Source organism: Pieris rapae, chromosome 1 (assembly GCF_905147795.1).
Source record: "Pieris rapae chromosome 1, ilPieRapa1.1, whole genome shotgun sequence".
NCBI lineage: Eukaryota > Metazoa > Arthropoda > Insecta > Lepidoptera > Pieridae > Pieris > Pieris rapae.
The window spans coordinates 12,013,632-12,157,810 of NC_059509.1; the positions used below are offsets into that span (position 1 = coordinate 12,013,632).

General features: G+C 32.6%; 1 protein-coding gene across 3 annotated transcripts; it reads right to left on the minus strand.

Moving 5' to 3' along the window:
• Nucleotides 1-34,503: 34,503 nt before the first annotated feature.
• LOC110998814 (hemicentin-1) lies at nucleotides 34,504-106,523 on the minus strand. 3 transcript variants are annotated; one of them, XM_045629903.1, is made up of 18 exons: nucleotides 106,380-106,523; nucleotides 97,574-97,734; nucleotides 89,073-89,214; nucleotides 75,303-75,511; nucleotides 66,435-66,545; nucleotides 60,036-60,242; nucleotides 58,346-58,491; nucleotides 57,174-57,324; nucleotides 50,458-50,588; nucleotides 48,263-48,422; nucleotides 45,559-45,720; nucleotides 43,863-44,006; nucleotides 40,117-40,299; nucleotides 39,614-39,772; nucleotides 36,908-37,165; nucleotides 35,953-36,021; nucleotides 35,738-35,820; nucleotides 34,504-35,532 (listed from the first exon to the last, which is right to left on the minus strand). In XM_045629903.1, exons 2-18 carry the CDS (start codon nucleotides 97,662-97,664, stop codon nucleotides 35,224-35,226), a joined length of 2,715 nt encoding a protein of 904 aa, XP_045485859.1. In that variant the 5' UTR covers nucleotides 97,665-97,734; nucleotides 106,380-106,523; the 3' UTR covers nucleotides 34,504-35,223. The 3 variants fall into 3 exon arrangements, with proteins under 3 accessions (XP_045485859.1, XP_022123295.2, XP_045485856.1); XM_022267603.2 differs by having other exon boundaries at nucleotides 43,863-43,997; nucleotides 97,574-97,742; XM_045629900.1 differs by having other exon boundaries at nucleotides 97,574-97,742.
• Nucleotides 106,524-144,179: the final 37,656 nt, after the last annotated feature.

The window sequence follows — 144,179 nt, forward strand, 5'->3', positions numbered from 1 at the left end:
CAGGATTAATAAAGCACGTTACTTCTCGTTGAAACAAAGCATTATAATACTAATTATACAGATTTATAGTTAAAGCATGCTTATGATGTGCGATCAACCCGTGAACATCTTACCCTCCAAGCTCCTTTGTCGGGTGGAGTCAGAACCAAATAATTAATAGCCCTGCACCCATTGTGGCTCGAGCGTTGTAAGACGAACTACGCTGCCTTTGTCCTCCGATTATATCAGAGCATTTAAACTTAAACCAAACAAGCCTTAGAGTTAAGTTATTGCCTTTGCTCCACTTCTTTGCAATTTATATCTTAAAAATGCTGAGCGCAGAGCAATCAAGATTGCGGTTTTATTCATTGAACTTGTTGAGGTTAAGATTTCTTTTAAATAATTTTATTTTAATTTAAAAGTTGCAGGATATGAACTGATTTCCGTGTAGTGTTCTCCGAAGAGTAGGGAAGTCTCCTAATATGTATGTATAATTCCTCTTACCTAAAGTTAGGATCTTCAACTATCTTCGTCAAAGTAAAAGTAAAGTAAACGTGGCTACTGATTGGCAAGCCTGATGCCTTCAGAGGCTGGTACCATCAAAATAAATATAATATATGTTTATTATGGAATACATTTATCACTCATTCCACGTTATTAAATTTGTATCGGTAGACATCTCTACTCATCGGCACGAATGACAGGATGTAGGCCGAGAGAAAGAGCCGGCATAAAAATTTCTAGGACTCTTTTAAAATATCATATCATCTTACTTATTGTTATACAGATTGTGAGAGAGGCTACAGATTGTGAGCATCATTAGAAGATTCTTCATTTTGAATCCATATACGTATTTATATACGTTTAGTAAAGTCAACTAAAATATGACGCTATCAATCACGTCAAAGCAACTTTGAAATGAGAGTTGGTTGCAGCTCCATTTTTAAAAATGACTGAAAATATCACGTATAGTATGTGATAGTAACAGATTGCAAAGTGCACACAATCAGCGCTAACAAGTAACACTGTCAGATTCATAACGAGCTAGTTTTTAACCTGAGATAAAGCGGCGACGTGTCAGCACAATTTTCTTTCCAATAACTCGTGGTTAGGGCAAGGACGTGAGTTAGCGGTGACAAACGTACTGATTCCGGACCCGTCTTGTGTAAACCCGACGTTAAATGACACGGAAATGATGCAGCCTAACGATTGCGTTTTTCTTCTACTGTATTGGAAAATTGTTCGATGCTCGGATACTTTCAAGTTGGCTTCGTTTGTTTTTCGAGATTCTTTTTTGTGACATGTTTGCTGACATCAACGCTAACTATGCTAACTCAGTTTTGCATTGCGTAGTCCGGACAAAGCTATCATCAGCTTATCATCAGGATTAATATCTAACATGAGAACACCCCAAATTCAAAACCCCACTTACAAACCCTCACTTTCACATACACAACACAGTCAAATTATTGATTCGTATTTAGTTAAATGTATTTAATAAGTCTTTTTATTTTTTATATTTTTGTTTTGATCCTTTTTGTATAAATAACGTATTCCATTTTTACCTATATTTAGTTTTCTGTGTGTATTATTTGTGTTAGCTGTATAATGAATAAATAAGGCGTTTACATAAACTCTAATTCAGTATAATTACAAAGACAAAATGGTATATAAAAGTTAACATAAAATAAAGATCTTATATAATACCGTCAGTACAATCTCATTTCGGAAGCCAGAGAATGTGATTAAGTAATTTCATTAAGTTAATTAACATTAGGACGAAAAGCGCTTAGCAGACAGCGACGGAATTATTAAAGATTAAGCTTAACGCACCGAAAACGACGAATTAGGCTTCGATAAGAAAATGCGTTGGTAGAAATTGGTGAGCCTCCAGTGATGCGAGTATTAACGGTCCACGCGTTACCCGCGAGTGTGTTACGACCAAATGATGTGGAAAAGATGCGGGAATCATCCCCTCTTGATCAGAGATGGAGCTTTTACAATGTGAAATTATTTTGCCGTTGATTGAGCAAGGGATGGGCCTTTTAAATAATTTGTTTGAAGAGTTGTTAGAGAGTTCTTGATATGAGTTGAAAATGGGCTCAATAGCAGAAAAGTTGATCTTTAAACATTATTTTATCGTTTTGTACTTGAATGTTTTACAATGATAATTTATATGACAAGTGTCTTTATTAATTTTTTGTTATAACCGATTTTTTTAATTATTTGTCAAAATTCAAAACATTTACATTTTATATCGTAACAGCAGTTTATCGTTATTGAGAATATCCACGAACGTATAATATCCAGGTCTAGCCCTGAGTTTTGTGCGTAAATATCCAATATTAACGCTCGATGTGTTTAAACACAGCTTTTTTATCAATACAATAACTTTTACTAATACACAATATTCATAATTCAATAAACCACAATAGAAATTTCATATACAATACATAATATTGTGTCGCAAACATGTGTATACTATAACTAATTTATCATTATAAATAAAACCTGATGGTAATCCAAAAATTATAAACGCTTAGAAATTACTGTATAAACTACGATTAGTGTCAATAAACAAGTGACATAATAAAATTAAGTAATGTAACCCAGGAGAGTAAGAATTGCTGAACGTATTTTTCCTTTATGATATCATAAAAAATTAATAAGTCGTTCACTGAGCCGAAAGAGCGATATCTTCAAGAAAACAGACTGCGCTATTGCGGCAAGTACTGCGACTCGGATAATGTTCAATATGACAGTATGATATAATTCGTGCCCTTTCTTCCTTTGTCTTCATTGTATAGTTTAGGGTTGCTATGTCCATAGATTCGTTGTATGATTTCATAAAATGTTATAAATTTTCTATAGGACGCTTATAACATCTCTCAAATACATGAGCATGCCCATTCAAGCACACAATCACGCATACTTAATGACTTGTAATGTGTTTGGTTTGTTGTAACACTAAAACTACTTTTTCTTAAAAAACTATTTTATACATGTACCACGGAATAATTGTTATCTAGTTACCCTCAACACAGGACCTCCCTAATGTGAAGACTAGGGATAGATACATTTTTAATAAGTAAATTTTTACGATGTGCGCGCACACCGTCACAAAAAATCCGACACCCTAAAGTTAGCCATAGTCCATATTTTTTTTCTGTTTATTAGTATCATTTTTTCTACAAACGTCGCATACGGCGAAAGATAAAATGTTTCCGAAGATTTTTATCTTGTTACGCCAAAGAACAAACGCGTGTACTAAATTCACACACTTTTTTTAATATTTATTTTTATAATTTTTGTTACGAAATGTTCCGAATTAATTGTTATATAACTTATTCGCGCTTTGTGTAAACCCTTACTTCTATAGGATTGCAGTTTATTTATAATTAACCTTTCCAGTGTTCTTCTGTATCTTTTTTCATCAATACAAACAATTATGTTTGATCAGAAATCAAACCCAGATCGACGACCGCTCGGGGGCGTTATTGTTACTACTGAGGTTCTGTATCAACTTGGAGAGAATAAATTTTATGAGAAGGTGCCATACGGACTTGTTTGTGTTAGTTATCATTATTAAATACAGTACTTTAAAAATATTAAAGTACATTCAACTGTTAATTAATCAATCCCAATTTGTTAAATTAAAAACGGTATATAAATACTATAAAAACACTCATATAAGATTTCCGTACCTGTTGGTAAGACATGTAAATTTCTTCATGGTGTTCTCCTCACCTTACGAGCGAGATCCGGAGATCGAAACCACGGCTTAAGATGAGACTCGTACCTTAAGGCTACTAGACCCAACTGCATCTATCTTCTTTTTTCTACTGAATAAACGTTTTTGATTTTATAGTTGTAAAATAAGTATTCAATTTATTGTTTTCTTATTTTTTTTGTCAACCCTATAAAGATCCCCTTGATACTCTTACACGCTAATGATTTTAGTGTCACTGTTCGCGATAAAATGATATATTGTTGTTTTTATGTATTTTATATGTGAACAACAAGGGGTATTGTTAGAATTTGGGATGTTGACAACCGGAATGAAGCTTTTTCACCCTTTATTAGAGTTAGATGTGTTAGCGTTTTATTTTTGTATAAATAATTTTAAAGAAGATATAAATAAGATATATTTGAAATAATTAATGAAGAAGATATGTTTATAGTAAACTGTCTAGATATTGGGTTTGACTTAATTTTTTTATATACAACTTAATATTATAGCTCTAAGGTGTTAAAGAAAAGATGAAAGTATATGAAATATACTCTTAAGTTATTATATACTGGAGTTTATCGTCAAAGCTCAATGAAGCGGTATAACGCTGTTATTGCAAAGCGGTTGAAGGCATGGAGTTTGTTTCAAGAATATTTGTTTAGTGAAGTTAAGAAAGCCTTGAAATAGACTGCTATAATAATATTAATCTTACAAATGTTGGTTTGTGTATCCAAACAGCTGGGAAATACAGTTGTAAGAAATATAATCAAAGCAAGGGATGTCCTAAGCCTAATCTAAAAACAAAAATGAATTTGACAGGATATTTGATGTAAACAGATATGGAGAAGTGGACAAAGAATTTTGTATAACAGTAACCTGGAAATGAAAAGAGATGAAGACTCTTTCGCCCCTTTCCGACAGAAAAGGACCGTAAGAGTCGCCCGTGCAGCAAATAATTTGACCTTTACATGAGCTTCGTAAACCTTCACTCATTCCAGTGAGCATCCGTCCTGCCTTTCAGGCAATTGACGACCCCACGACTGCCCCAGCCAAGGTCCGTGGCTCACAGGAGACGCCCTTGCACTAGTCGCGGAAAACAGAGCTGGGCTGCAATGACCCTTAAGGCCAACAGCGAGTTCTTATAAAAAAAGGAAGATAATTAAGAAATGGGACGAGGATTTACCGAAGGGAAGGCCAGGATTGGATCGAGATGGAACGAGCAGGTAGGTATGGAGGATGTCGAAGTTTTAGTAAGATAGAGTTTCTTTTTAAAATTAAATAAAGGCTTAACTTACTGACTGGAACGACACAATTGGTTTACAGGTTTCTACGCCTGTGTTCTATGGATGATCAGCTTTTTATCTCTGACACACTCGTAGATTTTTAGGTCTTTATTTGACAATCTCTATTATCAATCTAGTCTAGATTTAACAATCTCTGTCATCAATCTTCAACCTTGTGACCTTGCTTTGTCTTACACAACTTCTATCTGATATAACTTAGTTACATCAAAGCAATACAAAGGAAAGAATATCTCTATTGAGCCGATAGCTTTCACGCAAATTGAATACACGACATAAATCTAACGTTCGCCTAATAACATGCGGATTTCTCTACGGGCCATTTTATTTTAGCACAAAGCCTTCGCTCTACTAAATCCACCGATATCGCGTGAATGCGACAGACTGCCACATTCAGTCGTAAGTTCGCGGGTTTACGTGTTTTCGTTACCTAAGACGTAGCGCTCCTCGAAGGACCTTCGACGAGTGTGAACGCTGATGGTTACGTAAATATTCAAATGTATCCGTAACTATCTAGATATATAAAAAAAATATATATATTTTAAGTGATGTTAAGTGATACCTTATATTATATTAGTGATGATAATTTATAGGCAAGAAGTATTTAAAAATATTTGGAGTTTGTATTTCGCGTTTGTTCTTAAAACACAACATTCTTATAAGCAAGGTGGAGTCATAGCGTCCTAGGCCCTGTTATCTGTTAAATCTAATGTTGTTTTTATCTAACGTGTGATTTTCTTATCGATCTTGTTTCTTATTAATTTACAAACTATATGAATTTGAATTAAACTTTCTTTTTTACTTCTTTGTCTTTAATTATTTTCAACAGAACTGTATTTTAAACATAAATAATTTTAAAGATCGATAAAGTATATGTTCGTGGAGTATTCAAGAATAAAAACCACGCATGTCAAGTAAATCAAAAAAACACATACCAAACTTTTGTTTTCCATTACTTTATTACAAACAAATCATATACGTGGAACGTTCAAACGTTAGTTCACATATGCTATCGAGAGATTTAGAACAGCCACATAAAGCCTCAAGCCATAAAGCGAATGTGAGAACTTAAAAGCACATTAAATAAAATGAATTTCTTTTTTCAATTGCACTATAAATTCAAATGCCACAAGCCTCCCGTGAAAACAAAATGTGGGTTCAAATAGGACTGCATTCGCGGCCAGACGTGCCGCATCGGCTTTGCATAATACTACCACTTACCGTATTTGCCACTCCGCTATAGAGCATACCGTAATAGAGCGATGTGTGAAATTGATTATGTCTGCCGAGGGTTTTACATAGGCATAAAGACCGCCTTTATGGCTTGCAAATTTGGTACTTGCCATAATATGTTTCAGTTTAGCATAGATAACTATTTTGATTTTCAGAAAATATTTTAAAGTTTCAGAAAATGGTTCCTAATTATACGTTTATTAATTAATTGAAAGACTTGCAATAATATAATGAGAGCATGCAATTACAAAAGTTAATTTATGTTGTTAAAATAAGTGCTACGTCGTTTATAAGCTCGAAAGCTTCCGCGAAAACTTCGTTATGTCCTTCGCAGCTTTGTTAACCTTACCACATTGACTCTTTCTGTTGTAAGCTTCTCCGAGACGTGAAAATATATGTTTGTGGGGAGAGGGGGTTAAGTGGGGTTGGAGTGTGGGAGACCCGATGATATATAGTCAGCGGTGCATCGCCCCCGGCTACTAAAGTTTCATTTTGTGACGTAAACATGTTTTTGTCGGTTGCAGTAATGATGGAGACGAGTTTAAAAACAATTTTAAGTTTTCTTATTTAATTTTTAAGTTAGTGATAAAGTCTCTTCCTGTTCAATCAATCGGCTGAAAATTGTCTTTTGTTAAAGACAGATCGACATGTCAATCAATTTTTATGATAGCTTTTCGGTTTCACTTATTTTATCCCTTTTAAATAATTATATTGCCTACATAGTTTCCTATTCGGATATATCAAATGTCTTGTAAAATTGCAATAAAAACAAATTCATCGACAAAGAAAATACTTTAATAAACTTTAAATCTTAATATTAATTTATGTACATAACGAATTACGAATACATTGAACTTATCAAGCAACTGTTTAATTTCGCTTAAATAAAACAATATCTATATATTTATCTCAGGTTTAAATAACATATCAAATCAAATCAAATCATAATAGCTTTATTCATTTAGGTAAAAATGTACACTTATGAACGTCAAGAAAAACAAATTAAATTACAACCCCGTCAAATAAAAAGTTGTATTCCCATCTTAAGGTTGAGGTTTTCTTTCTACTTCCCGTGGGCAAATGCCGTTAAATGTAAACAAGATATTGTTTAATATAAAGTATTAATGTATACGTTAATGTCCACACTAATTACCCTTATTTATTAAAGTGGTAGAATAAATATGAGGCGCTTGCACTCGCATTCCGTGATATTAATTTATAAGTGTCTGCCGGTTACCTGGACTATAATGAGCATTCGAGGCTTCCACAAGAACATTAACACCTTATATTTTAAAACAGAAAATATTGTGTAATAAATAATATTTTTTCGTAATTATAATTGTTTGGGGTTTAATTAGACCGTGATTAGTATTAATTTGAGTAATAGAAAAATCTGCGATGCCATTTAAAACTTTCTTTAATATTTCTTGATTGCTTTTTTTAAATAATAGCAAATAAGCCCGGGACACCCAAATACGGCAGTCATTGCACCAAATATACACAAGTTTTTAGTGGATGCGTTGCCAGCCTTTGAGGGAGGAGTACACTCGAATTGCAGGAGTAATAGCCTCACAGACTTAGCTAGAAACAATGTGTCTAAGTTTATTTCCTTTGCGATCTAAAGTTGTATAAAAACAACAGTATTCAAAATACCAAAAATGATTTTTAAATTATCTTTGAAACTATATTAAAACATTGTTTACATCATAGTCATAGTCATAATATCTTTATTCATTTAGGTAAACATGTAAACTTATGAACGACAAGAAAACAAATTAAATTAATCGTAAATTTACATTTACCACCAGTTCGCAAGTCAAGGGCGTAAAGCGGGTAAGAAGAACTGGCAAGAAACTTTCCGCCACTCTTTTCAATCGCCAAGTTTTTAATACAAATTGTTTGACCTGGAGCAAATCAATCCCAAGGATTAGGATCATTTAGGTATTCGTCACATTTATAAAAGGCTTTATTAATTAATTTACTTTTAACAAGGGCTTTGAATTTATTTAGTGACAGTTCTCTAATTTCGCTTGGGAGTTTGATGTAAAAACGCATACAATTTCCATATAAGGAGTGGTTTATCTTCTGGAGCCTGGTTGGTCGCACACTCAAATTAGTTCTATTACGCGTATTATACTGGTGAAAGTCACTAAATCAAATTCAAAAATCATTTATTCATGTAGGTAACATAATGTCCACAAAATTCGTTTCAAATATTGTTTCAATTGTCTATTTGTATTTAAATAGATGACTTTTATTAGTTCGGACAGGCTTTACAAATACATCTCTCAATCAAATAGCTTTAACTTAGGCGGTCCGTCAGTTTTACACTCAAATTATCAAGAAGTTCGCCATTAAATATAATATGACGTTGAGGACAAGTTAAGAATTGCACGTTTCATCAGCCACTGATGAATTTCAGCATAATAAGCTGTTTAATTCTCAACTCAAACCAAACTTCGGATAAAGAATATAAACTCATCTATGGGCAAGTTGACAGAAGTATTGTGACGCAAGAACCCTGTTATGAATTTATTATATAGACTTCTGTTATAAGTACTATAGTCTATAATAACTACAACCGATTGTGCAATTCACGATGACGCGCCCCACCAATTTTTGGTTGAGGGGATTGCGGGGTGCGGGGAGTTTCCTCCGAGCGTCAGTTGGGAACCGTCAAAGAGGATGTTTCACTATGACTCTCTTCTCCTGATTAGTCAATTCATAGTAGTGTGCGTGTGTACCGATAACAATAATTGACGGCAATATGCACACATACACTATAAACGGTTAGACGAAATAGTGGGGCACGTCTTCGTGGATTGTGCTATCTGTAGTACTTATTACTGACTAGCCAGCAACTTCATTTGTTTATACAGAAATGGAGTTGCTGGCTAGTTAACTAATTTAAATATGAAGTCCAATTACATTCCAGGTGGTAGACATGCTAGGCTTGTTTTATTTATACCCTTCTTAGGATAGGTCGATACCAATTTTATTGTAAAATCATATAGTAATGAATTAAAAAACAAATGGGTTGGTTTTTTTTAATTCGAGCAAGCGTGATTTCACAATTTAGGTTTTTTAAAGAAATTTGTTTTGATAAGAATTGTTCTTAAGATAAAATAACGAACTTAAATTTCTTATATCCAAGAGAGAAAACATTGTTATATTTTATAAATATAATACTAGTAACAATCTCCGGATTGTTTTCTTAGTAATAACTGTGTATTTTTACTTTCTTATATAATTAAGTTCCATAAAAATAACACAAACGATCAATCATTTCTCCCAGGTTATTCCCGTAAGGTGTAAAAAACGTAGAAATTTTGTTATAAAACAATATAACATTTTACAGACGTTAATTAAACTTTTTGCATCGCCGCTGGATTTGCGCTTCACGGTGTCTGGACAAAAGAACAAAAACACAGGCGCAAAAATTCCTAACGACCAGACATTTGTGCAGAGGAATTGGGCAAAATTAAGAGAAGCTTCAAATTATCATTAAACATAAATGCGTAATGGTTTCCCATTTAAATGATGGCTCGCACCAGTTAAGTGCCTCAGTAATGTCTCAACAAAATCTCTTTGTTACGTTTTACGGTGGTATTAATGAGTTATTGCCTATTAGGTAACAAGAGAGTTTTTTATTACGTATTCTACTGTTTGCAGAATAAAACTGTATCGTTACAAATAAAACTGATAATTAAAGGATTTATGAGGACTTAAAGCTAAACGATTGCGCAACTGTTTCTGATTGTTTGAACAGAAATAACGGCAATAAGTAGCAGCGATGCTAAGTATATGTTATATATCATGAACAAATATATAATGAAATGAAATAAAAATCTTGTTTCTTAATATAAAATAATAAAATTAGGCTTCTTTTTTTTATTCTAACTTCAGCCTTAATAATAATATATTTTAACCGTTAATATAAATAGAAAATCTTTTTTATACTAAATAACGACATTAAATTCATCTCATATCCAAGTTTCTCATCCACAAGAGTTATAATAAAAATCTTTGTCGAAGTTCACACTTACTCCAGTCTAACTAATTGCAACAATTTAAATTTAATTCTACCTCCATTTGGTTCAATCAACAATAATAATCAATTAACGACTAACACTCCAAGAAACTAGTGATACAGTCTAGGCCTAGTTTAAACGCTAGTGCTTATATAAGTATATTATGTATAAGGTTAACCACACTGAATATTGTATATAGAATGTAATGTTTGTTTATGTAATGTAATATGCCGCTCTACGCATAAAGAATGTTAACTGTATATTATTTCTGTATCTAGACCCTATCGTATATAAGGTTAATTTTACCTAAAGAAGGTTTGCAATTGACGTGTATGGATTTCTGTAAATCTAGTTTATTCTTGTCAGTTACAATGTAATTTATATATAATTACTTTAATAATGTAAAGATAAAAATAATGGCTGTCTTTGACATAGGAGCTTGAGACGAATTTATGATGCGACTTCACTGACCGTTAGATCAGCCGTAAAGATAAAGTGAGAGATTGTAGATAGGTGCTTTGATTAATCGAGCCTATCTTAATAGACGTATAATGCATTGCGAGCACCAGGTGAATACAGAATTGGGATACATAGCAAGCCTCTCTCTGAACAATGGAGAACATCATTACCTTCGCTCAAATACGCATGTGGTTTGCCCGTAATTATCTGTAATTGGGCTAATTGTACCGTTCATTTAAAAAGTGATTGCTCGAATATTGCACAGTTAAGTGTTATAATTATCAGTGAAATTGTTTTACAAATTAAAGTTATGTAATTAACTTTATTTTTATACAATCCGTTTGCACGATCGGTTCATATCTGTTTATACAAGGGATGAAATAATAATATTTCCGGAGCGTTCGAAGGAATCATTCCCCTGGGGTTTGGTGTACATACAATTTTTGGGATAAATATTACTTTATCAATACAAACAAGAAAAGATGCTGTAATATCTAGTAATGTTTTTTCACAGCGCTTCGAGCTATTTATGTTTACGTTACGCGACTCGTACATTGGGAAAATATTGTGAACAAGTAATCAACTCCGGTTCGAAATGGCGCTTTATTTTTTAGCTATAAGAGTGTGTTTCAGATAAACCTCCTGCCCGTTTACCTTATTTTACACACAATAGTTTGCATCAAAAAAAATTAAGGTCATGCATAGGCTTATCAGAAAAAAGTCGTCCAAATTTTAAATAATACTTTATCAACTTTTTGATAACATTCAGCCCATGTTAACATTAGTACAGAACCTCTAACGGAGTGTATGCCTGCCTTCTTGCATTTGACTCTGATCATCGCCACCATTTTTCAATCCGTCATTTCACCCTCTTAAATCACAGAAATATAACATATACAAACATATACATCGTGCTCCAGTGAGCTTTTAAAAACTCTCTATGATACGTCACTTTGTGTAATTTGAGATGAATAATTTAATAGCTAATTAAAACCTTTAGGAATTTAAACTACATTTACTAAAAAACATTTTTACGTGAAAGTGAAATAAACATCACCGTTATATAGAAAGATTCACGTAGTATTAATGATAATGTAAAATAGAATTGGTTGCAAACGTGATACTATACATATGCCAGTAATAGGAAACTGTTCAAAATGTGTGAATATTAGTTTGCCACGTATGTGAGGAAGCCATTGTAAAAGTTGGCGACTTGTGACCCGTAAGTCGGCTTGACAACGACCAACGTCAGTGCCTCAACTCGCTTTGTAACTCGAACGAACTTATGCTTCGAACTCATGTGGCCCATGTTATAACGACATTCAGATATTTCAACCAATTGTCTTTCATGTCTCAAATAGTACCACAGTACTTGGTCGAACAATATAATTTTTATATTTTATATGGAATGTATATTTCTAAAAGTGACTGCATGCTCGGTTCCAGATTATTTTCCAGACTGCTTAGGTTTTCCATCCCGTGTGAAGCTAAAGTATATATCCAGTCACTGGCTAGTGCTTTACATACTTGTCACGCCCTTAATTGAGAAGTGTTTGAATTTATGCTATTTTGACTTGTTCCTAGCAAACGGTATCGTATAATCGTATGTGAGACATCTCGTTTTCTCAGGAGTACGAAAATTTTGTTGCAATTTAGTTTATACATAAAACAAAATTGTTATTCTTGTTTTGTCATCTACTAAACAATTAAATAAAAACAGAAACATTCAGACACACATAAACCCTTTCCTTCCCTTTTGAGGTAACGAAACTTACATACAATGAGTATTTTAGTTTTATTACGAGTCAGAATAAAATAAATGTCTTTATATTCTCTTGCCCCGTTTATATAAAGCCAAAAACAATATTTAACAAAAAGGATGTCCATTTTATATTTGCACATTTTTGAACGTACATTGTACAAATGTAGATTTTTTACAATAATCAAACATTCAATAAAACTTTATTAATCATGTTTTTGTCATAAACAAATTAACGTGGAACTGAAATTAATTAAAATAGTAATTTAATGAAGTTGGTCAGAATTAGGGCCAAAATTCATGGCGGGAAAGTTTCGCCTTTGTCTTATGAAATCGTAACACAATTAAAACTTGCAGACGGAGCCAGATTTGAATAATAAAAATGTTATAAAATGAATTGCTTTAAAACGAGATACTTTTGTTTGTACACTAATTTGATCTCGGTGTAAAATACGTTTGTTACAATAGTCATGTGTTTATATAAATTTAACACTTTAACATATATTGACAAAAGCTTTGCCAACGAGATTTTTTTTGTTAAAGATTATTGTTTATATAAAGGACTGGTAAGTACCAGTGAAATGTGGTATATATATCTTTTTCCCCTTGTATGTGGATTCTGTTTCTGCACTTAGACGCTCAATAGGTCCGTATTACGTGATATATCTAATATGGGGTATTATAAGATGTATATACTTTGATTACATAGATGCTTCATATAAAATACTAAATGGTTGCGGCTTCTTTGGCTCCTCACAAAGTCCGCCCACGAAACCTCTTAATTGCAATGAGATTTTACGTACCTCTTGTTATAGAAACCTTTTGAATAATACGTCACTTGACATTCTAGCTCTACATTTAGTTTTTAGTCTTTCTGTTCGATTTCGTTATAACGTCATGATTGGTTTAGATTTAATTTGTTTAACTTACGGCCTCATTATTATCTAGTCGGGTTAGATGGTATTCTGGGGAAATTTATTTTTTAAATAGTACGGTTTGAATAAAATATGCATTTCGTATTGCTTCAAAATTTAAATATGTTGATGTTCGGTTCGTATGCCTGTTTTCTTGATCTTGTAGACATAATATGATAAGCCTTCAACGCCTGACACACATTGCCGACTTTATACAAGATGGATTTCTCAAGATGTTTTCCTTCTGCGTATGAGCAATCATTAATTGTAAGTTCATCCATCGATGCTAGGTGAAGAGTCGCATCTACATACTAACATTGCTATTTCATTGTATATTTTCTCGTATGTTTTGGTTAGGTTTGTCGAAGGTAATAATCCGAACATTATATTATATTCCCTATGCTGATATAGCCGTAGGTTAAACTAAATTACGTATAAATTGGATAATGAAATTTTAATTTCCTCGTTGTGTCAATTTTGTGGGAAAATATGTTTGTTATTATCGAATTCGCGGTTGCCCAATTAATGCTACAGTAAATTTTGCAATATATTTAATTATTATTCATAAAATTTGATATTATCAATTGAATATTAATAAATATATATCCAACAAAGGGATTCAGGCACCTCTCTTTTGAAACTTTCGCGATTTTAACGGATTAAACAGTACTTATATAGAGCTCGATATATTCGGTAGTGGGCTGATCGGTTTTAAAGAAAGCATTACGAGCGTCTCTCGTACTTTCTTCTGTTTTGGGAGTATTTTTTCTTTTTTGTGATAAAACAAAAATGTCTGTTGTTTTTATAGTATTTAAATTTTTGTTGTAATATAAACCGTAGTTTTACAATATGTAATATGTGGTAAACATTAATAAATAATAAAAAAAATCATGGCTATATTTGTGTAGTAAAGTGAAATGGTTACTTCGGATTTAACATTAGAAAAGCCCCGAACTGACCGCAAGTTGCCAGGGGTCTTTTAGTGAAAGCGGTTATCGAATTATTCACCCGCTGTACTCATCTTGTAATCTCCTGACTACGTTAATACTTATTTATTAAGAGTTAAATGAACTTTAAACATGTTATAGCTTTAGTTTATAATTGATGACTATATCGATATCTCATGGTCAAGTTACAACTGACTTACAAACAAGATTTTTAATTTTTTTATACAGGACTAACCTACTAACCATGTCTCCCTAGTGGATATAGGGCAGTGTCTATTATCCCCTATCTAAAAGTACTTGGAAAGTGAGGTTTGGCGGTAACCGGCAACGCACTTGCGAGCTTAGTGGCAATGTTAGTGAGGCAGGGTGGAAAATTAAATATTATATTAAATTACTAAAGTTTCATTCAACGTCTAGGCAGAGTACAAATTTCCACCCGTGTCACTTCGACGTCCGCCGTTCCACCAACCACCAAGCCACCAACTTAGCGTCGAAAATAAAAAAAACCGCTACCGCACTCGCGAGACCTCTGGCATTGAGAGTGTCCATGGGCTGTGGTATCACTTAACATCTGGTGAGCCTCCTATCATAGAAAAAAGAAAAAGTAATTGTGTGTTAGTTTACTTTGCGTAACAGTTTTTTTATCTTATTGTCGCCTTAGTTCCGTGGCTTAGTAGTACATGACGAATAATAGCATAGCATCCAGTCGTCGCATTTAAAATGCAATTCTTTTTTACTTAAGTTGACTCCAAACAAGGACAAATTGGATTCTCTGGTGACTATTAACAAGGCCGCTAATAACCTCAGAGTGCTCTCACGCATCGCTCAACACTTGCGGCTTGTATCGTTCATCTAAATTAATGTACAAAATGTTCGGTACAAATTAAACGAGAGTGATGTGGGTACAATCGGTCGCGCTTGAAGGGTTAAAAGTTATTATTTGTTATTCGTAGAATAGGGTTGTAATATTGTGAAATGTAATTTATAAAAAAATATAATCAGTCTTGATTTTTGCAGATAATTCTAATATAATAACTAACATTACACTGTAATAATTAAAATATATTATTAAAAGGAGTCTGAATAGGAGGCAACGTTCCAGAGATACTGGCAGCCTTCCCCCTTGGAATAGCTAGACTAATTTTTTGTCCGAGGTAGCTGCCAGCTCTTCGGTCTCATGTGATGTCGACTAATTTTTTTGATATTTCTTGTAAATAATGAGTTCAACATCACACTACGTATATGAATACACAAGTCTTACAACACATACGAATATGCTCTAATGAGGTTGAATTTAGTTCAATGATTGAATTTGAAATGAATTTTTCATAGTCTCTTAATTAGATAAAACAATCATTTTAAAATTTGATTTAAATTTCGAATAACAAAATTAAGTAGCGTATTCCTTATATAGTTCGTAAATAAAGAAATATGTTTATATAAAGCGGAATAGGTGATTAAAACGTACCACGGTTATCAATTAGTATTTTAACTTAATTAAATTAACACCCACGATCAATAACAACTAAGGGTATATAAATTCATATAATGTTCTCATGATCGTTAAGTTTCCATCAAAGTTTGATAACTTACGTATATATATTGATCATGTACAATAAGCAAGTAATATTGATATCGCGTGCATCGTAAGCGATCCATCACCACTATCATTGCCCGTCCAACTTTGGTTATAACGACTGACGATACCGCATCGTTACTTTGTTCACTTCACTAATAGTAATATTAATGTACTTTAATAAATTTTTGTTACACAGTAATTGTAATCTCATCGCTGAACTGATATTTTACTGACACTGATCGTATTTCGAGTGTATATTTAAATTGTATGATATTATAACATAATCTATTCAACTGTGGTATGTTTGTTGTTTTTAAACTCCTTGTATGTTATGTATTACAGGTATCGCTGAATAAATTTGCGAGATCTCTTGACTTTCGAGTTGACCTGTAAATGAAATCGATCTTAGCTATAATTGTAATTAGAATGTGAAGTAAACGTTATTCATTTAATTTAAAAAATCGGTTGTCTGTAAAGTCGGTTTACTGACGATAGTTAAACGTGACAACGTCATAAGAAAATACTGATGGAATAGTTGCATTTTTCAATAGAAAATTTTAATTTTATTTGTTTGTTAGATATTTTGTATGGATATAGAGAAGGAGGTAAATGGAAATCACAATTGAATTGATTAAGTTACATTTATTTGTACCGAGTTTGGCTGCTCGGCCGCCAAGTAGGAGAGAGACAGATGTCGAACGCGGAGGCCGATTGTGCCTCTATGTCGCACTCTCGCTTGCACTTCTAGCATAAATGGAACGCCTCAGAGCGAGGTAACGCCGCATACGTCATGTTTTTTCTTGCGTCCAGCTGGAACCATCGAATTATAAGACGTTGTCACGTCAAAAAATATTTGAATATTACTTATATTTAATAGCAATATATTGTATTCATAGCAATTGAATTCCACATATTGAGTCTCTGCAAGACGTTTACATTACTAAACTAGTGGAATATCAGATTGACAAGACAATAGACACTTGAGGCTGGTCTTCTTAGGAATTCTACAAAAAATTACGCTCCTTTTTTCAACTCAAACTGCAATATCTTCATCTATCAACATCTGTGTTTGCCGAAAATCAAAGTAAAGCTGAATTCGCGGATTGTCAAAATTATGTACACATAGAGAGACTATTTGTAAGAAGAGTATAAACAGTTTAAATTAAACTTTAATTAAAAATCTCATTACATTCATGTACTATGTTAATGATACCATTATATGAATTAATCTTCTCAATGTGTCAGGCTTTGTAAGTATCAATAGGAATCGAGGTCGGTGGTTACCCCTTCCCAAACGGGTCTCGCGTTTAAGGTCTCTAACGAGCGATAAAATTCCCCCGAATTCCTTTTTAACTGCAAGCGGAGTTTACCTGCGGGCGGGTAAATACAAGCCCACATTTGGCCCGGAATTGTGATTCACAATCAGGACATAACAAGAAGAAATTCGCATTGGTTAGTGCTTTAGGGGGTCATAGAAGTAGAGATTTCGTTTAAAGTTTAAATAAAATAGCCTAATACTGTTCGTAACTGTATAAATATATAAATAATGTAAAACGGATTCACTAGCATCGTTGACACAGTATAATATATAATAATATCGCTCAATAACGCACAATATGATTACATTTATACAAGCCACTGCGGTTTTGTAATGAAACATACTGTGATATATTATTTTGTAAAATAAAGAATAAAAAGAAAACCAATAAATATTAATAGTATCCCGTGTCTATGGATGCCATCTACGAAGACTTTTTCCTTGTTTAGAATAGCGCCCGTACTGACTTACAGTACGGGCAGTACAGTAAGTCAAGTTACAGTAAAAAAGACATTGAATAAAGTACTCTAGTGACAGTGAGCATCAAAACTCCATATAGGAGTTCGCTATGTATTGATGTAAGATCAGACAGTAAATTTACATTTATCTTTAAATACATATAGTGGTTTTATAGCAACAGAATACCAGCGAATAAGGACGTGGCGTCTTACTTTTGACCTCTATAGAAACCTACTATCTCGCATATGCTCTGTTCTTTACTAACGAATACTTTTCGTAATTCATACGAGGCCTAACCTTTTATCTTTCCAAGTTATACTTATACCCTTTCTAAGTGCGCTTTTGAGCCCCTGAAAATTGTAACGTGCCAAACAGAGCGTGCAAAAGAAAAGTAGTGGGACAAGTGTACCGTCACGGGTGAACAAATTGATGTTCCTAATAGCAGCCATTACATTGTGTGAACTCGATCGAATATAAAGGTCGAGCCGGGATCAGCATTTAAAAGAGTATGAAAAGCGATATTCATATATTTATGGTAACTTGTATGGAGGATTTGAAAAATCCATTTCGTTTTTTGTTACACCCCATTTTCATTATGTTTAGAATTTTTGTTTGAATGTTTTGGAATATAGAATATTATTAACATTTATATAATAATGTTTTTTGCAAAAGTGATTGTGAATCAATAATAATATCTGATATCGATTTAACTTAACAATTAATTTAAAGGGAAAAATAGATGTATAGATTCATATATAAACAGCTAAAATTGTTAGCCGTGCTTGGATTCTGTGTTTAATGCGTAGATGTAGGAATACTGATGAGAAAAAAGTATTAGAAGAAGAAAAAGATGAAAAAGTATTAGAAGTTCCTAAGAATACACGCACAGGATGTAAAACTACTCCTTAAAATTATATTAAGATAATATAAGAAACAAAAAGAAACAAAGGCTTTTCAATTAGGAAGTAAAACAATTAACTAAGATTACGTACTGAATACAATAGTCAGCCGAAGCGCTGTTTTGAGGAAAATAAGTTTTATCTTGAAAAGACTCGACCACAACAAACTTAGCAATTTCAGGTAAGATAGGGAAAACTCGATTAAAACAAGTGGAAAAGTAATCAAATTGTTAGAACCTATCTACATGTTAAGTATGGCGTATACAATGTTCTTAAACGAGTTTAAATTCGTTAAAACTCTATTTCATTTGGTTATTTAAATCTTTAGTAAGGGATAATAATATTCGTTATTAAGGCTTTTCGCCACCATGATAAAAACCATTTATATTTCAATCAATATTTTCCGTTTTACGCAACATATGAATATAAAAAGAGAAAACGAGCGAGCAAACATTGGTATGATCTTGTTGAAACAAACTTACCACCTGATGTTAAGTGAAACCACCGCCTATGGACACTCACAATGTCAGGCTCTCGAGTGCGTTGCCGGCCTTTTAAGAATTGACACGCCCTGTGGACCCTTAGTCGAATTTCAGAACTTAGTTCGTCAGTACTTCAGTGGGCAGCTGGTTCCACATAGTGGTGGTGCGCAGCCTTGAAAAACTGCCTTGAAAAATGCTTACTGTGTAACGGCGGACGGCGAGGTGATACAGGTTTGCATTTCGTATTCTCCCTCGGCGTCCGGTTAAGAAACTTAAGATTGCTTCGTATTATTTACATTGATCGGCCACTAAAGGCATTTTCTACAAACAAGTATAAATAGAACATAATCATTTCTAATTTCATACCACAAGAAAACATTTTCTAACGATATCAGAAATAATCTTGAAACGTACATTTAATGTCAATAAATTTCTTTAAATTCGACGAAGCAAACGAGAAAGAGTAAAAAGCGTAAATTAACAGCTCTTTCTATACAAAGTAAGAGTTTTATGAGAGCTTACGTTTTTATTGTAGAAGTGGCTTGAAAATGTTATTTGCGGAATAAGAAAGTCGCTAGTCGGGTTGAGGGCCCTCGCTCCAACTGCAATACTTGGACATCATTGTCTGGTACCCTTTTAAAGTACCCTCCTCATCACAACATTATAATGAAGAATATCTTGCCAAGAGAACACAGTCGTACAATTCTTTATTTACTGTTATTTGCTTCTCTATTTAGCTATTTGAGATATAGGACATTCGAAAAAAGGATCCAACGGTTGAACTGAACGATCGTTTTGTCTAAGTTTTGAATCAAACAAATTGTTTGACTCAAAACAGCGATTAAAAGGAGTAGCGGAGAGTTTCTTGCCAGTTCTTCTGTCCCGGTCTACGCTCTCGACTTGCGAACTGTTAGTAAATATAAATTTAACATCTTTTCTGTTTACGTTCATAAGTGTACTTGTTTATCTATAAGAATAAAGTAATTTTCAGTTTGGATTTGCGTTTCACAATAAAATAATTGTATTGTCTTTTATTAACATAACTTTTACACATTTAAAGAAAACACTTTTTTAACGGATTGAAGTTATGTATTATTAAAATTATGTTTAAATAATTATAAGTTTACAATAAAACACAACTTCAATCCGTTATAACAGTGTTTTTTTTTAATAAAATAATTTAAAACGTGAAATAGGTAAGTGTCAAATAAAAATAAAAAAGTTTTTGTTTTAAAAATAAAAGACTAACAAGGTGGACATTTAGCGTATTTTTTATAAAATCACTGTTTGTTATCTTCACTAAGTATTCTTTACGAGTTCTAATGCGTACATATAAAAATGCATTTAAATTGATCAAGCACACCGCAATATTTAAAATTGCACCTTTAACACAGGTTAACAAGACTCTTCACACAAGTACCATATCATTATTTTATTCAAATGTCCCTGTGGTAAGTTTTCGTCCAAGTGGGAAGGTCTAGTTCGTGAGTCTGGCAACTCAGGAAGCTTGTTAGTGAGACTTTTGCGGCTTCCGGCCAGATAACATTGTGCTAAAGATTCAAATTGTACTCTGCACAATGACTTTCCGCTAGACTGCACTTCTGTAGGGTCTCTTTATGAATTAGTGGCGTAATTCGCATAGAGGCGTTAGTACCTTTGAGCAATTTATGGCTACGTCCAATACTTGCTACTTATTATTAATTTGGGTGAACCCTTTAATATTGCTTTAGCCAAATATATATGTATATCATACATAACATAGTAGTTTTTTTAATAAACATTCACAAAATTTCAGATCAGGATTTCACATCTTTGTCGTTTAATTTGTAATACCTTTGTATAAGATACGCAGCGTATGTTGAAATAGATATTTGGTAGAGATATTTGGACAGAGTGGTACGGACATTAGTTTTCTATAATAGCTGCAAACACCAGATAGACAAATATGTTATACTAGATTCAGACAATAAAGACCATCGACTACGTCGGCTGGGGCACTTTAATTGCATGCTTCGGAGCTAGGTCTAGCTTCCCCTAGATCGACAGTATGGAGGAGGAGGATTTCAGCTGCAGCTGAAAGCTAGCAATGGGCTGGAGGTAGCGACTCTTATCTCGAAGACCAATATTCTTTTTAGGTCCCATTCTCAACGGAGTTTGTGAATAAAAATATTATAGAGTAAAGGGAGAGAGAGGAGACTTACGAAAGAACGATTTAAACACACTTTTGGATGTGTCTACAGAATATAATATTAAAAAACAAAAAAAACATATGTGCAATTCACACATGGTAGAAGTGAAACCTTCAAAAACATTTTTTTTATTATTAATCATATATAAATTAATCATTTTCCATTATCTAAATGTGTGTGTTCTTTTAAAACAGTATATTTTAATGATAAATTTTAATTTATAAGTTTAATATAAATTTTTAATTTGGGAAAAACTAAAACATCGAAAGTTTGTTTCGATGAAATCAAAACGAATTTGCAAATTCGATCAAATGAAAAAGCGGCAGTAAAGAGAGGCTGTATAATGCCTGCTATCTCATTTTCTCCCACGTTAAATCATATGATGAATTGATGTTTCTGTCTCTCTTTACCGCTGCATCCGGTTTGAAATCACGACGATTCGAAAGAAGTTTATCTATCTCATTTTCTCCCACGTTAAATCATATGAATTAATGTTTCTGTCTCTTTTTACTGTCGCTTTTTCGTTGCATCCGGTTTGAAATCACAACGATTCTAAAGAAGTTTCACTTCAAAATTATATACTTGAGCAGTTGTCTTTGAATTCAATCTCTGTTTTGCTAATAAAAGTAAAAGTAATTCAAATGCGCGATTTCACGACACAATAAAACGAGAAATGACGTCTCAAAACTTGAGAATGAAATCACATTTGACATGATGATATGCGAACGATATAGCTTTTATTGCAACGCAATAAATCAAGTGTTCTTCGTTTGTTTAATAGGAAAATAAAAGTGATAAAATTATGGTAGAGGGATTTATTATTTATTAAATGATAATTTTATTATTTGGATGCAACTACTCGCAGAATTTTACCCAAAACCCTGTCTAAAAAGCTGTGATATTTACAAAAATCAATTATCAGTGAAGGCCAGCGATGAATCCTACAAAAAAAAAACAAATATATTAAAAGTTTTACAATCAAACTATTTCAGTTATTGAACTTAATAAAGTATGATTATTAAGTTTAATAACTGAAATAATAATAAAGTATATTATTTTAAGTAATTAAGTTTGTTTATGGAGAGCTGGGAATCCTAACACAGGTATTTTTTACTTAAAAGGGTTTCCAAATCTTACACTTTGAAAAGAAAATGTACTTAAAATGAATAAAGACTTTATTATTATTATATGATAATTTAATCGGCCCGAATAGTGTTTATATATTTAAGACTTCCTATTAATTTGAGGATTTGACCTGGTCCTATCAAAGCTGTCTATGTTATTTTTTTGAAATGGAACGTCGGGCCTTTACAGCTTTTCCCGCGAATTGGTAGTCGCGTCTCCTGTAAGACTCAAACTTTGGCTTAGCCCGTCGCGCGTCAATCGCTCGAAGGGCAGGACGGAGGCTCACTGGAGCGAGCAAAATACGCAGTAAAGACCCTTCACCTTCCCTGATGAAGGCGGTTTCTTACCCTAATCCGATTTTTTATTATTACTATTGGCTATCCGTCTAAATGCTTTTAAGCACCAACGGGTTTGGATGGTGTTTAACCTCGTAGAATGGCTAGTGGACGCCAACTATAACCATGGCTATAGCTGGCGTCCACTAGCCATGGATATAGTCCACTAACATAGGCTATAGTAGCTCCAGATCCTCGTGGAGATCGACATTGCTCACGCACTGGTTACGGCTGTCTGTCTGTTGTTCGCTCCCTTTTATAATGCTGTTGGGTCAGACGAGTACAGCTGTCGCTTCTGCGGAGCAAAGTGAGTAATATGGATATGTAACAAATGCTTGTGGTACCATTGTATGCGTTTTACTTGTGTAATAGTCATAGATCCTCTTTAAATGTACCTTACACATAAACTTAAGTTAAAACAAACAGTGTGTCGTAGAATAATATTTATTGATTAAATTAATAATCTCAAGCAAAACACGGCAAGATAAATTCCGTAATTGCCCAATTAAAACTAACGTCAAACCTACAATGTTAATTAACTTTAGTTACTAAGTATGTAATCGGCTTTATCAAAAGTTATACCAAGTCGAGAGTGATGAAGTTAGCTCGGATATTACACAAATTAAGGCAAACGACAGTGTGTACTGGCTTTAGCGATTGCTTGTCAGGCGCTGTTTACCAAGTGGAGGCTTTTAACCTAAGTGCTGATGAGACATCATGTTACGAGAATTATATTGTTTAAGTTTTAAAGCACGAATGAATGTCCTTTTCTTGACGTTAGCATAATATTAAAGAAAGAATTTTGACATACACGCCATTATCTGACGCCCAAACCCAAAAACCTATCTCAATCTATTTTGGAGCATCTGAGATAAATCCAAATATCGATAAAAGTGTTCCAATAACCAATCGACGTCTTGTAATCGCCATCTGTCGATAAAAGCTATCCATAGTAGGTCTGATCGGTGTATACATTGGTATCAATATGACAGTTCAACTGTGCCAATATCCTATATTAAAATTTTAACTTACACCAGTTTTTAAAGTAATTAAAAAGCTATTTGATATGTTTTAAACATAGACATGTATATTTTAATATTATCTGTACGGTTTTATTTACTTTATTTGATTTATATTGATTATCAAATATGAGTGTAAACAGCGAAGAGATTGCATTCTATCCGTCTCTAAAAAATGAATTGTCTTCGTAGGGTTTGGTGACTGGGATGCAGATGGGAGATCGATAGGCTGTCACGTTCTGATCTCAGATTGTTTTCAATTTGACAATAATTATTGGGTTCGGGCATTTATTGCTATTTTTACATAAGATCGAACTGAGTAGACTTTTACTACTTTGGTTTCTGAAGGTTTTGATATACCGAAATTTAGCTGAATATTGATTATCCATCTCGTACGTGAGAAAGTACAATATATTATTAGATGTTACAACAGGATGTTGGGGATTAGTGAATCGTATATTGGCAACGCTTCCCGCCGCGAGGGTTCTCGTAAAGGCTCGACGATATTTTCCAATTATTGACTCGGCTATATTGTGCCAAGTGATGTTTAGTGGTTATTACATCGTAGATACTACAAGTGGTCCATATTTCTTTTTTATCTTTGTTTCATAGTGCTAAGCCTTTAATGGATGTAGTAAATGGTTTCAAAAAGTATTGAACATTCTTTGAAGAAACTTTTGTGAATCTGTGGCTTATTACAAGGACCAAATATTTAATTGCTTGATAATAATTGAAACCGATTTTATTTATGATTTAAAATTTATATATTTCAATTTAAAATATCTATATTATGTAAAGATACGTTTTTCAATAAATAAATATATCGTCTATTAATAAGACTCTTGATTAATTAGTTTAATGTTGTATATAATTATTTTATTATCTTCTTATAATTATTTAAACATAATTTTAAATTTCACCTTAACTAAATCCAATCTTTTAGTCGATACCAACTCCAGGGAAGTAAATACAGATAATACAACATTTTCTACAGCTTCAAAATACTATCACTAGTATTTTGACATTTGGCACCTTATGTCTTCAGTCACCGTGACCACATACGCTGTACAGCACGCGAAACGTCGGATAAATTTAAAGTTATGTAAAAGTAATTATAAGTTTACAATAATAAATAACTTCAATCCGTTAAAAAAGTGTTTTTATTTATACTAGTCTTATATAAAACCCGTTTATTAAAATTTCATTCGTTTATTAAAGCCTGTCACTTCCTGTAACTCTGTGGAGTCCTTTGGTTTCTCTTATAATACGTAAATAATCGTCAAGAACACTCCATAACTTTCTAATTGCTTTTACCTCCATGGGCCCATGCTTTTAGTCAGATTGCTTATTTTGTTAATGAACTTCGACGCTTCGGAACTTTTTACATTTTACGGCTTTTAATGCGAAATTTTTACTAGACAGCTTAATTTTCCGTCATGATTTCTTATATTTTCTTGTTTATTTTAAAAATATCTGTATATTTATAATAATAAAATAATATTTTAAATATATCTGTTGCTTATTATGTAAGAAATTATAATAATTAATTCAAACAATAAAATTAATATTATCTTTTATTAACATAACTTTTAGATTTTAAAAAAGAACCACCTTTTTAGGGATTAAAGCTATGTATTATAATCGCCCGAACCTAATAATGTATGCACAATTTCAGATTGTTTTCAATCTGAGATCAGACCGTGACAGTCGATCGATCTCCTATCTGCACCCCAATAACCTAATTCTACGAAGATCATCAATTTTTGGCGACGGATAGACATCAATCTCTTCACTTTTTACACTCATATTTCATAATCAATATAAACAAAATAAAGTAAATAAAACCGTACGAATCTTCTTCTTCTTCTTCTAAAATCTTAAAATATACACGTCTATGTTAAAAACATATCAAATAGCTTTTTAATTATTTAAAATCTGGTGTAAGTTAAAATCTTAAGATACGATATTGGCACAGTTGAACTGTCATTTACATACAAAGGTCTATCCACATACACCGATCCGACCTACCATGGATAGCTTGTATTGACAGATGGCTATTACATTCCATCGATTGATTATTGGCCCACTTTTATCGATATTTGGATTATGTCTATCTCAGATGGTAAAAATGGATTGAGATAGGTTATTGGGTCAGGGCGTATATAAAATTAAATTGACTGAGACTCGGATCGAATTTGAATTTAAATTAAAGCTCTTGGGTTTGGACTCGATTAAACTGAAGGTGTTATGAGATGTTAAAATATTCTCGCTGACCTGGTATTTAATTGTATCACACAGCTTGCACATAATGTTTTATTGAAAAGTGTTGTGGTATGATTGCGAGCCAGGTAGCATTTCGGACATGTAAAGGCGAGTTCCACAAAAGAATTTCAATTTGGTACCGTATCGCGCAACCCTTTTCAACTTTACAAAGTAATTTCCTGACGCGAAATTGATTCGTTGCCTCCGTGGTTTCTGTTTGGTGTGGCGACCGCGGTTTTAATTAAAGTAGGAAAAATACCTTGTTATGCTCTTCGTTTGCTGTCGTCAACCACTTTTCACGTGAAACGGTTGTTAGCGTTTGTCCTTCAAACGGCAGACGGATGGACCATAAAATGAGATTAATAGGCTCACTACAGCCGGCCCTAAAAACGTCGATAAATTACTTAGTAATAGTCTTGCTTAAGTAAAACCGATTTGGTGCTCTCCTAATGGGCCAGCTTTCCACCGATTCTATTAAACAAAAATAATGGGCTTACAGTATTTTTATTTTGTTGTTTATCTTCATGTTTTTTTTATTAGGAGGATGTAAAGATTTATTGGGTTCTATTTATAAACACATAAATGTACAATAGTACTAGTAAATATTCTATGATGGACTCACAGTTCTAGTCGCTATTTTATCACTTGAAACCTACTCAGATCCAAGGCGGATTTGTGTAAGTCTTGTGATTATCACAATCATTATGTGATAGTTATTAGTATGGTCTGACAGTTACGTGTTGACACTTAATGAAAAATGAACAATCCGCACTAAAGTTGTATCTTAAAAATAATATTAAATACAGTATAATTTATAATAAAATTGTTTTGTTCTAAACCATTGCTTGGGTAAGTAAATACATTGCTGTGCACTAAACGTTTTTATTTTTGAGACGTACGCTTAAAAACATGACTTAGAAGGCTCGCCTATTTGCCTTGACCGAAGACATCACAGCAGTGAGGTCCATGTTTTAGTTACAGTAAATACCTGCATTGCTGGTTATTGCAGTAATATCGGTGTCAAATTATTATTTTAGATTGCCTCAGGGCATGATTTAATATATTAACATTTCGGTGCGGAAACTCCGCTCAGTGACGTTAATATGACAAATAATTTCCTACGAAGCCTACCTTCGGTGCGCCGCGGAAATGCGTTGAATATGGTAATAATTTCCCCAGTGCTTTCCCAACCAGTTTCGTACTTGCTTCCGTCACTCTAACTTAGAAATACTTTATAATTTCAATAACTTACACGTACTTTGGCATATGTTCAATATCATAAAGAGGTGACTTCTACGAATGCTTTCTTCTCGTGAACAACGGATTCTTTTAATGTGAGGAATTGAACACATTATTAGTTTTACCTTATTAAGAGGAAAATTTCTACTTAGGACCTATGTTTTTTTGATTACTTTTCTATTTTTATAACGATGTGAATAGATAAATATATTTTTTAGCATTTTACTGCGATTCTAAAAATTATTAAATATAATCATTTTGCTTATTGTAGTGTTATATTTTTTCATTCGTAACAAGGATATTTATGTGCTTTTCACCTGCGTATCGTGTCAGAAGGCATTGTGATCCAGCCACTCTCTTCTAAAATAATATATAATTCTATCGATTGATTTAGGGCATGTCCTCTATATCAACGATAAGCACCGAGCTTCAGGCCTTGTTTTATAATACGCGACAGAGTCCTAACGCGAATCTTCATTTCTCGCGATAAGATGTTTTGCTTCCTTATGGGGTTTCGACACATTTTGGCCTTTGTAGTTCTAAGAGCACGCTGTTGCCCCGATCTTTTCTTGTCTTCGATAAACGAAGTATTGTTGTGGCTGTTGATAGTACACGAACATACAGCTGATATCAAGCTTTTGAAGTGTCTGGAATATGACCGACGGCTCCGTACCCACTTTGGGCAAGGCACAGCAATCCTTACTTTAACTAAAACATATTGTAATTAGATAATGAACCCAAATAACACAACAAACGTATTTAACGTAAAACCGCCAGTTTTACGTTAAATACGTGTTCCAATTTCAAAATAATTAAAAAGGAGAAAAAAAGAAAAGCTTTTATGTAATAGTCTTTATGGCTAGACTAGTTATAAGGAAGAAACGTGAGAAAAAAGATCTTAAGAGGCCATAACTAAAGATTATACCCATGTAATGTCATAATATCAGTATTTGAGTCCAGTCTATGATCAGCTGATATTATTATTTCACTTGTATTATATTTTTACGTAAACAGTGTACTTGGTTTATGATTAACCTAATTATAAGAGAAGGCGTAGGAATGAGATGAGTCATTCATTAGATATTAAACTGAGACCATATATAGTCATTTAGAGCCATTCGTCATTTGAAACCACAAATAGTATATGTGATAGAAATACATCATTACAAACTATGAAATCGTTGACGAGGGAACAAATTGCTCCATTGATGCAGTTTTGAATTTCTAGCCATTTTCTACCTTAATAACGTGGTTGAGGACACATCAGTACGAGCCGTTTGGACTCTAAATGCAGTCGTAATAAAGTTCAAATTACATTAAACGTAAAGGGATTTAAGACAAAGGGTAATGTCTCTTGGACGAACCATCAGCTGGTCTCTGCAGACATTAAGACGCGTCCTTGTGGGCAGGCTTTACACTAAGCAGACATGCAACTTTTATATTTCTACTTTAAATCCTTGGAGTGTGATTTTTCTTTGAAACTAAGTAAAATAGAAAATTACATTTGCAAATGTACGGCGTGAAGTTGTGTTTTTTCTTATGTCGTTAACTATCCTTTAGTAGTCTTGCCTTTGAACACTTAGGTCTGCCTTTATGTAGGTAATAAAATTGAGCTAAAAACCATTCAGGGAATTTATTATGTTCGCAGTGTTCGTACGGAATATAAATTTTATGCTACGCACTTTTACGATCAAAACGATGAGATGATAAATTATATATTACATATACTATGTACATAAGTTTGTAATTTCACTATTAACTTGATTAATCGTTATAGATATTGAATTACTATACACTGAATAAATTATGTTTCACAACATCACAAATAAATATCAGTTTCAAATTAACATAATATTACAGATAATTTATTAATAATATCATACCTAAGAATGCCTATTTTTATAGTTAGCATAAAAATTATGTCATCAAGAATTAACCGAAGAACTTTCAGAAATTATGACAGATTATGTGGAGATTTATTAATATTTAGTATTACATAGTTCGATAAAATGGACACGTATGTTATCATGTTTATCTTTCCGATAATATTTGCCCATTAATCGGTGGACTTGACCAAATAACAATTTTCCGGGTGTGTCGTCGCCTTATTCGGCCACAATGTAACTTATTACATTTGTTATCTACCCCAGTCTATTATAGGGGACGTCTTACGAACGTTATGAAACGGTCAATGCCCGGGATGGAATTTTTGAGTTAAAACTTTTAACTTAAGATATTTCGATTGTTTCTCTGGAATTTGAGACTATTCCAAATGGGTAAGGATGCAATTAAATAAATTTGTTTTTTCTTTGGATTACGAGCACGTTACGAATTTCTTACATAATCTGATTACTTCACCTGTATTCATTTATTTACTTGTAATCTATGTAATAAGTATGATATTATAAAACAAGAAACTAAAATAATATACGAAGTCAAAAAATATTACATTGACAATATATATATATGAAACGGAAAATATAAGAAAGTAAATTAATAGACAAAAATAAAAGGAAAGTAGTACTTAAAAAAAACTAAATTGTTACTGCGTAGCAAATTCAAAGTCTTCCCGCCCTTTTAAATATTTCTTCACATCCTTTTTGCTAAAGTGGAAGATATCATACTTCATAATTAATGTCATAGTTAGATAAAAGCCGAAATATTGGCGAATTCACGATCGTTCGATGCACATGAAACAATTGTAAGTATCTTGTCACATACGATGGAAATATTCATAGATAAACTATAAGTTTATGCTTTTTTGAGCACATACAACAAAAAAACATACATATAATAAACATACATATATATACATACATATAAAAAAATGTATATGTTATAATAAAATTTGGGACAACCACGTGAGCCGTGTCATTTTTTATTGTTTTTTAGTTTTAGTCATTGTTTAAATGAAGTCTGAATACCCATCACCAGTCCATGAAAACATTGTAGTCAGACTTTGACTGATAACTTGAGTGTTTGTTTTAGATTTCTGTCATATACTGTATCAAATGGTCCTTGTTTATCTGACTGTACTTGAAACTAATGTCCTAATATCTATTATAGTTAAACCAATTATCTTAGAGATATAATTAAATGATGGGTATTATACTGATTCAATTATGACAAACATGGGTCGAGGATGATGATCATTGAACATTTATCCTAAACCTTTAATTTCTATTTGTTTTAATGATCTGTTTTTAATATTTTCTTCTATTGCAACATCAAAAGTTTCTTATCATTTTACATATTGTATATAAATGTACTCGAATGACATAGACATAAAAAACGATATATTTTTTTCTTTTAGAGCTTCGTACGCTTTATTGCACCACTTTGCATATAAAAATATAAATCTAGAGGACCAGTTACCTAAAGCCACTAATTTATATAAATAAAAACAAAGAAAACAATGATTCTATAAAAGTCACAAATAATTCGAAATTGCAAGAACACATCTTTATTTATTCACACAAAGCTTTGTGCCAATCAAGGATTCGTTTTCAATACGAAGCAATTCTGTGTACAAGTGAACAAGCTTGTGAGCCTTTATAGCGGCACAGCCTTCAAATCAAACAAGTGTTCGTTACACCGTTCGCTATGCAGCAAGTAATGAACAGAAGTCGATTTGTTAGGTGTTTTTGCGTGTTGTTTCAACACTCTGACAAGTTTATGTTTATTTAGAAGTGGCAATTGCTGCCTTTACTATTATTTTATATTAAAAAAAAAATTTCTTAATTAAAAGAAAAAAAAAGAACGCATAGATCCAAATATAAAAATTAAATAAGCATGCGCATAAAAAGCTGCGCTTAAATTTAGATTTTTTAGATTTTAGATTTATTTTTTAAATCTCTTTTTGTTGCACCGGTCTGTATCTTAAACGTATTAGTGAATGACAAGCTCTAAATAGTTCTTTTAAGGTATTTTTTTTTTCATTTCATGTAAAAACGTGTATGTTTACGTAAAAATCTCGAATTACGTCCACAAAAAATTACATACCATTTTGTATGGCAAATTTATTTCTAAAACTATAAGAGGCACACGAAAGGGAAAATGTGCGTTGTAAATGAAAATGATTGTTCTTTTCGCAAAAACATGGGCGTTAATGGTGAACGACATAAATCTTATCTCTGTATATAAAGCCATAAACTCATTTCATAAAATGTCAAGTTTAATAAACTAAATTAAATACATGACACAATGCTCATTTCATTTAGTGTCTATTTTTAAAATCTAGATGGGATTCAATGTTCTTTGTGTAACTGTCAAAAATTGTTATGAAGACTATCTCTAAATATTATCTTTAGTAGGAATATAGATTTATAATAACATGGCCGATGGCTGGCCATGCGTCATACTCGTGAACGGGTGCTACTTGTGGTGACTGGTCGTACTTGTATTCGTGTATGCGGTGATATTACTTGTTTATAATACGTATAAACGTGCGCGTTGTTCTCACGAGTATGTAAGTGTGTGCTCCTATTTCACCATGCCTCCTGCCTTTTATCACTCTAGATGGCATATGGAACATGGTGTAATGATTACAGCTCCTTACTAACATTGTTTAAAAAAAACTTGGCGATTAAAAAGAGTGGCGGAAAGTTTATTGCCAATTCTTATCTTCCGTTCTACGCCCTTGATTTGAGAACTGGCAGTAAATGTAAAATTAGAATAATTTCATGTATATTTCTTTTTTTTTGACGTTCATAAGTGTACATTATGTTACCTATATGAATAAATGATTTTTGATTGATTGATAACAGACACGATAAGTCTTGAAACGTAAGGCTGTGATCCTAAGTGCCTTTTAATAACCTAAAATCTATAATATCTAGAATAGCGTCACTTGTAACGCGATTTTCATGCGTCGGGCGTTGAGATTAAATGGCCTTCGAAAGGCTTATTAAATATTCAGAGAGGGGTAAACAGATATTGAGCGAGAATGCTTGATAATGTTCGAGGGAGTCTGTTTACTGTTATCAATTCATTTATCAGGCTAAGAATAATGCAAAGTAACTGCTGTTGAACGAGTCTTTAATTTTCTTTGAGCGATTAAAATTCTACTTGTATTCAAATATGTTAATTACCGAATTGAAAACAGAGCCAATTATTCAGTAATTGCGTCAGGATATAATTAAGAGAAAAAGCAGCGGTGGCCTGATGGTTTTTCAACAACTTCTTAGTGCACTTGCTTGCTGAAAACTTGGCGATTAAAAAGAGTAGCGGAGAGTTTCTTGTCCGCTCTTAGCCCTTTATTTTCGAACTGGTAGTAAATGTAACTTTAGTATTAATTTAACATTCATTCTGATGATGTTCATATATATACTTGCTTTTTTTATAGAACAGGGGGCAAACGGGCAGGAGTCTCACCTGATGTTATATGATACCGCCGCCCATGAACACTCTTACGTATAAGAATAAAGTTGACAACTGGGTTGAAAACTGATGTCTAAAATTTACGATTTGCTCTCAAAACGAGATCGTCTATTTGCATAATAAAAAAAGTGCCACGGTATTTATAATTATAAATTATTCATTTCATATAAAAATGTAATAAAATGATTTCAGTTTGTAAGTCAAACAAAATTGATTTGACTTTATGTAATTATTTTTAACTTTCGTTTCCGACGAGTACAAACCTTCAAATTTAATAAGAAAAGGCTCGAAATTGGTCCACCACTATTATGATTCAATTGCCACTTCCGTAATGTTTACATACTGAGTTCCGGTTTACCTGCACTCGGCTTTATCGCCAGACTGCGCCACAAAGCTTCAGCCTTTGTCTGAGCCAAACTCGACCGGAGCGAGCTTAGAACTTAAGCTCTCCAAGCTTAAAGCAAACAATCTTGAACATGGAACAGCGTCTCAATTGATCACCACCACAAGATGTTTTTTTCAATATATTATATATATAATATATTTACATAATGTTTAGTTAATTGCTAATAGGTAATATTTTGTTATCACAATGTGTATTATAAATAAATTAATCATAAAATCTTTCAGTTTTTACATAATATATATCGATACTTTTAAAGTGAACTAAGACTGCTTATCTGACTGATTTGATAACAATAAATAAATGTTCATAAGGGAATGACAGGCTTTATAAGTGTAAGTGCGTGCTCCTATTTCACCATGCCTCCTGCTGATAGTGGACAAAGCTTTGTTTTTAATTTATTTTATTATTCTTTATTACTCAAGATGTCATATGGAAGATGGTGTAACGGTTGCAGTTCCTTACAAACATTGTGTAAAAAACGGAGAGTTTATTGCCAGTTCTTCTCTTCCGTTCTACGCCCTTGATTTGAGAACTGGCAGTAAAAGTAAAATTAGAATCATTTTATGTATATTTCTTGACTTTTTTGACGTTTATAAGTGTAGATTATGTTACATATATGATTTTTGATTTGATTTATAACAGTTGTGGCTAACCACAAACTAGAATTAGCAATTGACAGAGAAAACATCGCAATCAAGGATTTTCTGAATAATTCAACGTTGTGCAAATAATTAGCTTTGAGTATCGTCTAGCGTAAACAATTTAAGTTGGTCGCCGATGTCTGTCAATATTTGCCATTCGGAAAGCGCCAACTTACAATTCGTATAAATTGGTATTTTTTCCCTTTTTATCCCCGAGATTGAATGTTGAAAGATTTATTTTTCTACTCACTGATTTTAATAGAAAATCATTTGGTTTTATGTGGAGATGGGTTTTTTTATTGAATTGTGTAAATATGACATTGAATGATAATGTTTTTGTTATTACCTTTTTCATTTATCATTTTTCGCAGAGAACGTTTACTGCTCAGCTGCATAATAAAAATAATCAGTGTTTCGATAGGTGTCAAACCCCGAACGGAGAAGTTTAGAGCGTATTTACTCTTTAAAAACATATGTTTTGTAAGTAGTTTATCTAATATTTTCAAAGTTCACTATAATTCAGAAATTGTCCTAATGTCTCGGTCGTCAAGTTCTTGTTGCAATCTATGTAAATGGTTGGCCTCTAAGTCGAAGTATTTTACTTGTAATTAAATAAAAGCAGTCAGTGATATGTAAACAGATATATATGCTGTATGTTTCTAGGATTATTGAAAAATTATAGAACTCTTATTATACATTGATTTTCTTAAGCCAGAAACTTTGAACAATAGTGCACGGTCATCAACACATCTCTGTAATTATTTATTGGGTGTCAATAAAAAACAATACGAACTTTTTGTAGAAAGTTTATTTTCTTACCGAATATAAAATTACAATCAGCTAGTTAGGGCCGCTTTAAGTAATGACATCTACAAGTATGGTTCGACATTACCGAGGACAATTAAACTTTATATAGAATTAACACAAATCTAAACGATTTAATAATGGCATTATTTACATACAACAAAAGCTCACTTTAAATATTACACTTATGTTTTATATTTACAGACACACAACCCATTTATTTATCTATGTTTAAGAATCTACAAGCAATATATAACTATAATGTGTAGTTTATATGTTATTTACAAATTGTACAGTCTTTATATGTCATTGCGCATACAATTAAAAACAAATGGTTTATTCTAAATCTATATTAAATCCAATTGTAAAGAAAATTGAGCACATAAATTGTATTTACATAAGACTTAGAACTAGATTTGCTAGGAAAATTTGTATTGTCTAGATGTTTATACAAACTTTGGCAGACATTCCTTTAGATTTTACGTCTTTTTTAATAGGAACATAAAGGCGTTAGACTAAAAGAAGTCAAAGTTTCAAGTTTTATATTATACATCGAAAATTTATCATTTAATTTTGATAATTAATTATTTTAAACAAATTATTGATTTACTTGAAAACATAAATTCTATCCGAAATAAGAATAAACATTCATTTGAGCTACTAGTTTTTAAGACAGCGCGGAAGCTTAGTATGGAGCCGAATTTTTGGAAAACCTAAAACTTCTCAAGACAATTTTATACGCAACTTTCAGGTCCTGGCAAATTTTCCGCTAAAACATGTTCTCTTCTTCTAACATTACTCTTCCCTTTCCTATGTAAGGTTGATGTAGCCAGGCTCCCTGAACTTAAAGTGGGTCCACTTAAAGTCAGGGTTTGGCTACCGAATGGAGAGCCAATGTTCCCATTTGGGCACACAAAGTTGGGGCTCCCTAATGTAGGACTTAAGCTAGGCCTAAAGTTATTAGATAATAGGGGTTGTGAAAGATTTTGATTCATCATGTCTTCATGTCGGCTCATTGGTGTTATGTCACTTTCTGGTGTGAGCTGGAAAAAGCAAAAAGAATATTTATATTCGCCTCGCTTTGTTTGCGTGAATATTACACCTAGCCCACGGGAACTCTACGTTTCTGGGATAAAAAATATTGTAATCTTTGCGTCAAATTCCGTCTGATAAAAATTTATGAATTTTATTTTTAAAAAGTTTTGCAAATATTAAGCAATATTTAAATTATAGTTGTAAAAATCTTACATTAACTTGGTGCGGGTGTACAGTCGTATCTAAAAGTGCTAGATCCTCTGCAGAGAAAACTGCTCCCGTTTTTGACCAGTCACCTATAAGAAAAAGATATTGAAGTTTCAATAAAAATAATACTATAACTTTATATGAGGCAATCGAGTGTCAATTATAACGTATATTTAAATAACTAAAGCATTTAATATAATACGTAAAAATAAAATTGAAACCTTTAACATCACGCACAGTCCATTCGTCCGCATCAGAATTTGTTGCAAGAACGTTTTGACTTTCACCATCTGAAAGAGAAAAGAATTAATTCCCTAATTAGTCACCAGTCACCTAAATGAGCGCGATAATGCAGAGAACAATAAAAAAGAAAGACTGTATAAACTGAGTTGGCGTTTTCTTGTTGCTCGATTTTCTCAAATCTCGTTTCTCTTTTACGAATAAAGGAACTGTTTTTAACGGACGAAAACAAGCCTCTCAGGTTTTTTGGTTAATAAATTCACGGACGGAATTTTATTAGTATCTCTAATGGACTGCTGGGAAAGCGTTGCGGCGAAATATTTTTTTAACGACGTTCCTAGGCGTACTACAAAAACAAATTTTCAACTTTGCCGCACCGCGATCCTTGATAACTTTAGAATACCATTCAATTAAATAAATTTTTCATTTCATCATTATAAAATTCTGGATGATGTTCTTCAAATAATGATAGTCCTTTAAAATGCGCAATTAAAAATAGTCTGAACAACGCAAGTTATTTAAAATTTTATTTTATAATCAAGAAACAATTAGAATATTTTAATAATACATTGCAACATAGTAGGTTTTATGGCACTAAACAACAGTAATATATTATCATTAAATATCTGTACATTTATCACATTATATTTAATAGAGAATTATAGCTATACTGTAGGATAATATCAATGACTTTTAATTATAACGTGTTTAACGTGCGATTGTATCTATAATTATTTTGTTGATGTTTGCATTAAAAATAGACTCATTTAATTAAAGGGTAAGAATATTAAGTTTTTTAAATAATATTTAATAAAAATGAGGTTATGTCGGTAATGGTACAATTATTTTTAAAAATATAGTGTACCCCTATAATTCTACAAAAATTTTGGACCAAATGTTGTCTTATGTTTGCTTGGTTATTTTAAAACCTATTACCTGGGGCATTCAATATGTCTGGCTGAGGTTCTGGCGTCTTCGAGTCTGGCGAAGGTTTAATCGTATATGCGACGACATACCGCCGGCCGCCGTCACTCAATTCCAGCATATCCCCAGGCGGGTGTTTGTGGGGGGGATGTGACCTCTTTCTTCGAGCAAACAGCGCTGCTAGAGCAATTCCACCTGCAGCCAGCGTAGCGCCTGAGGCAGCTGCCACTAATATACCTAAAGTGGCTCCTCCAATACTGTTCTTGCCATCTGTATAACGTAAATAATTAATGACTTTTATGCAGTTTACGGAATATCTATAACATTTATATATGACTAACAACCGTCCTCAGACCCTATTTTATAAATCAAATTATTATCTAAGGTACTATGCAAACTAGCTATGTCATTTGTTATTGGTAAATTACGAGTTTTAAGGAAAAATATAAAATGGAGAAACTGACTAATTTTATCTCATGTTTTCTTACATGTATTTATAATGATTAGTATGTTTTTATTCACTAATGCAGGTATAAAACAGATATTAAATCGCAGCCAAAAATAAAGTTGATTTAACCTCAAAATTATATCTCATACATTTTCAAGTTTACATAAACGTTCGTAAAGTAAATGAAATTCTATTCCAGTTTTTTTAGGTTTATAAAAAGTAACCTTTGTTTGAGAGTTGAATATAGCGACAGGGTTTTTCGTACTAGGCTCGACTAAAATATTGCTTTTGTAAAACTTGATCGTTCGAGTAAAACAGTTTTTGTGAATATGCTATGAAAGGAACGAGTTTAAACGTTCTATCGGTATTTGTGATTTGCCTTTGGAACTCTTGTTTTATGATAAACCGTATTAAATTCTAAAGACAAATCAATTTACGCTAAGAAAAAACTACTAATGTAACAGATGTTACAATAATGATAAATGAAATAAATTGGAAATGGCACATGGCAGGAGGAACAGAAAAGTTGAGCAAAAAAGTAATTAACAGGTCCACAAGGCCAATGAAAAAGAGGAAGAAAACTTAGAACGTGGATAGACCCAATTAAAGATCAGCAGGGAGTCACACAGTGCAGAATGACGGGATTTGGATGAGGCCCTTGCAAAAAAAGGGCACACAGATACCAGGAACGTCACGAAGGTTTGCAGCGTTTTTGTCGAAGAAAAGAAAGAGAGAGCGATAGAAGAAGAGAGAGAAAGTGAGATTGAGAAAAATACACGCTATTGGTTATGTATTCGTTTAGTAGTTAGTTACATATTAGAACTTCAGTTGGAAATTCTGTCGCATAACGTCCTGTGCAGTAAACGCAGATTTTTTAACTTATTTATATTATCATTAGCTTGTATACAGTGTTAACAGTGTGAATATAGACATACAAATGATCATATACTGGTACATGATCATCTATTTGGGCTTTAACCTTAGTAATAATTAGTTTACAAAGAAGTTTCACTTCTGACATGTGTACTTTGTACGTATGCAGTTTTTTATTATTGATTTACGTGGGGGAGTCTTAACTTATTTACTTGTCTTGGTTGACAACGTGTTAAATTTTAAGACCAAGCTCAAAACAATCTAAATAGGATTACTTTGTAAAGAAAGCCATTTGGTTTCCTATTTAATAGACCAGGGAGCAATCTATAGACACTCATAATGTCTGAAAGCTTGCGAGTGCTTTGGGAGACTTTTAAATGTGTATGAGAAACGTATATAAATATATTTTTTAATAGAAAACACACTCACAAAAATAATACATTAAAATTGCAAGTAAAATGTATGAATTGAGCAAAAGTATATCTTAATACGAGCTGATATAACGACTGTTATTTTGGTATCGGCTGCACTATTATAATGCATTGAACTGTATCACAATGTGTTGATTAGTAGTCTACTATTTACGGGGTTGCGCACCTAAATGTGTATTAACTACCAATTAATTTGTTGTAACACATTTACTAAAGTTTAAAGATACTGTGTGTTTAGCTTGTAATTTTCTTGTGATTCAATATATAAAACATAAATCCATCCGCATTATTACATTAATTAATGTGTGTGAGAATTGATGATGTAATAGAAAAGATTTAGTCAATACAATTTGTACAATTTATTCTGAGAGCCAAGTACAAAAAGGGCCTTACGTGACAAAATTAGAAACTGAAAGTGGGTTTTGTTCTCAAATACACAACATATACGATATTGTAATATCGAAAACAACATTTTATTTTATAAACACTATCATATCACTATCACTATCAACAATATTAAAAAAATAATTATAAAGGTGTTGCGATATTAAGCTCTTACGGATTTTAACGCAAATTTTCTACATGATTTACTTTATTTTCTTGCTTATCGACTCTGGAAATGTACTTGATATGTCAAAGGATTTGCGTTCACTATATTTAATTCAGATCTGTTTTACTAAAATGGCTGTCATATTAGATATATGACAGCCATTTTAGTTTTTAAAATAATTTATTCAAATTAAGCATATTGTCCAAAATTGGTTTATAAATAGAAAGGCCTAATTTATTAAATAAGGCAAAGTACATGTAAACAAGTATATATTGTTACTCAACCTACTTCACCTAGTCGTATAAATTATGTGTTACGTATAAATAATAAAACAGAAAGAAAAATATTTCCACCATGATTAAGAATTTAAAAAATTAATTGTGACAGTAAACAGAAAAAAGAAAGTTGTAACCTACCCGTTCTCCTCGCTGCGTCGTTAAAGGCAATGTTTTCCAATAAAGTTTTCTCCGAATCACCTTTAAGGTTTTTCGCATATATGAGTAGATTGACAGTGGCGCCCTCTGCGTCACCGGGGGACAATTGGGTTAGATCTATCTTAAAAGTCACGAGGCCATCTGAAAAAATGATAGTATGAAAACTAATATAATCTCAATATATGAATTAAGCGTAAAAGTGATCGAATTAACGCAGGTGATACGAAATAAAGAAAAACTTTTGAAACATCAAACATGATTTTTTTTTACAATTTACAGGTTTTTCTTATTAATTTTAATTACTATGACCCCGCTCCACAAGGATCCAAAAAAGAGAGCTTAATGTGTTAAACAATAATCTTTACTTTAGATGTAAAGCGGAATATATGGTTGCAGCTCCGTACTAAAAAAAAAGCTATTCAAAAGAGTGAAATTTTCTTCATATAAATTCTTTAATGACAGTTATAAGTGTATAATATACTGACCAGTGTCATTGACAGTAATGTTGTATTTATTGTTATTAGTGACAGGATCCAAGGCTTGTAAAACAAATGACTGCGGCAGTCCTCCATCATAGCCGGCGACGCATCGGACGTATAACACTGTCAGTCCATCCGTGCCATTGATGTCCGCTTGCAAAGAACAATTTCGAGGTGGTGCCGGTCGTGCTAAAGAAAGAAAATTTTATTACATTTTGGAATTAAGTCTTTAAAATAAGTAATACATAAATAAAAATAAATAATTATCTAAAACTGTTTAAAGTGTGCAAAATTTAAATATGTAATACATAACATCTGATAAGTGTGCCTTATTAAGATCTTTCTCTCTATAACGTCTATAACAATTTGGTCGTCCTCATTTTAACATTGGTATTTTAAAGAGCAAAAATAAAATAAAATTACAGACAAAAATAAATAAAACATAAAATAAAACACAAAATAAACTAATTTATCTTCAACCCTCTCAACTTAACGGCATCTTAGCATTTAAATATTTTTAAAATATTCATAATATCATATAACAATACCGCTAATCCTTCTAACTCGGCAGTAGATGTAACATGTGTTGAAATTAAAATTAACTGCGGAGCTAAATTCACTAATTTCGTCGTGACTTATGGCGGTTGGGGTCGAGAATTTAGCATGTTATATGTTATAATTCTGACGATATTAAATGTTGTGGGTTGGGACTGTTCCATTGCACAACTGTTCTCTTGCAGCTGCGTTAGATATTTTCAATACCTGCTGAATTTATGGATATTTTTATGGTCTATAAACGATATCTATGACACTTTATCTTGTTGCTCAATACAAAATAGTTTATCAAAATTTTGTATCGTGAGGTACCGTTGCGAGACAATATATGTATAAGTTCTTTATATATGTAAAGAACCATGAAAAGAAAATCATGAAAAGATAGATAAAATAGTGTTAAGACTTATTGTTATTTAATTTTACGACAATTTTGATTTGATGTTGAACATTGTGTCAACAGACAGAAGGTAGTAAGTTAGGGGATTACTGTATGTGGTAAAAAAATCCTTTTGTAATCAATCTTGGAAGATACGGTTAAAGGCCGGCAGCGCACTTGCGAGCCCTTTGTCATTAAGAGTGTAAATGGGCGGTGGTGTCATTTATCATCAGGTGAACCTCGTGCTGGTTAATCACCTGTTCTATAAAAGGAAAGACGTTGCCCCGTCTTGCTTAAATCAAATTCAAAAACACGTGTTTTTCTTAAAATCCTGCTTTCTTTATTTCTTCTATCTGTTCACGCGGGATTCCATAACCAAGGGAAATCCAGATTAATTTCTATAAACATAAAGTTGGTGTCATTCGGACAGTTTCAAAAGGATTTCCATTTATTCAATTGCCTCAATATTAACAATAACTGAAAGAAACGTAATCTCTGTAATATCATACCTTTTTAAGTTTCTTCTTGCTTATTGACATGACATTTTTAATCAATAAAAAGCTTATAAAGTTATTTCAAGATTGCTTATTAATCACTGTGTGAATCAATTAATAAGCAATCTGGAAATACTAAACACTAATTCACTAAGAACTTTTTGTTTTCGCGTTAGGAATTCGAAATTTCTCTCACAAATTGAAACTAACAATCCGTACGAAGACATTAAACGCTACAATTTTGAGACGTGCTGAGATTATATCTAATAATATAAATGGAAGCTGCGATAAGAGGAAGAAATTCACATTGTCACTGAATTTAAGACGTATAATGAGACAGCCGCTCTCGTGGGTAAAGTAGGAATGTGGCGAAAATATCTTTCCAGCTTATATTTGTCGTTTGCAGGCATTCGGTAATATGATAAATGATATTTTACATGTCATAAAATATATCAGGTTATGTTGTTCTTTTAACAAACATATAGGTTTTATTTCGTTGTAAATATTACTACAATTAAAATAATTAATAATAAGAGGGCAATGGGTGGCTTTATCGCTCTTTCTTCTTCTTCTTCTACACCCAAAACCTGTCCAATCCATTTTTGACCATCTGACATAGACATCTTAATCCAAATATTGATAAAAGTGTGCCTATAACCAATCGACGGATTTTAATAGCCACCTGTTGATACAAGCTATCCATGGTAGGTCGGAACGTTGTACCTTTGTATGAAAATTAGAGTCCAACTGTGCCAAAATCCTATCTTAAGAAAGTGCCTCTTCATTACTGGAATTTGGCCATCAGTCTCTTAGTAACAAATGTATTAACAATTCCGCCGTTTCAATACCAGTCCACTCACGTTGCGTATCCATGATTTCTTCTTTCTACCAACACGTCGTTTAACCTGGCTTTTACCTATCACTACATAGTATAAAACAAAGTCGCTTTCTCTGTCCCTATGTCCCTTTGTATGCTTAAATCTTTGAAACTACGCAACGGATTTTGATGCGCTTTTAATAGATAAAATGATTCAAGAGAAAGGTTTATATGTATAATAACATCCATTAAATAGTGCAGAAGTACTGTTATTTTTGAGGTTTCTATATGTGATGTCGTAAATAATTACATTTTTTCCGCTTACATTGCAAACGCAGGCTGAACCCTACGAGTTTTATCAAAATAATGTACTAAGTATTGTACACATTGAAAAGGTCTACAGAAAAGTCCGTGATGGTATATTATGTCTATCTCTAACGGATAACCCACATTTTACGTTCACAGATTTTCTGTAGTGTATTTAGTGTCAGCATTGCACCCGTGCGAAGCCGGGGCGGGTCGCTAGTTATAAATAATTGAAAGAGATGGTAGCGGTCATGGCGCAACACGGGGCTCAGGTACGCAATTTTGCGTTGTTTAATGTTCTGCATTAGTTCATCATTCCAATTCGTTTCAGAACCTTCTCGTTAGAGACCTTCTTCTTCGTTCTTTCAGATGTATTTAATAGTTAGGTAATAAAGCACTTTTATCCACATTAAACTTAGACACGTTTATATTCTAGTTTTAACGTATAGCTTAAGAAATATAATAGGATAAGCCAACGACACTTGTAGACCTAAGAACTGTATTTTAGAAATTCATTTGAATTGGCAGTTTTAATGATTTTATTTATATACGATTAGTTATACAGTTAGGATTAACTAGGACAGAGGTTTTATTCAAACGTATGCAACGTTTTTTATCATAAACGTTATTGGATTTTTATTTTATTTCATTCAAAAGCGATGTGTAAATGCATTCGTGATTGTGTTTTAAAAATTCGATGTTAGCAGATTGACTTTTTGATAAGCTTTTCCTAAAATAAATTTAAACAAAATACATGTTCAATAACCGTTTATTGATGCTTCATATTGATTATTTATCTGATTTGATGATGTTAATCAAACGTAAAACAAGCATTATAAAATATTTGATTTATTACATTACTCACTCTTCGATGTAGTTGAAACATATGTGTTGCAGATATTTCGTTAAGAAAAAAAGAATTTATGACCGTATATATTTAGTATTATGTCATATTATACAAAAATTTAATCGCGTGCAACCCACTAAATTATTAATAATCATATTCCGCATATCCCTATGTCTAATTACCCCATTTACTTTCTTATATGATGATATCATTAAAAAAGTGTAATGTGTGTTTAAACTATGGGCTAATTTTTCTTGACACCGAGGACGTGGACTGCAGCCGAATACAACCCGTTAATATTTACATCTATTCAGACTGAAATTGTGTCATTTAAAATCAATGTAATTGCCAACTTACCAGCTGGTACAATTTGAAAGATGCAAGGTTCAAGTTGTCTGCCAACAGAATTAGTGCCTCGACAACTGAGAGCGCCGTACTCCCTTTCACTTTGAGGCTTGTAGATCAATTCACTGGTGCTACCATTTGCAGTACCTATAAAAACTGAAGTATTTAAATTTCGAAATAGAAAATAAAGATCGTTTATATATAATATACAATTGATATGTGTAATCGTGCGTCGTGTTCTATTTTTATTGAATTATGTAATTTAGTGCGGCCATGACGTTATTGGTAATTTCAAATTACCAAAGGTGGTATTTAAAAATCGAATCGCCCACTTTTCTGGATTTAATAGACATAACATAAATTTCACTTAGACCATAATTATAATTTGACTTAAAAAAAAAAAAATAGAATCTAATAATAGTCTATTCTCAAATCAATTTTAAAAATCGAACACCGATCGAATGCTCTCAAGTGGTATTCCTAGCGACTCGTCGAACTAATGACAGCATGAGTTTGTGCTTTTAACGCCAAATTGCAATACAAAATTTAGCAGTTCAAGTTACTACATAAACATTGGCATTAGTTCAGTGCTGTCGTTACTAGTTGTATTCAAACAATCAGGCCACCACACGTAGACCACGTGCAACATAAATTGGTACCGCAGTGTCCCAGTACTCCGTCGATCTGCGGTTTGTATCTGAGCAGCTATTCGCAACATGGTCAGGGATATTGTAAATATTATACCCGTAGTGTTGGTATTACAAAAATAAATATTCGTAATATTGACAAAATTTAAACTTCTATTCACATGACAATACAGTGTTATATAATGATGTTTTATTATTACTTACGTTTGTTGTGACGTCTTATACATACAAAGATTTTACTCTGAGTCAAATGTATATCAATTTAAATGTAAACACTGTGAAACAAAAACCTAATGCCAAATTCATACAATTATTTATTAATTGTAATCTAAGAATATTACAATTTAAATCGCTTCGAAGATACATACGGAAAATATAAAATACAATGTTAAGTTTAAAATGTTTCGTCTTCCTTTCATACTTTATTTATTACAGCGAGTTATTAATTTGAAATCTTTTCTCCTTATTTAAGTTCTGAGCACGCGTGACGTGTTCCAAGTTTCAAGTATCTTTGGCACAATTAGATTTACTCGTGTATTTTGATTTTCTTGTTTGCTGTTTTGCTTTTACTTTGCACTTGTCTTGCCGCATTGTGCTTTCAGTTCGTGTAATTGAGTTTCCTTTCATGTGTTTTCAATTAAAGATCTAAACAGATTACGTACACTCACAATACGTTGAAAATTATTTTCATTTTCAGTTGGAAAGTACTGACACTGACACTGATATATATTATATTCATATCGCTATTATTATATTTCGAATATGAATTGGAATTTATTGTCTATGTATACTTGATACTAATATGTTATGGGAACTATCAAATGTCTGCAACTAATTGATAATATTTATAGACTTCACATACCTGAAATTTTTTATGAAAAAAAAAAAAAAAAAATTCTTTTTTGACTTAAAAACATTTTGTACTTACATTTCAAAGGTTGTAAACATAACATCCTAAAGGTTGACGACGGTTCGTTGATATACAATATCCATTATCGTTAACCTAATTTGAAATATTATTAATTTATAGGGATCATTAGTATATATAACAATATAATTACCATATTTAGAAGGTGAAACGTCAAGACTTTCTCCGCTATTATTGAACTGCCAAAAAAACGTCACATCCGGTGGATTTGCTGTTACGGAACAACTCACGCGCAGTGTTTCCTCCATTTGGGCTCCCAACACTTGTGGCGAAGTATGCGTACATACTGGGGCATCTGTGTATAAAATAGAAACATACTATCTTATTACATTTACAAGGGTCTGCTACAAATTAGACTAACAACAGATACTGTAACGTCATGATGGAAATTAAATCGATTGCGACATTTAATTGAAGTTAAATTCAATATATAATTAGTATTTATGAGCACCACATATTCCTATATCCTACAATGACAATATGCAAAACAAAAAGAAAGAAAGAGAGAATAAAAAAATTCCAAATTTAAAATACCCACAAAAACATCACAAATTTGTGATTTTAACATATCTAACACGTTATGTTAAATGGCAATGATTATGTTTTATACAATTTAAACTTTAACATTGAGAATATGACAATAACACCCGAAATAACAAACAATACACAATAATTCAACTGAACGAGGAATGTTATAATTAACTAAAGAGACCTCGAATTGTGTTTGTAACATGTACCAAAAGTTTGACTATATAATTTACGTCCACTGCTCCATGTTCAAGCGACGTCATTATGATTCGGTTAAATAATTTTAATAATAAATAATTAATTAATTGAATGCACGATCTCCATACTACGTTTACTGTCTTTATAAGAGGCAAACTATTTAGTGCCTGATGTTGAAACGTGTCATGGTATCTTGAGCCATGCCGATTTGCCTTTTTATCTCGGAGACAGAGATGCCGTCGTTAGAGATTCGGGCTCCGAGATATGAAAGAATTTTCGCTCAAACTACCAGTATCAGTTTAGTTTCTGATCTGTTCAGTGAGACCTATATTCCTACATCCTAGCTCAAGTCTTTAGAACAGTTTTCCATATCATTCATAGATCTTGCCAGGAGAACAATGCGATGTGTCCAGTTCAGTCTGAAATTAAATCTATTCACCTATAAGGAATATATATATAAACAATTAAAATATAGACATATTTTAATAGTGACATGAGAATACCATGTTCTGTTTCATTAATTGTATGTAATATTAGTATATATAGAAATATATACTTTTAATATGACAAATATTCTAGTCGATTATATTATGTAATATGTATAAAGAAAACATAGATTAAAAGCTCAAATATTATAAGCTTATTAAAACGTTCATCACAGTGATCATTTAATCCATCATACAACTTTTACCATTATATCGAAGTCCAATCAATAAATTGTTTTGATTGATGTTTCGATAATGATTCACGTTTCTCACCCGACTTGTTTACTAAAACTTTGTTATATCATTAACGAATTAATGATTACTAAATAAATAAATCTCCAAGGAGATTATTATCGTAACTTATTTCGTGATCGATCACATTTTACGCTCATCGGATAAATAGTACAATATGTTTACATAGGTAAATAGTAGAACAACATTTTCCATAGTAAAAGTAAGATTAAATAATAATAATAATATAGAAATGACACTAATATGGTATGACAAAATTGATCTAACGCTAATATCCACACCAGAAAACCCCTAGTAGGTGATCAGCCTCCTGCCTAACACAGGCCGTCGACTTTTGTGTCTCAGGCAAACCGGTTCCCTCACGATGTTTTCCTTCACCGGTCAAGCGAATGTTAAATGCGCACATAGAAAAAAAGGTTGGTGCACAGCTGGGGATCGAACCTAGGACCTCGGGTAAGAGTTTAGAACGCTGTTGCCTGCAATACTGCACACTGCACTGCATATATAAATTTCATCTGTTTCTACCTGATAAAAATCGAATCAATTGTAATATGCCTAAATGAACGGTCAGTTAAAAAATTTAAGGTTAACTTTACTTCGAATAAATAATGATTGTAACAAATCCACGCTTTTTAGAGATTGATTGATACTCTGAGATTAACGAACCCCGATCTGAAATGAAATTAGTGTTTCAGTATAATAGAAAACAAAAGGCCATCGATTGAAATTGGATAAACGGTCGTACAATTTACTTGTGGAGTAGTTCTATCTACGTTTTTATGGATCGGAAAGCCGTTCTGTCTGTTAGGTCATTGATTTTAGGTGATTGTGTGTAGGGGGTGGATTTTATTTTGAAAAGTTTCTTACATCTCACTATTATTCATATTAAGCTATGGCTGTCATCGTTTCAAGACTGATAAAAGTCAAGTTCCTATTAGTGTATCCAAATGTTGTGTTTAGTAAACCATTTAAGTTCACTAAAATATCTCCCAATCGATTCGGTAACTCCTCAATCGTAAGTTGTGAAAGTTCTCCATATCATTTATAACTTCCTATAGAGACAGGCGCGTTCGCGTTCATTTCACTCTCAAATCTTAAGACAATTCAATTATATAGCATTGCATAGCATTCAATTATTAGCATATTATATTAACGTAACCTATTGTGGATACATCCAATGTGATTATTTTTAACTTTATTTTTATTGTAAAGATGTATCTGTTTTGTTTCCAAATAAATACATTGTAATTATTCCTAAGAAACACTACTACTTTTCAGGTTTCAGGGTAATCTTGACCTGGTGATTCCACTTGTATTGTTGTATAACAAGCTTGGTTGTCCGACTTAAATATTTGATTATTATTACAAACTTACATTGTATACTTAGATGAGTTGTCTGGCTGGCTGTTTCACCTAGTGAGTTGGACGCTCGGCAGGAGTACTCTCCACTGTGATCGCGAGTCACCTTCTGTAGTACTAGAGACTTCGTACTAACTATAACGCCTAAAACCACGTTGTGTCCAACTGATTTATTCTGTAAAATGAACACAGGTAAATTTCTTATTTAATTGTGACTAATTTTGCGATAAATTATCATCAAGTGACACAATATTGTATACAGTAAATGTAAGCGTTTTTGTGAATAAATAAAATGAACGTTTGGGAACTGGTGACCTGTGGAATTGGCTCCCAGCGGAGTTGTTCTTAAGGAAATGCTATACTATGAACTGAAATAAAGTCGTACACGTAGTACGCTGTTTTTAAAGGGGTAATTAATATGTAATATCCATGCGCTATAGTTGTTAACTTTGTTGGCTGACATGCAGGCTGGGTATTTAAATTACAGGTATAATTAGTAATGAAAAAAATCCAAATTTAAATTAATGACAGCAATCCTATCCACTAATTATTTAATATTAATTTATATAATGTACACTAAAGTTCTAACTGTAAAACAAAGCTTCAAACTAAACGGCATTAATTGACTACGGAATGACTATGTGCCAATACCAATACAGTAATACCCCGACTTACGCTACCTCGACTTACGCGAATTCGGAGTTACGCGATTTAATTTTCTCGTCTATTCGTTTTTTGTTTGAACGCCGCGCAGTTAAAGTCAAACGGCGGCGTTAGTTTCTGACATCCTCTCTCCCCCCCCCCCCCTTATTATTCGTTCAGTTTACAACAGACACAGACGTGTAGTAATGTAAAATGTGTAGGATAGTGATGATGTTCAAGAGCTTGTGGATTCATACAATGAGGAAGTCACAAATGTTGAGTCATTCAATGCGTGAACAAGTCACAATGATGAACAATGATGATTCTTTGGATCCAGTTCAATTGGAAGATCAAATGACAGTTGGAAACTTGACAGAACCCCTCAGTTCGATTGAAAAAGGGTTAACAATTTTGGAAAGCATAGACTCCAATGAAGAGCGCATTTTTGTTACAAAACATGGAATTAAAAAATACTAGGATGCTACGAGGAGATATACGGGAGAAGAAAACGACTTTGTAATTACTATTTATGAAACCTTCTACATCAAACTAACTTCGGATTGCGTTTATACACTCTATTAATATAGTTTGTCATATTATCTGAAATACTAATTATTTCCTAAATTATTGTTTTATTTAGTCTCCAGTCCCAATTAAACATACTTTGTATGTCTTTATATGCAAATTTGTACCCCGACTTACGCGAATTCGACTTACGCGGATAGCGCTCAGTCCCACCTATCGCGTAAGTCCGGGGTATTACTGTACTCTGAATTAACTGATGATTTATTGAGCTAGTTTACTCTGAAACTTCAATATTATGTTGCGAATTCGACTCAAAAGGCCAATTAAATTACAAACAGATTGATGAACTGTGTTTAACTAGTGCTAACACTTTCCGACTGTTCCATTTTTGAAATGCGAAAAAACAATTGACTAGAGGATGTTTGGACGAAAGAGGTATTTTGTAAAAAGTTGGTATATATGTACCTAGATAATATTAATACACAAAAAATGGTATTATAGAGTAAGAAAATGTACTTTAAGATTTAAAATTTGTATTGATTTAAGGTAAGGAGATTTGTGAAGAATTTTAGTTTTTCTCATAATGATTAAAATTTATTCTATTTAATTTAGTCGCAGTTTTTGATGTTAATCTTTTGTTGTTTTAGTTATCTGTTTCTGAAGTTGGTAAGTAAAATTTAAATATATTCATTGCTTAATAAATACATGTTGTGATAGGGATAAAGGCAATAAAGCGATGCCCTGAAATTACAACAGTTCAGCCAAGTGTGAATGTAACCATCAAAACGTACCCAACATCTGATGAAACCATTTGTTTTGCTTATATAAACACATTACTCCTGAGGGAATTGTGTTTCGCTGCTTATTTCAAATTATAAATTCATTTATAGTTTAAAAGCTATAGTAAGAATTCATGGGTTTATTTCATTTGTCAGTCAATAAAATAATAGTCATGTTCATTAAATATAAAAAGTTTGTTCTTTTTTTAAACTTATTTTTTAGCGCGGAAATACGGCCAGTATCTATCGTCACAGATTACTTACATTGTGGTACCACGTGATACGATGTTCTTTTGGATTGGCGCGCACAGAACATTCAAAGTAGACGTCATCGCCCTCTTTGATCTCGTCCGGGTTTAGCGTACTACCCAATGAAAGAGAAACAACTGGTGGATCTAAAACAAAAACCATATGTAAATTATAAACTAGAACTTCTTCAGGATTGCTCAGACGCATTCAATTTAAGTACATATAGAAAAATTGTGAAATACCAAATTATAGTAGCAATATCAAATTAAAAAGAGTTACATTTAGTATATAATATTATCCCAGGTCCCAATTATCTGCACAGATAAGAAAAATCTTTGCAGTTCGTGTCTATGAGGGAAGTCCAACGGGAATCGATTCCACAGTTCGCTAGTTTGCGTGAAGAGCCTTGAGAAGCGGACTGTGGAAGACTTCCAGCCCATACTTATAATAATTACAAAATTTTAAAAATAATATCACTCTTTTCTTATTTCGCTATATCGTATTAAAATATATTTTTTTAGAAAGAGGATATTACGAATCAACCCATTCCTTTGTTAGTTCGCTAATTCGTTAACTCCTATTCTTTACATCAATAAAATTCAAGGCTAGGAGCTTCACTTAATGCTAAAGTAATTATCGTACACTAATAACATTTGACATTCTGGGTGAGAGTAAACAAAAAGTAGGTGCTAATGGATCCATTAGGGAGTCTTAAAATCTAGTGATGATTAATCTAAAGCCGAATTACAAATTATGTCAATCTATAAAATTTAATCTATGCTAATGTTTGCAAGTTTTTATATATTTTGTGGGTTGAAAAGAGTATTAATGTCAAAAAGAATTTTGATGATGTATTTGAAATATGTGTGGCATTGTTGTTTTAAATAATTGTATATGATATTTAGGCTAACGGCTAACTTAATGTGTTTCATAAATGATTTTTTTATTGAACTAAAAGCCATATTGTATTTATACTTTTCCAATTAAATCCGATAAATTCCAACAATTGTAGTTGAGTCATAATCGATAGTTTTTGAGATATCTGGCTTACTGGAGACATGTTAGAAGAACTGGCAAGAAACTTTCGGCCACTCTTTTTAATTGCTAAGTATTGAGTCATACAAATTGTTTGAACTGGAGCAAATCAATCCCAAGGATTTGGATCATTTAAATATTTGTAAAATTTATATACAAATTTATCCGGTGAGTCTCCGGCTCGTGTTCCCCTGTTCTACAAAATAACATATGTACTATAATAAAATATGTACTTTGATAAATATAAATTTTATTTCTAGCGTCAGAGATCTAGATTTATAATATAATTTAATGTATAGCATATAGAATATTACTTATCAAGGTTAGCCTAGCTTGAGCGTGCGACTGCCATCACCCATGTCGAAGTTTCAAACCTCGATGTATGCCTATTTCTGTTTATGTGCGCATTTAACACTCATAGTGTGAAGTGAAACCTCAAGAAATTTGCCTCAGACCCACAAAATCAGAGGTCACTCACTGGATGAAATGTGATTTTGTACGGCTATCTTTTTAGAGTGATTATTTGCAAACAACAATATTGTAATATTAATCTTAAGTATTATTCTCATGTTAGTGACATTTATGTCTATTATGAGAAATAAAGTCTTTAAACATAGATTTTCGAAAAGAAATAGAAAGTCTATCAGGTATGAGAGTTGCACGATGACGCCACTACTCCAACACTGCTAAGTAATATTTGATATACTATATACGTAAACTAAAGTTAATACTGTATTATGTAGCCATCTTAAACGTTATTAACTAGATCTTTAAGTTAAATAATACCTCAACGGTCTCTTAAGTTGGGGCTGGTATAGTCTTAAAACTAACTAAAGATTTTCTTAAAAGGATTATACTTTGACGTTCTAAGTTTTAGTGAATATATTATATTAAACTGTTCAAGACAAATTTTGCATCAGTTACTTCAAATTGTTACTTACAAATTATAAAGACTAAATAGAACATTAGATCTTTGTTAATATTATCATTGAGAAAATTTGACGGTTTTTAAGTACGCAACGCTAGAATGAAATGTCTACACGATATTATATTTAAACTGAAGTTTCAGTATACTTTAACAATATTTATAATAATTAAAAAAAATATTTAAAAAATATCACTGATCAAAACAAATTTATCGTTAAACATTTCCTTTCATATAAATACTAAATATTAAACAGTGCCATGTAGTTGCCTCGCGCGACCTTTTACTCTGTAGTTGTTGTTTTTGCTTTGACAGTCTCTTAATTTATGTCAACATTTGATCGTTAGTAAAGGATTGTTTGAATATCTTGAATCAAAACAATGACTACGCGTGTTAAACGTAGAAAATGCTATATGGCTTATATCAAATAGAAGTATAGTTGTGTTGCATTCGAATATTTTCCTTGCCGTTATTTTCATACAAAGAGTGGCGGAGAGTTTATTGCCAGTTCTTCTCTTCCGTCCAACACCTTTGATTTCAGAACAGTAGATGTAACATTAGAGGCATATCATATACATTTCTGTTTATGACGTTCATAAGTGTACATTGTGTCACCGATATGAATCAAACAGTTTACCTAAATGAAAAATCTCGTTAACGATTCTTTATATTAACTTAACGATTATCGCACAAGAATCTCACACCAATCGCCCAATCCTAATTCGAACATCAAAGTCTAATAGAATCGATATTAGTAATAGCAATCATGACCTACCTCGAGATTGCATCGAAACGTCGGTCTGTTCAGGTGAACGGTTATCTGTAGGAAACGAGCGTTGACACTTTATTGGCCATTAAAGACCTATAACGACGCCTGACTCCCCGCGACGCCCGACTAGAAGCGTCCTCCAAATAAACATTTACGATTCTACCGTTTAAATTGTTGCCAAAACGATTCGCGCTGGGAGCGAAATTCCCCACGCTCTAAATGCGTTACGGTTCGCCAAGCAGAAGTAAATAGAATTTATTTATATTTGCAAATTAATTTCCTCTGTCGTTATGTAATAGAGTCTGCGTTTTGCTCATTTTGATGACTGGCCCGTAACGGAATTAATTTGTTTTGTTGAGTACTTCTAAGATGTACGCACGAGTAATTTTATATTTATCAATGTTTGGAATCACATTTTCCTAGGATTGTTATCAATTATATTTGTTTTATAAAACATTGGTAATTTATGATACATTGTCAGTGAGTAAAATAGTTATTTGTTATTACACTATCTACGGCTTATAGATCGCTAGGTTTTTAACTAGTAACGGAATTAGAATATATATCATAAAAGACCCGACAGACGTTGTCTTGTATGATATACCATTTCAGAGGAGTTACCAACTGACAGACACACGTAAAGTATATATATATATCTTGTAAAATAGATCAAACTGTAAGCAAATTTTATTGAAATCGCTTAAATAGTTAAGGAATCCATAGCTGAAAAACGTGACGCGTAATTTATATAATTATATTATACGACTGGTAACCAGTAAGTGCAATATATAATATGAACAGCTGTTAAAAATTCAAACAAAATTGTTTTTTTCTTTCTTCAGAGGTGTTTTTATAAGGAATGTTTAAGTTAAGAACAGCTCATTTGTGATTGTGTAACTGAAAAACTAAATAACATACAAAACCAAATAAACATAATTTCACACGCTATTATGAGGTAATGTAGCGACCGTATTAAACTATATAAGTTCACAGTAATATAATTCGCCATAGTGTTCATTTCCAACGTAAATAGGCGTGAAGTTGTAGCTGAAATTGCAACAATTTTCCATTCTAATACAACGTTCTAAGCTTACATTTTACTATTTTCCTAGCAGTTGGAGTACTGTAAAACATAGTAGTAATAGCCGTGAATGTGTTTCGACTTCTAAACGGATGCGAACTACACTCTGAATTAGTTTTTGGCCACTATTCGGCTGGCAAATGTTGACGTTGAGGACTCGCTAAAACTAACAAGGTTTTAATTACGCTTTGCAAAGTTCTTCACACTCAGAAGCCTTTAATAACAGCAAGCGTCTCTTTGAAAATGTTTACAATATGTGTTTGGGTGCGATGCGTGAACGGGTTCATTGTTTAATTACTTTTGAAGCCATTTACTCTCAGTCCGTATATATGGAGTTTATGTTACGGGATTATTTTGTTTGTATTTGTAATTTGTACCGTAGACTGAAATAGTAATATTAATAGGAAAATATAATTATAATTACAATTTCAAAAGCTTAAGCCTGCCTATTTTTTTGTATTTAATATTATTTTCTTATCATTTTAGACGTAAAACCAGTGACAAAACAGTTTAGTTTTAGTACAATTTATGTCTATGTTAAGTTAGAATATTGATAACCAAGATCGTTTTTAGCTGATACAATGGATTTTTCGGTTCTATGCATGCCGGTTTCGTGACGATGCTTTCTTAAGTCTGCTCAATAAAATTCGTTTTTTGCACAGCCGTGATTCGAACACACTGACGTCTATATTCATTATAGAGAGGGTATCGATAAACTTAAGTACTATTGGGGTATTGTTATAAAAATATATCTGTCTTCGAAATTGTTTCACTAGTTTGCATTCTTAAATAGCAACATTATTTGAAAATGTATTTAAAATACTTTAAAGAGTGATTTTACTTTGAAGTTGGTATAAAAATTTTCCTTGCGTTAGAAAACTAAATGTAAGAAAAGTTGAACTCAAAGTTCTAATTGCATCAAGAAGCAGACTTGGGAAATCGAAAACGACCTAATAGAAAGCATTAAAAGAGCAATCATTAATTTTGCGGCTTCATCGCCTTGAGTGCAGAGTTTTATAAAATACTATTTAATTTAGTACTGTATTTATTTGATTCACAGAAAATTTCTTGCTGGCTTCTTTAAGAAAAACCTAATGTCATGTTGAAAGATCAAGAATATTTGTGTCCAAGGATATTTGGTATCCCATCACCTGCGCTAAATATAGAACCTTGACCAGTAAATTTACCTATGTTTAGATATCATATCAAATAAATTAATACTCTGTTCTACATATAAGTATAAAACAAACTTAGAAATTGAAACGATGTTTTTGTTGTTGTAAATGATTCCTAAAAATGGCATTAAAATCGAACTCTTCTTGATGAAGTGTGCACATTGGTGCACCGGGAAACGAGAGGTCAGAAACTCTCACGAGGGTTTCCATCGAGGACGTAAAGAGGGTACGAAGCGTATTTGCTTTCCTAGTTGCCACGACTGACAAGATTTAAGACCTGGAATGAGCTGTTTGGGGGGCCGATAGCAGTCATCAGTCACAAACAAGTCAAGACTAGGTACTTCACATGTGACGCAGATCCTGATGGGCCATGGTACTTTTAACACTATTTACACAGAAGTTAAGTCCTGGGTGTCAAAAGAATCCACCAAACGGTGGTTAATTTATTCGATTATTCTCCGACTTTTAAACAGCCAGCTACGACCTGGAGATCAAGACTGTCATAAAAATGAAAATTGGAATAATTTTGCCAGTTAATTGTTTAATTTGTCAGTAAGGTGAATAGCACAAAAAGTGATGCGGATCCAGTCGGGCCAGACAGCTCCAACTCGCTCATAAATATCATGAAGTTATTTTTGGAGTAATTGTAGGCTGGGCCCGGTGGATGACGCTGAGCTCACCAGGCCTTGTTTAAGCTAATGATGTCCCTTTTTATGGGGTAATTTGAGTCTACTCTGCTGCCAGCTTCTTGGCCACAGATCTCCCAAATCGCATGCCCGATAGTTTGTTAGGGATCCTATTTAAAATATCTCTTAAGCAATATTCTTTTCAGTAGGTTCCTTTGACAATTTTCTTGTTAAGGCTTCATAAGTTAATGAAGTATTTTTTGTAAAAATAAAAATTTTCTCCGAATAAGGTAATTAACCTTCATGTCAAAAAATTACTATCGCTAGATGCCTGTAATTGATTGATATTAGTTTATTATTTATGAACTACTTTTTATTTCATATGTGCTTGTCTAGCATATGCTCGATTTGTAAGTGGTTGCGCGCGATCGGTAAATGTGTCGTTCCCTATTCCAAAGTCTTAGACATAGGTCGCGAAAGGTCTTCATATATGAAAGCTCCTAGTACATACCTAGTATATGAACGCTCTCAGGGTGTGTAGCCATTAGCACTGTCATTTCTTCCTTCTTTCACACAAAACGAAACATTACAAAGATGAGTTTAAATAATTCTATAAGATAATTTCCTCAGTAGTAAATTTACTGAAACAAAACGGAGCTTGTGTGTTCAGCGGTGTGAGGCCTTCGCAAGGTGCTCTAAGTAGCAATGATAATTAAGCTTAACGATGTCAGAAATGTGAAAACTGGTTGAGTTGAGCGTCGTTATTGCTTATTTTGTAGCAATATTCGTTTAGGAAATGTCTATGTGAATTAAGATGTGGGGATACAGTGAATTGTATTTGCTCTCGAATTAATGTATAACACTGTATTAATGAATGTGAAATTAAATTTGCGTTATTTTGAATAACGTAAATGTTATCAAAGCTTAAAGTGTTTTCAATATTTTATGAATAGTCTGTTTATTGAATTGAGTGTACAAGCATTGTGAAGTGTTTTAACATTAAATATTATGAAATTTGTCGCAAAAATAATATGTGAAATTATTTTAGTTTTTATACTTTTGTTGATACAAATTTAGATATGTTTAAATTATCTATATTAACATAGATAATTATACTCACACACAACATCTAGTTTGAAGGAATCTTCTATACCCTGTCCTGGTAAGGCGCTGTTGTCCGCCTGACACTTGACCTGAACACCATCATCTTCGGGAAGAGGAGTAAACTGAATTGTACTGCTCACCCATGTGTCGTTTACTACTTCAGTTACCTGAAAAGAAATAGTTATTTAAGATTATTTTTAATATTAAAATGTTTTATCAGTTATTGGACACAAAGAAATGTTGTATAGAATATCGATATACTGTAAGAATATTATTTTTTACAATAGTCAAGTTGGACTGCTTTCTACACTAACCAGATGCAATCGGTATTTTCTTCCTTCACTATAAGATTGAGTATAGAAATGTCCACATAGAGATAGAGTCCTTTGGTGCATAGCTGGGGTTCGAACGTACGACTTAAGGGATGATAGTCATAGTCTAAAATCGCTGCTTAATAAGTATATGTAATCTATATTTTCCTTTCTATAGATTAAGTTTTATGTACAAAAGTACAATTTGTAATTAATAAAAGCAAAAACGTTAAACAATAAATCCTTATTAAAAAGAATGTATAAGTACGTGGATATGGAACGCCTTTTAATGTATAACCTTTTGCATAGTAATTAATTGAAATCCCGACAATGGACGAGTACAATGAATGTTTTATACTCGTATTCATTACTGATGTAAGCTTCGATGAGTATGAGGAATAAAATCAGATGTCACAGAAATAATCATTCATGTTGCGGGTGGGTGGTGACAGAGAGTAATGACAAGAATCTTATATATTTATGGCCTGCGCAAAGAATAAAAGAATGTACAAAATGTTTTTATGTTTCCTTAAGGTTAGTTCAACTGTTGAAATGTATCTATTGGCTAAGTGCGTTATTGCAACTCCTGATATACGTATTTAAGGCTAATAAGCTTCAACTAACGGTGAAGCCAAACATTGTAACCGGTGTATCTTAGACTTCGGATCTGGTATATCGATGGCAGTGTTAAACACATTTGGAGCTAATCATCTTTAAAATTAACTTAATAATTAGGTATTTATTTACGTTTATTTGTAACAGTTGTGCTTGTTGTTCCAATATTTTTAGAGGTATAAGACATAATATAAGGAGAAGAATTCAAAATTTGTAGTGATTTTTTGATACGGTTTAAAAACAAGAGACAGGCTAAACATACCTTCCCCCTAGTGAATTTCCTGTTGTCCTTGAACCAAGTGAGCTGGGCGGGCGGGCGGCTTCCCTCCGCCACACATGATAAGCTGACGTGCCGCTCCGCCGATAACGTCGCCGGCTTCTTCGCTATCTGCACTAACGTCGGCCTCACTGTAACAAATGTACTGCTCATATCTTCAAGGATTGGAAAGCTGAAATGGGAACAGCAGCTTCATAATTTGATACGCATTACGCTATGTCGAAATTATATTTGTACAGTTACACTGAAGGAAATTCATCAGCTTACTACTATTTTAATCTTATATGACTAAATGTCAAATGATGATTTGAATGAATGTAATACTACTGCTGAACAACATTTAAAAACAATAGGGAATTGTAGGACTTTATTATTTTATTTATTACTTATTGTAAAGTTCTGTATTCACTTTGATTAGTGCGAGTGCATGTGATTAGTAATTAACAGTGATTAATACAGGTGTGTAGTGCAAGTAGTGTATCATTATTGTTTAGTGGCTCTGTTAAGTAAATTCATTTGTCATACGCATACAGGCACGCAGCGAGTGAGGGGGAAAGGCGCACGCGACGTCACTCCTCACAGATCACTCGCAAAAGAATAGAACACGCTTCAAATCACTTTACTACGCAGCCAACTAATCACCTGCACTAATCAGTCGCCGTCCACACTTGTTTTCTCCTAATCACTAATCACCTGCACTAATCACTAATCAAAGTAAATATAGGCCTTTAGAATTGTGTCTATATGTTTGTAAGTGTGGCGGAGAGTTTGCCAGTTCTTCTCTTCCGTTCTCCGCCCTTGATTTAAGAACTGGCGGTAAATGTAAAATTAGAAACATTTAATGACGAATGATTTCTTTTTTGACGTGCATACGTGTACATTATGTTGCCTAGGTACATGAATAAATGATTTTTGAATTTGAATATGAATTTTCAAGAAATAATTAATCTATATTAGTTATATACTAGTTATTAGAATTATACATATAGACGTACTATATAAAAGTCTGGCCCACAATAATGCCCACATATATAAACACATTTTTCCATCGTTTTATTTAAACTTTAAAAATTATAACAGTGAAGACCAAAGAGTATCAATAGTTATAACAGACGCGTATCTTGTATAATTAGGCTACGTAGCTACGAAAATGCTACGTTAACACTACGCTATCACGTAGCTTCACTAGAACAAGCAAGCTTTCATATTGAATCCATTTAAAGTTTTACTCAATAAATTTTATTTTATATATTAAATTTTAATTAAATTTTGAAAATTCTGGGAATTATCAAAACTGGGATAAACAGAATACCTTTATAGAGAATATTTTACATTTTGAACCGACTTCAAACAGAGTGAACAAATCCTTTTTGTTTAATTCGATCAAGTAGCGTCGTTGTGCGTTGATTTTTCTTACTAACAGTGTTAAATTCTAAAATATTTGATTAACTAGAAAAATATTAATTGCCATCTACAATTATTCAGCTTTTTTATAGTTTAAATGACAGATTTATTTCAATACAAAAAATGATCAAACCAGACTTAGTACTACAAATATGTTTACCATAACTCAGCTTACAAGTCTTGTAAATAAATACCCAATAACTCATTAGACGTCATACCATTGTGTCAGGTGATTCGCAAATACCTCAATACGTAATTACGTCATACTCACAATTCATTTCTAAGCGAACCGTCTTCTCTTGAGGGCTGACAAGGTTTGTATTCGAGGCTCGACACTTGAAGGTGGTATTCAAGTGGGATCTCTTGACGTGAGGTAACTCGAGTTTGTTAACAACGACGTGCGAATCTGATTTCTCGCCGATGTATTGGGGTGCGGGTACACTGTCTATAAGCCAGATGACGGTTGGAGATGGCCGGCCTGAAACAAGTGATTCTGTGAGGGTGATTCTTTTATGTCTTGGTTTATAGTAAATTGTCTTGTTAATTCTTATAAATTAATATGAAATATTGTTAAGGTTTCATGGTCGCAGCGTCTTAAAAATAGTTTTAAAATAAACCTTTGGTAAATAAAAGTCATTTTATTATTATTTGAATTTTGAACGTGTTTGGAACTAACAATCCTCTGCTATAAAATAACTATAACAAAGGCCGAAAACAAATTTAAATTAAATTAATACTTGCACTTTAACCGGAATCGAACCCAGTACCACCACCTAACTGGCCTATTAGGCCCTTAAAGTAAAATAGCAACCCTAACTGCAACCAACTTAATTTAAAAAAAAATGCATGATGCATTAAAAATAATACTAACATTTGAAGGTTTCCGAGATACTATGTGCGCATTTAACATTCGCTCGAATGATAAAGGAAAACTCTGCCTGCCCTAGTCCCAAAAAAGTTGACAGCTTGTGTCAATCACAGGAGGCTGATCATCTACTTGTCTATTATATTGACAAATGATCATGAAACAGATTCATAACTTTGAGGCCAAGACCCAAAAAGGTTGTAGCGCCACTGATTTATTTTAAAGATACTGAATTAAAAAATCTACTCCTAAAATATAATATATGACATATAATATATATACATCATTTATAAAACACACTTTAAGCATCTATATAAAAAAGCTAACGTAAGTTTTTAAATACAAAAGCTTGTTTGTAAGATATGATCAACAATTAACAGTTACTCTAGCCGCGAAAGGGTTGAAGATTATATCGCGCAGTCAGGAAATGTGCAGTTAAATGGCGTATAGTGTAACATGTTTACGATTAATCTTGTTACAAGCTGGAATTTAAAAGTTGAGGTGCAATTGATAATAATAGACTTTATTTGAAGGTTCAAAAACGTAAACGATTTCGTCTTTTTTAATATACTGGATTAACGTTATCAATAATACGAGTACCTTATATTAGCTTTTATTCAGATACATTTTTCATTAACATTTAAACACATTTCCATTTTATTCTGGCATTGAGAGTGTCAGAGTGTCAGTGGTGGAATACCACCACCCATGTAATAACTTAACATCAGGTGAGCCTCCTACCCGTTTGCCCCCTGTTCTATAAAAAAAAATCTTCTTCTAGTGTATCTGTGTGCCTTTTTTGGCACAGGCCTCCTCCAAATCCCACTATTCCTCTCTGCACTTTGCAACACTCAGCCAAGAACCACCTACTGATTCTTTTATATTGCTATAATATATCAATTTGACTAGAATAAAAATTTCAATTCTACGTTTTTATATTTTCAATACAGTTTAACATTTAGTAAGAAATAGTTATTATTAAACCAATCCGAATATAATACACATATTTAGATGAGTTTTACTAGTCTGTATCAACAGTATTTTAGTCAATAAGGTTAGGTCACCTACAAGTCTCCCGCATTCTACTTTAATCTACAATCTAAGCAAATGCTTATCCAATAACCTAGTTTAATTCATAGTTATTGAAGCATAGTTGAAATTGCATTTACCTTATCCAAATAAAACGATCAATTTGTGACTAGACCGTCGTGGTTTGCAGACAAATCGAGTCAGGGCAAAAATAGCCCCAAACTACAGATAGAAGTTACGGAATTGAATGAAGCTCGGGGATTGAAATAAAATGTTTGCTTTTGAATTATGCGAGCTTATTTAGAATCCTAAACCTCTAATCTCATAATAGCCGGCTTTAGCCGTGGCTCTGTAACTATGTTTCTATATTGTATGGCTCTTGTGCGCTATTTATATTATTACTGTGTTAAAGTTACGGCAGTTTCAACCTTTACGAATTGACTTATTGATCCATGCTTGTAAATACTGATTATATAATCTATAGAGATAAGTTGTTATACAATTTTAATATGTCGGTAGTCTGTCTAACAAATTGAGGATGGATAGTACTCTTGCTGAGTTGGGTGAGTATAGCATAGCAAATGTACCTTTAATAAACTGTAAATACGTACATTGTAAGCTTTAAATCTATTGTTGTTTTTAATTAAACATTTCCATATCAGTTTTATAGTATAATACGTTTTATAATTTATAGTTTAAGTGTTTTTTTATTAAAATAAATACAAAGGTTGTATTTCTTTTAATACAACATTTAAACTTTAAACCTTTAAAGGTATGAGACGGTAGAACAAAAAGTGGTCACAATTTCTCCATCCTAATAAATAATAATAATAATTAGCCTTTGTATTTCCTGACTTAACAGGAACCCCTGTTTGGGTAAAGGCCTCCTCCAATTTATACATTACATACAATAGGATGCCTATTTTTGTCGGTTTTGTACTATGGAATACCGGTTTTTACCAGCTCATCTATTCAGATCACCTTCCTGGTTGCCTTTCCACTACTTGCGTGGTGGGCCTTTCCATTGCGTAACTTGTTTGGTCCACTTTCTGCTAGACATTTTTGCTACATGACCGGCCCAATGCTATTTCAGTTTTTGAGCAAAAGTCAAGTTGGAGGTTGGAATGTAATTTAACTACTCCTCTTACTTTTAGTAATTAAATAATTTAGACGGATTTGATTTTCCGTTTGACCAAGCATTAATGTTTATTAATAATATCCAATTACAATATCAATTTCTCATATAAAACATGATTAAAAATTAATGGAAAATATAAGCACAATATTTATATTCAAGGGAAGTAAATAACAACTACGCTATCTTTTTGATGACTTTAAATGTTATTTGAAAACAAAAAATACTTATAATTACTTTTGATTCATATTTCTTCGGTCACTTTTGCTTTAAAGTTTATTGCATGTATCTTTTTATTGTGATTATTGTAAGAACGACTACAATGTACGTTACACTACACTTTGTTGTTACGACTACACTAAAGTGTTGTTCTCATGCAAGAGACATTTATTATCATTATTGAGAAATAAAGTTTAAAAACCTAAACCTTAAGCGACTATTTTTTATTCTAATACAGGTGAAGTCGCTTCAGCCAGCTATAATATATTTCCTAAGGTGTAGAGTGTACGGGCGCGGCTAGCACTGTAATTACGTTATCACGGGCTACGCCGTTCCTTCGTATTGATTACTTTACGTCACTCGGAAAATTTCATGATTTCCACTCTATATCATCTTTATTTTACTACCCACTAAAAATAAAAAAAATAAAAAATACGTTTATTTTGGAACATAGGATCATGATGGTATCACTTATTCCACGTCATTAAATTCGAGCCTGTTGGCATCCCTACTCATCGGCAAGAAGACAGAGTGTTGGCCGAGAGAAAAAGCCGGCGTAAAAAACTCTCGGTACTCAATAAAAAAAAAACAAATCATCAAACAATTCTACAATATTTAAAACAAATATAGAAAATTAATTAGAAGTATTTATACAAACTTATACAAACTTTTTGTAGCGATAAAAGACCAATTAATACACGAAACATAATATATAATTCTTGGCCTTAGATTTTTTTAAATTATGTTAATACACCAACTAGGCTGATCATTTGTAGGTCACTTATACTTTATAAGCGTTGATGCGTTACAGTGAGCAGTGTTGGCCTATTGGCTTCAGCGTGCGATTCTCATACCTGAGGTCGTAGGTTCGATCCCCGGCTGTGCACCAATGGACTTTCTTTCTATGTGCGCATTTAACATTTGCTCGAACGTGAAGGAAAACATCGCGCGGAAACCGACTGTCTCAGACCCAAAAAGTCGACGACGTGTGTCAGGCACTGGAGGCTGATCACTTACTTGCCTATTAGATTTAAAAATGAAACAGATTCAGAAATCTGAGGCCAAGACCTAAAGAGGTTGTAGCGCCACTGATTTTTTTTAATACTTTATAAGAGTATATAGCAATGGAATGAGAACGTAAATAATTAAATGTGTTTTCTTTTTATTTTATAATGAATTAAATATTAGGGTTACCATTTTTTTATTATCTTGTGAAAACTCTTCAATTACAGTAATACGTTACATTATTTTATATGAAATTGTTTAATACCTATATCGACTTAAGTGATACTTATAAATTACGCGACGATGCTAAAAGGTCTAATCAAATTCTTATCGTACTAAACACAACCTCGTAATGACCAAGAAATTCGTCCGCCAAATGGTATGAGATGACAACCCCCTAAGCCCGAAGGCTATGCATAATTCCGAGGAAACCTTAAGCGCGGGATTAGCCACTGTTTATACAAGATTTTGCAACTTAATGTCATATCAGAGGTCATAAAACAGACAAAAATAATTTAAATGAAATCAAAATAGGTACTATGTTTGACATCAATTAGTTCCTTTTTTAATAGTAAGTATTTTAAATAATAATATGTAAGTCTTCCGCTATCTGTGTAACTTAAAGTAATTATGATTTTAAGTGAAATGCTACGTGAAATAATAATAAATTACGTACCAAATTTTATAATTGAATTCTTAATAAAGTGTTAATGTACAATCGACGCGTAAAATAATAGTAGTCGTTATCAAACACTCTGGAGACGATAGATAACTTTGCACGGCTGCCATTTGGAGGCGATCACACAGTGACTTATCGGTAAGTTTAAGGGCGATATATCAAAGTAATCGGTTTAATTTCTCATCTCCCACTTGAGAGAAACTTGTGTTTATTCCCAGAGATTCTGTGCTTTATTATAACGATAAAATACTGTCAAGCAAAATGGGTGTACCAACATATGAGTTTTAATAGAACAAATTTGACGTTGCTCATTTATAAATTAGTTTACTCAAATACCGTAGTTTTTAGGAGTATTGGAGTAACAAACATATTGACTTATCCATTGATACACGGCCGGAGTTCTAACGTGCATTTATGAGTAAGTTCTCAGCCGCTAGCCCAGTTTATGCTATATATCTAATTCTAATATATCAATATTATTTATATATAAATCGCCGACGAAATCATATAGACTAGAACAATATATAAGAGTATTTTTGATAATTAAACGATGTAATATTAATAACTGCACATTTAAAAATATAGAACTGAATTAGATATTTTTTTTGTTTTTGTGAAGCTTAATAGGTATTTATTCCAGTTCTATTTTCATGTTAATTCAATGAAAAGCCTTTAAAAAGAACGTTTGTTTACATAAAATTTCTATACTTAATTATATCCAATTTCCATATCTTGGTACTTTAAAAATGTAGGTCAGTCGTAAGTAATTAAGAGCATCGCTCGCATGGGTTCACAATATTCAGTTATGCAAGTGTATCTTGATTGGAATACATAATTAGCGACGTGTTGTAGACGTAGTGTCAATCTATCACATGTTCTGGATCTAAAGTCCAACCCTTCATTTAAGCAACAAAACAGTATGGCGTGGTGATATTTGTATGTTCTATGTTTTGTAATTGTAACACAATAAATAATAAAAAATAAATCAGTGTCGCTACATCCTCCTTAGGTCTTGGCCTCAGATTTCTGAATTTGTTTCATGATCATTTTTAAATCTAATACATAGTATGTGATCGGCCTCCAGTGCCTGACACATGCCGTCGACATTTTGGGTCTACGGCATGTCGGTTTCCTAACGATGTTTTCCTTCACCGTTCGAGCAAATGTTAAGTGCGCACATAGAAGGAAACTCCATTAGTGCACAGCCGGGGATCGAACCTACGACCTCAGGTAAGAGAGTCGCACGCTGAAGCCACTAGACCAACACTGCTCTTTTAACACGATAAGCTCACCAAAAAACTACGTAATTCAACACGATTGTGAATGTTATCTTAGCAATTATACTCGTTATATATTTTAAGAACGAAACAGTTTACATTGAGCTTGTGTGGTAAATAAACGATTCTTAACACGATGTAAAATTGTTAAATGTCTATATTTACATAGTAATTCATAATTTAAGAAACATGAGTGATTTAAGTCCCATTCTGAATTTTGAAAAAACATCGTGTTTTGATTAGCTCTTATTATCTTAAATTTTTGACTATTTAATACAATATACAAAATCCAGCATTTTAATAGCACAATTAACGAAGAATATTAATGGGGGAATGGAATTGGCAGGGAAAAATAGTTCTGCTTGATTAACTATTTTTAACTGACTTCAAAAATGCATGAGGTCTAACTTTGCCAGTATGATGGCAGACCATTAATATAGTTTTTTGAATGTTGAACTTACCTCCTCTAACCTCACAGACAAGTACAAGTTCATTTCCCTCCTCCAATGGACCTACGACGCCTGAAACATCTCTCCCTGACTTGTCGTACAGTATCAACTGGTGTGGTGGTACTGAAACAAGAAAATAGAAAATGTAAGAGAATTAGAAACTAAATTCTTTTTAAAGTATTATCCTCAGATGTTAGTATCTGTTTGGGCTTTCTGTGGCTGACAAACATACGAATGTTTGGGTCTAAAGGCGTGTTCACTTTGATCACGGTTTCCTACAACGTACAGTGTTAAATTCGTACTTAGCAAAGTCCAATGGTGAATAGCCGTGGTTCGAATTTACGAACTTAGGGATTAAAGTCGACACGGCTTAGCCACTCGGTCAAGACTTCTCAAGCTACTTATAAAAGGCAATTCTAAGATAGGAGATTAGTTTTTATTAAAAAAGAACATTTGTTCCTAACCAATTATGACATGGCTTTTCACGTTCATTATGTGATTCAATTGGTATGTAAAGAAACAAATAATATCGTGTTTATAATTCCGAAGATGTAAAAGATATGAAAATACTTAGATCGCGTGTTCTATACATTTTAAAATAGCTGTAATTAGGCTGTAAAGCGTTATTAGTACGTTGTATAGAAAATTAATTACCAAAACGTTTAAAATTACATAAAATGATTTATATTTCGTGTATACTTGTGTTTTAGTTTGTAGCTGTAAGTTTAGTTTAGTTATAAGGTGAATTCTATCCAATATTGTTTTTTTATTTACACTAATTTGATTCAGTGGATCATATATTAAACTCCGAATCTGGAGTCTCATTTTAATTCCGATTGCAACTGATATATTATATAAATATACAACATATTGATTTAATTTTCAAGTTTTCCACGGTGATAGGCGATTGCGTATTTGTATGTAAATTTTGCGCCTTGTTTCACACAATCATCTTATAAACAGCAGATACTATGTTACATGGAGTTCCTTTCACCCGTTTTAAGATATCCTCTAACGCTACAGGTTGAGAGATTCGCTTTAAGTGCAAATGTATAAACTTATAAAAATAATTGCGAAATGGTTATTAATTAATAGGATTTTAACCTCGATAGATGTTTGTGGAATTTATTATTAATAAACGCGTGGATATAAAGTTCACTTGTCAGAAGTAAGTCACTTCTTTGTAAATTAATTATTTATAAGGTAAAAGCCTCAATAGATCATCTATTATATATATATATATATATATATATACATGTACCAGTATATGATCACTTCATGGAATTATATATCTATATTAATAAATAACGTGATACTGATAATATAAATTAATAAAAGATCAGCGTTTAATATGCAACTAATAAACAATAAAGTGTATTTTTTCTCCCTCTCTCTCAATTAGTCTCAATCGCTCTCTCCCTTTTCTTCGACAAAAACGCTACACAACTTTGTGACGCTTCGTTACCCTCATGCGCCTAAAGAAGTCTTTCTCACTTCAAAAGTCACAAAACATAAAACACAGTGCACTACTGTATAAAGATTTATTTAGAGAAACGTACAGAAATTATTGCGTGGACTCAATTACATTGAACCTAAAACAATAGTATTGGGAGGCACGTTTCAGAAAGGCCGACCACAAAATTCGATTTACACGTAAACCTTTCTACTATTTGCGACAAAAGTAAACCTTTGTAAGCCACAAAATAGCAAATGGGATCCCGACATCCACAGGGCTAGTTAGTAGTCATTACAAGGTCGGTCATTCGCTAAGTTGCTCTTCGATACCGGAATCAGTGGCCACCGGAACAACGTCGAATTTAAATTCCATAGTTGGCAGCTTCAATTAAGCACAGCGTTCTCAGTTGTTATGTCGTTTATTATGCTGTCAATTTACATCGGTTAATTACTTTAAATATAGCTAATAACGAATCGAAATTAAACATATTGTACTAACCGCGATTTGGAAAACGAAGTCTAAAGGTTGCATTTTTTAAAACTTATTGAATTATCGGCGTTGGAAAAAAAATTACCGTCACATTTTTCGGTTACGCGTCACATGTTTCGTTACCCGCCATCGTTTTCATGTTTTCATTTAAATTCACAACAACGGTTAATTCGAAGAGATTTCAAGCCAATTGTAACAAAAATATATAATAACGATAACAATGATAGTAATAATTCTATTAAAATTAATGAATTTCTTATTCTAATTCTGTGCAAATTAGTTGCAAATAGTAGTTCATTTCCGAAAAATAAGGTCATAATATTCATAAAGTGATTAAAAAAGTTTTAACCGGAAACAATGCAAAAACGCTCACCAGTAAAGTGTAAAGCCCTACTCTATCTTTTGGTATTTTTCAATAACACAAATAAACCATTTTTTATACTCACAATAGCACACAAAGGCTAACTCCATAAAATGTCAGCTGAAAAACATTTACGACGGCGAATACCGGTTTTGACATGACTATTAACCGGTCGGCGTTTTAATAGTGACGTCGTAAAGCGGCCTTTGTAATTGAGGTTTTGTTCTACGATGTTCAGTACGTTATTATGCAGTTGTTTACATCTATTGCACAAAATGATAGTACAGACTACGTAGAAGTTATGGCGTTTGAATTATGCATAAGTTATATGCTAGGCCACTTCTATTTGCGAACAAATTACTGTAGTTTATTACGGGATCGCGTTTACATATGAGATGTTTATGAGTTCGACATTCACTTTTTATATGGCTTAAGTTTACCCTTCAGAGTACGTTTTATGATATTGAATGAAATGGGTTCGCATTGGTCGTTACACTGGTGAATGTATGATATTTTGAATGTCTCATTGTCGTTTATTGAATTTCAATTTTTATGCAAGTAATACATAATTTAATATTTATTACCTACCCTTTCTAACCCTCTTATAACAGCGGTTTAACTGGTTTAATTTGTCTTCTTTCACAATACGTAAATTTAATTTTACAAATAACGACAAATCTATATTTTTTATTTAAATTGATAGAATAATAATAGCTTCACCTTATAAAGTAAAAATATAAATCCAAGACTTTAAAAGTGAAAAAATAAGATCTATATGGGTAAAAACATCCTGGAAGGCATACAACAGTTCTTTTTTTTCCTTCTCCAGCCATCTGGCACAAGGCCGACCTCTCGATCTTATGCGTCATGGGGCCGGCCATTTCACCAGTCTTTGTGTTCACTTGTTGTCGTTGTATATGGCCACGTATGTTGTTCAATGTCATATTGTGTTGTCTAGGAAGACAGTTAAATGCATCTTTGTTCTTTATCGGATGTCTGCTTTTCCAATCTTGTGCTTTTGCTTGCAGGTAAGTTTTTTGCTAAACTACTACTAATACTTGGCAGTTTCCGGATCTATAACAATCTTTTTAATGGGTAATGGTAACTGGTATTTAAAAAGTTGCTTGTCTATTTTTTTCAATGCTTTTCTTCGATCTATTTCTTCGGTGCCACTTTATGTTGTTAAGGAAATTTATATGCCTAAGTGAATGTATTTTTGCACATCTTCCAGAGATATTAATCGAAATTGCAACCGTACTTAGTAGTAGTACCCTTTAATTGGTTCCTGTTTTACTCATGCCATCCGCAAATGTTAGTTGTAGGTGAGTCAGAAAATTACCCCCTACCCTAATGCGTATCTCAGTCCATTGCAAATCTGAGTATGTCACGGATCGAGTCACCTATCTAACACATTTTTGTACTGGAATTTTATATCCTAGTCTAGAGTTATGTAACAAAACTTTAGTTAAGTTTAGATAAATATTTTAAGTAATAATTGAATTAAACCAACTGTAAAGAGTCTTCGTACACTTGAAGCTTTAGTCCAATAATATAAGTGTCATTTAGATTTATGAACCCTTAGATAAGCCAAGTTGGTTTTTGTTAGCATCGCAACCCCTCCACTCCTAATTGTATGTAAGTTATAACCTCATACTTTAAAATATTAAGGTCATTTGTTACCCAGCATCAAATAACCGTTTTATTTGAACATATCCATACAAAAACCGTCGGCGATTTTCATTCTAGTCAAATTATTATTTTTTCCTGAGTAAAATAGTTTGAACTATATATATATATATATATATATATAGTTCAACTGTAGTGTATATATATATATATATATATATATATATATATATATATACACTACAGTTGCTCTTGTAACCGTGATTGAACCGACAAATTAAAACTATTTAATTTTCTTTTCCAAGAAATATAATCTGAAAATTCATTCGTTAGTAGCTAATTCATGAGGCTGCGTACATCGTTTCATTTCAAAAATTGATCGATATTCTCTCAGCTGCTTCCACCAAGTTGTTTCATTAAATTCAAATTTCGTGTTGTACTTATTAATTCAAGCGAGCGTTTTCTTCGCACGTCGCGTTTCGCAGGGTGTTTTTTATATTCTTATATTTGTTTCTAAAAATTTGTACGGCGGTTCGAGAAGACTTCACAGTTTTAAAAGTAATTAATGTTAAAGTTTATATTTGTTACTTATATTTTTTATATGATAAAAAAAATATAATAATGTTTTTTCTGAATAACCCTATAAAAAGTAAACATAAATTTAAATTAAGACTTTTATTTATATTTTTAAGTGTAAGTAGGATAGATATAGTCCATAAGAAAAAAAACTTTGTATATGTTATATAAATAAGTTTTAAAAGGGCGTTTGCGACTACGATTGCATTACAAATTAAATAATATAACACATATCTACGTAATAAAAAATATAATGTTTTAAATATGAAGTTCACATATACCAAAGTTAATTGCATAAAATGATAAATAGTCGAAGCTTAACCACAAGAATTCTATTGATTAGAAACTAAAATAAATAGGCATTAAATACATTCTAGTAATTAAAATTTAATACATAATCGTATTTACTAAATTGCTTAGCAAACTTTAACCTTTAATGTCATAATAATGGATATATTATATTGAATTAAGTCCTCAGAAACAGTCAGATTGTATGAAAGCAAAGTTTATAGTAAGCCGTTTACTATGAAACAAGTTGCCAAGTTCATGTTAGCAATTCACTTAAAAGTTTACATAATCACATTTCTCCAGGCTTAAACTTTGATATTTCTTAACGGATAGCGCGGGCCAAATATTGAGATATGTATATTTCAATTTAGTTATTGTTGTCAATTTTTGTATGAAAATTGTTAACAAAACATTGCGGGCTTTACGTTTATTATTTTGATTTGAAGTTTTATAGGTTAGCGATGCGCCTTGTATACCCAGCCCAACAGTTCCACGGCGTAAGTGCATTTTCAGCTCATTAAAAATAGCATTTTTACTTAAATTTTCATAAGTGTCAAATGTAAAAATGTATCATGTGTGATGTTTAACATTTAATAATAATCAATTTTCTTATCTTTTGACAAAATATATTAGATATTAGATACCTACGATATTCGGTACCCTAGGGAGTAGTAGGAGTAGGAAAGGAGTAGAGGAACACCACAATAATGGTGGAAAGACGACATCAGACTTAGTTAGAAACTAAGTATTAGAAGTTCTGATCAGATTTTTGAAAGGCCTCCTCCAACCTTTTCCATCATGTTGTATTCATCCCTTCATCATTACCCTTTCATCTTATAACTTCCAGAAGAACGCGTTTAGGCCAAAACTCTTGGATTTCAAGATAAACGAGCTGGGTTTGGATCTATAGTTGCTCCCCTCACAATTGGATTTTTTTTTATAATGTAATTGGTCGAGTATCTTATGTTTGCCTATAAATGCTGGTCACAATTAAAAAAGTAAATAAATATTGACATTATTCTATTATAAGTGCAAAAATCAATAAAAAAATACATTACGTAATTTTTTCAATACATAAACAAAATAAAAATTCAACAATAAACTTATAAACCTGAATTGATATCTTGGTAATAAAATATACACAATGAAGGATAGAACATCAAACGTGAAAGAGGATTTTCGCTTCAAAGACCATTGACAATATATCTGGTTACGTAAAAGGCATCAAATTTCTTCTGTTTCCCTTTAGAGACATGTTGACTAACTTTGAAAAATATCAGTTTTCTAACAAATATTTGTCGGTGGTGAGGCTACTTGTCCCTCTGTGTCGCAAGCCCCATTTGTTGGTTCTCACGATATGCTACATTTCATATAGCACCATGTCAATAAAGTATTTATCCAATTTCTTATATTACCAGCGTTGTTTTATCCTTAAAAGAGATTTCTTAATACCCTATTCAGAGTTGTACAATTTTATTATTATTAAAGCTTTTTCATTTTATCAGATAGATTTATAATAAACTAGCAGACTCGGCCAAGCGTTGCTGTGGCTAAGGTTTTTGTTATATTTCATAATAGTAAACTATTCAAGGGAAACAGTAGGAGAACTTATATGAAAGTTAGGTAGCTTATGTGAAACGTTGATACTTTTAACTCAGCGCCATCTGTTAGAATTGTATCAAATAATAAACAAATAATTTGCAATAAAATAAAATTGCGATTATAATTAAAGATCTAAGCTATAACTCTTAAGTTGCACCAGACTGCTCTGCTCGGTGTGCCAATTTAATTTAAAACGGTTAAGTAGTTTAGGAGTCCATCGCGGACAAATATCGTGACAGGAGATTTTTACATATTAACATATTAAAAAACATTTTGAATTGTGTTTCAGTCCAGAATTATTTTTTCCTCTAAAAGCAACTAATAAAAAAATATATCACAGCGCACACGCGTTAATACCAGTTAGAATAATTCAAATTGTTATTTTATTATTTCCAGCCGATTAACAAACGTTGTTGAACATTTTTTATTTATATATGATCCGATTAAAAGTTCGCTCGGCGTAACAAACAGCTATCGGCCAGTTAAATATATTGATGCCCAGGTATTTACAAATGCGAGCTGTTCGCGTACGTGACCTAGAAAAATTAACTCAACGTTCGAATCTGGCTGAGGCGTATATTAGACGGGATTTGGGTCAACGTCATTATCAACAACAAATCAAACGTTAATATGCCTATTTTTCCTAGCCCGCCTTTTTGATGATTAGTTTTGCTTTATATTTGCTAGAAATAGGTCAAAGATTTAAGATATAATTTAGTATTTTTGGGGCAATGGATTGTATATGAACGATTTATTTTAGTAGAATACATTTTATTTTTTCCCTAAGATAATTGTGAGTTAAGTTATATTTTTTCTTTAAATAGTTTTTTATAGTTATTATAGAAGATTATAAAGAAATCATAACACATATTTTTTCAATGTAATATATTTGGATTTAAATGTATGTATAAAAGCAATTAACGTAAGTAATTATAGCAAAATGTTTTCTGTTTTAAAGTTTTGTTGTAGCATGCTAGAAAATACCGAACATTATTAAACTGTAAACAGTTCTAAATGTCAAAGAAAATGTACACTTTGTTCCGGGCATAAATAAAAATAGTCTGTAAGTCAATTCAGTTTGCTGCAAACAATAAATGTGTCCGTAGAAACTGTAGGTTTCGCGAGTGTAATGTGCTATAAAATTAGTTTTCCTTACTGGAACGGCACAAATTACAAAATAATTTTTCTCTTTGACCGGATAACATCGTTTTTGTTCTTAGTAGCCTTCTCTAAAGAACGTGACAGTTTTGTTTATCGTTTATCAAAAAATGTGTACAATTTACATGGTTTTTAATAAAAAAAATAGCAATGACCTATTATTTATTACAAACAAAACACACACACATAAACACAAAATAACAATAATCAAAGAGAAAAAATTAAATAAAAGATATAATGATAGGTAGGTATATATTTTTTTTAAATTTATTAAATATATATATATATATATATATATATATATATATATATATATATATATTTTTTATATATATAAACAAAAAGAATATTTTATAGAACATTGGTTATATATAGAACATTATAATCTACTTCCATTGTTCCTAAACTTTAACGTTAAGCTATAACATTTTCTGAAACCGTGAAAACTGGAAGAAAATGTCGGGACATTATTGTAATAACACCATTTTGAGCTACTTTGACGGGAGCGGTCGTGTGTAACCTCTCATTTTCCTAACCGAAATTCAAAGCAGCCTTAACAAAGCTTTGTTTTGCATCGCTCGCTCACAAGCGACTGAAAGGCAGCCTTTTTAGATAAGACTCCTTATATATTCCGAGGCAAACGCTGTGCTTAAGTTTTTGGGGGAAAGGAACATCTGCTGCAATTCCCATTGTTTCCGGAACTTGTGAAAGATATAATTAATGTAGCCTAATGAGGGAAAAACGATTAAAATTTCATTATTAATGTTTACTATACACGTTCATCTATACGCATATGACCACCAATGATTTATTTTATATATTAAGTATTTTCTTTGATTGTCACACCTCACATTAAAAAAAAATGATAGATATATTTTGAACTAGACCTAAAATTCTCTGAAAAATGTTTGGGCCGCAAAATGTCGGGATGTTTATTACTATTAATAAATTCTAACAGGCTATGTATTGCGACCCTTATGACAGTGTCCATGGGCAACAGTATCTCTTAATATGTCACAAAGCCTCCTGATTCTACCACTTACTATTTATAAAAGGGTGTTGGGGCTAGTGCTAGACAGGCTACTTAAAAATAATTAGCGATATTTGTTTTAAAATAAGTGTTGTTCGTTGATTTTCTATTTCAAAAAAGTTAGTACACCGGCTTTTCGCTCGGCCTACACCCTTTTTTCGCCTATGAGTAGGGATGTCTACCGATTCAAATTTAATACAAACATAATAAACATATTTTATTTTATCTATCATCTAATTGTAATATATCATATCATAAAGGTCTATCATATAAAAAATACCTTAAAATACGTACCTATAACTGACAGGCGAATTTGAAAATTTCGCGTTGGTGAATTCTTGAAGTCAACCCGACATCTATACACTCCTTCATCATCCAACTGAACTGTATCAAGTGTGAGCGAAGCAGGGCGGGCAACGGTCGCGAAGTAGGCTCGCGGCCCAAACACATTAGGGTCCGACCATTGAAGGGCCTTATTAAACGAACGACCTCGGACATCGAAACTGAAACAAAAGTATCTATAAGTACACAGACTACAAAATTACTGTGAACAAAAATACTTTAATATTTGTAGAACCTTTCATTTGACTTTCATATAGTTTCAAGTTAGATAACAATCTTATTAAGTTTCTCTTAAAGTAAATGCTGCGTATAATAACCTTTTTCTTAATTATAGAAATCGGTATTACGAAAGTTAACCGCCATTATATATGTACCTTATTCATCTAAATGTAATTATTTATACTTTATTACCTTATTCAAAAACCTACACATAACATAACGTATTTTTATTTATTGTTTTCTTTTCTTACTAGGGTTGCCTGGAAGAGATCACTTGTTAGCGATAAGGCCGCCCGTTGCATCCCTTGTAATTTTTTATGTATTGTGTTATGTGTGTTTCATTCTAGTAACGAAGTGTGAATAAATAAATAAATAAAATATATATCATATTGTATATACGGCTAAAAGCAGTCTACGTAAGTAATGTATTATCAAATTGAAACCCGTGTATGAAGTTTTGTATTTCGCTCTTAAATAGCAGGGATAATGTTTCATTCTCAAGTGTCTATGCAACGTGAGCATAAAATAATTTCCTAAATTACACCAGCACATTTAGACAGTAAATCAAGCAATTATAAAATTCCACTCGCAAAAGCCACAAACAATTTATGTCTCATTTCTCCGCGCGCGCTGTGGTTACAGTAATGTGTAGAGTTACCTTGTAAGGTAACTTTATTCTATGGATTAAACCTTAGACCACATTATGTTGCGGCAAGCCGTACATGACTCCCCAAGGACGGTTTAGCCGTTAGAGGAGGCGGAAACACTTCCACGTCTAATTTAAGCTACTCTCACACTATTTACTATGACAACACTTTAAATCGTTTTATATTTACAATGTTTTTAAAAGCATTATATGCACAAACATAATTCGGAAGTATTTGGGATAAGTGTGCATCTTGCAAATATATTTTTCGTTCTGCGATAATATCGTATTACTCCTGATTAAATGCGTTCATTTATTAATAGCATTAATTTTAATACCTACTGCTGGGTCTCAATTACATTTTGTACAAGTTTTAACCTGAAATATATTTAATTGAAAATGTATATTTCATCGCCCAAATAATCTGGTTTATTTAGAAGGCTCACCTGATGTTGAGTGATATCCCCCCCCCTCCATGGATAGACATTGCCAAAAGGTTCGAAAATACGTTGTCGGCCTTTTTAGATTTGGCACGCTCTTTTCTTGTAGGACCCTACAGAGAGACAATATACTAACGATCCCACATCTCTACGCAACGTCCGGGGATCAAGCCGCATGGAAAGTGTCTGATCGTTGACGATTTGAATTGCTCTGCGTTGAACGATCAAGCTGAAGGAGCTGGTACTAGGGGCAGCTCGCACAGAGGTAAAAACAGTACTCCATGTGGGGCGGAATTTGTGCTTTATATAGTTGTGTGTGTGGCTATGAGGAAAGTTAACTTATATGTAAAAAAATATTTCGTATAAAAAAATACAATCTTTAATTAGTAAAATTGAACCTGTGCTGTCAAAAACTCGTAATTCTAAGTATCAAACCTAACGTCTATACACGTCAAAAACAAAGTTAACGGATCAATTCACGAAACAGTTACTATAGCTGTCAATAACAGGCCTGTCGGGAGGGTGTAGATATTTAAAAGCCGCGGAGTTGGCAGTTACCCTAATAATGGGGGCAAACGACGTGCAGTGATTAATGGTCCAAACGAAATAGAGGATTCCATGTTCACCAATGTTCTATGTATACTGGACTTCTTTGGGCAAATGTTTACTCAATATACTAACAACTTTTGTATTTTCTTTCAGCTTTTGATAAAGCTAATTCATTATAATATTTACATAGCGCGACGTTTCATGATTTAAATAGTACTATACTTTTACTTTTTATACTTTTTTGTTTATAAAAAAGTAAAAAAAACCAATAGTATTTTCCATAATTATTCATTAATAAGTGATTTTACTTTTGATGATAAAGAGTCGTGTGGCACGTATAGAGATCGCTAGTTTCAGAGGATCTGAAAAATGCCGCTTCCCGCCCCACCCACAGTGTATGCGATATTAGGCAAGTGAAATTCTGCCTTTATATAAATATATTTCTTAAGTTTTTATATTGTAAAATCAATAGGTAGCATTTACGCAAACTGTCGTTTATTATGTTTAGATTTGGGCTAAATAACACAAGTATGATCTCCATATCTGAAAAATTATCTGATCTCCATATATAAAAAAATCCCTGTTGATATATAAAATCTACTTTTAACTTAAAGACCATAGTTTCTAGACTAACAAGCGAGCTATAAAAGTATGACCTGTAGAATTTACGACCACATTTCGTAGTACAGACGTTATCAGCTCTCGTTTTACGATATTCGTGATTCAAAAAGCATAGTATGAACGCTTAATTTTTGTTAATGTAGTTCAACAGCATACTTTAGTCATTTTTCATATCATTTTTTTAATTACCTTATTTCATGACTATCGTTTATATTGTATTTATAATTTTAATTTGACAAAGTATTAATTTTGGTTCACTACATTTTTGTGTTTTAATAATACTTAATAATAATATACCTTAAAACCACACAGATTGGTGCCGCAATACAAATGAAGGTAATTCTTCTTAATTGAAATATTCATGGCTAAATTGGCCGGACACGTCTAAGTGCAAAGAGCCAAATGATTATCTGGGATGTGGTAACTTTTGTTAAACACTCAGAACAACTACAAACTATCGCACCAATTACGCTACTAATTAAAATGTTCACATGATAATTAAAATTTGCCGAGCTCAGGTTGGCTGCACGTAAGTAGGGCGAATTAAAATCGTTGAGTAAACCAAACTTTGGCATAATTCACGTATTTTGCGAACTGGAACACGCTGTATATCATTATCTGTACTTGTTATACAACAACATTGAATAATTGAGTGAGCCTTTAATTGAAGCCACATATTTTGGAATGCTTTTAATTAGTACATACTGTGCGTGTACCAAAACTAAATTTATAATATAATTTTGTTAGAAAAGGATGTTCATGATATATAGATAGTATTGTTTATAATTGAGATATGTGGTCTGCTGCATCTTCTACCGCATTTATCATTGATAGTTTTCAGAGTTTTTCGGACGAAACTGCAGAGTGAGATTCGTAATCGGACGTCAAGGCAGAATACAAAATACCAACCGTATTACATTGACTTCCGTCGTTCCAGACCGACTTAGGGTCCTTCAAGAAATGAGCGTAGTAATTGTTAAAAGGCTGGCAACGAACTTGCGAGCCTTCTGCCAATATGAGTGTCCATGGGTAGCGGTATCACTAAGCAAGAGATGAGCCTCAAATTACATAAAAAACAATTGATTGCGGTACATAATTAGTGCTAACGCGTCGTAGTAATTCGTAGCGGACATTCTACGACAAGTATTTGCTCAAGCCACAAACCTCTTAATAATACAATGACTTTTACGGTTAAAACAATTGACGCTATTTCGCAATAAATTACAAAACCAATTATATTTTATAAGTAATGGAGTATGTAGTGGACACGCAGGTTCGTTTAGACATTCCGTTTTTTTTTCGTGGGGAAATGCGTTACGCACACCTTCCCGCGGCTTGGTTGCCTGGTGGTGAAGGATTATGTGGCACTCGCTACAAAAAAACCCCACGGTGCCACTAACAATCGTCTGAAGCAGGACACGGTAACAGGGTAGCCTTGTCTGCATCAAGCCACGCGATCAAGGTCAAAACTCGCGATCCTTTGCGGCCACGAATGATGTCGGATGAACCTTGGCTCAGCAAGGGCCATTCACATCGGCCAATTCGCCCTGTTGTATGAAGCTGAACGCTCCGTTTGGCGTATCTGAAGTATGTTAAATGCAAGCAATATGAGATGTCCAGTATCTCTGTGCTTTATGACATAATAATTTAAAGCATGAATAAGAATACTAGCTTATGTTTATTAAAAAAGGAATGACATATATTTAAATTTAATACATACAAACCTTAACAATTAAAAAGCAATAACAATTACATAATATATTGATTTTATAATGAACGTGATGTTATAAAATAGTCTTTAAATTAAGTTTTCGACACAATTACTAGCCTTCACTTACTTAATATTATGTTGTTATTAACTTAAATAAGTAGAAAGGCTTTAGTAAGTAGTGTTTTATATGGAAGAAATTGTTGGTCCAATGACTCTTGTATGTGTAAACCAGTTACTGACACGGCATTTAATAGTCTGTTGTTATAACAATAACATACATCAACTACAAGCATGTACCTTGTAATTATAATTAATTGTTGCAGTACATAGAGCAGGTAGTTGTAGCCATAGCTATATTACTCGCCTCATAGGGTAACCTGCATTGTATATTATACCGTATAATTATTTAGCTCATTAAATTAGATGTTTCGTGACGTATACCTTTGAAACGGGAATATTAATCACACTCAAGTATTTATTTAAGAAAACTGTTTTTTATTTATTTATTTATTTTTTGGGTAGGAATTTGTAGTAGTCGTTAAAATGGTAACTTAATTTCTACTATAAGTTAAACCTCACTTTTTTATCCCACAAATTGCCGTTAAAAAGGTATATTATTCTAGCATAAAGTTTTCAGAAGATTAACCCACTGTGCCGTAGTCATTGGACTAGACCGGCACTGTCGGACCATTACCGAGTGAAGCTGCCACTTAAGAGCTTCCAGAAAAACTATCTTTCATACGTGTCACCTTCTTAGTTAGTGGTTTCTGTTATAGTTTCTGTTCAAATATTCGACTTTTGCCCTGCATCTTCAGCTTAGCTGCAGCTCTTGCCACTAGCATTGCTGAACTCACTCCCAAAGCGATTCCCACCAAGACCATCATGTAATAAAATGAAATATGTAAATATACTTAAACTGTCATGTCGATTGGCGTAGGCGACATATAGTTATATAAGTTTTATATATACACGATTTTTATAGAACTAATTGATACCGTAAACCGATTTACCTAAGGCCTATTTATTACATTTAAGTGGCTTAGTTTGAATATAAACACTTCAATATTTGAGCAGCGAACATTCGATAGCTGGAGGGCTGTATATTTGGCACTAAAACAGTGCTTCCCTTGAAGCGATTTGCATACAAAGTATAACTGGTATGAAATTGAAGTTAATAACAAATCAACTATAATATTCATGTAGTGTTTATATGTTCTTTTGGTTTATTATGCTGCATTTCTTACTTATTACTTTTATTTTAAAAAAATATCAATAAGACGTGTATTTTTCAGTAACTGCTGCTTAGGATTCTTGTTCCATGTTATATAATAAAGTCCCCTGGCCGCGTATGATTCCTGGAAAATGCTGCACGAATTTAACAGGTTTCATGAGACATTATGTTCTTTAATAAGATCGTCTGATTACAAAACCCTTTCTATAGGAACTTTTTGCAGCCGAGTTTAATCAGTTGACATCTGAATCATCGTTAGTCCATAAATCGTAGGTTTGGGTAGATAAAAAACGAGTTTATTTAAATCATAAAAGTGACCTGAAGTTTGCGGTACCGAAGGCTTTATTAGTAAAATTATGAGTAAATGGGTTAAGTGCAACATTTGCATAACAAATTCTATAAAAAATATAGAATCACCAACCTTTACCTAAAATAATACAAAAAAATTAAGGAACTGAGCAGTTTGAGCAGGATAGGAAATGGTTAAGAAATGTTTGTGTAGAAGAGTTTAAAAGTTGTTACTAGTATTAATCGTATGGATTCGGGCAGCCTATTTCAACATAATGGCCGAGATCCTAAAGGAATTGCAGAGCTGTAAGATGGAATTTCTAAAAAGCATCTGTTAGGGGAGGGTAACATAATATATATAAACACCCGAGAATTCGAATTCATTTTTGATATAAGAGGGAGTTTTGGGATTGAAAATAATAGAGTTTAGAAGTTGAAGGAGATGAGTGTCACGTCTGAGTCGAATAGATAGCGGAATTTAGACACGAACAAATCAAACTTTTATTTATAACTTGTACTTTTGCTACTAACAATAACCAGTTAACACTACTATACATACAAGGAACAGAGAAATTTCAAAAGATGTTACCTTAAAATCCGCCTTTGAATATTCAGTGCACTTATTTATGCAGCTGTAGCGAGACACTGGACGCAGGCGTATTTTAATTATAGGATTTGCATCGTGTTCATTGACATACATTATATATATTATATAACATGCGACGTAATATGGAACACAGAGCCTTTTATTTACCCTAGACATACATATTAAATACACTTTCACTGGTTTTCATGTTTGCCTGCTTTAAAGGGAGAATGAGGAATATTAATGAAGAACACTGACTTTTAAGCCAATAATCAAAAATGAGAAAATATTACCTGAGAGTATTGCTTTAAAAACATTTTCTAAATTAGTGTTTCTGATATTCTGTGTTTAGTTTTGAATCGCAATTTCATATAAAATTATGAACTACACTGAAGTTTTTCGAACCTTTTTAGCTTAGGGTCTTTTAAGATAAGAGCGAATTCATAAAAGGTTAGCATCGCAATACGATACCCTCTGGTATTGTGAGTGCTCATGGGCGGTTGTATAACCTTATATTATCATGTTTTTAGCAAGATTTATCTTAGTTACCTATTTGGCTTCGGGTGATGCTTACATTCAGTACATGTGAATCGCAGCCTCTTCTGACATAGATTCTTTATATTGTCAAACTTATTCGATACTACAATATTTATTTATTTTATTTATTAACACTTCGTTGCATTACATAAAAGGAAAATATTAAACATAATTTAATGACAAGCAACTGGCGGCCTTATCGCTTTAGAGCGATTTCTTCCAGACAACCACTGCGAGTAAAGGAAAAAAACCACTATGAGTATATTAGATAAGGTGGGTAAGAAGTGCAAAAATAGAAAAGGGAAAACAAAAAAAAACATACTTAACCGAAACAAAAAGAAATAAAAATAAACTAAACTGATACAAGTTACATAAAACAAAACAAAAAGTAAACAGTGCACATGAATCATGACAATCTAATTCAAGATCGGTCTCACGTCACAATAATGTGTACCCTTAACATTTGAGATTTATTTTTTATTAAATCCTGAATTTGATTATAGATTTATTGTATTTGTATCACAGTTTAAATTTGAAACCTTTACCGAATAACTCATATATGAACCTTTAAAAAGAGAGAGAAATACGAAACTATGATTAATAATTATGACCATTAATAAATATTCATTAATCATTCTTTCTACAGTTGACTTTGCTAAAATTAAAATAAATTATCGTATTTAGTATTGACAGGCTATATTAAAATAATAGAATGACATTGAAAATAATAGTTTCTGTCAACAATTTTTCATAGTAATTTAGTTTTCGACTATATACACTACATACATTAATCTTTATTAGTGAAACCTATTGTGGATACATCCAATGTGTTTATTTTATGTTTTTATCGTAAATATGTATCTGTTTTGGTTTCAAATAAATAAATACACTACTATTAAGACATCTTAACTAATCCCCGTGATTCTATAATGCATTGAAATTGTCTTAGTTTATATATAAGATATTATAATACGCTTTGACTTCTTGCATACTTAAGCTAATTTTATCTGTGTTCAACACAGACCAACCTTCATGCTCTTTTATTATTTTAAAAATTCATAAATTCTGCTAGCGGGGCGAATTTAATCGTTTCTGACAGCCACGCTGAATCGTATGTCTGTGGGGTTCGTGCAAAATATGCAAGATTTTCTATATCCTTTATAATTTAACTACAGTTTGCATGAAAGTGGATTATGATTGCCAGGACTTGATGTCTTATATCTACTGATTTAAGCGGAGTATCTGAAGTGGTACATCAACATTATTGGTCTAGGGCTGCTCCGTTTAAGCAAATATTGGCAAAAACTCGGCTGCTTATCAGCTTACATAGCTTAATAGGGCTACTAAAACCCCAAAATAAAAAAAAATATTTTGGTGTTTTAGTAGGTCATCTAACTTGTTAAAAATATTAATTCGTGATTTTAACTTTGTATTATTGTAATTTAAACCCAATAAATATTTATGATTAACAAATTTAGTAAATTTTTAATATTGTCCACCGTTGATTAATTTATATTCCAAATTCGCCTTTATTGCTAAAGGTAATTTGGCGTAGGCGGGTCTAAATTATTCACGTAACGGTGACGCATAATTATAGTAGATCGTGCTTGATTATAATCTCAATACCTCGTCACATTGATATTGCTGTTAGTTCAATTGTATCAATAAGAGTTGTGGTTATAAATGATAATATAAACTTATAAAGTAAACGCAAGTTTCTAGGGAATTGATATTTTTTATAGCTACGTGATCAACTTATGTGTGTATCCAAATAAAATACTACTAACATCAAACTGGGCGAGTCAAAAGAGAAACACGATCTTTGCTAATCAATGAGTACATAATGTTTGATGATTCATGATTTATAAGTATTTTTACACAAAATGGCAATACTCAATGTATTGTCAAATTTTACAGGTTATCATAGTTAATGATCCGAAAATGTTTAGGATTTTGCAATTTTTTTTAATCGAAAGTTTTATATTGTGATTCAAATACTACTAGTAAAACTAACCACTAGTACTACTATACTTGTAGATGTATTAAGATGTAGATTTTAAAAAATAAAGCTCAAAATGTTAGGCGTACAAGCATGATCACCTATGAGAATAGTTAACCATTAAAAAAAATTAAAGGTATATTAAAAATGAATCTGAGGACATTGCTGCGTATTTTAGAGATAAGTAAGACTGTTTTTTAATCAATCTCCTTACTTTAATTTAAGTTAGTTCATGAAGGAATCCATCGCAATTCGAAATGTATATTTTTTTTAAAGTTCGTTGCATCTCAGTTGCGCATACTGGGGATTCAAAGTTATTGCATCCTGAAGTTATAAATACGAGGATACTTTTAAAATTTTCATTACAGTCGGCCATAAAAGAGGCCATTTTACACAATATATAATAAGAGTACCGTACTTCTTCTTTAAATGAGATTTATGTGACAAATTTTACAGAATTATGCCTGTGTGGTAAATTTTACTGCAAGTGCTGAATTTTTATATGTAGAGTAAAAATGTTTAAGTTAGTAACTTCTAAAGTAACTACTATAAATTCAGTTTGTTATGCATTACAATGTGTAAGATTTGGCAAGCCTTTAAAGTAAAAAAAAACTGTATCAGCGTTTCCAGCTCTTAACAAACTTAACTTATAAATATTAAAATATATACAGGGTGGTCCAACTAGTGACGTCATTTTTTTTATATTCCTCACACCACGTGTGTACGAAAATACCCCATGTATGTTCCGCGATTTTTTTTAGTTTTCGAGTTATATTTGTTTAATGTTTTCTGCCAGCGAGGTTTCAAAATTTATATCTTTTTTGTTATTGTTCAAATAAAAAAATCTCAGCTTCCTAAAATTAGTTAAAGCTACTCACTACTATAATTTAATTATGTCTTTTATTTTATTTATGATTTTTCAACACGACTTAACGCAAGAGTTATAGAGTGAAGAAGAATAAATGTGTAACTAAACATTAGGTCTCGGAAGTATCTCCAACACTAGGTAAGCTATGTTCATAAGCCAGTCCTTGGTCGTATTTTTACATCGTAGATGGTGAGCGGGTAGATATTAATTTATTATACGTATAGGCTGCTTGCGTATTGCGTCAATTTTTACGGTCTGACCACAAAGTTGTATGAATAGATCGATTATAATGATAACAATACAGAAAAAGAGAACAATAAAAATACAGAACAAAACAAAAGCTGAGTCGAGTGTATATATACAACTTGACAGCAAAGTATAGAAAAGTATAATTTATAAAAGAAAACTTTTACAATTTTCCTTAATTTATACTTATGCCTAAACGAGAGCTTTTAATGGTCCCCTAATAGAAGGTGATGAAGGTCACATAATGGATACCTTTTCTTGGTCGATGGTTATTAAAATATAATACGATTTTTACATTCGTGTCAAGAAGTTTACTGTTACTACAGACTCAGAAGATCACATAAGAATAAAGACACAAGTATGAAGTGGCTTTTTGAAACCTTCTTTTTTCCTTGCATTGTAAATTATTTGTATTGTATTATTTATTAAGTTATAAATTAGACAAAGAAAGAAATGATTTTAATTTAACGTCACATCCAATAAAACCTGGAGTTTTAGTTCAAGAAAGTTAAAAGAATAATAATACTTAAAAATAACATTATACAATACAAAAGGGTTTCTAGTTCTGTAACAGAGTTAACATGTATACTTGGTATAAATTATAAGGAACTAAATTACAAGAAATAATAACTGTATACAGAGTTAATTCTAACAAGATTGTGAGAGTTAGAATTGTTTTATAAACCATCTTCGTAATATTTACGCAAGTATTTTAAACGCGAATATGAGCGCGGCTTTCAGATGTCTAGTCCGATGTAGGCAGCATTTTTTTTAAATTCATCATTATACTATCAAACCCATTTTTTTTTAATTTAACAAAAGTCCCCTTGCGACAGTTGATATACATTTATATATTTGGCTAGAAGAAATTACTTTGTGACAGTCATTTCCTGTTATTGAAAACTGTCAGTGAAGCGACCGAACAAATTTTTATAACAAAGAGCTGTGTTTTGCGGTTCTACCCGCGTTAATAATGTCGTATTCTACCTTTCATTGGGAAATCGACTATTTTTTTCAGTTTCAATATCTTATAAAAAACAGTATTTCTGCAAACTAGTATTGGTATATATCTTTAAATATTATAGAAGTAATTAATACTTAGAATGGCAGGAAAAACTAAAGCAATTTATATAATAGAGCTACCTTATTCTAGATTAACATAGGTTGTCCTAGCACATTGGATTTGGATAAATATGTATGTTTGCATGTAAATGATCGGGGCAAATCAAAGCAATGATAAGATCTGGGTTTAAATCCACAGTCAGTATAAATACAGTACATGCACGTGTACAAAACTAGGTCGGCCGATGCCGAAAAAACCGTTCGCTAGCCACAGTTAAATAGTGAAACATAAAGATATATTCAAAATCCTCTCGGGGTAAACAAGGTTTTTTTGTTTAACTTAAAATGGTTTCTTTCTTCTTTTTATAACTTTGTTTTCTGCTATTATTTGGGAAATCCACTTCTTTGATATTTACTTGTGCCTCTGCGTAATATAGTTAGTTGCAATAGACAAAATATATCGCACAAGAGATGGAGTGGTATATCTTCTTAATAGCGCGTTATAAGCCCGACGTAATATCGACTCGTTCGGGGCTAAAAGCATACCATTTCTTCAAAATGTGGTCCTATTTTCCTTTTATATTCAAGGCCAATACAGGCGTGATTCGGACGAGTGATCTCTTGTTTTAGAGTCACACGCGCAATCTCAATGACCACTGCTAGTCAGCTTGGAGAATATTTTTAATTACTATAACCATACAAATCCACGTATCAAATAATGTAAGCCAATTAAAACAGCCTCTGTTTATTTTCTCTGTTTTTCCTGATTTTCCTCCTCTGTTTAGTCCCGCCTTCAAACATCCTCAGATATCGATGTATTAGATCAGCAATCAGATACTTTCAGATCCAACTTTAAGTATCAAATAAAACTACTGCTAAAAAAGACACTAGTATGCAACAGCTAAAAAACTTGTTTCTTTATTTATAAGTATAAAGAAAATACAAGTGAGCAGAGAAAGTTCAGCAAAAAATCTAGCGAAATAGAAGCTTCAATTCTAAATCCAAGGCGGTACTTCTTGACCTGTTTTCACTGAACCCAAGTGAAGTATCGTGACGCGTTACTTGTTCGCCTATTATTAATGAGAGGAAATATCGACTTCATTCCTGTACGCTATTTACGAGTCGTTAAGGTTTTATTCGACAAATGTACAGATTGCTAGCCAGTGGACTGTGAAGTGTGTGTTAAAATTCTTGTGTATTAATAAATTTTGACACACAGTGTATGTCAGGAGTATCTGTATTTTTTATTTATTTGTTCATTGTATACATAATATTGAGAAGAGAGGAAAAGAGGCTTGAAGTAGTCTTCGCCACTTTGAGAGGGAACAAGAAATGAATAAGACAGAGCAATCAAATCTCATTTATTGTTCAAAGACAATATCTTAAATACTACTTACACCTATTCACATAATATTATTGTAGTGAGCTATTGGTTTATTAAGCATCTTCAGATGTTTACATTTAGAACAACCATGTGAATTGTCTCAGCAGTTGATCAATGTTCGAATGAAATCTGAGATACAACGTTTAACGCATTTTACTATATGCAACAATTGAGATTAAGGTATATTTCTGAGAAAATATTTCTGTCTGTCTATTTATTTATTTTGTTGTAACCGGAAACATTGTTAGTGAAGAGTAGTTTTACTCTAAGGTTGAAAGTCTGAATAACACTATTTTATGCAGTTTTAAGTGTTTATTGTGTTAAAAATAACGTTTAATACATGTATATTAACATAATAAACAAAAAACATAAATTTTTGTTTGAGATCCCAAAAATAAGCCTCAATACAATTTCTGAATTTTGTAACGAAAGAAAAATTGTATATGGTCCCAGTTTTTTAATATTCGCAAACAGTTTTATATTATTATAATACTGTGAGGGCATAAACCAGTTCAACGTAAAAAAATTGTGGATCCAACCTTTGATATTTAATGTCAATTCATGTTTATAAAGCAAAAGTTAATTTACAAGCAAACAATTCAATAGTGTAATTTTTTGTACAAACAACAACTAGGCTTTGATTGATGTTGCTTTTGGTTCGAACAATATTGTGACCGGATGACATATAGGGCATATACATGTCGCAAATCCAGTTCTAGTTCAGAAGTAGACAACTCTATATAAATACTTTACTGAATTAGTTGTTCAATAATTTGCTGGATTAGAGATAGGAGACTTGGGAATATAGAGATTCTAGAGATTAAGAGTAAGCGGTATTACTACATCTATGTAGGCCTGTGTATGTTGTTTATTAAAAAATATCAATTTGAATACTTTCGATTTTTTTCGTAACGCAACAGGCAATGCCGACTTACAGCTTCTACAGTACATATACACCTTTAAAACCTTTAATTTTATACAACGTTTATATATAATGAGAAAATCAATTTATGCTAAACTAGCCGTTCCGACAGAGTTTGTCCGTAGATACACATAAAAAAGAATATTTAATAATGTAAATCATTCTCAACTTCTCTTGAACAAACAAAAGATTTCATCAAAATCTGTCCAGCCGTTTAAGTGTTTATTTACGAACACACCGACAGAAGATTTATATTTATACCAGCTGTTTATTTGCTGTATAGATAAATAACCTAAATACCGACTGCAGCCCCATCTGCCGGTGTAAATCAAAATCCATCCAGGGCACCACACACTCTAAAAACCTCATAAATTTAAACAATTTTTTTGTAATAAAATCTAACTAAACATTACCTGTAAATAGGCTTGCCACCGGTGTTCTTTCCGGCACGGAACCACAACACCATGTACACTCGGTCTTCATTGGCATCCGGTGTGACGTCACATGGCAAAGACGCTGTTCGGCCGAGGACTGCATCCACATCCACCGTCGATACTGCAATTAATTTTAACCAAATTAATAATTAAATTTCTGGATGATTTTAGAGAAAAACAAAAGCAACCTACAAAACACTTTAATGGACTTTGGTGACTTAATAGGTATATTTTTGTATATATAGTTTATTAACATGGTTAAGGATCAAATCGATATGATACAATTTCCCAGGTACAAATATATTGTAATATAATCCGTTACCGAGCCTTTTGTTTATTGGGTCAGTTATATTATTCAATTAACTATGGTATTTTCGATTCATAATAATCACACCGTCTACTAAAATCTACATGATGGCATACAACTTTAATGTATGTAATAAATACAACTATTCATTTCAATATTTTACAACATATATGTATATTCTAGAAATACATTGCTCATGGAACTAAGAACTAAATTGCAGGTTAGCGTTTCATAAAACTTATAGATACAACTCCCGTGTATTGTACGACTGATTCCTTCATTTTAATATTTCGGAAAAAACTGTCGTTTTTGTTTACAGAACTTTTGAAATGGATTAAATACAAAAATTGCTCTTCATATTAACATAAAGTTTCATTGAAGACTAGATAGATATAAGCTGCTTTAGAGACATAATGTAGCTGACTTATTATGTGGCAAAGCAAGAGTTTATGATTTTTGAGAAGTTTAAGACTAAAAAGACAGAAGTGAGAGGCATATCTGTTGAAGTCCTGCGCCGTGTCTGTACAAATTCGCTAGCCAAGAGTGCATTCACCGTGAAAACATCTTGACGGTGTAATATTCTGCACATAAGATCCTCATTGATACACTATACTTTACTGCAATCATAATATTTCTAATACAATTTCTTATTGTTACAAGTATTTAACACTTTCTGTTTTATGGGATCCAGGTGGAGCGGGGCCACAGTAGCGGTGACGCTCACTTGGTTCCGTACAAGCGTACCGTTTTTAAAACATTGCCATCGCTACCTCTCGGATCCGAGGATTCAGCACTGCTGTAGCTGTATGTCGTTGATTTAGGTTTTTATAGTATCAGTTCGTTCTGTTTCTAAAGAAAGAACATTATAGGCATGGTTTTATGGTAGAACTTAAAGCATATTATATTGTTAGTTACCACTCGTTTTTTAAAAACGTTAAGAATCGAAATACAGCTATTCATATGCCAATAATGTCGCTTAAATGTAGAGACTACGAAGAAATGTGTATTTCCAATATCAAAAACACTTATCGATAGAAGAATTAAGTGAATAGCGCTGTTTCGTTGCCAACGCGTTTATTTCTTTCGCGATAAGAGAATATAAATAGGAGTAATATTAAAATGCCTCATTCGCATCAAATAAACCTATTTTACGGGGACTGTCAACGTGTCCTGGCTGAGTAATGTCGTCATCGTTCATACTTACTTGGACTTTTCAATTTACTTCCGAAAAGAAACAAAATAAAGATAGATTAAAAGAGTTATCCCATTATACGAAAGGTAAGAGATTTCGTATTCATGTGCTTTTAGTAAAATTAAATTTCTATGAAATTTGTTTCACAATTACGCTGTATCATACTCGTATGATAAAGGTTTATAAATAAAATATTTGATAACTTATTTTTTGATGTTAATACTCTTTAACATTATGCTTTTATGAATAATCCAAAAGGTTACGTCAAACGACGTTTAATTTACCGAAACCCACGATGTCATAAAAGGCAATTTTACCCTAGCTAACAAGACTCATATATTATACAAAAACTAAGTAGTAATTAGTAGTTAGTATTACAAGCAAAAAAGCGTTCTGTCTTAAATATTTTTACAAGCAGCTTGTAATATTTATTTTTGTAGGTAGTGAATATTTGGAAAAAGATCACAAATATGTAACATCAATGTAGTTCTTTAAAAAATCATAGTAAATCATCTCAACACAACTCAATCTAACTCATTGTTTTTATATTCATATTATTTACACAAGTTTTGGAAACATATGACTTGTCTTGCATATGGGTCAAAAGCGTCCACTGTGTTTCGCAACATGTTCTCATATTAAAGCCACTTTATTTTAGGCCACGTTTACTCAATGGCGATCACAACTGAGCTTAGGGCGATTAGGCCGGTCTCGTATTGTCCTATCAGTCCAATCTAGCTGTTGACTCGAGTTGTGGTTCGAAGAGGATAGAATTGTGTCTTAAATTTTTAAAGTTATACTTGGCGCGTTAGTGAAAAGTGATGAATGTAATCTTTTTCTATAGGTGTCGTTTTTTATCTCTAAAAAAACGTAGAATAAGGCAAGGAAATAAGAAAATATTATTATCTTGTTAAGGCAAAGAAGTTACTTCTAATGCGTGTACATAAGTACACATCCGCGTTTTTGTTACTTAATAGATGTGGCCTACATAAGGCTACGCGTAGAATCGCTTACAGAAACTAATTGTCTTATTACGTAAATCGAACATAATTCTGGAGTATAATGTAAACGACCAAGGCGTTTATAAAATATGTAATAACAAAACACAAAATATCACAATATTTTCTGTAAATAGAAGTGGTCCCTTTCACAACAACCTTTGACCTCCACAATAACATTGCATGGAGACGTAGGCTCACTAATATGATTTACATCAGAAAAATGTTGTGTTCAAAAAATATCGAGCAAGTTTTAGACTTATTTCAAGTTTTCTTTTATATTTGAATATAAATGTAATATTATAAGAATCTGAGAGTTTTAACAACCTGTCTCTTGGGCTAACTTTGAATCTTAGGAAAATATTTTTGTATATATTTAATTATTATCGTTATAAAAAGACGTGTTTCTTCGCATTTTATGAGTGTAGAATTTTCTAAGCTATATTGTACATACATTTACATTTTATATACATTCAAAGTGGAAAAATATTGAAACTTTAAAAGTTTACTAAAACTAAAACTAGTATTATTTTAAGCAACATATATATCGCTTACATTACTCTTCCAGTTTCATGCTCTATATACTATAATATATAGTATGAGTATTTTATGTCTACACTATAAGATGTTTTTATAATTGCCATAATTTAATAGCAACACGCAAAACAAAAACTTTAAACATTAACGAATTTAGTAATTCAATTTCATAGATATAATTAAGTTTTCAATTGTGTTAAACCTAATGTATAGGAAATATAAATTATATTAAATTAAAGGTTGTGGCTTAATGTACAGCTATAAGGTTAAGATTGTGTCGTGCCTGAGGGCACTAAAGAATTGTTCCACTCATAATTGCGCTAGGATTGTACTGACATGCAAACATTAATAATAGTTAGATTTTTATGTTTTTCGTTTACAGACACGCATGAATGTGGAATGTAACGCATTCTACATAATAATAATAATTGTTTGATATAGTCTTTAATAAACTATATCAAACAATAATTTTTTGCCGCGCACAACCATTTCGTGGAACCAGCTGCCCAATGAAGTATTTCGACTTAGGGTCCTTCAATAAAAACCGGCAACGAACTCGCGAGCCCTCTGGCATTGAGAGTATGCATGGGCACTGGCATCACTTAACATCAGGTGAGCGTCCTGCCCGTTTGTCCCTGTTCTATAAAAAAAACAATGTAATATATATACAGTTGGCAACACTAATTTTCTAGATGGCCTTTTTATCTCTTTATTTTTGTTAAATATGTTGTTCTTCTAATAAAAATTCAAGTCCAGATATATTTTACTTCTGATTAATTTTAGACTATTCCAAGTCCACAGTGTCATGAACAATATTCTCTTAATATTAGCAAAATTAAACTGATTAAAATTCAGTCACAGAAATATGGAACACTTACTCTACAGTGTTTTTACCGAGTAGTCCTTAACATTGACCTACGTGGGGCTACCCAGCCTTTCCAATCAAGGTTAACATTACATTATGCTTCTGGTATGTATTTAGCTGGTATAACATTTTTATACCTCGTTGAAAAATCTTATCAAGCTTAATTATTTGCAATCGGGGATAAAATATATAATTATTATTAAATGCCCAAGAATTACTTGTATTCACTATATTTCCTTTTGAATACGTGAATATAAATTGATAAACGAATTAACGTAAGATATTTATTTGAAATAACCTGATAAAGTTAAATATGGTTTAGAGTTGAAAAAAATCTTTCATTAAATGTTGTCAAAACGACAGATAATGTTGTTGTATTCATATTTCTGAAAGTTATTTTAATACTATATCATTCATTTTTAAGTTAATTCAAACTGTAGTTAGAGTATTTTTTTATAGATGCTAGAATAATAAGCCTTATGTATATCTTCGAAAAAATAATAATAGATGTTCTAAGAAACAACTCTTAGCAAAATACACTAAAGATAAACATGAATTATATTCATCAAATGCTTCAATAAAAACTAGAGAGAACATTTTAAAACGCAATTTCTCTCAAGATCCATAAACAATGCTCACTAAATAGACACTAAACAGAGGACTGCGAGGAAGGCTCTTACATCTTCCGTTCTCTCAATATATCATGTTTTTTCCCGCTTAGATATACGAGCTACGTAGCGCGTGACAGCCTTCTGAGAACAATATTAATAAAATTATTGTGGGGACACGTTAGAGCATGACCTAGTCGGTTCGCATGTCCTACTTCGGAATTAGTTGAACTACATTAATTAATGAAGTCGGTATGATTTCTGGTCTTGTTTTCATTACTCGTTTCTCTTTAAATCACAAATAAAAAAGCTAATTTAAATTACATGAGTACTGTATGGCTTTTGTTTTTCTCTTTATTAACCATTCGTGTACAACAATAGAATATATGCGAAATAATGAAATGATAATTGCTATGTAATGAATGCAAATGCAATGAAACAGTCCAAGAGAGTGCCTACGTCTGGCGATACTCTTGGGGTATAAATCCGACGGTTTAGGAAATGCTTATAAAACTAAACAAGCCTGAGTGAGCAAAATGTATAGCCTTGGCTTGTACGAGTACTAATCATTAAAATTACACTTACAAAATATAGTAGTAGTATAAATCCGACGGTTTAGGAAATCGCCACTCTTATAAAACTAAAAAAGCTTGAGTGAGCAAAATGTACAGGCTTGGCTCGTACGAGTACTAATCATTAAAATTACACTTACACAGATGTAAATTTATAACATTACTAGCGGATCCGACAGACGTTGTCCTGTCTACACGTCTTTAATTTCAAAATTTCAATTTTTAATAAGCCATTTTGATGAAAATTATTATTCAAATGTTATGACAATATCTAACGATCCAGCACATGGTCACACACGATATAACACAATGATAACAAAACTTTTTTTAAATTTCGGGACAGACTAAAATTAAAATTCGAATATAATTTAAAATTTGACACTGCGATGGTAGCGCCGTCTGTCGGATCCAATGTAAAACATTCCAAAATCAACAACAACAAATAAATTGAAAATTAATTAAAAAAAACATTGTTCAGCGGACAAAATTGTGAATCTAAACCATTCCCAGATCCCCTTGAACACACACAAAAAATTTCGTCTAAATCGGTCCAGTCGTTTAGGAGGAGTTCAGTCACATACACACGCACACAAGAAATATATATATTAAGATTTATTCAACCTGTCGTTTTTTTGCTGTTCGTATTAGAAACATCGTGTTATTAAATTAACGATTATATAATAATAAATTAACAATTCAATCGATTGATCCATCATTGTAGTTTGCTGAAAATATTGGGTAGCTACTATCAATACGAATTCGTCAATTAAATTTCCGCAGTCTCACCATATCCTTGATTGAGCTGATTAAAGCTCACACATTCATTTGTCACGTTGGCAATAATCGAATGGTGAATACTTTTCCGGGTGCTTGCTATTTGATTAGATTTTTACCGAACAAGCCCATCCATCGTACAACCACAAAAGGTCGTTCGGTGAAGCTACGTCCGCTGCCGATTTTCCATTCGTTTCGCTGTCCAGAAATTTTCGCAATAAAATTAATCGCTCCAATAAAACCGAAGTAGAGTTCCTATGCATGAGCACTTTTTAATTGGATCCAACTTTTTTGCCGACAGCGAAATCAAACTTGACTGTTCTTTTGAATCAAGACGCTAACAATGTGGTTTAAGTTTTCTGTTTCTTTAACAACTTTGCTAACTATTTGTATTCAGTTTTAACTTTTAAGTGCAACAACTACTAAACAGAGTTATTATACTTTAAATTTCAATCTGAAAATCTTTCATATATTGGGCAATTGTAAAATAATTCGTCCTTTTTATATTTATGTTTAAACGTAAAGAATGTATGTTGCTGAAGATTGGACCAGTTTGTACTTGTCCATTTGAAAGGGTCTCTCCCGAAGAGATGAAAGGTTCCAGGTCTACTGGGTCAAGATCCGTAAATAGGTTAGGAGAAATCACGGTATATTCAAAAGACACTCGTGCATTTACAACTTGAAAAAAAGATATGCCTAATTAGTTTTTTAGTAAATTTCAATGAATCCACTTCTTTTAAACATATTTTTTTGAATAATATGTCATATTTTTCAGAAGAGATTTACGATTCACAATAACTTTTAATTGACAGGCAAGCTCCAAAAGCGATCATATTATATTTTGGAAACATTTATGATTCTTTCAACTGTAACAAAAATTACTCAATTCATCATTTACCGGGTTGCCAATTAAAGTGAGCAATTTGTTACGTATCAACACAAATTTTACAATAAAAATCCGGAAACCATGGAATAAAGGGAACTGGACATATCGACGTACACCCCAAATTAATTTTCGTAGCAATCGCGTTTAATAGCTATTGTAATTCCCACTTGACTGGATTCGATTTTGTTTAATTTGATCGCCAATACAAGATTAGATCAATTAGTTATTATAAACTCCGGGTTTTACTTATGATATTGAGATATTACTTCTTTAATAAATATATTATTATCTAATCGTATCCTTGTAAGGTAAAGAATATTTTTATGAATATTTTTGTAATCGGTAGATCTGACTGTAGGCCATAAACTATGATATTTTAGTACCCTTTGTTTTCTTTTTATTTATTTAATGAAGCCTTACATTTATTATATTACATCATTTTCATTCTTCCAATCCATATTTTAATAATAATATAGTACTATAACGATCATTATATGACAAAACGTTTACAAGTCATATTTAAACATAAGATTTAGTTGGTTTTTCTAGAACAGGGGGCAAACGGGTAGGAGGCTCACCTGATGTTAAGTGATACCGCCGCCCATGAACACTCTCAATGCCTGAGGGTTCGTGAATGCGTTGCCGGCCTTTTAAGAATTGGTACGCTCTTTTCTTGAAGGACCCTAAGTCGAATTGAGTGGGCAGCTGGTTCCACAAAATGGTGGTGCGAAGCAAAAACTACCTTAAAAAACGCGCTGTTGTGGAACGGCGGACGTCGAAGTGATACTGGTGGAATTTCTTAGTAACGTAAAAATTAAATTCTCCACTTGCACATTGGAGCTCCACTCCCAGCGAGATTGATAGTTTTTTAGTGAAACATACATATGGCCAACCTGTTTCATAACCACAAAATAAAAATGTGTTTGCCGTATCGGGACTCACAGAACTAGATACTGTTTAATATTTCATATCATATAACTATATTATCAACATTTACCCCTAACAATGCGAATAAGATATTTCAACCATAAAGGATTGCAACAACTTTAATTACCTTTGTCTTATTACTAGAGAATTATACTCGTATACCGTTGAGACTCTAATGAGAGAATAAAATAAGAGAAACAATAGAGCAAATAACTGAGTCACGAGGCGCTAGTTAAGAGTAATTAAGACAAATGCCTGACAACCCCTTAACTTCTGGGTTGGAACTCTGGTTCCCACAGGACCGCGGTCTTTGACATATTTACTTTTTAATATCTCTGTACCGAAATAAGTATGTGTATTATATAACACGTGTTGGCCTAGTGGATTCAGCGTGCAACTCTCATCCAAACCGGTCGTAGGTTTCAATCCCAATATACTTTCTTTCTATGTGCGTATTTAACATTCGAACGGTGAAGAAAACCGGCTTGTTTTGGACCCAAAAATTTAATGGCACAGGTGGCTGATTACCGGCTTGCCTATAATATTGATAAATGCTCATAAAAATAAACAGAAATCTGATGCCCAGTTTTTAAAAGGTTGCGTCACCAAAGAGTTTTAAATTTTTAACTAAACCATATTATTTATTTGAAGTTAGGAGGCATTCAATTAATCTTAATATATATAACTATTTCAAAGAGTAGATGTTTACGACTATGTATATTAAGCCAACAAAACCAGAGTTTAAGCCAATGAACCCTGGCTCCAAAACTTAAGTTCTTCAATTGTGTCTTAAAAATATAAGTTAAAAACTTACCAAGATCCTCTGCATCTTCACTCCACTCTCCCTCCTGTGCCCAACAGGTAGTAAGCACCACAAACAACCGAAACCACTTGACGGTGCACATTGTTACATTCCTTCACGCACTCATATAACTAAACTGTTTCATGTTCGTTGTATCACACCGCATTTCGAATCTGAGTTACTTAAATATTTGTAAAGTTTATATTTCGAACGTTAATTTTAAGTATTTATTTATTTCTTAAGTTTAAGGAGGTCGTAAAATGATTTGTTATATGCTTGTTCTTACCATTTCATACGATTTTAAAAACAATTAATTCTTCAAAAATATTACAAATATAAGAATATCTGTTTAAGTCAGATACACAAACCTTATAACGCTTTATGTGTGTTATAATTTATTTCTGTATGATAATGGAATCGCAAAATTAGTTTATAAGTGGCAAAACGAGTTTTTTCTTCACTTAAAGAATAGATGAATCTGTAATTTTTATGTATAATCAGAATTGATATTAACTTTAGAGGCCGTAAGTATTACGTCACCACTATGGTAACAAGATCTTTTTATTTGGTGATTACATCAACAGTAATTATTTACTTTTTACACATATAACGCTGCTTGAAATCGATGATTTTTCGACGATTTCCACAAAAAATTAATACGTTTATATACTATTATTTTTGATAGCTTTGCTTATTTTCTATTCAGTTAACCTGCTAACGTGAAAGGTACCTATATAGTACAAAATATTGAGGAAGAAACAAATCTTAAATACGTCTGCAAGTTTCTGTATCGAATAATAACGAATTATTCAATTGTAAAAAAAGCTTTAAAAGACATCTAAACTGTCGAACTCACTTAACCTCCATCAAAGCTCGACGTAACGTTTTGCATACATGAGTAAATAAGCTCTTTAATCTCAGAATATCCGGATATATCCGGACCCTATTCGGAAAGTTATGGCATAAAAATGGAATCTACGAAAAAAATTATTTCTCGATTATGTTGTACAACATTCGGTCAAACGGAACGGAAAGTTTGAGTATCAACCCTTTACTGTCCAGTAAATTGAACTTAGAACCTTTACATTAACATGGGTAAGATGTTAAACATTGCTGAATATTATTCAACCTTTAAGAATATGTGCCATAAAGAATAAATGCCCATAACATTTTTTTATAGAATGGGGCGTAAACGGGCAGGAGGCTCACCTGATGTTAAGTGATACCGCCACCCATAGACACTCTCAATGCCAGAGGGCTCGCGAGAACGTTGCCGGCCTTTTAAGAATTGGTACGCTCTTTTCTTGAAGGACACTAAATCGAATTGTTTCGGAAATAGTTCCACCCTTAACGAAAAGATTGTTGTAAATAAAATATTCCATATTACATGAACTATTTTAAATGATCCCAGCTCGCTGGTAAGCCTTCGTAAAGGATAGGTTTATTTATTGGCCAAGTTTGTTTTTGACCGCCTCACGTACACTATGGGGAACCTTTCCAATACGAGATTGCCAATCGCTATTTTGATCTCATATGTTATTCAGTAACATTCAATCTTACGTCTTTGATTTTGCCATACAATTTTAGAAATATATTTTATTTACTTTTAACTTTATCGGTTTAATAAAGATATGAACAAAAGATTTTAAAGAGATTATTTCGGACGTTTCTTAATTATCTTATAGATATGTATTGATGCTTTTAAGTATCTATCTCTTGGAGTGGCGCTACAGCAATAAAGACAAAATATTAAATGTTTTTTAAACACTAAAAAAAAAAAATTTAAGGTTAGTTATTAGATATATTTTTACGTATTATGTTATTTGTTTTGAATTAATAAAATATTTTAAACACTATATTTATAAACATAACGTTTGACTTTTTTAATATGTTAAATAAATTATAATATTCATATAATTATTTTTAGTTTATATTAAGTATAAACCCTAAATATTTGAAATTGATATAGATGTTATAATTTATAACGTTAGATATTTTTAAGCATCTATCTCTTGAAGTGACACTTAAGCAATAAAGATAAAATATTAAATAGTTTTATAAATACTATATTTATAAACTGAGCAGTGTGGGCCTAGTGGCTCCAGCGTGCGACTATCATACCTGAGGTCGTAGGTTTGATCGCCGGCTGTGCACCAATGGAATTTCTTTCCATGTGCGCATTAACATTTGCTCGAACGGTGAAGAAAACATCGTGAGGAACATGTCTTACCTTGCCGACATGTCTTAGACCCAAAAAGTCGACGACGCGTGTCAGGCACTGGAGGCTAATCACCTACTTGCCTAGATTTAAAAATTTTCAAGAAACAGATTCAGAAATCTGAGGCCACGACCTAAAAGAGGTTGTAGTGCCACTGATTTATCTATTTATATTTATAAACAAAACGTTTATCTTTTTGAATATGTTAGATAAATTATAATATTCGTATAATAACCCCAAAGGTTCGATATCGACATCGAAATACCCAGTTAGGACGCCAATGCTGTGGAAAGACCCTTTTTGGCTGAACGGTACTGCTGAATCTTTTATTAGCTTTGTGAATGGATGACCAGTTGACATAACCATCGTAGACATATGTTGTGATATTACGCCATATTTCCTAGGGTACTTCCGCCTCATTCCGTCGATTTAGAGCCTGGTACCAACATTTTTGTGCACGTGGAATATTTTAGGGATAAATTGAAATCGTAATACGGGTAGGGGAAGACAATAGCTGAGTCAGCGTATATGAATGTATTGTGTGTCATCAGAAAACTTGTATTATCGGGAATTGGATATAGGTAGGTTGATTCAATTGATTTTGGCAACGCCAGCATTTTGATTATGGTCATTGAGTGTTTATTTAATATTGAATAGTAGTTTGGTAATATGTGACTTTAATATGACACTTGGTTCTTGTTACGCTCTTGACGTTAGTTAGCAAATCATGATAAGTTTTGTTGTATACTTTCAAATTTATGCTAGATTCTGTGTTGAATCATTAATAAACTTTTCTAACGATCATGTACTTTGCTGAGTAACTACGAGATCTAAAAAAACTTCTTTTGAAACACTTTGTCGTCTTCTTACTTGTGGTTTAAATAATATTCGAGTATTTCTGTTCATAGCAAACATAAAGAAGATTATAAATATCTGAAATATAACTATTATTCACTGCATTTTATAAATAATTAAAAACTTATTCTTAACGGGTTCTGACAAAATTCATATATCGCTAGTGCACATACAAGGGCGTCCCTGTGTTCTGGGTAACTAGATAACAATTCGTCAGTGGTATATGGTATATGCTTATAGTGTTTATTACAGTTTAAGACAAAGTAAGTTTAGTTTACTTATCAAATGCAAATCTCATAAGATATTAAGTATGCCTTTAAAGGATATGACAAAGTTTAGAAATGCCGTGCTACTAAAAGTTTGAAATGGAAATGGTCAGGACACTTTATGAGAGAAGATAAACTTGGAAGAAGAAAGTTACGGAATGCCTTCCTCGCTATGTCAAAATAAAACGAGGGAGGCAAATAAAAAGATGGGAGCATGATGTGAGAAAAGCAGCTGCCTATGTGGTTGCGTTGGATTAGAAATAGAGAGAAATGGAAGCTCTTAGAGGATGCCTATGTCCAAGGACAATCTGTACAACCTGTGAATCGACCGGCTTTCTGATTAATTATAGTATTTATTTATTGTTTCTATTATTCATATTTTTAATATACTAATATAATTCAAACAGCAATTATTATAAGTATCCATGAATGTTTGCATGGGTGTGTGTGCGCATGTATTTGAGTGTGCAGCTAAGAACTCGTTATAAGTAAAATGTAATAAATGTATTGTATAACTAGTATTCTAGGTGAAAAGTTCCGATTCACTCGGTCGGCATAAGAAATCTGAGTATTTCAACGAAATTAAGTGAAGAATATTTCCTAAATCAACTTCATCGCTCCAACGATGGTTAGTCAAGACATTCTATAGACATTTTTTAGCTCGTTTAACACAGTTACAGCATCTTTTGTAAATGGCTGGAATTCTTTAAAATATGCTACAGTTGGCATTTTCAGAATTATAACGACGCAATGAAAGAGCGTTGTAGCGAATATTTCCCTTTGAGTTCAAAAGTGACGTTGAAGTTAATTTTGAATTGAATTACATTAGCACAATTCATGTACGTGGAATTTCTTGAATAATATAAGAATGAAGAGTATATATTCTGGATATAAATGTTCTCTCAATCATATAGGATAAGTATTTTATCTCTAGTAGATCTAATGGTAGATTTACAATATTGTATAATATAATAAATTAAAAAAATATTGTAAATTGTGTAATAATATAATAAATTTGGTAAGGTTTTATTAATTGAAATCAGTTAAAAATTACGGAGATCTTATATTATTAATGATAGATGAATATTAAATTTACTTAGATATTATTGGTTATAGTGACACTTATAATTGTTATGTCTCTCTTGTATATTCTCTCTCTCCTCTACTAGGAAAAACTACTACGATTGCATATGATGCAATTGGTTCGTAGAGAATAGCATGGTTAAGGTAATTTTTATTTAAACAGTATATGTATACGCTCTTAACATGCTTGAAGTTATCAAAAGAGGAATGCAAATAAATAATCGTATTAAATGTCAATTGTTGTTCTACAATTATTGTATCCGTGTGAGAATTCAGAAATCTCGGTGCCGAATTAATTAATCTTTACGTTTCTTGACATCGTACAGAACGTAGCCCATAAACATTTTTCATTTGTTTTTTATATGAAACTGTCCGGGCGATTCACGCGAAATAGAACTGAATATAGCTAATTATCGATGTGATAAAATAAGTTTTTTGACGTAACATTTTATTACCCTCAATCCACCCACTTAATACAAATTGGTTGGTAGGTTGCGTGTTTTCCCTCAGTAATATTAGTGCATACCCCATACCTATTGCTGGTAAAGATTAAACCTGTGTTTTCTTATGTGTATACATTCTTATAGATCATTGATTTTTGAAAAAAATATATCTTGTTTCATTTGTAATAATAACGATAAGTTTGTCATCTAAGTAATATAAAATGATTATGATTCAAACAAACAAGCAAATTTAGCAGTTTTCTATTCCATTGAATCAGAATAAATGCATATATTAAAACTGTCCGAATGTTAGATGACAGTCCCTAAGCATCCCTAACCCATCGAAGTTATCTCTCTGAGGTGTAATTAGAATAAAAGAGTGTTAAACTTTTGTCACAAAATGATACGCTGTTCTCCTGGGGTATCTGTACAAACTTATGACGGAATATTTAAGCTTTTGGAAAAGAGAAAATCAGCTTCGTACCAGGGACCACCTGGGGGCTAATTTTGCTTTTTGTTTAGTATTTGGAAACAACAAAGTGACAATACTTTATATTAATACTTCATCACAGAGCATACAACATAAAATAGATTTTGCACAATCAAGCCAAACCACTCGGGACAATTTTAATTTATTCAGAAAGATTTATTTCCCTTAGATTAGCATTTCTCTTATTTATGCTAATGTTATTTTAATGGCACCAGCTTTTTCGACTAATTTCATTTAACGAAAAAAGAAGGATTTCGCTAAAATCTTCACTCATTAAAGGGGCTTAGGATTGCGCGTTAATTTTAATTATCGATTAAGTAAAAATTATAATCGTAATTAAGGGTAAATAATCACTTCTATGATAATTAGCGCTTAATTTAGCAGAATTTAAATCTCTTAATCCCTTTAGGGGAGGCGATTATTTCGTTGCTAGGAATTTTTTTCCTCGTTCCGGAAAAGCATTTTTTCTTTTCATTTTCTTCCCTCGACACAAAGTCAATACGGCTATTTAAAGTGTCCAAATACGTATTTCGAAAAAAAGAAATTGAGTTTCATTCTGACGGGTAATAGAGTTCAAAACATTGTATCTGCTGGGAGTCAAATTTATTTCTCAAAATAATTGTGATCTTTTTTTATAGGTTTTTGTTAAATTATAAGTAAAACCCATTTTTATTTTTTTGTAAATAAACTTACAGAATAACACACGCTATACATCAATTAGGATTACTCCCCATTGATTATACTAGTGTAATTAATTCAGTAGGTGCTAATTATGATATCAAATATTTATATGTTATTACATATTTAATCATTTTTAATAAAAAATAATATAAGTGCAAATTCACATGATTATTTATTATATACAGCTCGTTATTTTATATACACAAATTACATTTGAATACACAAAGACTTCAGATATAAACTGTTTATTTTTAGTTATTGTGTGTGCTGATTTTTGAGTTGTTGATTATCAACGAATTTATTATGTTAGACGTAATTATTATTTGAACATTAACACGCCTACGGAACAAAATTAATCTTAAAGTATTAAAAAATATTATATGGATACGTTGTTGTATCTAAAATATATGTGTTGATTGCAATTTAGATTCAAATATTTACTGGTGGTAAATATTTTGAAATAAATAAAAACTTAAAACAAAATATATTTGTGACAAAATTGTTGCTACAGACTACTACAGCCAAGAACAGTTCTTCTGTATTATGGGTGCAAAGACTAACTCTACCATGGTACAAATGATAAAAAAAAATCCGTTTATTTTGGAACATAAGATCATCAAGATATCACTTAAATTCCACGTCATTAAATTCGAACCTGTAGGCATCCCTACTCATCGGCAAAGGAGACAGAGGGTGTATGCCGAGAGAAAAAGCCGGCGTAAAAACTCTCGGTACTCTTTAAAAAAAAGCAAATCATCAAACAATACTACAATATTTAAAACAAATATAGCAAATTAATTAGAATAATTAGAATAGGAATAACAATAATATATGCAAATAAAACGAATTATAAATGTGTATTATTTGGCTGAAGCAAAATAAACCAAGGAACGCTTATTAGAAATTTTAACAATACAATACAACTTTCACGAACACAATATATCAAATAAATTATATATTTATAATAAATATTTAACCCAGGTTCCAAATAAAAATCACGAAAGTACTTCTGACTTCAACTTTACTAACTTGGTGAAATAATAAGTAATACTTAGAAAGAAAATATATGTTGTCATACTGAAATTATTTCGTTTGTATGTTGAAATTTAATAAAAATACTTAATTGTGAAGTCATTATTGGGCTAAAGAATATAGAAATAATAAAAGTGCCTACAAAGTACACATGTTAGAAGTGAAACTTCTTTGTAAATTAATTATTACTATAGTAAAAGCCCCAATAGAATATCATCAATATCATATTCCAGTATATGATCACTCCATATATTTATAAATATTCACACTATTTACACACTGTATACATGCTTAATAAATAAATAAAAAGTATGCGTATACTGCACAAGACGTTATGCGACAGAATTGCCATCTAAAGTTCTAATACGTAACCACTAAACGAATACATCAACCAATTGTGATTTCCCTTTATCACTCTCTCTCAATTGGTCTCTATCGCTCTCTCCCTTTTCTTAGAAAACAACGCTGCATGTGTTCATGACGTTTCACCCGTAAAAAATTTTTACCCCTATGCGCATAAAGTAGTTTCACTTCAATGAAATCTGTGACAGCATAAGCAAGCTTAACTTGACTTATTTCATAGTGGTTTTTTAAGAGTAGCTGAGAACTGGAAGCCAACTAGATGTGAAATGATACATACAGCACTCACAATAATCTTCTAAAGGTTAGTAAGTGCATTACTCACAAGTATTATAGATTTATTGCACGACTGGAACCACTTTTATACGATTCTATGAGGGGTTTCAGCCATGTGTTGGTTGGTCTGGTTTCTTAAGCGTTTCATATAGAATGGTCATTCTATCTTATCTGTGTCCTATATCATTCATAGTTTGTGAAGAAAGTCGGAGTTACTTTGCAACTATTATGATATGACATCTGTCTGACAGTGTGCTAATAAACAATATAGAAAGCAGTGATTTATTTTAAAACATTTTGATGGATGTTATTTAAAGTAATACAAAAGAAAAACAAATTAATAAATTTATCGCCTCTGTTTGAAAAGGTTTAGTTCAGAAATTATCCTCCAATTAAATTAATTTGGAAGAACAATAAATGAAGACATTTTACGCTATAATTTCTTAAGTAACTAAGCCTAACTAATAATTTCCAACCAAAGGTTAATAGGAACTATCCTGCATTGCTCTAAGACAGTTACTAGATTCCAAATATTTTTATGCTTTTGAATGCTTTCATAACGAGCGATGAATAATAGCATATATTCGTAATGCAGTTAAATTTTACGCAAAAATAGATGGTTTAACATTAGAAATGAATATGCCATTTTAATAATTTATTATATATTTTTTTTTTATAATAAATATTGTAAGCAATAATAAAAGTAATCAGGGTTATCTTTAGTGTTATCAATAATGTGGGTTGCTAATAAAACTTCATCGAAATGTCTAATTTTAACAGCTGCACCGTAAATATAATTATTTTTAATTATAACTTATTTTATTAAATTTATTCATACATGACTTCAATTTTATAGATAAAATACTTTAAACTTTATTTAATTTTACAATGGAACTAAAGTTATAATCATTAATACTGTTATTGTTACTGAATTATTATTAGTATAATAATGGGTCAGTGACCATTACTGTATTTAAAAATCTCACCACAGGAATCATTCCTATAAAACAATTTGAAGTTCCAACTACTAATTCTATTATTAATAATAATATAAACAGCCTTAACTAAGTCTTTTCATACAAAATGATTCAATTGTCTACGCTATAGTACTTACAAACAATAACGCAACCTTAAAACATTTAAGCAACTCAATTTTTTTTTATTTATCCTTTTTTGCACACTATAAATGTCACAAATCACATCACGAAGAATTGCGGAGAACGCGCGTTTGCAGTTATGACGCGCAACCGTCCGCGCCGAGACGACATCCCGTACTGAGACGGCATTGGACGACGGTTTTCAAAGGTGAGATTTCGCTTTCGGTCTTCATCGACTATTCACCTCTCACTCCTCAATTCGATTCTAAAGAATTTTTATTTTTAATGAATATTGAAAGGTTTTCCTTAATATAATAAAAAGACACAGAATATGTTTATATTAAATCGTGTTTAGCTTTTAGATGTTTTCTTTATATTTTTGAAAGCTTTAATAAGTGTTGAATATTTTATGACTTTCGTATATTGTATATTTGTTCAATAACATTGTTAATTTCTGTTCTGAAGTACTATATTTATAATTTAAATAAATCTAATAATATTTTATAAATTAACAACTATTACTTGCGTAAAGATATTGTAGTCTTTCTAATATTCACTAGGGCAGGCAATGCTGGGATCATTGGTTTAATGTTGTACTTCTTAACTAAAATGGATCTGAGTTATACAATTAATTATATTTAACAGTATACATTTATTGTCTTACAACTTTTTCTTGGTTTATGCAACCAGTTTGCGGATCCAACTGCCATCAAAATTTTTGTAATAAAATTCAACTTAGACTCAAAAAAGAACGTACCAACTCTTGAAGGACGCATGCCGGCTTACGAACTTAGTAGCGGTAGCACCATGGACGGCAGAATTACTAAAAAAATGTAAAAATATTTGTCAAAATTGGCGAGTAAATATTTAGTAATCGCTCGTGGCGCTGTATGTTGACGACGTAAATTCAGTGAAGTAAACAATACAGATTTATACAAAGAAAAGCGAACAGAAAACAATAAAGTACAGTTCGTTTAACACGCTCTACGCCGTTGTTGCTTCTATTCTGACAAGTATAAAACTGGTTTTAACTGGTAGATAAAGTTATGTTTAACTTCCCATGTTTGAGTCTTGCTTGTTTCCAGGGACGGTGTAATGAGTTGTTTATCTTTATATGAAATAATTTTTACCCTTTTTGCCATAATAACTGGGATTATAAATTTGCATGAGATTTAAAACAGGGAAATTTAGATTGTATTCCGATTACTTTTGCATTGTGAGCTAAGTTTATGACATAAAAATAATTATTATTTACATATAAAGTGAAAAATATAACAATACACTATTTTATTAATCAAATTCATGGAATTAAAAGTTTACACTTTTTGTTTGGATCCAAAAAATATAAATATAGACCAGAAATAAATATTTCCAACATCTCTGGAATAATGGTAAAAAATTTTGATAAACGCTTAATTTATATACCCTTAGTTATTTTAAACATACAAAACTGGTTTCACACGTTCTTAAGCAATGAATGATGGCCTTATTTCTAATAAAGAGGTTTCTTCAAGACAATCCTAATATGAAAAAAAAGCCTCCTGAGGGTGAAAAAAAAATATACAATAATAAACTAACATGTAAAAATAATAATAAAAAGTCTTTACCATTTTTCATTTTGTCTATATGAATGAGTGGTTAACACACTAGTTACAAATAACTTTTTATCCTAACTGTAAATTTTAACACATCCAAAGTTGAATACAAGTTTTACATAAACTCAAAATAGTTTACTCAGTAAGCTTTGATCGTAAGATAGGAGCGTGCCAGTTAAACGCTCAATACATACATTATCTTGGCAGGGTACAGCGAGTAATTAAATTTGTTTGTTTGCTAAGGGTTATACAACTTAAACAACACGGTGTTGTGTAAACATTACCGAAGTCATGGCGTTTCGTAATTTAAACTATGAAAACAAAACCATAACTTTAATGTATTACTTCTTCTATATCAAATTAAAATATATGTATTTCAAATTTCACAAAGGCTTTGTATAAAAACTTCAGAGTAGACTCAGGATTGCTGGATTCATTGAACCGAAAATTTGTAAGAGTAATAAATTACAAGATAATAATGTAATATTAGGCAGAGAGTAGCTTTGTGTAGCTCTCGAGAGATAAGGCACGCCCTCGACCACTAAAGCAAATTATTTTAGGGATGCCCTTGAAATTAAAATATTAAATTATGTATACAATTTAATATCTCCGTGATAAGGGACTAATCTTTTGTAAATCATATAAATATTTATCGTAATCTATTCCTCGTAGCATGTCTACAATCTTTGCTACGCAGCGTAGCACCCTACGTTCATACCTACGCACGCCACCAAATTTTTCCCCTGTGCTACATTTGGGTGAATTATTGTTCCCTCGAGTTTAACTGACAGGACCACCGATTTCTCTCTGGAGATATGTTCACATCGGGACGCTGCGCCAGCTGTTTGGCCAATAATGATCTAATCTTATACATACGGTACGTAGTACGTAGTTTCTAACCTGTATTTTAAATGGTTTCATGTTGTACTGATCTCACATACATTTAATAAGAGCGTCAATAAGAATAATTGTATTAAATAAAGGTGTTGCTTGTGTTCATTCACTCGAGTGTAATGTAGTAGAAAACAGTTTAATTTATGTTAGCTTAACACTAAAGTAATTTAGGCTGAGTTATTAGAATAAACATTAATATAATACGCCTTGAACCTGTGTCATAAAGGCCCTTCATCGTGCTCATATATAATCCGTAGTGAGATTTCATCTGCTAAGTTTTAGAACTTAATGACCATAAAGCTTTGATAATAAATCTAGTTTTAGATGTCTTGTAATTGAATATTGTTTTAGAATATTTCCGGACCAATCAGACACTATTTTATTTAAAATACGAATTACTGTTAACTTGCAAAACTCTTAGAATTATCTAAAGTTATTTTTGTTACACTATTTTATTAGTAATTCTTTAGTTTACCGACACTTATCTTAATCATAACATTCAACTAATCAAAATAGATTTATTTTATTGCACTTTCTATTAAATTCCGATACATTTTATAAAATATAGAAAACAATGTTGAACTAGTGTCTTCAGTGCAACTCTCATTCTTAGGTTTGAAAGGTGCAGGAAAGGCATGAGGAAACAAGCATGCTTTAAAGCCACAATGTCGATGGCATGTGTCAGACGTACCTATTAAAAAAACAAATGATGAAAGAGATGATTTAGAAACTGCGAGTATATATACATTTAGATCCATATTTTTCGTTAGGTTCATAAGTGAACAAATTATATAAAGATTTGATTTTGGTACAGAAATCATGGTAATGCATAATTTATAACTATATCTAAAAGCTTGAAATTGCTAGCATTCGAGTGTAACTGTTGAACCTACGTCATAGAAAGGGCTCCGTGCTTTATCGCACTAGTATCCGTCTCGATTTGAGGGTTCTCAACGTTTACTGGACAAGACATAAAGCCTTTGATTCAGCTAAATCAACTGGATCATAGTTTCCGTCTAGTTCAGAGTAAGTTGAATGAAACAACACGAAAGTCGCACAACGTTAAATGTCGCGATAGACTATGCACTTGACTTTACTTTGACTTTGTGATTCAAATCAAATTAAAAATCATTTATTCATATGTATATAACATTATGTACACTTATGAACGTAAAAAAAGAAATATACATTAAATGATTCTAATTTTACATTCACCAACAGTTCTTAAATCAAGGGCGTAGATCGGAAAAGAAGAACTGGCAATAAACTCTCCGCCACTCTTTTTAATCGCCAATTTTTTTTACACAATATATACAAAGACGCATGGCCAGTCATCGGCCCTGTCGCCATATTTTAGGGAGAGCATGACGATCGTTGAAATGTCGATTTTATAATGTAGGTAAACGAGTTATATTGTATAAACATGACAAACATACAAGTTGACATTAGACTTCCGAAACTGATGACACTAAAATGAAATTGATCATAATAGTAATAGCTATTGATACATTAGTGTATTAATGTTTCAATAAAGCTCTAATTATCTTATGGTTAAAAGTAGTCATATACAGTTACATATTTATTTTATAACCTTATTCTTTAGTCATGATATCAATGTAACATAATAATTATAATAGACTTTATTCAGATAAATTTTACATTATAGGTATATACATTTAAACAAATTTTCATTTTAATCAAATTCTGGTGCATCTGTGTGCCCTTTTTTGGCAAAGGCCTCCTCCAAATCCCGCCATTCCTCTCTGCACTGTGCCACTCTCTGCCATGTACCAATGTAACATAATCATTAGATAAAAACTATACAAATTGCGTGCCTTCCTTTAATCGAAAGTCGTTAGCGATGCGAACTTCGAATTATGCGCATATATAGATAAATGATATGATAACATAACTACCTTTTAACTATAGTTCATTATTATTCAGTTACTATTTATTATTAAATTGTTAAGCACGAATTAATTACGAATAGTTACGTAAATAAAAATTTATCATTTATGTATATTTGAATAAAAATTCAATTATGATATCTTTACGTTTGACAAGAATTCTGCCTCATTCAATGTCCAAATAATCTGATAACATTGAGGCATGCCTCTGAATAATTTGACAGACTCTTAAGATTTATCGAACATCAATTTAAGGTACAGGACTACCAGTATCAGGTTTGCCTTCGTAATTAAATTTCAAACAGAATTTCGCAATTGACATTCAGATTTCACAAATACCCAATAGTTGCTAAGCTTTTAAGGAACTTTGTAACAGTTTATTGAGCAGAACGTTTCAGTTCTATACATGCAAGTTTATAATTGTTTCACATTTTCGGAAATTAAATAAACTCTCGTGGAAGTTTTAATTATTTCTTCATTTATTCATGGGTACAAACGGAATTGTTCTGAAAATTGTTTCGGTCTGCTACAGGATTGTATTTGGCGTGTGATGTTAAAACTCAAGATCTAAGTAAAATACTTTTCATAACGCGTTATGTAATAATTATATGTGGGTTTTGTTTCCTATTACTGATATTTTTTTATTATATTAAACTTGGAATAAGCAGTGTTATCCGAGCGGCTTCAACTTGAGACTCTGCGGTCGTAGGTTCAATCTCCAGCACTGATGGATGGATATTCCGTCTATGTACAATCGCCTACTGCTACACAGTTGGGTCTCGAATACACTACCATCAATTAAGAGTTACCTGCTATGCTACGAGGTCAACAGTGCTCTTCGATGGATTTTGTTAATGATACGAGGTTTTCAATTTCTACTTAAGGTTAATAATCCTTAAAAATATTGTAAAACAAAAACCTACGCGCAAAAGACCTTTCTTCAAACAGAATAAACCTAATAAGGTCGCTAAATTAAGACGGGGCCTAAGATAATAAACGAAACTTGTAATTCAGGTTCTGCGGTAAAAATGCCTATTGTCGTAATATAAAGTAGAGTGGCAGAGTAATACCACCCCGCCGACACTTTCATAAGGCACTTTAGCCATAAGAAATCCAATTTAACTTTGTCGCCGTACAAAATCTTCCAATAGAAATAATTTTGTCAAAGAACAGCAACAGATGTACAATTCAATCAGAGACTTCTGTTTTTTCTCTCAACCGTATTTCCTTTTGGTCGTAAACTGGGTTAATGTTGTCTATACATTTAACACCTCGAAAACAATTGAACGCTGACTTCGTACGAATTCAAGAATTCCTTGTGTCACTAATACCGTCAATTGTTTTCCATTATAGAATATAACATAAAACAAAGATGTACATTGTCGCGCCATTTAAAATTTCTGCGATTGACAATACTTTTACAATTTATTTAAAAACGCAATTAGATTTAACTAATTGCGTTTTTAAATAAATATTTACTACGATTATTGATGTCATTTGGTAACATAAGATTATATATATAGAAAAAGAAGAGAATCGAAGTATTACATGCAAAGTATTGTGAAGCCATCTATTAAGATACATATATCAGTTTAACCATCATTCCCTCTATGCTAAAAAAATTTGAACTGTTTCTAAATAAACAACTTGAATTTATAAATAAACTCTGTTGGATTTTATATTTTTATTACTGGAGAACACAGTTTTACAGTCAGTTTTACTAGTTTTAAAAACGTGACTGTCTGAGGTCGAATTCTGTGGTTTAAAGAGCTTTGAGTTGAACTATCTTTTATGTTACAGTAGTGGGTGTATAATGTTAGTGAATTGTATTTAAAAACACATTAAAACCTGTGATGATTTTAATATTGACTACACACAAATGTAATTTAAATCTAATTGTAAATAATAATAATAATGCAATTTTGATATAAATATAAAGATACTATTTTTTACTAACGAAAAGCTGCTTTCGATCTCGTATTTTTCTTTCTATATAACGTTTTTACTATATATAAACTCCTTTCATAGAATGTGAAACCTCGTAGTGGGCGGTACGGCAGGCATCCCTAAATGGATTTAGCGGGCATGTCACGCAGGCTGTGCACATATATAAGCATCAAATAATAATTTATTCGTATAACACATTGTAAATTTATTATTTAAAAACACGTGGTTCTAAAATTATATTTCCTGTCAGTTAATTTGCTTCCTTAATTCAAACAGATGAGAAGAACTGGCACTGATCTACCAATAAAAATACAAAAATGTCTTAGATTATTCATATTAAATCAGCTAACTAGTTTCATAGATATATATGTACGTACAAACTAAACGAGCGACACCTTGTTTTATTCCAGTAGAAAAGCAACAATGGCAAAACGTGGTAACCCTACTTTTAGATTCTTTAATACTAGATTACTGGGAGACACGTTCAGCAAAATCATATTTTACGTGATTCTGTTTTATAGAAATATTTTTAAGCATTAGAGTAGTGTAACTTCTCACGTCGAACAAATTGTACTTTTCAATAATGGATTGTATATGTTGGTCATGTAATACATTTTCGTTGGCATAAGTTATGTTAGCGGTTATACATGCACTAAAATGATTGACAGTGCCTGTCGATACTTATGGAAACAATTTATATGTCTGCTTTTTAGTCCAATAACAAACACTATAAAAATACATTTAAAAAGTTTCATCTATAAAAAGACAAATTTTCTGTATACTTTTTTAAATACAAATAAATGTAGAAATAGGGGCATTGGAATGTGTCGTAAAAATATGGACTCAACAGATAGCCCTCCGTCTCTTCACCTGTCTTTGTGGGAGGAGTCCACAATTAAAAGCAAAAGCACTAGCGTAAAAGTGTGTCCTCGCGTCAGCGGTTGCAAGTCTTCTCTGCAACGCGAGAGCATCAAGAAACGTCCCGTCCTACACTTGAGTATCGCAAGAGAAACAGTTGTGATTAGGGAATGGGTGCGGTAAGGACAGAAAATATAAACAGAGAAGTTAATAGAAGGATATGTACTTGATGGCGTGAACGTTGATCATTAGTAATTTATTAGTGGAGAACTGGGTACAAGGTCTGTATATTAAACTGCCGCGCTTTAGTAAATCCCGAAATCCCCGCTTGGGCTCCCCTACTATTAAAAATCACATGTCATTATGAATGTTTCGTTTATGTATATGTACAATTCCTTTTTTTTAATTTTTAGTAAACTTTAAAAATATAGATCTGTATTTACTATTTATTATAAACTCTTCTGCTTTAGGTAATTAAATATGTACTGTGGTGTGGCTCTTCAGACACAAAGGCTGAACCTTATTGTGGTTTTTGGTGCCTGTAATTTAATAAAATATACAACAATTTTATTAAATTGTATAAACTAGTCGTTAGTATTTCTAAAACTTTTCTTTTGACGGGTTATTTCAGACGTTTATTGCGAGAATAGGTATTAAATAGGTACATTAATAAAATTGGGGTCACTTGGGGTAACTTTGGCCTAGGACGAGACACAAGTGTCAAAGTTCCAGTTACTTTATATTTTATTATATAATCAATACCAAAATTATAACAGCAAACCACAGTAGTTTCGAGTGATTATGCAAAATATTTGCTCCAATAGACATTTTAGAACGTGGCTTCAAATTTGATTTATTTAAATTGCGTTTGGGGGTCGTCTAAGGCAAATGTTATCAAAGTGTCTTTGACTCAGGCCGACCGTAGAGATGAGGACTTCCTGAACCGTTACACTCTGCTGAATTTTACAGTGATCTTGTTATTTGTAGCTCGGGTTACGCAGCCACGAGAATTTGACAAATTAGCTTTGGATTCAGCCCGATAACCGAGTTTGTGAGTCGCTGTTTACAAAACTGGGTGACAGTTCATTTACGAATTTACTATATCCTATATTTTTCAATGACGTATACGGGTTGTATGAATGTATAGAGAATTACCACATAATAAAAATACAACATCTTTATTTTTTTAATTTACCAAATATGAGAAGATTCGTCGTTCCATAAACAAGGTTTTTTTACCACCGTTATATAAATTACCAAATCAGAGGCCTAGCAACCTTTTTAGGTCTAAGATATTTGTATATGTTTCATCATCATTTGTCAATCTAATAGGCAAGTAAGTGAGTAGCGTCCTGTGTCTAACACCATAGACATGTTAAATTCGCACATAGATCTCTCTAGAGACCATAGGTGCACAGCCTGGGACCGCCAACACTGATCTTTTTCTATCACCATCAGATTCCAATATTAAGTCATTACTCTGCTGTGAGCAGTCAAAGAGTGAGGTAGTGTTACACCGCGCAATAAAACGATCGTAAAATAACACGCGAATTTAAGTTTGATAATTAATTAGTGAGAGTGTATTGTGCACTGTTTTTGGAACGGCTGTTATGTTTGCACCTAAGATGTGCTGATTTCAAAAAATTTCGGGAAAAGGGAGAAAACCAGATAAAAATAAAAAAGCACGTGGCACGTGGTCGAAGAAATACGGGCCTCTGACTTAAGTGTAATATCTCTCTCGATAGCCGTCAACGAGCCGAGTTCTATGATACCTCCAGCATGAAGATCGGTTCAGAGATTTTTCTTTAAAAGGTAATAAATACAAATAACCTCTTTAAAGAACCACAAAAAGAAAAATAATTCAAAAATAAAAGCGACGACCCTCACATTAAAAATATCTATTAGATAGAACTCGCAACGCCGCAACTTTTGAGGGGTCGCAAGGATTTTTCGACCCAGAAATAGAAAAGTTATAAAAAGTTTTCCCAAAACAACGTGGCACGCGGTCGGTGAAATCCGATTTTCCGCAGTGAGTGCGATACGTCGTTGGATAGCCCTCATCGAGCCAAACTCAGCGACGCTTCGAACTTGAAGAGTCGACCAACCGGAGAAGAGCTACGGGGACGGGAAGAATCCTGGAGGAAAGCGTACATATCTCGGGAACGGTGCGTCCTAGCCAAACTTTGACCCCATTCTATCAACATTGATAATATCCCTATAACAAAAAAAAAAAAAAATAAAATAAAATAAAATAAAATAATAATAATAATAATATTATTATTGTTTTTTAATTTATTATTATTATTATAATAATAAATGAATAAATAAAGAAAATAATAATAATTCCCCTCTTATCCACAGTCCCCTCCCATAAATCCCCACAGGGCTCACCCTTCCCGATATACTTAATATTAAGTTAGAATTAAGATAATTTTTACCTTTTTTTTTTTTTTTTTGTTCCCTTTTGGGAACAGCTACTAGAATAAGTATAACTAATCTTTGACAAACTGACGGCTGTCACCCTATTGGGGACAGACCCTTAGACTAAGCAAAAACTTTTAAGTATTGTTATAGTTATAGAAAGTGAAATTGAGTATTGTCTAGTTTAACTTATTGACTGTCTAACACCACCCTTTTGGGAATAGACATTAGACTTCAAGACCTACTTTATATATATACATATTTGACATATTTGTATACATCGATTATCCTTTTGATTGACTTTTATAAACCCGTCTTATTGGACAGTGCTGTAAATTATTACTATTGTTATTTATTATATATAGTATAGGACTACTAGGATGTTTGGGTTGCGCACACCCACCAAACCAAACCCCTCGACATTCGTGGAGGTTAATAAACAAGATAGGCTTAGTGCACACACATCCGTAGTGGCCGCTGGTGTCAGGAAGAGCATTGATCAGTGGGAGGGGGTAACAATTGAGGAAAAGAAGGCGAGAACCCACATAAACTCAAAAACATATAAAAGCAAAGCTGCTGAGGCAACAGCCGTTCAACAAAGTGCCCTCGTCCAACTAGACGCTGCTCGTACTTTAAAGGGCGAAATTAAAATAGCTGTGACCACTGCTATAAAACGACTGTGTGAGCTAGTCAAAGAAGCAGAGGCCCAGTCAATGGAGGGAAACGAGAAGAAGAAAGACAAAGAATACGAGGAAGAAAGAATAAAAGACAATGATAAAATTGATAGTACACGACAGGCGAAATCAAACGAGATGGATGACCAGCTGATAAGACTAGAGAAGGAGACTAAAAAATTAGAGGAAATTACTAAGCTACTTCAAGAAAATATTAGTGAACAAAATAGAAGGGAAAAGAGACTAGAAGAAAAAATAGAAGAACAGACAACAGTGGTGAGACAAGTGTTGGAGGAGAGACGATCCTATGCCAAGGTGGTAACGAGCGGAAAGGAAAGAAGCGAGAGGCAAACCAACGCAAAACACGGTGTTAACATGGAGAACAAACGTGTGGAGCTGCACTCCATGATAATAGCACCACGAAATGAAAAGGAAACGGGAGACCAAGTAATAAATAGAATCAGGGAAGCCGCAAATGTTAAAAAGGGAGGCATTAGAGTGGATATGATAAGAAAGATCAAAAATGGAAAAGTAATAATAGGATGTAGAGATCTAGAGGAAAAGGAGAGACTCAAGCAAAACTTAGAGAGTGAAAATGAACACCTGGAAGTAAAAGAAGTCGAAAACAAAGACCCACTAATCATCCTTAAGAATTTGCTGAATTACAATACAGAAGAGGACATAAAGCAGGCAATAAGAACACAAAATAGGAAAATAGTAGAACACATAAGAGAAGAAGACTGGAGGATGACCGAAAAATACCGTCGCAGAGCGAGGAACCCACATGAGGGTCATGTCATTCTTCAAGTCTCACCAAAACTATGGCAAGCTTTGACTAGTGCAGGAAAAGTGCATGTGGACCTTCAAAGGGTGTGGGTTGGGGATCAGTCCCCCCTGGTGCAGTGTATGAAATGTCTGGGATATGGCCATGGGCGTAAGCACTGCACGGAAGAAGACTATTTGGCCTGTGCCTGTGCCTACTGTGGAGGAACCCACATGCAGGAGAAATGTCCTAAATATAAAGCAGATGAAAAACCCACCTGTATAAACTGCAAAAGGGTTGGTCTCGAGAGACAAGACCACGGAGCCTTCGACGTGCATTGTCCAGTAAGGAAGAGGTGGGAAAGTTTGGCCAGAAGCAGAATAGCTTATTGCTAAGGTCCAGCAAAAGGTTAAACCGATAAAAATAGTGCAGGTTAACCTGCAAAGGAAAAGCCTTGCAATGAGCGAACTTATTTACGAGGCACAATCTAGAAAAATAACAGTCGCTCTAGTACAGGAGCCATACATTGGAGCCCTGGGCAGAGTGAAAGATTACAGTGGAGTGAGAGTGGTGCAGTGCCAGAATCCTCCGGCAGGTAAAGTTATAAAGGCAGCAGTGTTGATTTTTGACGAGGATATTGGTATTATCCAATACCCCGCACTAACAACAACCAATATAGTGCCTATTAAACTGAAGACCACGGCGGAGTCTGGCATTGCACTGATCTCATACTACATGGAACCAGACCCAGCGGATATAGAACCCTATCTAAAGCACCTGGAAACAACGGTGAATGAGCTCAAGAGAAGAATAGTCCTAGGAGGTGATGCAAATGCCAAAAGTCCGTGGTGGGGAAGCCCGAAAATAGACAATAGAGGACAAGCCTTTGGAAGTCTGGTAACTGAGCTTGGTCTGCACATACTGAACGATGGGCAGCAACCAACATTTGAGGTAATAAGGAGAGGAACCAGAATAGTCAGCCACATAGACATAACAGTGTGCACGAGTGACCTACTGGGAAAGATCGAAGATTGGAGAGTGGACATCGGAATGGTTTCTTCGGATCATAATGCCATACTATTCAAAATTAATGCAAACATACATCAAGGAATTCATAGAAGGAGTAAAACAAAAATTTACAATAGTAAAAAAGCTAACTGGGTAAAGTTCGAGGAAGAAATGTTGTTTAATATAGAAAATTTTCAGTTAACAGAAGAAGTCGTAAGAAAGTTAAATAAAGTTGAAGACTTAGAACAAATAGTAGAAAAGTTCACAGAAGTAGTAATCAAATCAAGTGATGTAGCAATTCCAAAAATTAAAACCGGGAAGAAAACTAAAATGGCTTGGTGGACCGAAGAACTACAGGTGCTCAAGAAACAGGTTGAGACTAGAAAGAGGAGGATAAGATGTGCCGCAGCACGCAGAAGGCCAGAGGTCGTAGGTGAATACCTTACATTAAAACAAGAGTATGAAAACCGGATCAAACAAGCCCAAACTGAGAGCTGGAAGAAGTTCTGTGAGAAACAGGAAAAAGAGACAATGTGGGAAGGTATATATAGAGTGATAAGAGGGACAGAGACCAGAGTCCAGGATATACCACTTTGCAGGGACGGTAGATATGTTAGTGAAAGGGAGTCAGCGGAGACCCTGGCAAGAACTTTCTTCCCGGAAGATACTAGTGAGGATGAAACTGAAGACCACGAATTGGTAAGAAGAAGAGCAAACACAGTAAACAAAGAGGAACATAACTTAGTCTATGATACCCCTTTCACAATGACTGAACTCGAAACTGCCGCTCTCAGTTTCAACCCCAGAAAGGCCCCCGGAGAAGATGGCATAACGGCGGACATAAGTTGGCACGCGATAAACGCGGCGCCTAACTTATTCCTCACCGTCCTAAACAAATGCCTGGAGCTAGGGTACTTCCCCAAATTGTGGAAAATTGCTACAATAATTGTATTGCGCAAACCGGGTAAGGCCGATTATTCAAACCCGAAGTCTTATCGACCCATAGGCTTACTACCTCTTCTAGGTAAAGTATACGAAAAGATGCTAATCGTTCGGTTAAAGTGGCATCTAGTCCCGAAAACCTCGAAAATCCAATACGGATTCATGCCCCAGCGGAGCACTGAGGACGCCCTATATGACGCAGTCACACATATACGCGCAAAGCTGAAACAAAAGAAGATACTAACCATCGTATCACTCGATATAGAGGGCGCCTTTGACAGCGCTTGGTGGCCGCAAATTAGAGTCCGCCTGGCAGAAGAACAATGCCCATTAAAACTAAGGAAAGTTATGGATAGTTACTTACATGAAAGACAAATTAAATTAACCTACGCTGGACACACGGTTGAAAAAGTTACTAACAAAGGCTGCGTTCAGGGTTCAATAGGGGGACCAACAATGTGGAATCTAATATTGGACCCGCTCCTCCAGGACTTGCAAAATAGTGGTGAGTACGTCCAGGCTTTTGCGGATGACATCGTTTTGATAGCGGAAGGAGAAACCGGTAGCGAGATCCAGCAGAAACTCAACCTAACATTGAACCGGATACATAGATGGGGTATCCTAAACAAACTGAAATTTGCGCCACACAAGACCAAAGCCATGGTGGTGACTCGCAAACTAAAATATGACACCCCACGGCTAAATATGAATAATGTACCGATACAGATGGATAACCACATCCGAATCCTCGGAGTTGATCTGGATTCTAGACTCACATTCAACAGACATGTGGAAAGAGTATGCCGGAAAGCCATTCAGATATATAAACAGCTGGCTAAAGCCGCGAAGATCGAATGGGGACTAAACCAGGAGGTTATCGCGACCACGTACACTGCCGTTATTGAACCAATCGTAATGTATGCGGCCGCGGTGTGGGCTCCCGCGACAAATAAAATCTGTGTACGGAAAAAACTAAACCATCTGCAAAGGGGCTTTGCCCAAAAAATTGCCAAAACTTATAGGACGACATCGTTACACGCGGCAACCCTACTGGCCGGGATACTTCCTCTAGACCTACGTATTCAAGAAGCCGCTGCCTTATACGAGATAAAAAGGGGAGTCAGCACGGAAATACTGAAGGAGGGCGAGGAATTAGAGAAGAGAGTGCGATATGTGGATCTCCCACACCCGGCGAAACAAACAAAACTTGACTATAAGATGCTCACAAATCCGGAAGAAATCGCAAGACACGGCGGCACACAAATCTATACGGACGGCAGCAAAACAAGTACAGGAGTGGGCGCCGCTTGGACAGAATGGAAAGATGGAATGGAAATAAACAGCAAGAAAATGAAGATGGCGCCCCACTGCACAGTATTTCAAGCCGAACTGATGGCACTACGGAACGCGACTAGCCACGTGGATAAAAACAAGCGCGACGTTAAAATATACAGTGACTCAAAGTCAGCACTAGATGCTATAGTGAGTGGACGATCTCTCGATCCCCAGGTAGCCGAGATCCGCCGGAGCCTGGAAGAGTGCCGGAGAACAGGAACTCATATAAGCCTCTTCTGGATAAAGGCGCACGTTGGTACGCCGGGGAACGAGAGAGCGGACACATTAGCAAAAGAAGCGTCGGAAAAACTAAGGTCAGAACCTGAATACGCTGCATACCCCCTGTCATATATTAAACATCAGATAAGGCAAAGGACTCTGGAGGTATGGAATGAGCGCTACCTGGGGGGTGAAACAGCTGGAACTACAAAATTATTTATAGGCAATGTTAAAACTGCGTATAAATTGGTAAAAGAGAAGCGTTTCACACCCCAGATGGCGCAAATTCTAACGGGGCACGGAGCCTTTGCATATTACCTGCACAGATTTAAAATTAGGACAAGCCCAACATGTGCCTGCAGTAATGAAGAGCAAACAGTGGAACATGTGCTTCTACACTGCCCTATATTCGCATCGTCCAGGCACGACCTGGAGCAACAAATACAGATGACTGTAGACCGTAACGGCCTACAGGACATATTAATAAAGCACAGACCGTGCCTGGAACGGTTCTGTGAAAAAATAGTTGTATATATAAAGGCGGCAAATAAAACAGAAAGAGCGGGTCTCGCGGGGAATTGCGCCCCGGCTCGCCCATGAATATTGTTAATAAAAATATTACCGATGTAGTCGGGGCGTAATTCCCGACGCGTTAAATAATAAATCAGTGAAATATAAAGTCCCTGGACACTATGGCAGGGGAGTAGAGTGAAAATTATTAAAAAAAAAAAAAAAAAAAAAAAAAAAAAAATATTAAGTCATTCCACGGAAAACCTGTGTATGTAATATTAGTAAAGAAAACTTTGCCTAATTATTTATTCATAGAATGAGCATCTTATTTGTAGACCTTCCTAGATCCTGTAGTTCTTGTATCACTAAAGACTTAACAAGTTTAAAATAACATATTCTCATTAAAGTTTCAACGATCGATTTAAACGAAATATGAAGATAAAGAGAAGTTTAATTAAAAAGTCAATAGTGCTGACATGGAGCGAATTGTTTCCATAGCCAAGTTTAATTTGAACTAAGGAAGCGTAGTTTCATTACTTGTTAGACGATAGGAGCGTTTAATTACTGCAAGGCCCTGCTAATTTGACACTATAAGCTATCCCTATATATTGAGTTTGAAGCTGAACGCGAAAGGCCAAATTAGAAGCGCACGTCTTACACGCTGTAATTGCTAATTAGTAGTCTAAACTATGCTCAAATAGCTTCTTACTTTCATAATTATTTTATGAGGTAATGTAGTTTAAGCACTCGTTTTATATAAAATCATCTGTCAACTTATACAACGTTTAAATTCAGTTCAGTATAATTTCTGAAGTATATACCTTGTCCAAAAGTAACTAAGCAAAATAAGAATATTGTCAAAATGTTGAGTATTTATAATATTCTTAATATACACAGTTAAAATAATCAAATCAAAATGGATAGATAGAAATTTAGAAGACATACATTGTTGTACAGATATCATAATCACATCGTTATACATATGTTTTAATAAGGTAGTTTTTGCCATGCATCATCACTATGTGGAACCACCTGCTCACTGAAGTATTTCCGAACCATAGGGTTCTTCAAGAAAAGAGTGTTCCAAATATCAAAAATACCAACAAACTCGTCAGTCTTCTGGCAATGTACACTCCATGGGCGGTATCACCATTTCAAACAATTTGTATGATTCAAAAGTTAGCCGGTTAGAAAGAATGGCGGAGAGTGTCTTGACAGTTCTTTTGTCCGCTCTACGCCCTTGACTTGCGAACTCGTAGTATATGTAAATTTACAATTAATTTAACTTCTTTTCTGACGTGCATAAGTGTACTTATTTACCTATATGAATAAAGTTATTATGACTTTAACTTTAACATCAGATGAGCCTCCTGTCGGTTTGTAACCTACTACATAAAAAAAAGTTTAATTAAAACTATATAATTACTTCTTAGTTTGATTACAGTCAAGTGATTGTAATAAACATTTATTTGCATAAGTACAAATAGAGAATTGGCTCTATTGGTATGATTAAAAATCTAGTCTTAGTCAATTCTTAAACATTATTTTTGTACGTTACTTTATGTTAATCTCAATGTTTTACGTGTATACATGCCACAAGTATTTCTGTATTTAACTCCGCACCAATATTCGAGGGGAGATTAAATATTTGTAAGTCTTGGCGTTGCTATGTTAACTGGACTTTCATCTATTCTATAATCTTTGCCCATCTGTAGCTGGTTATATCTAACCCATAACAAATTCACCGGTAGACTGATGGTCGTAAAAGACGGCCTCTTTAATCAAAGGATTCTAAGACTGACTCCATTTGAAAACATTCTTAAACTGTGATAACTAAATACGTTTTACTTCAGTTAAACAGTTCCATTTTTATGATTTTTTTAAATTCAGATTTGTAATCGTTGTGTTTTATAATATTTTATATAAAACAGAATGAGTTTTAAGCGAGAAAAATCAATGGGCAAAGTTACAAAACGAAATAAATACTTGCCTATACGGCTCGTCGGTTTTCAATACGTCACAGCGTGGAGATAAGGTATCACAGATAACTCAAAACAAATTAACCAATAGCAATAATATAACTTAGCAGTTTATTATCATAATATAACTCAGCTAAAATGTCTTTTCACTTTTGATGTTTGAGGCGGTACGTCGTGAGAGTATAAACATAGTACGTTGTTTATACTACGTCTTTGCGTGTTGTTCTCACGAGTACGTAAGTGCGTGCTCCTATTTCACCATGCCTCCTGCTGATAGAGGTCAAATCTTTGTTTTTAATTTTTTTTTTAATTTTTAATTTTTTATTCTTTATTACTCAATATGTCATATGGAACATGGTGTAGTGGTTGCAGCTCCTTACAAGCATTGTGTAAAAAAAAAACTTGGCGATTAAAAAGAGTGGCGGAGAGTTTATTGCCAGTTCTTCTCTTCCGTTCTACGCCCTTGATTTGAGAACTGGCAGTAAATGTAAAATTAAATTCATATAATATTTCTTTTTTTGACGTTCATAAGTGTACATTGTTACCTACATGAATAAATAAATTTTGAATTTGAATTTGAATTTGAGTACCAAGTAACCCAACCGATAAAATATGAAACAGCTAGACTATAGATTTTTGATTGACATTTTTGTTAGTCTCAGTTAAATTACTGACATTGAATGGATTGTAATAAATCATATCAAATAATGAAGGATTTAGTGGAATTCAGTGTTCTTGATAAAATTGTTTTATTTTTTTCGAACTGAAAACATCTTCACCATAACTTTCTTAAGTTATATCTTATATCTTTAAACGAGCAATTCTTGTATATTATATAATTGGAATCTCGGGATCGGCTCAAACAATTTTCATGAAATTTAGTATACGGGGGGTTTCGGGGGCGATAAATCGATCTAGCTATGAATAAATGATAGAAAATAACAAAAAGGTGGTGTTTGAGTAGTCCCAATTTAAACTGAAAAATGAATCTTCCTGACATCTATCGGCGAATAATAATACTATTTTTTTAAATTGCTTTAACGACACAACAACTAAAGCTATTCCAGCATATATAATCTATATCGTTCATATTTCATCATTTTATTAGTATGTAATTCGTACTTATATATAAATTCCAAAAACACAATTTATAAAATAATAAAAATACCGAGCAAAGCTCGGCCATCCAGGTACTTATTATTAAACGTACACAGATGACATATACCACAAATAAAGAAACTATAAAATTTGGAATATACAAATTTTTAAAATGATCTCTTATTATTTTTAGGTATTTTATTTTTAATCTGTATATTAACTGATTTCTCTACTCTGTAGAGCCAGGGCTCCCCCGATAGCCGGCACTCTCATCATTTCCTACGGGCCATATTTATCCGATGGATGGCAACCCTCGCGTACTTGAAGGGTATTACTTTTTTACTCTGTATTTTCATACACACTTATGTTTTCATGAAATATGCCTCACGGGGGATTGGTTTCTAATTGTTTACGCTGTAATACCCTTCCCAATAATGTAAACATAAAAAATATTGGGGCCAATCAAATTCATTCTGAGAGAAATAATATTTATTTTAATTATAATTCTATCAAGATGATGAGAAGAACTCATTCTTGACTCTGGCTTTTTTAAGAGTGGCGATTTCCTAAGTCATCTAAGTTATGCCCCGAGAGTATATCAAGACGTAGGCAATCTCTTTTAAATCATTGCAATCATTCTTTTAATAGTAATTAACTATATCATCTGAGTTACGGCCCGAGAGCATAGCCAGATGTAAGTTTTTTGCTATGAACAACCTACCATTAAATGAAAGACAAAATTAAACTTTACGACTCCAATAGTGACTTTTAAAATTAATGACATTTTTTTAGCTAATGCAGTCTAATTTTACTAGCCAACTATGTAGTAAATAATATAATGCACAAAGATACATACTCTGTAAAATGTTAGACATGCTCGTTTTATCAGAATAGAAGTAAATTTATTATTGATATATATAGTGTGCTATAAAATTTATGAGAAGTCTTTTAAATTACTTAAACATGCTCACCGATAATCCATTGGATAATTCCGGCCGTAAAAGATAAATGAAGGCTTACATAACATAAATCAGAAACCCATAGTCCCGTTACTGAAATAAAGAGAAAAATGCCGCCGCGCGCGTCGACGTGTCGGAAATATTAACTCGCCCATTTGAATACTTTATGATCAGTAAAAAAGTAAGATTTGAATCACAAATGTGCTCGCATTTTAATCAAACAAGTCGAATTTTGGCGCCATAGAGCCTTTATATGACTGTTATTATCGTGTTATGTGGTTTTGAAAGGCTTTTTTTTATGTTCTATACATTTTGACGAATTTTGGGGTATTAAGAAACCAATCTTTTAAATATATTTGTGTTAATATAAGTATGAAATAAATAAAATATAGAAATCAGTGGCGCTACAACCTTTAGAGGCCTCAGATTTAAGCTTACTGCCCTACACACTGCCTATTTTTTGGGTCTAATGCAAGCCAGTTTCCTCACAACGATACATCATTTGACCCAATATTAAATACGCAGATTTAAAGCCCATTGGTGCAAAGCCTTTACTGGGCCACCAATGCTCAAGAAAAAAATACCTTAAGTTATTGGAAAATACTTTTATGGTTATTGTAAATTATATAGTTTAATTCATAAACACTTATTTGCACTCTTATTAAATAACAAGTTTCACACGCAGAGTTTATTGCCAGTTCTTCTCTTCCGTTCTACGCCCTTGAATTAAGAACTGGCAGTAAATGTAAAATTAGAAGCATTTAATGTATATTTCTTTTTTTTGACGTTTAAGTGTACATTATGTTACCTATATGAATAAATGATTTTTGATTTTGAGTCAATTTCAAGATTTAAACCAAAATATAGTATACAACAAGATGCTAACAAAGTCGATGGGAATCCGGTAAAAGATATAATTCAACTTCAAAACAAATTGTTTCCAACATTTTCCGAAAGTAACAAATTGAATCTCACGCCCAATCCTTTATTTCATCGCTTTATGAAAATATTAATAATTGGAAATTTTCCATTCAGCCATGCTTTGACTTCGTGTTTTGATTACTTAAGTATAAGAATTCACACCTTCAAGGCTCTGATAAATTTCAGACGCTTGACAAATGTAAATCAAGAAACCTTAATGAATTTCACCTAGATGTTGAATTTGAATGGATGGATTTAATTTCCTTTAATATTGCATTTTAATGGTAGAAGGTTTAATTTGTAACTTCAAACTCGTTATTAAATATTGAATATATATTATTAATTATTAAATTGATTGAACGATTTAATATATGAAAAACAATATATTGAGCCGAATATGACGTGAAAACATGATTGTAATTAATTTAACCTGTGCCTTCTAAGGCACGGGTAACATTGTTTCCAATTTAAAATAATAAATAATAAAATCTTTGCGTGTTGTTCTCACGAGTACGTAAGTGCGTGCTCCTATTTCACCATGCCTCCTGCTGATAGAGGACAAATCTTTGTTTTTAATTTTTTTTTATTTTTTTATTCTTTATTACTCAATATGTCATATGGAACATGGTGTAGTGGTTGCAGCTCCTTACAAGCATTGTGTAAAAAAAAACTTGGCGATTAAAAAGAGTGGCGGAGAGTTTATTGCCAGTTCTTCTCTTCCGTTCTACGCCCTTGATTTGAGAACTGGCAGTAAATGTAAAATTAAATTCATTTAATATTTCTTTTTTTGACGTTCATAAGTGTACATTGTTACCTACATGAATAAATAAAAAAAAAAAAAATAAATAAATAATAATACTTGTAATAAAGAGACACTATCGGTGACTTCAAAGCTGGTGATTTTCTCGCTCAATGTATTTGTTTAAATTTTCTATTTATCGATATTTAATTTTTATTATTAAAACTATGCCAAAAGGCTTAAATGGAGATGGACAGGACACCTGCTCAGAGGCCAAAGAGAAAAATGGTCGAAAAAAGTAACCCACCACCACCTCGCTACAATAGAAGCGAATACAAGCGAAGTAGAGACAGACCATGTGCGCGGTGGGCTGATGAATTTAAAAAAGCCACCGGTCCTCTGTGGCAGATACCAGGGATAGTAGCACAGCTGTGCAACAAAACCTTCAAGAATTAAAGCTATGTAGTTTACGAAAAATGTAAACACTGAATTTGTTATCGTTACGTCTAAATAAATGCCTAGGAGACAAAATCTTCAGTATGTGTGTTTTTGAATTCCATATTGATATAATACATATTGTATCTCCCTTGTATATACGACCTAATATATTGTTTGAACTTGTAAGTTTACTAAATAAGCTAGAAATGCCCTAAATAGCAATGGGTTGAATTGAATTTGAATGAAACAAAGCTAAATGTAACGCATTGCGAAACTATGTACATTAAGTTAGATAACAATTTCGCCCAAACCACTTCCTTACACGATGGTACATCTCGAAATCCCCGCGAGCAAATAACTGAATACCGGCACGCGCGTTATATTTCGCAATTCCCCTCAACGGCTAAACTACGTAATAATATTGTGGCTTGGCTCACATTTGGGGTGGAATCATCGATAGTCATTATCGGAAAAGCGGGTTTAAGAGCCGTCCCAGTCCCCACGGGACCTTTACGGAGGTCTCATCCCGACGTTCGATAACTATGCTAATGTTATTTGCGTTGGGTTGGCCACGGCAGCAACTCACTTGTGCCAACGCGAAGGTGAGTTACAAGAAACGCTTTGTTTACGACTTTTTGTGCTGAAATGGGTTTGAGACTCCAATTTTGCATTGAGTTCAGTTTACGAGAGGATTGTTGCTACTTACAGATTTTATTTCAGCCTCATCTGAGTATTAAGACCTTTACTCTCCATTTGAAATCGCATTTCTCGGCGACATTTTGTATATTTTTGGCTTTGGTTTTATTATAAGCGAAAATATACTTACATATTTTGGTTGAATGTTGAGTAGAAAATCCGCGTAACAAATTTTTTATACTTTCAGCGTGCACATTTTTAAAATGTATTCGCTTTATCAGGAGATAAAGAGAAGTCTTTATAACTTGATTTAATTTATTCTTTTAATAACTATATTGAGAGTGTCCATGGGCGGCGGTATTACTTAACATCAGGTGAGCCTCCTGCCCGTTTGTCCCCTGTTCTATAAAAAAAAAGAATACACACACGTGAGTCATGTGGCTTGTAAGTAAGAAAAATGGCGCAGTATTTGTTCATGCTTAGCACACAGCTAATTTGAAGACATTGCGTGACCAAGATGAAACTATTTAGCCGGTAGTTGTGTTCGGAATTACAAAGAGTCCCATCTGTCCGCTTATATCGCACGTAGACAGCACTATTCAGTTGATCGAAAAACTTTTCCAATAGCAATGCGACTCTGATGATAGAAAATAGTCCGCAGGTTGCGTACGGATAGTTTTATTGGCCTACCTTGGATAAGTTTACGTAATATATTTTAAAACTCCTATAATGTAAAGTTAAACTTAACAACTTTCAAAGTAAGTGAAGCAATATCGACATGATGAAAATGTCTTATAGGAAAATATAGCCGGAAACATATATATTTTATAAACCATTATTGACATACAATATTATGTTTATAATTCAACCATTCAGGATTTTTATATGGACCACTCTAATTTTTAGGTTTTAAGAACAAAAACCCTGCTTTACTCTTCGCAACCAATTTAAAAAATAAAAATAAACAATATTCTTAAATGATGTTTTGTGGTATTTGATATAAATAATTAAATTTAAATTGACTTGTTTTGATACCACAAATGTGTTAATGTTAAAATTAAAATAGAAAAAGTGCTTGCGCACAAAGTACACATGTCAAAAGTGAAACTTTTTTGTAAATTAATTATTACTAAGATGCCCCTATAGATGATTATGTACTAGTATATGATCACTCCATGTATTTTACATTTATATTCACGCTGTTTCTATACTGTATACCTGCTAATGATAAATAAATAAAGAATCTGCGTTTACTGCCTAAGTTATGCGACAGGATTTCCATCTAAGGTACTAACTAATATGTAACTACGAAACGAATACCTACCGAACGAATACCAATAGCGTGTATTTTTGCTCGATCTTCCTTTCTCACTCTCTCTCAATCGGTCTTAATCGTTCTCTCCCTTTTCGAAGGGAATTGCACTAGGCTCTTGATTAGTGAAGCTTAGTTTATGATACCATACTACCTAAATTACTTTCTATTTTTGTAATATTCGATTTCACAAAATTCAACTGCAACGTAAACAAAACAGTAGATGAGCTTATTTGAAGCCATTGTGTTTCGTAGGCGTCGTGAATACAAAAGCAAGAAACTTGAGCAAAAGTTTGCAAATGCGAAGATCTTTTGACATAAGAGTGGCATTCGAAAATGATTATACGTCGTGATCAGCCGTTGAAGTCCCCGTGATTTCTCTCAAGTACCCCGGAACTAAGTCTAGGGATGTAGAATTTATATCCTTATATTCCATATTCATAATAATAACATTAAATATATAAATAAACAAAATAATTTTTCTGTAGATATTTCTGTAATTAGGTACTATTTAAAACATCAAAGGAACGTAAAAATGCATTTGTTCCATGATTGTTTTTCTTTTTTTTCTGATCAATTCTATCCACTTTCTAAAATTTACTTTTTTATGCTGGAATGTTTGGCTTCATTCAGCAACACCAGTAAGTTCGCAAGCGTGTTGCTAGCCTTGGAGGTGGTACGCTTTTCTCTTGAATGTTCCGTAATTGTAACAGTGTGACAATACTCAGAATGGCAGCTGGTTCCTTAAGTTGGTGGTGCGTGACGAAAAGAGTGTGTAACAGCACTCTGTCGCGGAACGCCAACGTCTGATTATAAAATATAGGCGCAAGTATTAATCCGAAGAGTACTTCGGAACAAATTTCATTTGTTTGAGATTCTTACATAAATAATATAAAAAAACATGACCCACGATTTACATATAATAATTATCATGAAAAGCTAAAAGTTATATATAACTTTGAAAGTAGTTTAAAATCTGTTTAATGGCTACAGTTTACATTTGCCCGCTTTCAAAACTTTATCACGCTTAAAATTATAATAGAGCTTACAGTTTGCGATGCTTACCAAATGTTTTGAATAGTGAATTTATAATCACTTGTACACTTATTGATTAAAAGATTAGCTGCTAAAGCTATACACTTGGAGACTTATACATCTGTAAGACGTAACATGTATGACAGGGTAAGTATTTATAATTGTACAAACTAAACTTAGGGGCTTACTAGATAGTAATACCTCAAGATAAAAAAGAAGTGATTAATATGATTGAAAATCTATTCTTACAAGAATTAAAAATTAACCAGCAACAGGGCAATTAATAATCTTAGGAGTAAACTCAAATTTAATTTTGCTATGACAACGCAAACAAGTCCACGTCACTACTAGGAGAAAGTTTAGCAACTAGCTGTGTTAGCATTAGTTAGACTACGTTTACACGTTACACAGACCCGACTCCCGAGTTATTCTAAGTAATTAGCTGTTTGAAATAAAAATATCTTGAAACTAGAAGGTTAAACAGCTTCGTATAGCATGACTTGAAATACCAGGCAACTGAAAAAGAAGAATATTTTTTTTATCTAGGTACCTATTCGAATCATATAGAAAGAATCTCCAGAAAGGCTTAGTTATATCAAAAATTTTGATGAAATTGGGACTTAAAAATGTATACGACGTGTGTATACATTTTTAGGTCATTACGTTTTAATTTTCAATAGGATGAATATAATGCCTTATAGATTCTTATAGATTCAGTGGCTTCTCTAATAATGAAGATTTAGTGGGTACTTTAAATTTATTTCAGTAAATTTATAACATAAATAGTTACTTGGAGCCTTGCAAGCACTTCAACGTTATTACTCGTAAGTGTTATATGTCTGTCAATTAATATACAGTTTAGTCCTATATCAGCTTAGTTTATTTTTATTTTTTTTGTTTCTGTTAAGTTTGGTTTTTCCTTCTTATTGTATTTGTAATATGTATTTTTGCACTTCTTGCCTACCTTATGTATTTTAATCCATGTTTTTTTCCTTTACTCACAGTGGTTTTCTGGAAGAAATCGCTCGAAAGCGATGAGGCCGCCAGTTGCTTTTCATCAAATTATGTTTAATATTCTTTTTTTCTTTTATGTAATGCAACGAAGTGTTAATAAATAAATATACATTAATTTCAATACACGACAAGATATTACATTTATTTATTTCCATATTTCCTATTTTCGAAAACAAAACAAGAAATCATAAACCTCAGTTTTTTAATAACTAATTATAATAATTCAATTCTTGTGAATTCAGCCTGTGTGCAACTAAACAACTTAATTAAACTTAACTTTATTTAACAAATAATATTTGGCGTGCGCAAGACCCGGGTAAATGGTGTTTCTCTGAGTAAATTGGTACCGGCAGCCCAATCTCTCCAACATTTCCGCATTATATTATATTCTACCTCTAATGAGCTTAAAATAGTATGATGTGATAGTAAGGTACATATAATTATGTTATACATGAATTGGTTTATGTTGTATTTAAATTAATTTTAATGTGTCCTCTATTTAACAGATTTGAGGTAGTCACCGCAAATCTTTACAATTTATGATCCCAACAAATCCCTTGCTTGCATCTTTTACATGTTTTCACATATGAAAACGTATCTTTTATTCCTAAAATAAACGCTAGAACTGTATGACACTAAAAACCCTTCAGAAAGTTGCAGAATGTATAATAACTCCCGAAACTCTAAGGTTCTAAGCAATCTGACATCCAAACTTAAATATTGTATAGTGGTATTGCATCGCGGTGCAGCAAGTGTATAGCTCTAACGACTGCAGCTTGCCTTAAAGTTTTAATGGCACTGCCACAATTTTACCTACTAGTTTTCAACGAGGTCGCGGTAAAATAATATCCGCGATTGCATAACACTTCATTTAAAATTAATTTCTTACTATACCGGTAATTCTAAAAAGGCCGGCAACGCACTCGCGAGCCCTCTGGCATTGAGTGTCAGGTGAGCCTCCTGCCCGTTTGCCTCCCTGTTCTATAAAAGATACCTTTTAGAGATCTGTTACATTGTAACCTTTTTTTTAAATATTATGGTGATTTAAAACCTTTACAGATTATATTTGAGTTTAAATTTATCATATAGTAAGTAGCAAGGACATTATCATAAATTATACTATACATTTAATTATAATTATTATAATTCTATTCTAAATAGTCACCACAATAAATGGCTCAATGGCTTGGTTATATATGTTTCTTCGTACTGACCATAATTTGGTTGTGGTGTTACCACGAATTTACTTTTGTATTTATAATTGAACTAGCGACCCGCCCCGGCTTCGCACGGGTGCAATGCTGATACTAAATACACTACAGAAAATCTGTGAATATTGCATATAAAATGTGGGTTATCCTTATGAGATAGACATATACCATCACGGACTTTTCTGTAGACCTTTTCAATGTGTACAATACTTAGTACATTATTTTGATAAAACTCGTCGGGTTCAGCCTGCGTTTGCAATGTAAGCGGAAAAAATGTAAATATTTACAACATCACATTAGAAACCTCAAAAATAACAGTACTTTTCCACTATTTAATGGATGTTATTATACATATAAACCTTCCTCTTGAACCTACTCTATCTATTAAAAAAAACCGCATCAAAATCCGTTGCGTAGTTTCAATGATTTAAGCATACAAAGGGACATAGGGACAGAGAAAGCGACTTTGTTTTATACTATGTAGTGATTAATCAGATTTGGCGTATTGTTAGAGTTTTTAGTAATAGAATTTAAAAAGCTATTAAAATCCATAGCGATTACATTTTTAGCGGGCATCATTATCGTTATTTATGTGTGACTCGTGTGGTGGCCTCTACGTGACCGCCCTCCACAAGCGAACGTTATCGTCCTGCTGTCATTGATTGCTTTTTACGTTTACACTCGACCACCGTCTAATCTCGCTGGAACCGTGGATGGAATTGGAAACTGTCTTATGTAATAGGTAAGTCATTTTTAATGTTACAGATGGGTTATTAAAAGACGATAAGTTTAAGCGTCGTGTATTGTTCGATATATTTTCCAATTATAAGTAAAATTATCGTGATTCATGGGGACTTTTTTTCATGTTTTGGACTATTTTTAATATGCTCCTGATCATTGTTTATATAAGTTCTAATTGCTTTGTCTTGTTTCCTCAGTTGTCTTTAAATAACTATACATATATCATGTATTTTGCATTTCTTGTTTATCTAATTTATTATTTTTTTCTCTCAGTTTGCCTGGAAGAGTTTGTTCGAAAGCGATAAGCGACTGCCAGTTGCGTTCATATGTTACTATTTATTATAGTAAAAATGAAATGAAAAGTATGGTATTATATTTTTGCAAAGAAGTGTTAACAAACAAATGTATAAAAGTACGTAATATAATACATTTTTAACAAACATTATAATAAAACAATGTATTATAAAGCTGTGATATAATTTTTAAAATATAAATGAAAACTCAGTAAAATATAAATAGTGTTATTACTAATTAACTGTATATTGCTCATTAAATTATATAACAGATAGTTCAAATCTGGCAACGCACTTGCGAGCCTTCTGGCATTGTGAGTGTCCATGGACGGCGGTATCACTTAACATCAGTGAGCTTTCTGCCCGTTTACCTTCTATTACATAAAAAAAAACTACTCCTCCTGTTACTTAGAAAGCAGTTGATTCTTATTTCACAAAATAAAAATGTCTCTCGTTATAGTTTGCTGGTGTTAATTATTATTTTATACTTATTGCCTTAAAATATATTTTTAATATTTTCTTCGCTTCAAAGAAACTTAAATGTTTCCTTTTATTTGAATGAAATACTACCATTCCTAAGCACGTATTAAAACATAATTATACCTATTAGTTTAGTTGAATGTCATGAAAGCCAACTTGTTTTGTGAACTTCTCATAATAATATGCACTAAGTTCAACAAGTTAACAAGAAGCGTAGGCTGCTTTTTGTTCAATGGTTTTGCCCCTAATAAACTGTTTGAGCGACCTTTTATTAACATTAATCGTAGAAGTTTAAATTTAGGTAAAGCGGCCATTAAATATATAATTCGCTTGGTTTTTTTAGGTTTGGTGCAATGTTACATATATAATATGTGGTATACCTAAAGACACAAATGTCTTCACTTAGATTTACTATTTAGCATTAACTGCCCCGCGAACTACGTTTTAGTTTATGTTACTTTACTTAGCTACCTTTTTAGTACATACCAATATGGAATTTTTTGCTATGCTACCCCAGTTAGAGTTGAACGTAGAGAGGTGATAATTAAAGGTTCTATGTATTTTTGTATCATTATAAATAGAAACAAAAATTTTTGACAAAATAATTAAAAAAGAAAATATAGGGGTGGACCTTAACATTTAGGGGTATGTGAAATAATTGTTGTCCCATTCGCACACAAAACTTAACGACAATCGCTTGAGCCATTTCGGAGGAGTTTAATTACAAACACCATGACATGAGAATTTTATATATTGGATTCTACAGTTCGCGTGTATGCCACTAAACTCTTCTAAAGGACCGATAAGATGATTTGTGTGCGATTGGGTTGCGCCCTGGTTGGCTTTGATTCAGAAATCAGCCCGGTAGATGGCGCTGCAGTTGGTATCAAGGTTATTTATCTATACATCAAATAAACAGCTGGCATATATATAAATCTTCTGTGCATGTGTTCGTCATTGAACTCCTAACCGGCTGGACAGATTATAGTGAAATTTATGTGGAGTCGAGAATGGACATTATTGGATTTTTGTTGTATTTAAGATGGATCCGCTAATGGTATTAATAGTATTAAATCCGTTCACGTCGTACACAGCGATCAAATGTATGCATTGGTGGTCCAGGTTTTCCTACTTTCCAAGTTAACACTGCCATTATCGCAATATCTTAGTGATCCATGTTTTGTTCCCCATATTAATAATAGAGATATCAAACTGAATGATTGATGGTCTACAGCATTACACGTTCAAAGGATTACGTTGGATTTCGCCAGCTCTTTGTCAGTCATGGTCGTGTTTACAGGGGCCTGGTAATCTCAATAACAGATCTCGGTTTTATTCACTTTAAATTGAAGCAAATTAATTTAGAACACTACACGTGTTCTATTTTTATACAGTTGTATAGTTATGATAGGGTTAACATCGGCTTAAATTCGCATTCGTCGAAATTATAATTAAATTTATAATCTTGTCACTCGTACGTCTAGACTTCTTAGGCTGAATGTATGAATCGCACCTATAGACGGTTGATGTTAAAGATATAAGAACATAGATATATTAATCATGTTAAAAATGTATAAATACAATCGTCCTATATGGTAAAAACATATCGTATATTTAACGTCAACAAACATAAATAATTTGGAATACGCGAATAATAACTTTGCATTTAATACTAAAGTGCGGTTTGTGCTTAACGATACAATTAATACAAACCAAAGAATAAGGGTCGTGATCTTTCAAGGAGACGCAGAAAATACACTGAAACGCTGAATTCAATTCAATATTCAAATATATACAATAAACCTTAGAGCATATGAATTGTGTGACCTATAATCTTTGGCCTGCGCCACGTGATTCATCAATCTTACGGCATTAGCATTGTGTCTAGATACAGTCACCGAGTATCCCCAGCGACCTGACCAAATGCAGGTACCGCCTAATTACCTACTGGAGAGAAAGAAACGACCACATTTACCGAGGCGTAAGAAAGAGAAAGGTGTACACAGTGAGTCAATCTGTCAATGTCGTATTGAGTAATCTTGTAAAAGCGGGTGAGATAAATCCTGAAGCGACTAAAGGATGATATTTGCTTCCTTGTATTAAAAAGGGGTTGACAAATTGTGGACCCTAAGGGGAATTGTGATAGTTTGCAACTTGGTAACAATGCTCGCAATAAGTACGCCCTTGATCTTTGAAATAGTAGACGCACTCTTTTGTTAAGTCGCTTTTGTAATGAACTTTCAGCTCCTTACTAGCGTCTGTTTTATTTTCCATCGACAAGAATTTGGACTTTAATATCGTGTGAAAATTGTTCCGCAAATAAGAGCAGGTATGAAATAAGGAAACGTTTTAATGGTATAGTAGAAATTGAAAAGAGTTACTTAATGTTAATTTTATATAAATATTTTCTGAGTATATTAAATGAAAAGTTATATATTATTATTGAAGTAATTTCATCGACTAGTGGTTTCTCGTTTCGAACTTTTGCCCAACGTAAAGTTGTATGGTCCCGGCCGGACTGCTAGACACGAAATATTTATTAGCTTTAAACTCGTTTACTATTCAATATTAAATATACATAGGTTTATAATGTAATTTAGGCCAGTATCAAGAGAAGTACTACGGAATTAAAACAAACCTAACGTAAATTCAACTAAAAACATTGTGCCAAACACAACTTTGTCGTGAAACGAACATTACATTTAACATGACCAGAAACACCATAAGTCTACAAAACTTGAAATAAGAAAAGACTAACAACCACACATATCCTTTTACAAATCTACATTAATGAATTATACAACATTAAAATTATTCAAACTTAATTCAATCTTTTATGGAAACACTCATTAGTAACATTAAATACTGCTGATCTAATTACAAGAATGTGTCGCACCGCACTAATTCCGACATTGAGAGACGCTCGCGTTTTCTAAATTAAGAAAATGTTCGTATTTCACTGTTTTAGTTGTGTAGCATTTATTTAAATTATATTTGAAAGACGTGGTGCATCTTTGTCTGTTACACAGGATTATCTACTGAGAAACATAATCGACATGAAATTATTTGTGAACATTTACCTCCCACCAAGCAGATTAGATTATAATATTTTAAACATGAACCTAAACCTTTTAAAAAAAAAATTCATATCGAAAGCTTTTTAAAGCTTCTAAATACTCAAAGTTTAATTTTTTTCGCTGTTTAGCTGTAAGCTAATAATTTCTGACGTTTACTATACATTTTAAGGTATCAAGCATTTCATATGGTGAATAAAATTTAACAGCATTTAATATACAAGATAAAACACAACACGAAAAAAAGTAATAAACTTGATGAACGTAAAAAATAAGTGTAAAAACAATACATAACCTACTAACACAGTAAAATGTTACGCGTCATATTTTAAACCATCCCACCGCGTGCGTACAAATTAATGAGAATGTAAAAATGTTCCAACTTTGCGTGAAATATTTAAAACGAATTCAGACGCCCAGTATTGAAACGATACCACGTTTCCTTTTTCTTAATTAAAATATGAATTGAAATTTGAAAATTAATATGAATATGGAAATTCAATATTTGCGGTTCTATTATGCTTTTGTTAGTGATTGAACCATATCTTAGTCGATTCGTGTAAAATAAAAATAAAAATATATAATAAATATATTTATGATATGACTATATTGTAATACTAGTTTATCGGTTGTAGCAATCTGTAATCAATATTTTATTCTAGTAAATAAATGAAAATAATAAAAAATATAATTATTAGTAAGTAAGTACTTAATAAGAATAAAAATTGTAAGTTTACTGTCTTCTGCCAACACTCGACACACTAATACATTGGTAGAAACAAACACAAAATAACATTTTAATGTGACAAGCACTTAAAGGCAAAAATGACATACAAATATCAATCAAAACAATTATATTATACAACAAAAGAAACAATTACTAATAAAAAAATTAAAATTACAAAAAACTATACAAAAATCGATTTTAAGTGTAAGGGGAACAACTATGGATATCCAGACCTAGCTCGTTTAAGCTGTCATGTGACAAGTATCATATATATAGTATAGTGACATATAGAAAAGCTATATGTCAACTATTACATGTATCAATTCAACTGATAAATTGTATTAATACATTTAATTATTTCATTTCAATAATTAGGCAAAGCTATTCAGCGTAGATATCAATTCAAACAATTTATTAAGGAAACGATAAATTAAGCGGCTCATTAGACCGTTCGGGAATAGAGTGTGAACAGTCACCCAGTGACAAAAGAAAAGTGGGCTAGAACGCCTTTGTTCTTAGTAAATCGAGTACTGAGTCGTTTGTCGCCATTATATCAAGCTGATTCGACGTTTATGGCCTCTGCAGCGTCTCTGTAACTTTTGGTTGGTAACTGATTACTATATGGCCCTTTAACTTACTCGCATTTTAGTTTTCTTAATGTCCTTGGAGAAATAAATGAGGCAGTGAATTACGCTTAGTGGATAATGCCTAGTATATTATGGTGTTTTGATAACGTCGTGTGTGAATTTATTGAGGTGAAAGCTTCACACTAAACTATAGAATTAAGGGAGAGAGGCTTCAAGGAAGGTCGCGCGAATCCATGTTTTAAACCACGGAGTCATAAGGCTTAGGCAATCAGTTTGATATGATAAGATAGTTTTATTTTATGAAAACTCGTTTAGGCAAAATTCTTTTTATGAATCATCTAAACTCTGCGATATACATTAAAATAAGTAATTTTAAGCCAAAAATAAACAATATACTTAAAATTAGCGAAAATAAGAATTTAAAGTTGAAGGTTTTAATGAACAGCTAAAGCCTTTGTTAAGTTCTTTTACATAAAAAGTTAGGTCTAATAAAATAGAATGAACAGTTTTTTTCCATTTCAAAAACTCCAAAATTGATCGAGTACGTTGCATTTTTTATCTCTAAACTATTCTATGTGGTTGCGGCGAATATGTCAAAACTGTGATTCATCATTTTTATATTTCAAATCCATTTACTCGTGCATTGTGCCAACCACTTGTTTACATCGAATTAAAGTTGTAAAAACTACTTTTTTTTAACATTGATTTCATTAAAAAATCAGCCATGCAAGACACTCTCGCCTATGTTTTTGTTTTAGGCGTCTGAGTTTTCACTCACCAAAAGAGCGAGTGTCCGCATAGACAGAATGGTACATTGTGCGGATTATCGGATTTAAAAATAATTTAAAATAAAGCGTTTTTTCTAACAACAATATAATTAAAAAGTATTAAGTGTTCACATGATGATGTATGTATAGAATATGAATTATATAATCTTTAAGTCAGTCTATATACATAACATACGCAACGAATTTCGTACTGCGATAGGTCGCTTTATTTATGATTTCATTTAAATAAATAAAAATTATATAAAATAAAGATTAAGTATGACTGAATAATATATATAAAGCCTTGATTTTATGTCAATTATTTTGCATTACTATATTATTTATTTATATATTATTTATATTCATTTCTCTCAACATTTTTAAAATAAAAAAATCAGTGACTATCTGAATATTGTGTACAAATCATTTCGACTCGAAATCTTTATTTAAATGCGTTTTTAATTTCACGTTTACCGTATTGACGGTATGGACATTAAATATTTGACAGTTAGTTCCACTGTGTTTAAGTTGTTCTGCTATTCTAGACGGAGATAAATAAAAATAATAAAAAAAATATATTTCGAATAAAATCAAATTATATTTGTAATATTATAATTGATAAAATTATAATGTAAAAGTATTACTTTATGTACGGAATTACCCCGTCAAGATGGCTTCTATCGTGGTGAATGCACTCTTCAAAGCTGACTAGCAAATTTGCAGAAAGACGACGTAGAACGTCAACAGATATGGTTCTCACTTCTGTCGGTTTTTTAGTCTTAAACTACTCAAAATTCGTAAAAGGGATAACATAAACTCTTGCTTTGAGATAACCCCATAAAAAACGCCTGCTAGGGTTAATTCGGCATATTTGGGTGGCCACAATATGTCTACAAAGCGGGTAATGATTTTTCAAAGAAATAAAGAAATCTTTTAACTTAGAAAATATATAGTCTCCGTGATTTAACACTATTAAAGATTATAGAATAAATAGACAATTCCTCAGTGGCCATCCACATGAAACTAATGGTTTGAAAACGCGTCAAGTGAAGCGAAAACCTACGATAAAAGTTATCAAAGAGTCATTAAATTAGGTATTTTATTATCCGTCATTTGGACAATATCAGTTGGCTGTTACTATTTGTGCAGTATAGGCATTTGATGTAAGGCTTTGATAATTAAATTTAATTAATGATCCACCCATTTTGGTTAAGTGAAAACACTGTAAGAAACCTAGGATATTATAGTCGCAAAATCCTAATAATTATATTTTAAAAAAACTATTAACATATATTTTTTTTTAATTTTCGTAATTTCCAGCAAATTTTATTAGATAGATAAAACAATGATTAAACAGAAAAAGAAAAACAATTTGAAGAATAACATGATTTTTTGTGTGTTTTAATTATATTTATTTCTTTCAAATTATTAACTCAGTTACAGGTAAGCAAGAGGTGCAAATTACATTATACATTTAGACAATGATAAAACAGAAAAAAAGGACACATGAAAATTCCATCCACTATAACATATTACTATAAAATCCTTCAAGACAAAAATTAAAGTACTTAATATAATTGAATTTAAAACTTACAATATATTTGATTATTCATTGTGTGATGTTTAGCAAAACAACAAAATACTGTGCATTAAAACGGATGCAAATCTAATTATCTCGCGTCTAATTAGGGGACTTTATTATCTCAGAAACATACAAGTAATGACAAGTATAACGATGCTGTCATCGAAACCACAAATATATTATATAACAACACTGTTTACTGCGAAACCGAAAGTTGTTATTAAAGTAAAGAGAAATTTAACAAGAATTCCTCCTTGCAAAATTATCGGATCATGGTTTAATTTCAAAGCGGTGTCTTCGCAGAAATAATTATATTAAAATCTTATATTAATTTAATAGGGTATTTATTATAGTACGTGGAATATGCCTTGATAGCTTTGTAGCACTTGAAGTTTTAAGTCCTGGAATAAATCTCTTAACACAATCGGGCCAGCCGAATGAAATAAATACTACTCCGGATCAAGGATCGCAACAACATTCATCACAACAGTCAATCGACAAGGTCAGTTTTTCACGAAACAGTTTCAAATTTATGACACTTGACTCGTCTAGCGAGCCCAAGGGGTTTAACCTGAAATGGACGCGCCCGGCACCGAGGAAAATATATTTCCAAGTTTACTCGTCCATAAATAACTGTGGAGTGACAGCTCGATGATAAACTTTCAAGCGAGAGTTCATCTCACGTCGCTTACTGAATATTGAACGTAATATATCAAATTGTTTATAATTCTAGGTTCTTTAGTTGATTGATTTGGGAATCATTTTTGTGCTTTCGATTTTATAAACCGTACATTAAGCTAAATAGTTTTTTAGTTTTTCTGCCCTCTTAAGTATTTCCACACCAATTCGTCTTAGGGTCCTTCAAGAAAAGAGCGTACCAATTCTTAAAAGGCTGGCAACGCATTCGCGAGCTCTCTGGCATTGAGTGTCCATGGGCGGCGGTATCACATCAGGGGAGCCTCCTGCCCGTTTGCCCCCTGTTCTATAAAAAAAATAAAAATAAAACAAAAAGAAAATTACGATCTACTGTAATACAATATGGTGCTTTATTAAAAAAAACATTCTTTCGAAAAGTTATTTCTAATAATGATGCGATTATATACCTAATAATAGCTAGCATGTGGTTCATGTCATGCAACTGTTTCTGATCATGTATTAAAAAAATTCGATACCTACTTCTTAAAGATTATAATCATTAACTAAACAACTAACTGACAGAGGTTTTATTTATCTCAATATAAACCGTGATCATACAGTCTAATGAATTCACATTGAGTACCAGGTTAGCATAATACATGAAGAAGTCATTTAGAAGTCTGAAAGTAACTTTTGTTTGTTGTCACAAAGTTGGTTGGACCACAACTCGGCTGAGACTGCAGTTTTATTTTCTCCAAACGGTACAGAAAACCGGTAACAAACAATAGTTCACGAAAGAGAATTGCAAGTCGACGAACTTTTCAATAAAACTATAAATTTCATCTTGAGTTAGTTTTTATTCGCTCCGGATACATTTAGCAGTGTTCCGAAGTCCAATAAAAATCTGCACTAAATACTGTTTTGAAGTAAAGTTCCTTTGTCTTCTCACTTCTTTGTTTGCCTTGCAATTGTGAGTGGAACAATACAAAAAGGTTCGAATTTCGCTAACAACCTAAGCTAGAGCCAAAGTTTTAATTGCTTCGGAATAAGTCCACACCTAACCCTGCACCAAGTAACTTCTCAAGAAAGCCGCTTGACTTAAACTCATTTGCCTAAAAGGCTAATGTTTACAAGAACCTCTTGTACAAGGTTTTTCCTAAACGAATAAAATTTCACACGCAATAAAATCTATGTGATTGATTCTATTTGCACAGTAACACAGTCCATTGATAAATTAAAGTAATGTTTTAGTTTCTGTTTAATTACCTGAATCGGACCTGATAACTTATGAGACAGTATTAAGTGTGTAGACTATATAAAGCCATAATTAGCAGTAACCTGTCCAAGACTCAAGTTAAGGTATAAATTTATTAGTATCGGAAAGTGGATAAAATGAGCAGACGGCTATGGCATAAACCGTGCTCGATAACGCAGGTGTGCAAGAGTCGTAAAGCGCTAAGCAAATAAGGAGTTTGTTATTAATTTGAATCCTGTTTAATGTATTGTTAGCAGTGCAAAAGCTTATAAAATTATTGCTATATTTACTATTTCTTTTATGTAATCTATTGGCAGGATAAACAAAAGAAGTGATTATGTTTTATGTTGTCGCAATCAAAGTCAACAGATCACGAAAACCTTTTGGATAAACTTTGCTAATTTTAGACGTTATACACTCTACTGACCCAACCGAATACTTACGCTTGTATTTTAAAATGTATATAACCTATTTTGTGCGTTTAAAAATGTTTTTAATCCTAAGGTACGCGTTGCTTTTTATCTAACAAAATGTGCTTTAAAGTATTTTAGTATATAATCCTTAAGCCTCATCGTTACGTAGAGAATTACGATGTGTATTTAAATCGAAAGTAAGAAAATCTATACAGTTCACGACGGGACGCGGATTGTAGCCTGAGCCACTTATGTAATGTTATGTTACAAAGCAGCTGTGCCAAATTCGCACATTTCGTGAGAAAATACGACGAGACTTATTAGTCCACGTATATGTAACGTATGTATTTTTACCGCTCAGTAGGTGCTTGGTTGTACGTTTGAGTGAAAGCGTTTTACGCGTATTAAGAATACAGTAGGTCGAATATTGCTTTTACTTTTGTTGTGTGTTTATTTATTTTACACCATATCTAAATTTTGTATAGAACTTTTTTGCGGTTCATTTCCAGGCAATCTATACTTTAGTACGTAATTTTTTGCCTTAATATGTTTTTTTTTATCTACTCCACCGCACTGACATTTCGCTTTATTTCATCTAATAAAGGACCACAATGATCACGTTGTCTGAAGAGTTTAACTGGCTAAGTTTATTTTTAAATATAAATAATACATGAAATATAAACTGATAGTTAAATAGACAAGTACATAACGTTGATGGTGACGTGTATAAAAATAGAATTCATTTCAATATTGGAATTTCTAAGGTTTCATTTGACTAAATAACACATGTTTTATCAATGCAATATATAATATTAGGTTACTTAATATAACAGTTATAATTTACAGG

What these genes read in the sequence shown, in the direction of transcription:
- LOC110998814 (XM_045629903.1), bottom strand. Translation starts at nt 97,664, where the DNA reads ATGTGCACCGTCAAGTGGTTTCGGTTGTTTGTGGTGCTTACTACCTGT. An exon ending in CTTTCAAATTGTACCAGCTG is followed by an intron (nt 40,300 to 43,862) that starts GTAAGTTGGCAA and finishes TTCTTTCTTTAG; the next exon opens with CACGACCGGCACCACCTCGA. An exon ending in TACACCCGCACCAAGTTAAT is followed by an intron (nt 35,533 to 35,737) that starts GTAAGATTTTTA and finishes TGCTTTTTCCAG; the next exon opens with CTCACACCAGAAAGTGACAT.